The following is a 144,179-nucleotide window of genomic DNA, read 5'->3' on the forward strand; positions in this document are numbered from 1 at the left end:
GTTCTTATGTAACATATGATTAGAAAGGCATATTTGTAAGTTGGCCAACAAAGAGTAGATTTTATTTTTGTTTCTAATGACTTTATATCTAGGTGGAACACCAGCACATAACAAACAAGTTCACATGGGTCAATTGAATGAGACAGTAAGACAATGGTTCAGCAAAGCCATTGAATAATAAGGCTGTCAACTCTCTTCTCCCCGCCCCTCCAACAACATTGACTCATTATCCTCTGCCTAGGTTAGTAAGAGTTTCCTGCTTCAATGGTGCAGACCTATTCCTTGCTGAAGTTCTATGTTTTCTAAGTCAATGGGAATTCCTTTCTGAATGGTAAAGTTTTACAGTTTGTGCAGAAAATGAACTTAATCTTCAAATGCCCATAGTAAATCTCATCTAAAAAGATTTGCTATGCACTCTTTCTTGAAGACCGAGGCCCTGAAATTTCAGTGGCCAGGGAGGGTGGGAATGTGGAACAATCCGGGTAGAGGGCTACAATTTGGGACAGAACATGGATCCACATCCGAAGTGCCACAAATTATGTGGGCAGAGATGCTGCTGAGCAGGCATTGTGAAACATTGTAAAAAAAAATTTCGGCCATTTTATTTGGCCCATGCCAGGTCTTGGGTGCCCTGTCAGAGTGGCAGAGGCCTCTCCGATAATCCACCAACTCATCGGGGCAGGTATGTCGGTTTCAGCTCCACAAATGCGGTGCACCTATCCAAGGCATTTAAATCACCCTGTTTCTGTGATTTGGGAGAGGGTCTGCAGCAGGACAAAGTGGCACCCCACAGCACATCCATCCCCTTAAAGGGTCTGTGAGATTTCAGATCCTGTATCTCTTTAAAATAGAATGCAGTGGCAGAGGATATGGGGATCCCTATAAAGCTTATATTAGTGTCAACTAAACCTGACTAGTAGCGTGCGGTTAAAATGCACATTTGCAACAATTAGACCACTGAACAAAGAAGTGACCTTGTAACATTTAGAAAGAAACAAAAAAGTGTTTCCATTTCTGCAATGTAAATCTGATTTTTGTGATGTTTTAGAAACCCGCAAAGCAGAGCATAACAGAACATATTGTGAAAAGCAATATTTCTGAATTTCCCCACGCAGAGATATGTTCCACTCTATAAAGAGGACCTGAAAACATTTATAAACAAAACATGGTAATGATATAATCCACAACTAAATCTTCTGCAATACCTCACCATGAAGTTTTCTACCTTGCTTAATGCCCATACTGTTGTGTATCTGAAAAGCATGCACTCCCATGTTCGGCCACCAGGGAGTGCATCCCCTGAAGTCCCAAAGTATCCCAGCATCCCTTAGGAGCACTGTTTGTAAGCCAGCCCCTAAGGCCTGTTCCTCACTCTGGAGTGCCTTAATAAAGACTGAGGTCACTGTTACTTTAACTTCCCTGTGTGCAGCCTCATCTGTGTTAGGAACAAAATAACTGGCGACGAGTATACGAATCCAATGCAAAGATGCAGCAAACTGTGGGCATCCTGGAGAAGTTCTCGGAGGGTGAGGACTGGGAAGCCGATGTTGAACGTCTAGACCAGTACTTTGTAACCAATGAGCTGGACGGAGAAGGAAGCGCTGCAAAAAGGAGAGCGGTCCTCCTCACGGTCTGTGGGGCACCGACCTACAGCCTCATGAAGAATCTTCTGGCTCCGGTGAAACCCACAGATAAGTCGTACGAGGAGCTGTGTACACTGGTTCGGGAGCATCTTAACCCGAGGGAGAGCGTGCTGATGGCGAGGTATCGGTTCTGCATGTGCCGGTGATCTGAAGGTCAGGAAGTGGCGAGCTACGTTGCCGAGCTAAGATGACGTGTAGGACAATTTGAGTTTGATGGCTACCTGGAGCAAATGCTCAGAGACTTTTTTGAACTGGGCATTGGCCACGAGACCATCCTATGAAATCTTTTGACTGTAAAGATAGCGACCCTCAGTAAGGCCATTGTGATAGCACAGGCGTTTATGTCCATCAGTGATAATACCAAACAAATCTCTCAGCACACAAGTGCTAGCAATGTTCATAAATTAACTGGAACTTTGTTTGCGAGTAGAAATGTACAGGGCAGAAACCACGAGTCTGCAACTGCCAGCAGGCCTCAGGTGACCCAGGTGATTCAGAGTCCGCAACAAAAGATAAATGCAAGGCAATTCACACCTTGTTGGCGTTGTGGAGGCTTCCATTCAGCTTACTCATGCCGCTTCAAAGGGTATGTTTGCAAGAGCTGTGGAACAATGGGGCACCTCCAACGAGCTTGCAGATGAGTTGCAAGCTCTGCAAAACCTGCTAACCACCACGTGGCAGAGAAAGATTGGTCCATGGTGGATCAAAGCAATTTTTAGCCTCAGAGAGAGGAGGCAGATGCTGAAGTACACGGGGTGCACACATTTTCGACAAAATATCCACCTATAATGCTAAATGTAAAATTGAATGGCTTACCTGTAGCCATGGAACTGGACACTGGCGCTAGCCAATCCATCATGAGTAAAAAGAAGTTTGAGAGACTGTGGTGCAACAAGGCACTCAGACCAGCCTGAGCCCCATCCACACGAAACTGAGAACATACACCAAAGAGCTTATCACTGTCCTGGGCAGCTCCATGGTCAAGGTCACCTACAAGGGCATGGTGCACGTACTGCCACTCTGGATTGTCCCAGGTGATGGCCCCACACTGCTTGGAAGGAGCTGGCTGGGCAAAATCCGCTGGAACTGGGATGACATCCAAGCGCTATCACATGTCGATGAGGCCTCATGTACCCAGGTTCTTAACAAATGTTCTTCCCTTTTTGAGCCAGGCATTGGAAACTTTTCCGGGGCGAAGGTGCGGATCCACTTGGTCCCAGAGCATGACCCATTCACCACAAGGCGCGAACGGTACCTCACATAATGAGGGAGAGAGTGGAAATCGAGCTGGACAGGCTGCAATGCGAGGGCATCATTTTCCCAGTGGAATTCAGCAAATGGGCCAACTCAATTGTTCCAGTACTCAAAAATGATGGCACAGTCAGGATTTGCGGTGATTATAAAGTAACTATTAATCGTTTCTCACTACAGGACCAATACTCGCTACCTAAGGCAGATGACCTATTTGCGACGCTGGCAGGAGGCAAGACATTCACCAAGCTCGACCTGACTTCGGCCTACATGACGCAGGAGCTTGAGGAATCTTCGAAGAGTCTCACCTGCATCAACATGCACAAGGGACTGTTCATCGACAACAGATGCCCGTTTGGAATTCGGTCGGCTACAGTGATCTTCCACAGAAACATGGAGAGCCGATTCAAGTCGGTACCATGCATGGTGGTTTTTCAGGACGACATATTGGTCACGGGTCGGGACACCGTCGAGCACCTACAAAATCTGGAGGAAGTCCTCCAGCGACTGGATCGCATAGGGCTGCGGCTGAAGAGATCGAAATGCGTCTTCATGGCAACAGAAGTGGAGTTTTTGGGGAGAAAGATCACGGCGGATGGCATTCGGCCCAAAAACGACAAGACAGAGGCTATCAGTAATGCTCCCAGGCCACAGAACGTCACGGAGCTGCGGTCATTCCTGGGACTCCTCAACTATTTTGGTAACTTCCTACTGGGGTTAAGCACCCTCTTAGAGCCCCTACATCTGTTTTTGCGTAAAGGTGAGAACTGGGTATGGGGAAAAAAACCAAGTAATTGCTTTTGAGAAAGCCAGAAACATTTCATGCTCCAACAAGCTGCTTGTATTGTATAACCCATGTAAAAGACTTGTGCTAGCATGTGATGCGTCGTTGTACGGAGTCAGGTGTGTATTATAACAAGCTAACATTGCGGGGAAGTTGCAACCTGTCGCCTATGCCTCCAGGAGCTTGTCTAAGGCTGAGAGGGCCTACAGTATGATTGAGAAAGAGGCATTAGCGTGTGTGTTCGGGGTGAAGAAAATGCATCAGTACCTGTTTGGCCTCAAATTTGAGCTGGAAACCGATCACAAGCCCCTCACATCCCTGTTCACTGAAAACAAGAGGATAAATACTAATGCCTTAGCCCGCATACAAAGGTGGGTGTAGTGTCCCTGTACCTTACTACGAACTCACACGAGGCACAGATATATCAGACACGGTCACTCTGTGACCTTCACCTTTATTCCCAGGACCAAGGAGTCTTGACCCTGGGTGGGACCTCCCCTTTTATACCTGGAAACCGAGGTGAGGAATGTCTCCCGCAAGTTCACCCCTTGTGGTCAGGGTGTGCATTTCTAGGGTACAGGTACAGTGTACATGAGTTACAGTTACATGACTATGTCATTGCAAGATGGTGAAATACATGACATCACCTCCCCCCTTGAGTCTTTTAGTTTCAGAGGTTAAGTCTATCGGGTGATTGACGCTCTCTCGTGGAGCGCCGCAGTTGTGGCTCTGGTGGCTGAGCCTCGGCATGCGTCTCTGTCACTTGAGGTGATTCCGGCCTGTCCGAGCTGGCTGTAGGGACTGTGCATGCTGAGGACTGTCTTTGTTGCTCGTCCACTGGCAGTGGTGTGGGTGCCATCTCATGCTCTTCTTCAGGTTCCTCCGTGTCTATGCTGATCCTTTTCTTTACTTGGTCCAAGTGTTTGCAGCAAATCTGCCCATTGTTTAGTCGGACCACTATGACTCTATTTCCTTCTTTGCCAATTACGGTGCCCTCAAGCCACTTGGGTCCCAAAGCATGGTTAAGAACAAATACCGGGTCATCTATTTCTATACACCTCCCCCTTGAGCCTCGATCATGGAGCTCGGTTTGGGACTGGCGCTTGCCCTCAACAATGTCTGCCAGGGCTGGGTGAATGAGGGACAGCCGCGTCTTGAGCGTGCGTTTCATGAGGAGTTCCGCTGGCGGGACTCCCGTGAGCGAGTGCGGGTGGGACCTGTAGGCCAGCAGGAGGTGCGATAGGTGATACTGAAGGGAGGGTTCTTGGATGCGTAGCATACCCTGTTTTACGACTTGGAGCACCCGTTCTGCCTGGCCATTGGAAGCCGGCTTGAACAGCACTGTCCGGACGTGCTTGATACCATTGCCCAACATAAACTCCTGGAATTCATGGCTCGTGAAACACGGGCCATTGTCACTGACCAGGATGTCCGGCAAGCCATGGGTCGCGAAAACCGTACGCAGACTCTCCACTGTGATGGATGTCGTGCATGAGTTCAATATGATGCACTTGATCCACTTCGAGTATGCATCGACAAAGATCAGGAACATTTTCCCCATGAATGGGCCCGCATAGTCTACGTGAATACGTGACCATGGTCTGGTGGGCCAGGCCACGGGCTGAGTGGGGCCTCACTGGGGGCATTGCCGAGCTGGGCACACGTCGTGCACCTGCGAACCCAGTGTTCCAGAGTCTGAGTCAATCCCCGGCCACCATACATGTGACTGGGCAATGGCCTTCATTAACACAGTGCCAGGGTGCTCGCTGTGGAGTTCCCTGATGAACGCTTCCCTTCCTTTCTGGGTCATGACTACCCAGCTGGTGGTGGCCAGTGGGAGCCTGCTGAGCGCGTTAGCGCAATTTTTTGTGCCTGGCCGGTGCCGTATGGTGTAGTCATACGCAGCCAGAGCGAGGGCCCAGCGCTGTATGCGAGCTGACGCATTGTCGTTGACAGCCTTGCTGTCGGACAACAAGGATGTTAACGGCTTGTGGTCCGTCTCTAGCCCGAACTGTCTACCAAAAAGGTACTGCTGCATCTTTTTCACACCGTAAACACACGCGAGTGCTTCCTTCTCGACCAGGCCGTATCCACGCTCTGCCTGGGAGAGCGACCTGGAGGCGTAAGCCATTGGTTGGAGTCGGCCGTCATCGTTACCCTGCTGCAACACACACCCAACCCCGTAGGATGATGCATCGCATGTTAAGACCAGTTTTTTACAGGGATCATACAAAGTCAACAGTTTGTTGGAACACAGCAGGTTCCTCGTCTTATTGAAAGCCCATCCTTGACAGTCCCCCCAAAACCATTCGCAACCTTTACGCAGGAGCATGTGTAACGGCTCCAACAATGTGCTTAAGTTCGGCAGAAAGTTCCCAAAATAGTTCAAAAGTCCCAGGAATGATTGCAACTCCGACGTGTTGCCGGGCCTGGGTGCCCGGCGGATCACCTCAGTTTTTGATTCAGTAGGCCGGATCCCATCTGCGGCAACCCTCCTGCCCCAAAACTCGACCTCTGGGACCAAAAACACACACTTGGCCTTTTTCAGCCGCAAGCCTACTCGATCCAATCGGCATAGCACCTCCTCCAGGTTGTGGAGGTGTTCTTCGGTGTCTCGACCCATTATGGGAATGTCGTCTTGGAATACGATCATTCCAGGAATGGATTTGAGCAAGCTTTCCATGTTTCTCTGAAAGGTGGCTGCTGCCGAACGAATGCCAAACGGACACCTGTTGTAGACAAATAATCCCTTGTGTGTCGTGATAGTGGTCAGAAGCTTGGATTCTTCAGCCAGTTCCTGAATCATGTAGGCCGAAGTGAGGTCCAACTTCATGACCAGCTTGCCACCTGCCAGCATGGCAAAAAGGTCCTCCGCTCTCGGAAGCGGTAATTGGTCCTGCAGTGTCACTCGGTTGATGGTGGCCTTGTAGTCGGCACAAATCCTAACCGAGCCATCTGCTTTGAGGACAGGAACGATGGGACTTGCCCAGTCGCTGAATTCAATGGCGAAATTATGCCCTCTCTGAGCAGCCTGTCCAGTTCACATTCAATTTTTCATGCATCACATACGGCACCGCTCTGGCTTTGTGGTGCACTGGTCTGGCGTCCGGAGTGATGCGTATCACTACTTTGGTGCCCTTGAATGTTCCGACACCAGGTTTAAACAGTGACCCGAATTTTTGCAGGACCTGTGAGCATGAACTTCACTCCACGGATGAACTGGCGTGCACATCCCCCCATTTCCAATTCATCTCAGCTAGCCAACTCCTCCCCAAAAGCGTGGGGCCATTTCCCGGAATGATCCAGAGTGACAGCTGGTTCTGTAATCCATTATGTGTTACCACCAAGTTTGCACTGCCCAGCACTGGGATGATCTCTTTGGTGTGCGTCTGTAGCTGCATCTCAATGCGTTCCAATTTGGGCCTGCTAGCTCTGTGTGGCCATAGTCTCTCAAATTGTTGGGCACTCATGAGGGACTGGCTAGCTCCCGTATCCAGCTCCATGTGCACCGGGATGCCATTCAGTAAGACTTTCATCATCATGGGTGGCGTTTTAGTGTATGAGCTGTGGACGTCAACCACATGAACCCACTGAACTTCAGCATCTATGGCTTTACCCCAGGCCTCATCCTGCATTGCAGACCCTTCGTCTGGTTCCTCTGTCTCACAGATTAGCCTTGCTACTGCCTTTTTGCACATCCTGGCCAAGTGTCCACCGACATTACAAATCCTCCAGGTATATTACTGGAACCTGCAGCTTTTCGCAGTGTGTCTACCCCTGCAGCTCCAGCATGAGCTGAGATTGAGATTGCTGTTAACAAAAGGACTATTACCAGGCATTCCTCTCTGATTGCCCATTTGGCTGTTTCTAAGCACTCTGATGGTGGGTGTTAATGGTCCCATCGCGGGACGCATTGTTCCTCGAGATGACGTGAATTGCCGATCCCCTTTCCATTGTCCTTGTTGTGGGCCCACCCTAGAGCCTGTTGCTGCCTGGGCGGTTTCGAAATGCCCTTGCCTGCCTGCGGGGTCCCGAGCCTTGTTCACCATGTTAACTCCCTGGTCTGTCGCCACGTTTGGATCAGGGCTGCGCGCGTAAATTAGCTTGGTCTCCTTTTCCCCTGCCATCAAGGTCTGAGCTATCAACGCTGCCCCTTCTAAAGTCAAGTCCTTAGTCTTTATGAGCTTCCTGAAAATGTCGGCATGATTAATGCCCTCGATGAAAAAGTCCCTTAACATCTCCCCACTGCAGGCATTGGAGAACTTACAGAGACTGGCCAAGCGCCGCAGTTCCGCCTCGAAGTCTCAGACGTTTTGTCCCTCCCGACACCGGTGAGAGTAGAACTGGTATCGGGCCATATGTACGCTACTCGCCGGCTTGAGATGCTCACTGATCAGCTGGCTGAGCTCTTCAAAGGACTTGTCCACCGGCTTTTGGGGTGCGAGCAGGTCTTTCATCAGCACATCTGTGGTCCTCAGCTGGTCAGTAGATGCGCCCTCTGCTTGTCAGCCGCTGTCTCTTCCAGCCTGTCCTTTGTGACAAAGCTCTGCTGGAGTCTTTCCACAAAGTCGTCGCAGTCCTCAGCCACACAGTAACGTTCCTCTGTGCTACCGGTGGCCATCCTCGTGGTTCGGTGATTCCCGTTTCTCGTCGCCAAATGTAGTGTCCCTGCAACTTACTACAAAATCACATGAGGCATAGATATATCAGACACGGTCACTCTGTGACCTTCACCTTTATTCCCAGGACCAAGGAGTCTTGACCCTGGGTGGGGCCTCCCCTTTTATACCTGGAAACCCAGGTGAGGAATGTCTCCCGCAAGTTCACCCCCTGTGGTCAGGGTGTGCATTTCTAGGGTACAGGTACAGTGTACATGAGTTACAGTTACATGACTATGTCATTGCAAGATGGTTAAATACATGACAGTGGGCACTCGCGCTATCAGCATATAACTACCATCCGCCACAGGCCAGGCACCGAGAACTGTGTGGATGCTCTCAGTCGGCTACCATGGCCCACCACGGGGGCGGAAATGGTGCAGCCTGCAAACTTTTTGATGGTGGCGCAGCCCGCAGACTTGTTGATGGTCATAGAAGCATTTGAAAATGATATATCACCTGTCACGGCCCGCCAGATTAGGACTTGGATCAGCCAAGATCCTCTGCTGTCCCTAGTAAAAAACTGTGTACTTCATGGGAGCTGGGCCAGCATCCCTGTTGAAATGCAAGAGCTAATCAAGCCATTCCAGCGGCGAAAGGTCAAGCTGTCCATTCAGGCAGACTGCCTGTTGTGGGGTAACCACGTAGTGCTACCCAAAAAGGGCAGGGAGACGTTCATTTCGGATCTCCGCAGCACACACCCGGGTATAGTAATGATGAAAGCGATAGCCAGATCCCACGTGTGGTGGCCCGGTATTGACTCTGACTTAGAGTCTTGTGTACGACAATGCAGCATGTGTGCTCAGTTGAGCAATGCGCCCAGAAAGGCACCACTAAGTTTGTGGTCCTGGCCCTCCAGACCATGGTCGAGGATCCATGTCGACTATGCGGGCCCATTTCTCGGTAAAATGTTCCTGGTGGTGGTAGATGCTTTTTCAAAATGGATTGAATGTGAAATAATGTCGGGAAGCACCGCCACCACCACCATCAAAAGCCTGAGAGCCATGTTTGCCACCCACGGCCTGCCTGACATACTGGTCAGTGACAACGGACCATGTTTCACCAGTGCCGAATTTAAAGAATTCATGACCCGCAATGGGATCAAACATGTCACCTCGGCCCCGTTTAAACCAACCTCCGATGGGCAGGCAGAACGGGCAGTACAAACAATCAAACAGAGCCTTAAACGAGTCACAGAAGGGTCACTCCAAACCTGCCTGTCCCGAGTACTGCTCAGCTACCGCACGAGACCCCACTCGCTCACAGGGGTGCCCCCGGCTGAGCTACTCATGAAAAGGACACTAAAAACCAGACTCTCACTGGTTCACCCCAACCTGCATGATCAGGCGGCAGCAACAAAATATAAACGATGGTCGCGCCATTGTCTCACGGCACATTGATCTGAATGACCCTGTGTATGTGCTAAACTATGGACATGGTCCCTCGTGGATCGTGGGCACGGTGATAGCTAAAGAAGGGAGTAGGGTGTTTGCAGTCAAACTAGACAATGGACACATTTGCAGAAAGCACCTGGACCAAATGACGCTGCAGTTCACAGACTGCCCTGAACAACCCACAGCAGACACCACCTTTTTCGAGCCCAAAACACACACCCAAAGCATCAACGACACCATCTCGGAGATCGAACCTATCACGCCCAACAGCCCTGCAAGGCCAGGCTCACCCAACAACCCTGCAGGCCAACAACACGCCAGCCCAGCGAGGGCACAGCCAACACACCAGAACAGACATTTGTTCCGAAGCGGTCCACCAAGGAAAGAAAGGCTCCCGACCGCCTCACCTTGTAAATAGTTTTCACTTTGGCTTTGAGGGGTGCGGAGTGATGTTGTGTATCTGTAAAGCATTCACTCCCATGTTCCGCCATCAGGGAGCGCATCCCCTGAAGTCCCAAGGGATCCCAGCATCCCTTGGGAGCACTGTATATAAGCCAGCCCCTAAGGCCTGTTCTTCACTTTGAAGTGTCTTAATAAAACTGAGGTCACTGTTACTTTAACCTCCCTGTGTGCAGTCTCATCTGTGTTCGGAACACAATACATACATCTAAGGTTAACATAAATGCTACCTGTGCAGAATGCATGTTGTGGCAAATATTGTTTTGTGGTTTTGGCTAACGCATAATTAATAAGAACATAAGAACATAAGAAATAGGAACAGGGGTAACCTCAAGCCTGCTCCGCCATTCAATAAGATCATGGTTGATCTGATCATGGACTCAGCTCCACTTCCCTGCCCACTCCCCATAACACCTTATCCCCTTATCGATAAAGAAACTGTCTTATTTCTGTCTTAAATTTATTCAATGTCCCAGCTTCCACAACTCTCTGAGGCAGCGAATTCCACAGATTTACAACCCTCGGAGAGAAGAAATTTCTCCTCATCTCTGTTTTAAATGGGCGGCCCCTTATTCTAAGATCATGCCCTCTAGTTCTAGTCTCCTCCATCAGTGGAAACATCCTCTCTGCATCCACCTTGTCAAGCTCCCTCATAATCTTACACGTTTCGATAAGATCACCTCTCATTCTTCTGAATTCCAATGAGTAGAGGCCCAACCTACTCAATCTTTCCTCATTAGTCAACCCCCTCATCCCCGGAATCAACCTAATGAACCTTCTCTGAACTGCCTCCAAAGCAAGTATATCCTTTCGTAAATATGGAAACCAAAACTGCACACAGTATTCCAGATGTGGCCTCACCAATACCTTATATAGCTGTAGTAAGACTTCCCTGCTTTTAAACTCCATCCCCTTTGCAATAAAGGCCAAGATTCCATTGGTCTTCCTGATCACTTGCTGTACCTGCATACTATCCTTTTGTTTTTAATGCACAAGTACCACCAGGTCCCGCTGTACTGCTGCACTTTGCAATCTTTCTCCATTTAAATAATAACTTGCTCTTTTATTTTTTCTGCCAAAGTGCATGACCTCACACTTTCCAACATTATACTCCATCTGCCAAATTTTTGCCCACTCACTTAGCCTATCTATGTCCTTTTGCAGATTTTTTGTGTCCTCCTCACACCTTGCTTTTCCTCCCATCTTTGTATCGTCAGCAAACTTGGCTACATTACACTCAGTCCCTTCTTCCAAGTCATTAATATAAATTGTAAATAGTTGGGGTCCCAGCACTGATCCCTGTGGCAGACCACTAGTTACTGGTTGCCAACCAGAGAATGAACCGTTTATCCCAACTCTCTATTCTCTGTTAGTTAGCCAATCCCCTATCCATGCTAATATATTACCCCCAATGCCGTGAACTTTTATCTTGTGCAGTAACCTTTTATGTGGCACCTTGTCAAATGCCTTCTGGAAGTCCAAATACACCTTTATCCACCCTGTTCATTACATCCTCAAGGAAGTCCAACAAATTTGTCAAACATGATTTCCCCTTCATAAATTCATGCTGACTCTGCCTGACCGAATTTTGCTTTTCCAAATGTCCTGCTACTGCTTCTTTAATAATGGACTCCAACATTTTCCCAACCACAGATGTTAGGCTAACTGGTAGGGATAGAATGCATAGCCTCAAAAGGATCATCTTTGAATAAAATCATTTTTATTAGGTGGAACATAAATAAACATTAATATTAGTGCTGTCTTATTTGCCTAATTTGATACAATTAGCCATCAACTAATTTGTTTAAGCATAAAAGGAATTCTGATTTCCAGGGGGCCGAATTTGGTGGATCGCCCAATTCTCGGCGGTCTCGCGGTGGTCGGTCAATCTTCACTGTCTAGTACTGCTGGGGCGGAGTGCTGGCAGCATTGGTCTGGACAACCCTGAGCGGTGCGTCAGCGGAGTGTGACAGACGGTCTGCTCCAGCGGTGCAGGGTAAGTTGTCTGGAACTCGGGACTCCGTGGGTCCTGATTTCTGCGCACACGGGCTCTTCCATCGACCTCCGTCCCCTCCCCTTCCCCCCGAGAAAAGAAGTCTGGAGGCCAGAGACTGCTGACGTTGGGTCGCAGGTAAGTGTAGATTTTTAATTGTTTTGTGCAATGTTTTTGATTTATTTATAATACTTATATTGTTATCTATTTATTTTCACATTTTTCAGGGGGGGGTGGGGAACGTAGAATAGATCTCGGGGGGAATTAGACCTCTGGAGGGGAATTTGATCTCTGGGTGTGAGGACTAGATCTCTGGAGGGATTAGATCTCTGGGGGGATTACATCTCTGGGGGGAGGACTAGATCTTTAGGGGTGGGATTAGATCTCTGGGGGGATTAGATCTCTGGAAGGATTAGATCTCTGGGGGGATTAGATCCCTGGTTGGATTAGATCTCTGGGGGGGATTAGATCTCTGGGGGGATTAGATCTCTGGAGGGATTAGATCTCTGGGGGATTAGATCTCTGGGGGATTAGATCTCTGGGGGGATTAGATCTCTGGAGGGATTAGATCTCTGGGGGATTAGATCTCTGGGGGGATTAGATCTCTGGGGGATTAGATCTCTCTGGGGAGATTAGATCTCTGGGGGGGATTAGATCTCTAGGGGGAGGAGTAGACCTTTAGGGGTTGGATTAGATCTCTGGGGGGATGTAAGGGGCAAAAAAGTACACTTGATTAAGAAAGTTAAAGGGAATTAGGAGGTTCTGAGGAATCGGGAGTTCCTCTGTCTTACGGTATGGATTGTAATATTCATCGGTTACGTATATCCCACTTACGTATGTAAAGCACGCTTATACACTAGGGTGAGGAATAGATCACTGAGGGGGATTAGGTCTCTCTATGGGGATTAGATCTCTGGGGAGAGGAATAGACCTCTGAGGGTGAGATTAGATCCTGGGGGGGGGGGGGGAATTAGATCGCCGGGGGGAATTAGATGTCTCTGTGGAGGATAGATCGCTGGGGGAAAGAATGGATCACTGCGGGGGGGGGGGGGCGGGGGGGGAGGTGCTGCCGGGGGGAGGAACATTGTAGTTTACATACCGCCAACATATCATTGGTATAAAATCACCTTTTTTCAGACGGTGTGCAGCTCCAGTGGTATGTCAGCGGTATGCTACCAATGTCGGACCTTTGAGCGGTCTGTAGGGTGCTCCGTGTGGGTGGACAATATGCATACCGCCTGCCGGTATGTCGCTGATGAATTTCCCGCCAGGCGGTATGTGGACGGTATGTAGGTACTTTCTGATCAATTTCACGATTTTGGGTGGTATGTCGGAGGTCTGCGGGAGGTATGCGGCGGTATGTCCACCAATTTTGGTCCCCAGGTGTCTCAGTTAGTAAATGCACTGTGTGGCCCCCCCACATGTGCCAAGACGTTTTCAGGTTTGATCCACAGATTGTTAATTGATGTTAATTATGGCTCTGCTGGAGGTGTTACAAATGACCTAGAGCTCCAAAACTAGGGAGGGAAAAAGGCTGGGATTGTTCTCTGCAATCCCCTGGACAATCCAAAGCCCTCCTGCCCCCTAGTCTGCCCCACTCACTGCTGATTTCCAGGGCCTGCGAAATAGTGGGCTTTATGGCAAGAGATATAGAATATAAAAGTCAAGATGGTGGAAAGTGCCGCTAGGTCACAGGAAGCAGTACAACAGTCTAAGTTCCAGTAATACTGGGAGAGAGCCTAGTAGTGCCCTCGTCTCCTTCCAACCTTGCGCACAATAACTTACCTGTGTCGGACTACAAGGTTGTAACTCCGTCAATCTCCAGGGTGTTTCTGCCCTTTTACCTCTGTTCCTGCCTCTTTGGTTGCTGCAGCAGTGGTCCTGCCACCATTTCCCTTTTTCATAGAACCGTAGACGCGTAGAAATTTACAACACGGAAGGAGGCCCATCGTGTCCACGCTGGTCAACAAGAGGCTATCCAGCCTAATCCCACTTTCCAGCTCTAGGTCCGTAACCCTGCAAGTTACGGCACTTCAAGTTCACATCCAAGTACTTTTTAAATGTGATGAGGGTTTCTGCTTCTACCACCCTTTCAAGCAGTGAGTTCCAGACCCCCACAACCCTCTGCGTGAAGACATTTCCCCTCAAATCCCCTCTAAACCTTCTACCAATTACTTTAAACCTATGCCCCCTGGTTGTTGACCCCTCTGCTAAGGGAAATAGGCCCTTTCTATCCACTATATCCAGGCCCCCCCCATAATTTTACACACCTCAATGAGGTCTTCCCTCAGCCTCCTCTGTTCCAAGGAAAACAAACCCATCCTATCCAATCTGTCCTCATAGCTAAGATTCTCCACTACCAGCAACATCCTCGTAAATCTCCTCTGTACCCTCTCCGGTGCAGTCACCTTCCTGTAATGCGGTGACCAGAACTGCACGCAGTACTCCAGCTGTGGCCTAACCAGTGTTTTATACAGTTCAAGCATAACCCTTCTGCTCTTATATTCTATGCCTCAGCTAATAAAGGCAAGCATTCCGTATGCCTTCTTAACCACCTTATCCAGCTGGCCTGCTACCTTCAGGGATCTGTGGAGAGGCATTTAAAGAGGAGATCCACAGGGTTCAGGCTAAATATTTACCCTTAAAGAAAAAGGGTGGGACTAACAAATCTAGAGCACCCTGGATGTCTAGGAACATATAGGGTAGGATAAAGAAAAAAAGGGAAGCTTATGACAAATATCGAGGCTAAATACTGCAGAATCTCTCGAACAGTATAGAAAGTCCAGGGGTGAGATTAAAAGGGATATTAGGAAAGCAAAGAGAGAGCATGAAAAATTCTTGGCAATTAAAATCAAGGAAAACCCAAAGATGTTTTATAAATATATTAAGAGCAAGAGGATAGCTAAAGTAAGGATGCGGCCTATTAGAGACCATGAGGGTAATCTGTATGTGGAGGCGGAAGATGTGGGTATGGTCCTTAATGAATACTTTGCGTCTGTTTTCACAAAAGAGAGGGGCGATGAAGACACTGCTATCGAGGAGGAGGAGTGTGAAATATTAGATGAAATAAACATACTGAGAGAGGAGGTATTAAGGGTTTTAGCAGCTTTGAAAGTGGATAAATCCCCAGACCCAGATGAAATGAATCCCAGGCCGATAAGCGAAGCAAAAAAGGAAATAGCAGAGGCTTTGACCATTATTTTCTAATCCTTTCTGGCTTCAGGTGTGGTGCCAGAGGACTGGAGGATTGCTAATGTGGTACCTTGTTTAAGAAGAGAGAAAGGGAAAGACCGAATAATTACAGGCCACTCAGCCCAACCTCAGTTGTGGAAAAATTATTGGAAAAAATCCTGAAGGACAGGATAGATCTACATTTAGAAAGACATGGGTTAATTAGGGATAGTGTAAGTGGTTTCCCTTAGGTGTTTTCGACGCACCCCCACGTTACACTAGTTCCAGATCTGGGAGTGATTACTGTACTGAACAGATGAATGAGTCACAGACAAGTACCTCGGTCTCAACCGTCAATGCTTTATTAAAGCTACCTCAAAACTATAAGTAAATACAGTGAGGATGTAGTACAATCCAATACCCTGGCATGTCTAAACTGCTCCTATCGTGAAGTACCCAACGTCTAAACCCTCTGCTTGGATCCACAATGCACCACCAAATCTGTACCGACCAGCTGGTCCTCACAGCAAAATCTCACCACTAAAACCCTTACAAAGGCTTGGTTGGGAGAACACAAAACACGTCCACACACAGTGGCTGTAATCTTAAAGATGCGTGGGCAGGGATGATGCTCACCGATTCGTTGGCTTACTCGCTGCTTCACCTGGTGAAAACTTGTCTCTTCTGGTTCCATACTGTCTATAGTATCCAAGTCCCAGTCTCGAGATTAGCTTCACAGTTGAATAGCGAGGCTCTGGTTGGTGGTTTCTTCTCTCCGTCCCAGATGGCGTGCTCGCTCCTTGTGGAGGTGAAGCAAGCAAGAGCAAAAGAGAGTGAGAGATGGCCACACGGCCACCTTTTATATCCAAAGTCTGTTTGCTTCTTCTGGCCAAATAAAGCTTTTCCTTGTTTCGAAGCTTCTGTCTGAGTGGCCCATCATCTCAGAACTTTGTATTCCAGAGATGGCCGGTGATGGGTTTTCGCTTACAACCAGTCTGGGACTTAATGGCTGTCTTTTGTTCTGGTTTCCCGCCTCTCGGGGTTATCTCATCCAGGTAATGGCTTGATCACTGACCAGTTTACATCTCTGACGAGTTCACATTGTTTAACAATGGACCCTCCATCTTTGCCCATTACCTGTGATGAGTTGTCTTCTTCTGGCAATTGTAACTTGTCCCAGACCACCCCCGCCCATCAGATGTAGATTTTTCATATACAACATGGAAAAATACCTGGGCCCCTCCCACAACAGGGGCTGTCAGCTCTTTTCTGCAGTGAGAAATATTAAAACGTAATGTCCAGATAATGCCCAACAGTCCTTGGGGAGCCAATGCTTACAACAGTTAGCACAGATCTTTAAAGGGAAGGTCATGTCTGACTAACTTGATTGAATTTTTTGAGGAAGTAACCAGGAGGGTCGATGAGTGTATTTGGATTTTAGAAAAGCTTTTGATAAGGTCCCACATGCAAGACTGGTCATGAAAGTAAAAGCCCATGGGATCCAGGGCAAAGTGGCAAGTTGAATCCAAAATCGGCTCAGAGGCAGGAAACAAAGGGGTTGATGGGTGTTTTTGTGACTGCAAGGATGCTTCCAGTGGGGTTCTGCAGGGCTCAGTGCTGGGTCCCTTGCTTTTTGTGGTATACATCAATAATCTAGACTTGAATATAGGGGGTATGATTAAGAAGTTTGCAGATGATACAAAAATAGACTGTGTGGTAAATAATGAAGAAGAAAGCTGCGGACTGCAGGAAGCTATCAATCAACTGGTCAGATGGGCAGAAAAGTGGCAAATGGAATTTAATCCAGAGAAGTGTGAGGTAATGCATTTGGGGAGGGCTAACAAGGAAAGGGAGTACACAATAAATGGTAGGACACTTAGAAGTGTAGAGGAACACAGGGACCTGGGAGTGCATCCCTGTTGGTGGCAGGAATACTGCCACGATTACACCGTGCATATTCAATGAGCCCCAACCCAGAGAAATGGAGTTGGTACAGAATCACATTTTACACAGAGGGTTGAGAGACTGTATAATACACTATCAGATGGAGTGACCGAGTCAGAGGCCAGGTCAACATTTAAGAACAAGTTAGATAGGTGATTGAAGGAACGGGGGAGAAAAGGATATGGAAACAGGGTGGGTACATGGGATTAGGAGTCAGGACTACTGTTCATGTTGAGGATAAACCTGACTGTTTGGGCCAATTGGCCTCTTTCAGTGTTGTAATTGTGATGTCATTCTATGTATCAGTGGCAAGGAATTGGAGTATTTGATGGGGTTGAAAATAATGACTTTGTTTTTCTCAATGTTTAGTTGGAGGAAATTTTGACTCATCCATGACTAGATGTCAGATAGCGCATGCGGTCAAGGGAAATTGTGGCTAGGGAGAGCTGTTGTCATCAGCATACATATAGACACAGTCCCTGTGCCTGTGGATGATGTCACGAAGAAATAGCATGTTGATGAGAAAATGTGGGGGGTCAGAAAATAGATCCTTTGGGAAATTTGCAAGTGACTGTACAGAGGCAGGAATGGAAGCTATTGCTGAGGATGTCCCGCAGCATTCAGACAGTAGGATGTGAGGGCAGGTTGGAGGAACTTTGTAGAATGGCCCAGAAATCCCGGTTTCTCCTTCCCTCGGGCGTTCGACTAGATTTTAGAAAAAAGATGCCCACCTGAAGCTACTGCGCCCGCACAAGATCCCGGTCCGGAGACCTCTCCTGACTGCGCGTAGCAGTGCGTGCACATTGGGACGTGCGCAGACCTGGAGCTGGAGTCACATAGCTCTGGGCAGCCAATCATGTGCAGTATATTCTCATTCATAGTAATAGGAGTTTCAGACTTACGAAACTCCTATTACTATAAATGAGAAACACCCCCAAAACACTAATAAAAGATAGAAAAAATGCACAACATATTTTTATTAATTTAAATTAAAGTTATTAATGTATTTAAAAAAATATATATTTTCATGATTTTTTAAAAAAAGTTTTAAAAATTATGCTTTAAAATAAACTTACTGTAGTGGGGAGGGTTTTTTAACAATAAAATGTGTTTTTATAACTTTATTTAAAAATGTTTTTGTGTATTTTTATAAACACTTGCGCCTGTAAAAGTAGGCTATGTGCCTGCTTTTATCAGGCGCAAGAATTTTGAGGACATTTGCTGGGCAAGATATGTGTAAATCCTGCAATCTTGCCCAAGCAAATGTCCTCGCTCCCGATCTGTGGATCATCAGATCGGAAAAGCCGGTTTTCAGCGCATGTGCATTGCATGCTGAAAACTGGCTTTTCCGATGCCTTACCAGGTCCGTAGACACTCCGTATGGACCCGGGAGGCAGGAATTTCTGATGAGGAGATTAAATATATTGGGCTGAATCCGTGATAACTGAGGGAACAGGGCTTGATGGCCAGAAGAGCCTTTTCCCATTCCATGTTTTCTCATGTATTTTTGTAAACTACTGAAACTTTGCTCGGGTTTATACGAAATAGTTGAAATCTCTTAATGAAATGATTGCAATGTTACTCACTCCCATCCAGAACTTTATATTTGGGCCAAGTCCCTTTTGAATATTATAAATGATAAAGCATGGCCCCAATCACCTTTATTGTTATGTTACAAACTGCTTCCTGGTTTTAGCTGGTTAAGCTCCAGCAATAGTCTTGGTTCCTGCCAGCCTGTGCCTAATTTCTCTGGACTTAAGTAATTGAAGTGTGTTCCTACAGAGAGCGACTGCGCACTTCCATAACAAGCAAACTGAAACTCTACTTATTGGATTTCTCAGTTACTCCATTACAACAGTAACTACATTTCAAATGTACTTCATTGGCTGTAAAACGCTTTGAGACATCCTGAGGTTGTGAAAAACACTATGGCCCAGAAATTGCAGTCGGAGGCTTCTCACGGGTGAATGCCGCCGACCTGAAAACTTTCTTTGAAAGTCCCTGGTGGTCCCGGAGGTTCGTAGGCTTGTGGTCCTGCCCTCTATGTGAAGGCCTTCGTAGACGCACATGTATCCCAGGAGCGTATGGGTTTCCTACACATCAATGGGATCATATGGGCCAGCCTAACCTATCAGAGTAGGGGGATCCCCATTCATACTAAAGGGGATTCTGTATGTACGGCATAAGTATGAATGGGAATATCTCCAAAAACACAGAAACATTGAAAATAACTTTTTTTTAAAACCATCACATATTTCAAATTAATAAAAATGGAATTTAATTAATTATTTAAAACAAAGATTTAATTTTTTGAAAAATAAATTTACATATTTTAAAGGGTCTAAAAATAAACTTACCTTATTTGCCAGAATTTTAAATGTTTAAATTATTTTTTTTAATGTATTTTTCTGAATTAGGTCTGCTTTTTTCACTCATAAGAATTTGAAGGACATTTTCAGTCTGGAGTTGGGCAAATAGCCCAGAGAGGTCCTTTACCTGCGCATGCGTGCAATCTGACAGATCTCAAGTGCCGGATATGGGTGCATGCGCTTCGCATACCTAAACCCGGAACTTGCGGGGACCCCAAGGGCAGGTGCACACCTCGTACGAGCCCGTGAGGAGTGTGATTTCAGGCCCCAAATAAATGCAAGTTCTTTCTTTTTTCTATATTGCTTTGGAGACTCCTAAGCATGGTGAAATGTCTTTGCATGTGTCGGACACTTGGCTGACCAGAAAGAAAATCTAATTGACAGTGGATAAGATGCTCATTTGTAAAAATGTTTTGTCAGTTTTGATATTTCAGGCTCTTATGGCCATAAACTGAATGTGACAATAACTCAGAACTGAAAGGCACGCTGTTTTTCTCTCACAGATCTGAAATTGGCTGCCCAAGATTTAATTTGTGCATGACAGATTCTGTGAATAATACAACATAGCAAGCATATGGTGTGGGTGGAACATTCCCATTTTAGAACGAAGTATACAGAACGATCTTTCAAATACAGCTCTGACTGAAAGTTACACCATGCAGACTTTATACCTCGGTGATGTGAGTGTACGTATAGAAGGTGTTATTTTCAAAAGAGCAATTGTGTTTTTTTCCAAGTTAATCTACAAAGTCCAGTTTCAATCAGCATTTTGGTCTACATGCTTCCAAGAACTGCAACTGTGTTTCCACAGAAAAGTAATGTCATAGGTTTGTATTTTTCCAGCTACTTAGTGAAGATTATTATTTATTCAAAATAACCTTATTACCTTATGGGTTCTGACGAAGGGTCATAAAACCTGAAACATTAATCTAATCTTTTTCCTTTCTCCACAGATGCTGTTTGATCTGCGAAGAGTTTCCAGTATTTTTTGTTTTTATTTCAGATTTCCTGCATCAGGAGTATTTTGCTTTTTGTTTTCACCTTAAAACATGCTCATAATTTTGGTGTCTTTCTATCCTAATTATGAATTTTAATATATAACTTTACAATTGATTTTAGGCATTTGCATGATATCCCCTGTTTAAGTATAATGGAGTACAAGCATGGTTTATTTGGAATAGTGACACTCTGGGCTACAAATTGCCCCCACCTGAAACGGTTTTTACCACAGCTGCGATTCAGGTCGACTCTTTCGCGAAATTGCGCTCTTTGGTGTTTTTTTTTGTTTTGATCCGGAAGTTGGTCGTAATAGTGGGGGGGTGACAGTAACTGAGGGGCAGAAATTGTGGGGGGTGCCTTATCACGGCGTGGTATCACCTGGCAGTCGGCCAACAAAAAAAACATGGTGGTAGTGGCAGTAGGCCCTCCCCTTTACGGGAAGCCGCACCACTGCGGTAGAAGGTCACAGCATCACAGGGACAACCAGGTGAAAGCTTGTTTGGCACCGCCAGGCGGGCCGAAGATTTTCGGAGGGGAATGTCGTCGTCGGGGGGTGGGGGGTGGGGGGGTTAGATCGGCGGTGTGCATGGTGATGACGCATATACCACGGATCGGCAGCAGCGGAGAGGTAAGGGGGGGATCGGGGCACCGCCGAGAAAACTCGGGAGGGCAATTGGGCTATCAGTGGCCATTCCACCAAAAGTCAGCAGCCATCCCACTCCTCAGCTTGGTCACCGATTTGTGGTGGTGACAGGCCTTAAGGAAAGGGCCAATTTTATATTTACAGCTGCAGGACACTGTAAGACTGATTCAAGAATGTTTAAAATAAAGTCAGTTGTCCACACTATTAGACTCTAAAGGGAACATTTTCTGACTTGGCACCTCTGAAAGGGATTCTTGACCAAGAAATTCAGATGTGGCTCCCCTCTGCGAGTGTAAAGTCAGAAAATTGTTTCTTAAGTGTTTCCCTGGGTTGGGTGGCACTGGATCATAGAAACATAGAAAGATAGAAAATAGGTGCAGGAGTAGGCCATTCGGCCCTTCGAGCCTGCACCGCCATTCAATGAGTCCATGACTGAACATGCAACTTCAGTACTCCATTCCTGCTTTCTCGCCATACCCCTTGATCCCCCTAGTAGTAAGGATTACATCAGTTCTCATGCCAGTCTCAATTTCCAGCCTCATTAAAATGAACAGAGCTACTCCAGGACTTAGACAGCTTGTCCCATTAGTGACATCACTTGAGCACCTCGGAGGGAAGAAAATCTAAAATGATGGCAGAAAATGTGAAGTTCAATTCAAAAAGGTGATTTATTTTGCAGTCATAAATGATGTTCAAAAGGTATAAAGATGAGGGCAACCTTTTCAGTTCATCCATCCAGAGTGACCTATTGCAATTTTCTTTAAAGGAAGGGAGAGTCAGGTTATTAGAATTGATTTGTATGACCTTACTTTCGGAGTCCCCGCTGCTGATGGGGCCTCGCATATCACCATCAGCAATTGGCATATCAAGCACAGAACCTCAACTGCCAGGTGCACTTTGTGTCCAATGTTTCAATAGTTTTTAGGGGAAACAGCCTTCCTCATTTTCAGCCAGGTAAGAGAGGCTGGATGACTGCATTGACTTCAAGCAGCTGGCATCTGTGCTTTCACTACTGGGCGACGCACACAAATAGGACTACCCTCCTTAGATGCACCTTCTGTAGAAGGATCCCCTACTTTTCTACATCACAGGAAGCTGTTTTCCACATGTCTCCACTAGAAATTCCCCTTTGAGAAAGAAGTATATAGAACCACCTTTCATAACCAGCTCTCCATGGGAGTTACACCACGCTGCTTTACACCTCGGTAATCTGAGTACATGTGTAAAAGATGTTATTTTATGGTGAGCTGCAGCCTTGTAAAACCTGCCCCTGTGCCCACTTTCTGATCCCAGCAAAGTGTGCTGTGTTTACCTTTAGTTTAGTCAAAATGCAGGAAGGGTTTATAATAAAATATTGGATGCAGCTCACCATGATATTGGTGCAGGTGTGCCTAAGATTTGGCCCAGCATAAGACTTTGGGATCAAAACATAGAGCCCTTAAAGTGTTAAAACGATGAGATTTCTACATTTGATTTAATAAAGAAGTAGGCTGAATTTTATAAATTAAAGCTCCTTTGTTGCCAAAATAAAGAAAAAAAAAATCTTGTATTTTTCAAAAGTCGAATTTTTGGAAGGGATCAAACTGATTGAGCTTATGTATCTGTCAGTTATAAATGAAGCAGTTTGAACTGCACATTGACATTTTAAAGTATTCTGTCTTTGTTGTTTTTTATCAAGGGACTTTTTACTGTGTCATTTCCCGTCATCTGCACAAGTTTGAAAACACTGAGGATGTTGACAGCTATAGTTATAGTGACACCACAGATACATACACCCAGTTTGGTAGTCTTGCTATTTTTCTCAATTTGAACTGCACATCAGGTGCCTAGTTTCAGTATCTTTCTCCTTCAGTTGCCCTGCCTCTGATACTTTTTCTCGGTAGTACACTTTGCTGGGGATCAGAAAGTGGGCACAAGAGCAGCTTTTAAAGGGAACGGTAGTATATCGGTTAAGTTACAGGACTAGTAATCCAGATATCTGGACTAATCATCCAGAGACATGAGTTTAAATCCTACCATGCCATACTGTGGAATTTAAATTCAGTTAATTAAATAAAAAGCAAGTAGCAGTAATGGTGACCATCATACTACTGGATTGTCATAAAAACCCATCTGGTTCACCAATGTCCTTTTGCGAAGGAAATCTGCCTCCTTACTTGGTTTGGCCTATATGTGACTCCAAACTCACAGCAATGTGGTTGACTCTTAACTGCCCTCTGAAATGGCCTAGCAAACTACTCACTTGTAAAAAACTGCTACATGAAACAATAAGAAGAATAAAACCAGACGGACTACTCTTGGCACTGATTACGGACAAGACAATGGCACACACAGCCCAGTCGACACTGCAAAGTCCTCCTCACCAACACCTGGGAACTTGTGCCAAATTTGGGAGAGCTGTCCCACAGACCAGTCAAGCAACAGCCAGATATAGTCATACTCACAGAATCATACCTTTCAGCCAATGTCCCCAAACTCCTCCATCACCATCCCTGGGTATGTCCTGTCCCACCGGCAGGACATACCCACCAGAGATGGTGGCACAGTGGTATGCAGTCAGGAGGGAGCAGATCTGGGAGTCCTCAATATTGACTCCAGACCCCATGAAGTCTAATGGCTTCAGGTCAAGCATGGGCAAGGAAGACTCCGACTGATTACCACCTACTGCACTCCCTCAGCTGATGAATCAGTACACCTCCATGTTGAATGCTACTTGGAAGAAGCCCTGAGTAGCAAGGGCACAGAATGGGTGGGGGACTTCAATATCCATCACCAAGAGTGGCTTGGTAGCACCACTACTGACTGAGCCCTGAAGGACATAACTGCCAGACTGGGTCTGCGACAGATGATGAGAGAACCAACACGAGGGAATAATCTACTTGATCTCGTCCTCATCAATCTACGTGTTACAGATGAATCTGTCCATTGGTAGCAGTGACCACTGCACAGACATTTTGGAGATGAAGTCCCGTCGTCACACTGAGGACACCCCCCATCGTGTTGTGTGGCACTACCATTGTGCTAAATGGGATAGATTCAGAACAGATCGAGCAGCTCAAAACTGGGCATCCATGAGGCACTGTGGGCCATCAGCAGCAGCAGAATTGTGTTCCCCCATAATATGTAATGTCATGGCCTGGCATATCCCTCAATCTATCATTACCATCAAGTCAGGGGACCAACCTTGGTTCAATGAGGAGTATAGAAGAGCTTGCCAGGAGCAGCACAAGGTGTACCGAAAAATGAGGTGCCAACCTGGGAAGCTGTATCACAGGACTACATGCATGCTAAGCAGCGGAAGCAGCATGCTATAGAGAGTGCAAAGCGATCCCACAATCAACAGATCAGATCAAAGCTCTACAGTCCTGCCACATCCATTAAACAATTAACAGGAGGAGGAGACTTCTTCAATATCCCCATCCTCAATGATGGTGGAGCCCAGCCCCTGAGAGCAACAGACAAGGCTGAAGCATTTGTAAGCAATTTCAGCCAGAAGTGTCAAGTGGATGATCCATATCTTCTCCTGATGTCCCCATCATCACAGAAGCCAGTCTTCAGCCAATTCAATTCATTCCCTGTGATGTCAAGAAACAGCTGAATGCACTGGATGTAACAAAGGCTATGAGCCCCGACAACATCCCGGCTGTCGTGCTGAAGGCTTGTACTCCAGAATTAGCCGCGCCTCTAGCCAAACTTTTCTAGCATAGCTACAACACTGACATCTATCCGACAATGTAGAAAACTGCCCAGGTATGTCATGTCCACAAAAATCAGGACAATTCCAATCGGCCAATTACCGCCCCATCAGTCTACCTTCAATCATCAGCAAAGTGTTGGAAGGTACCGTCGATAGTGCTGTTCATCAATGCCTAGTTTGGGTTCCACCAGGATCTCAATGAGATCTCATTACAGCCTTGGTCCAAACATGGACAAAAGAGCTGAATTCCATCGGTGAAGTAAAAGTGACTGCCCTTGACATCAATGCAGCTTTTGAGCAAGTGTGGCATCAAGGAGCTCTAGTAAAACTGAAGTCAATGGGAATCAGGGGGAAAACTCTCTCCTGGCTGGAGTCATACCTAGCACAAAGGAAGTTGGTTGTGGTTGTTGGAGCCCAATCATCTTAGCCCCAGGACATCGCTGCAGGAGTTCCTCAAGGCAGTGACCTAGGCCCAATCATCTTCACCTGCTTCATCAATGACTTTCTCTCCATCCTAAGGTCAGAAGTGAGGATGTTCGGTTCCATTTGCAATTCCTCAGATAATGAAGCAGTCCATGCCCGCATGCAGTAAGACCTGGAGGACATTCTGGCTTGGGCTCATAAGTGGCAAGTACCATTCTAGCCACACAAGTGCCAGGCAATGGCTATCTCCAACAAGTGAGAGTCTACCCACCGCCCCTTGACTTTCAATAGCATTACCATCGCCGAATCCCCCACCATCCATATCCTGTGGGTCACCATTGCCCAGAAACTTAACTGGACCAGCCACATAAATATTGTGGCAACAAGAGCAGGCCAGAGGCTAGGTATTCTACGGTGAATGTCTCACCTCCTGATTCCCCAAAGCTTTTCCACCATCTACAAGGCACAAGTCAGGAGTGTGATGGAATATTCTTCACTTGCCTGGATGAGTGCAGTTCCAACACCACTCAAGAAGCTCAACACCATCCAGGACAAAGCAGCCCACTTGATTGCCACCCCATCCACCAAGTTAAACATTCACTCCCTCCACCACCAGCATACCATGGCTGCAGTGTGTACCATCTACAAGATGCATGGCAGCAATTAACCAAGGATTCTTCAGCAGCACCTCCCAAACCTGTGACCTCGACCACTGTAATGTATGTAGGCCTGCCAGGGTTTACCTGCCACTAGGGGGAGCGACCATCAGAGGTTATTGGGCCACAGACACACGCGTGTAGCCCTTGTATATAAAAAAGCCTCCATGTTTAATCCTCACATGGACAGCTAATAAACTAGAGTCAGGTCGCATCTGATTGAGTTCATGGTACTAAGCCGATTGAGTTATTGCATACGCAACAACCACCTCGAGGGACAAGGGCAGCAGGCGCATAGGAACACCGCCACCTCCAAGTTCCCTTTCAAGTCACACATCATCCTGACTTGGAAATATGTCGCTGTTCCTTCATCGTCGCTGGGTCAAAATCCTGGAACTCCTTCCCTAACAGCGCTGTAGGAATACCTTCACCACACGACTGCGGCGGTTCAAGGAGGAGGCTCACCACCATCTTATCAAAGGCGATTAGGGATGGGCAATAAATGCTGGCCTTGCCAATGACGCCCACATCCCATGAACAACAAAAAAAAACCAAAGGTTGCCATGGTTCTGATCCTTTCTCCCTCAGTTTCCCAGTTTTCTCTCTCTGCTCAACACCGAACTTCCTTTTCCGGCTCCCCATTGCTAGGTACTGTCTCCCACGCCAACAAATCTGCCTTCATCATTCCTCGCCCCAAAAAAACACCCTTTGACCCCTCCGTCCTTGCAAACTACCACCCCATTTCCAATCTCCCTTTCCTCTCCGTCCTTGAATGTGTTGTCACCTCCCAAATCCGTGCCCATCTTTCACGCAACTCGATATTCCAATCCTTCCAATTAGGTTTGCACCCTGCCACAGTACCAAAACGGCTCTCATCAAAGTCACAAAAGACATCCTTTGTGGCTGCGACAAAGGTAAATTATCCCTCCTCATCCTTCTCAACTTGTCTGCAGCCTTTGCCATGGTTGACCACTCCACCCTCCTCCAATGACTCTCCACTGTCATCCAGTTGGGTGTGACAGCACATGCCTGGTTGCATTCTTATTTATCTAATCGTAGTCAGAGAATCACCTGCAATGGCTTCTTTACCCGTTCCTTCACCATTAGCTCTGGTGTCCCCCAAGAATCTATCCCTGGCTCCCTCCTTTCTCTCATCTATATGCTGCCCCTTGGCGACATCATCCGAAAACACAGCATCAATTTCCACATGTACGCTGATGACATCCAGCTCGACTTCACCACCACTTCTCTCTACACTGTCTCTAAATTGTCAGACTGCTTGTCCGGCATCCAGTACTGAATGAACAGGAATTTTCTCCAATTAAATATTGGGAAGACCGAAGCAACTGTCGTTGGTCCCCCCACAAACTCTGTTCCCTAGCCATCCCTCTCACAAACTTCTGTATGAGGCTGAACCACTCTGTTCACAACCTTGGTTTCCTAATGACCATACATCCACAGCATAACCAAAACCGTCGACTTCCACCTCTGTAGCATCGCCCATCTCCTCAGTTGCCTCAGCTCATCTGCTGCTGAAACCCTCATTCATGCCTTTGTCACCGCTAGACTTGACTATTCCAACACACTCCTGGCTGATCTCCCATATTCTACCCTACATAAACTTGAGGTTATTCAAAACTCGGCTGCCCGTGTCCTAACTCGCATCCATCACCCTTGTGCTCGCTGACCTACATGGGCTCCCGGTTAAGCAACGCCTCAATTTCAAAATTCTCATCCTTGTTTTCAAATCCCTCCATGGCCTCGCCCCTCCCTATCTCTGTAATCTCTTCCAGCCCCACAACCCCCCAAGATATCTACGTTCCTCTAATTCAGCCCTCTTGAGCATCCCTGATTATAATCGCTCAACCATTGGTAGCCGTGTCTTCAGCGGTCTAGGCCCTAAGCTCTGGAATTCCCTCCCTAAACCTCGCCACCTCTCTCCCTCTCTTTCCTCTTTTAAGATACTCCTTAAAACCTACCTCTTTGACCAAGCTTTTGCTCATCTGCCCTAAAAGGATATAGAGGCACTGAAGAGGGTGCAGAGAACATTTACAAGGATAATACCAGAAACGCGAGGGTACACGTATCAGAAAAAGATGAACAGGCTGGGTCTCTTTTCTCTTGAAAAGAGAAGGATGAGGGGTGACCAAATGGAGGTTTTAATAGAGTAGCTACAGAGAGAGTGTTTGCACTTGTGGGGAAGAGCAAAACTAGAGGCCACCAATAGGGAATTCAAAAGAAACTTCTTTACCCAGAGAGTGGTGAGAATGTGGAACTCGCTACCACAGGGAGTGGTTAAAGCGAATAGTATAGATGCATTTAAGGGGCAGTTAGATAAGCATATGAGGGAGAAGAGAATAGAGTGTTATGTTGATAGGGTTAGATGAGGAAAGATGAGAGGAAGCTCGAGTGGAGCATAAACACCGGCAAAAACTGAGGCTGAGCTGAATGGCCTGTTTCTGTGCTGTATATCCTATGTAATCCTATGTAACTTCTCCTTATATGGCTCAGTGTCAAACTTTTGTCTTACAATACTCTTATGAAGCGCTTTGGGATGTTTTACTACATTAAAGGCACTGCAACATCAACCCATTCATGCTTGAGGTACCATCCTCCATTCTCTCTGCAATCATGAACAGTGCTGGAAGGGCTGTCAGTATGACACAGATTTTCTACTGCCTCTCAATGATTATCCTTTTCATTAATTGTCCCCAGGTTATAGCACCTGCGTCCATCTGAGCAGAACTTGGAGAGGGCTGTGCCCTCCAAAGCTGACTCTCCACAGCTGTCCCTGTCACTATGATCTGCTCTTGCTGACTTGTGAACCATGTGTCACCAGGTGTAAACCCAACTATCTGCCTAACTGGACCCACCGAAGTGTGAGTATCTGCACTATCTGATTAGCTGACTTGACTGAACTGCTTACATCTTATCACTTCTTGTTCTCGTGTCCTCCTCCATCACAGTCCTTCATTTTGAATTCATGCAGTCATGAAACTCACAGCAGGATGGTTCTTCTCCTTCCTGATAAGATGTGCTAACCTTTGAGAGCTTGCCATACCTTTAGGAGAGTGCCTTTTTAATCTCTTAATCCTTTAGATTCCTTTAAATGGAAGTTATTTTTTTCGGAATAAGAGACTGAAAAGAGACTTAGACTGGGATTCAAGATGACTTCTGTGAAGGTCTTGTGTTCTTCTTGTATATCTTTCTCCTACTTGTATTCTTTCTTTCATATTACACCGTAGTAACAAAGAGCACTGTCAGAGAACTGATTATTCTTTTTCCACAGGTTTCCCCCTCATCTAGGCAGTGATTTGTGCTGAGGTTGGGTTCCATGGGCCCGAATTTGATCAAAGACAAGTTCCGCCCATTTACCATTGAGAAGACCGCTAAGATTCTGACAGTACTTTGGGTAGTAGTTTGGCAAAAAAATAGAAAAAAAAATGCCCGGCAGGAAAAATGTGCATTGCACGTGGATTCTTGGTGGTCCTGGTCAAATTAAGTCTGAGACTAGAGTCGGCCTAGGGAGGGGGGGAAAACACGCAAAATATTTTTTCAAAAAATAAAAATAAAACATTAGGAGGACTCTTTTCCACTGAATCGCCGCAAAAGAATTAGGAAAAAAATGTATACTTACCTTTTTTTTTGCAGGGTTTCATACCTACAGTCCATCGAAAGGCTGGTCCGACTGGACGTTTTTTTTCCCACGAAGTACGGAGCACCGCTCCCACCAAACTCAGGCGGGAGCGGTTTTTCCAGCATTGTACTCCGGTGGTTCACTCTCCAGCGGTATTTGAAAACTGCCAGTGTAAGGATCCGATGAAACTCCCAACGAATAGAAGACCGCCAAAAACAAGGAAATACCGCCAACAAACCCGGCGGCAGGATCATCAATTTCGGGCCCCAAGTGTGTTTTCTAGTACCTCACCCAAGTGATTATTCTCCGCATGTGAGTTCAGTCAGTTGACTGCTATTTTCAGCATGGGGCTAACGCAGCTGAGTCTGATACTGTCCTTCCCACATGTGTACTTTTGAAAGAAAGACTTGCTTCATAGCCAATGAAATACTTTTGAAGTGTAGTCACTGTTGTAATGTAGGCAATGCAGCAGCCAATTTGCACACAACAAGCTTCCTCAAACAGCAATTTGATAATGGCCAAAAAATCTGTTTTAATGATGTTGATTAAGGGATAAATATTGGTTAGGACACTGGGGATAACTCCCCTGCTCTTCTTCAAGATAATACCATAGGATTGTTTGCATCCACCTGAGAGACTAGACAGGGCCTTGGTTAACATCATATTTGAAAGACAGCACCTCCAACAGTGCAGCATTCCTTCAGTACTGCACAGAGTATTTTTGTGCTCAAATCTCTGGAGTGGGACTTGAACCCACAATCTTCCAACTCAGAGGCAAGTGTGCTATCCATTGAGCCACAACTGACACTAACCCACTGAGCCACAACTGACACTAAGCTTTTGAACAAAGATTATTTAATTTTTCCTTTTATCAATCCATTCCAGAGCTGACATTTCTGCTGAATTTCTGACATGATGTGTGACTTCCTTTGCTGCCCTTTGTTCCTGTGAAATGCTGACATGAAAGTATGCCTGGAAACCTGTGGAAATAGGCTTGTTAATATTTAATGTTTTACATTACTGAATAAAATAGGCAAAATAGTGCATGGGGCCGTATAATAAGGCATAATACATCCCCGATGAGCTGGCACATTGCTGAAGGCAAAATTAATTTAGATTTTTTTTTCATACAGACATTTAATGATAATCTCCTTCCCTCCAATTTCTTCCCTTCTCTCCTGAAGGAGTGTTCCGTGGTGTGTTTGATCATCTCTGCCTATAATGAGAACCAGATCTTCAAAAAGGAATTTTCCAAAAGAGCGTTAATTGACAGAATTAATTATTGTTAATGGTCCACATATTTACTGCTCTGTGGGAGACAGTCTTTCTAATCTTTAGTCTTGCCTGCAGCTTGCTGATTTTTGTATTCTTATCCTGCACTCCTACAATCATAGCTTAAGTTAAATGACCTCCTTGTACCTACATGCCTGTCAGTAACTTAAAGACCCTGAAAATCTTACTTCTCACCCTTCAATAAGAATGCATACAAACAGTTACATCTCTCCATCATAGAGATAACGTGGAATGTTATGAGCTGGATTTCAACTTGTGATTCTGTTTCTGAATAAACTATTTTAGGTAATTAAGAGTCTGAGATGTGATCGAGGGTCTATGCAGATATACAGCATTTACTCACTATAAAATAATTAGAACAAGCACCGGCTGACTATTTGTCGCTATAAACATAAGAACATAGAATTAGGAGCAGGTGTAGGCCACTCGGCCCCTCGAGCCTGCTCCGCCATTCAATAAGATCCTGGCTGATCTTCTACCTCAACTCCATGCCTGCACTATCCCCATATCCCTTGGTTCCCTTAGAGTCCAATAATGTATCAATCTCAGCCTTGAATATATGCAATGACTGAGCATCCACCACCCTCTGGAGTAGAGAATTCCAAAGATTCACAACCGTTTGTGTGAAGAAATTTCTCCTCATCTCAGTCCTAAATGGCCAACCCCTCATCCTGAGTCTATGCTCCCTAGTTCTAGTACAAAAGAAAAATACGGTGGATGCTGGAAATCTGAAATAAAATCAGAAAATGCTAGAATTATGTCATGTATGTATGCTTGGGGTTACTTGCCAACAGGGGGCGCCCTTGTCGGAGGTCATTGGGCTGTACGCACGTGTGTGCGGACCAGGTATATAAAGCAAGCCACCATGTAATGTGGGCACTTTGGGCCCGAATAAAGTTGAGCCAGGTTTGCACCTGAGTGAGTTTACAGTATTCAGTCTATCGAGTTATTATATACATAACATTTGGCAACGAGGTAACTCAAGAACCTTCGCATGCAAAATGAGTACCATTGGAATTCTGGAGAGATTCGTAGAGGGAGATGTCTGGCCGGATTTTATCGATCGCCTGGACCAGTACATCACGGCCAAAAAATGGAGGAAGCTACTGACGCAGTTAGGCGCAGGGCGGTTTTCCTCACTGTTTGCGATCCGAAAATCTATGGCCTTATAAAAAATGTCCTCTCGCCTGCACGTCCAATGGACAAGGACTATGAGGAATTGTGTGTCCTGGTACATGACCATCTCAAACCAAAAGAAGGCATCATCATCTCACGCTTCTACACGCATGTTCATTCTAAGGGCCTGGATGTGTCAGAATTCGTCACCGACCTAAGACGTCTTGCTGGGCCAAGTAAGACACGTTGGGAGACATGCTGCGAGATTTCTTCGTAATAGGAATCAACCACGAGGTGATCCTCCGGAAGTTATTGGCTGCGGAGACGCTGGATTTGAGCAAGGCCATCGCGATTGCCCAGGCATGCATGATGACGGATGATAATTTAAGGCAGATATCATCGAAGCATCGGTGCTTCATGGCAAATACTGGAAACAAGATTGTATCGTCGTATGGCAGAGCTGCTTATGGCAGCGCCTACTCGACTGCATATGCGAAACCTGTAGCTGCTCAAAGTCCGCCAACGGATATGAATCCAATTTCACCCTGTTGGCATTGTGGGGGCAATCATTGGCATCATCAGTGTTGTTTTAAACAGTACATCTGTAAAGGCTGTTCTAATGTGGGGCATCTTCAACAAATGTGTCCACAACTGAGCAAGCGTGCTGTGACTCACCACATGGATGATGACGACCAGTCCAGCGCGGACCTGGATATGCAACCCGAGATACCCGAGGAGGAAGTGTATGGATTGTTTTCATTCCTGACAAAGAGTCAACCGATAATGGTGAATGTGAAACTAAATGGCGTGCCGGTATCAATGGAATTGGATACGGGTGCGAGCCAGTCGATAATGAGCCAAAGGACATTCGACAAGCTATGGGACACTAAGGCTGTGAAGCCTAAGCTGAGTCCAGTCAATGCCAAGTTGCATACTTACACCAAAGAACTCATACCGGTGATTGGCAGTGCAGTAGTCAAGGTGTCGTATGGTGGTGTGGTTCATGATCTACCATTATGGATCGTTACAGGAAATGGTCCAACGTTGTTTGGCAGGAACATGAAGAGTCTATTGAAGTCCATCCCTAGAACCGCCGTGTTTCAAGGTGACATTCTGGTCACAGGTCGTGACACTGCCTGGACCAAGTGGGACTCAGGCTGAAACGTTCGAAGTGCATCATCATCGCACCGGAAGTCGAATTTCTGGGTAGGAAGATTGCTGCTGATGGCATCAGGCCTACAGACTCAAAAACCAAGGCCATCAAAAATGCACCCAGACCTCAGAATGTGACAGTGCTGCGTTCGTTCCTTGGTCTAATCAACTACTTTGGTAATTTCTTACCTAGATTGATCACTTTATTAGAGCCACTGCACATGCTGCTCAGAAAAGGTGACAACTGGGTTTGGGGTGCATCTCAAGATAGAGCTTTTGAGAAAGCTACAAATTTGCTTTGCTCTAACAAGTTGCTGGTACGTTATGATCCATCTAAGCATCGAGTATTGGCCTGTGATGCTTCATCATATGGGGTTGGCTGCGTGCTCCAGCAAGCTAATGTCGCGTAAACTACAACCTGTTGCATATGCTTCGAAAAATTTGTCAAAGGCGGAAAGAACCTACAGCATGGTAGAAAAAGAAGCTTTGGCCTGCGTGTATGGGGTTAAAAAGATGCATTAGTATCTGTTTGGTCTTCGTTTTGAACTTTAAACGGATCACAAGCCACTCATTTCATTGTTGTCGGAAAACATAGGTATCAATACCAATGCATCGTCCCACATCCAGAGGTGGGCGCTGACATTATCTACCTATGATTCTGTCATTCGCCATAGACCTGGCACCGAGAATTGTGCCGATGCATTGAGCCATCTGCCTTTGCCCACACCGGAGGTGGCGATGCCACAACATGCAGATCTACTGTTAGTTATGGATGCTTTTGAGAGTGAAGGAACCCCTGTCACTGCTCAACTAGTTAGGACCTGGATCAGACAGGACCCGATTTTATTGGTTGTAAAACATTGTGTCCTTAGTGGTGATTGGTCTGCTATACCTATGGAAATGTGTGATGAGACCAAACCTTACAACTATCCATTCAGTCAGATTGTTTACTGCGGGGTAATCGTGTTGTTATGCCTAAGAAAGGCAGAGAGAAATTTGTACATGATCGACACAGCACTCATCCCGGTATCGTCATGATGAAAGCCATCGCCAGGTCCCACGTATGGTGGCCTGGAATTGACTCTGATCTGAAATCATGTGTGCATCAGTGCAACACTTGCATGCAGCTAAGCAAAGTACCAGTGGAATCTCCGCTGAGTCTGTGGTCATGGCCATTCAAACCATGGCCGAGGATCCACATCGACTTTGCGGGTCCTTTCCTGGGTAAGATGTTTTTTGTTGTGGTGGATGCATATTCCAAGTGGATAGAGTGTATAATCATGTCATCCAGTACATCCACAGCTACCATTGAGAACCTTCGTGTCATGTTTGCTTCTCATGGTCTGCCTGACATCGTTGTGAGCGACAACGGATCTTGCTTCACAAGTCTGGAGTTTCAAGAGTTCATGAAACTCAATGGTATTAAACATGTGAGGTCAGCACCATTCAAACCTGCTTCTAACGGTCAAGCAGAGTGCGCTGTCCAAACAATCAAGCAGAATATGAAACATGTAACTCAGGGTTCACTGTAGACTCGCTTGTCATGCATATTGCTTAGTTACAGGACAAGACCCCACACGCTTACCAGGGTCTCCCCTGCTGATCTATTGATGAAGAGAGGTCTCAAGACCAAGTCTCTCTCGTCCAAACTAACTTGAACGATTGTGTTGAAAACAGACGTCAAAATCAGCAGTGGTATCATGATCGTGCTGCTATGTCACGTGACATCTCTATTAATGATCCTGTGCATGTGCTAAATTATGGTCAAGGTCCCAAGTGGGTCGTTGGTACTATTACGGCTAAGGAGGGTAACAGAGTGTTCATTGTCATGCTCAGAAATGGGCAAACATGCAGGAAACATGTTGATCAGATAAAGCTGCGGCACACGGATGAACTGGAACAAGTTGAGGAAGATACGCTCAGTGACCAACCAACCTATATTCATTCATCAGAGGACTCGGCGAGAGGCGGGAGCAGCATGAGTGAGGCCTATAAAGGCCCAGCGGGTGTTCCAGAGGCAGCGGCAGTCGGCGAGAGGTGGGAGCAGCGTGGGTGAGGCCTATAAAGGCCCAGCGGGTGTTCCAGAGGCAGCGGCAGTCAGCGAGAGGCAGGAGCAGTGTGAGTGAGGCCTATAAAGGCCCAGCGGGTGTTCCAGAGGCAGCGGCAGTCAAGAGGTGGGAGCAGTGTTGGTGAGGCCGATAAAGGCCCAGCGGGTGTTCCTGAGGCGGTGGCAGTCGGCAAGAGGCGGGAGCAGCGTGAGTTGGAGAGGCGTGGCTTGTGCAGCTCAAGCCGGGAGAAAATGCAAAAAAGAAGTAGAAAGAAATCAAAAGGTGACGTCACAGCCAAAGGGGTAAGTGATTGGCTGGTGATTGGTGAGTAGCTTTTCTTTTTTTTTATATCAGTAAGTAACCTGTTAACATTGTTGTCGCCAAATTAAGTGTATCTAAAGGTTAAGTCATGGCAGGAGAGCTCGGACATGTGATATGCTCTTCCTGTACCATGTGGGAACTGAAAGACACTTCCGGTGTCCCTGACGACTACGTGTGTGGGAAGTGTATCCACCTCCAGCTCCTGACGGACTGCATTGCGGAATTGGAGCTGAGGGTGGATTCACTCTGGAGCATCCACGTTGCTGAGAATGACGTGATTAGCACGTGTAGCGAGTTGGTCTTACCGCAGGTGAAGGGTCCACAGCCAGATAGGGAATGGAAGACCAATAGGAAGAGCAGTGCAAAGAAGGTAGTGCAGGGGTCCCCTGCGGTCATCCCCCTGCAAAACAGATACACCGCTTTGAGTACTGTTGGGGGGGGTGACTCACCAGGGGAGGGCAGCAGCAGCCAAGTTCAAGGCACCGTGGCTGGCTCTGCTGCACAGGAGGGCAGGAAAAAGAGTGGAAGAGCGATAGTGATAGGGGATTCAATTGTAAGGGGAATAGATAGGCGTTTCTGCGGCCGCAACCGAAACTCCAGGATGGTATGTTGCCTCCCTGGTGCACGGGTCAAGGGTGTCTCTGAGTGGGTGCAGGACATTCTGAAAAGGGAGGGTGAACAGCCAGTTGTCGTGGTGTACATTGGTACCAATGATATAGGTAAAAAACGGGATGAGGTCCTACGAGACGAATTTAAGGAGCTAGGAGCTAAATTAAAAAGTAGGACCTCAAAAGTAGTAATCTCGGGATTGCTACCAGTGCCACGTGCTAGTCAGAGTAGGAAACGCAGGATAGCTCAGATGAATACGTGGCTTGAGCAGTGGTGCAGCAGGGAGGGATTCAAATTCTTGGGGCATTGGAACCGATTCTGGGGGAGGTGGGACCAGTACAAACCGAACGGTCTGCACCTGGGCAGGACCGGAACCAATGTCCTGGGGGAGTGTTTGCTAGTGCTGTTGGGAAGGAGTTAAACTAATATGGCAGGAGGATGGGAACCAATGCAGGGAGACAAAGGGAAACAAAATGGAGACAGAAACAAAAGACAGAAAGGAGATGAGTAAAAGTGGAGGGCAGAGAAACCCAAGTCAAAAAGCAAAAAGAGCCATGTTACAGCAAAATTCTAAAGGGTCAAAGTGTGTTAAAAAGGCAAGCCTGAAGGCTCTGTGCCTCAATGCGAGGAGTATTCGGAATAAGGTGGACGAATTAACTGTGCAGTTAACGGATACGATGTGGTTGACATCACGGAGACATGGCTCCAGGGTGACCAAGGCTGGGAACTCAACATCCAAGTGTATTCAACATTTAGGAAAGATAGACAGAAAGGAAAAGGAGGCGGGGTGGCGTAGCTGGTTAAAGAGGAAATTAATGCAATTGTAAGGAAGGACATTAGCTTGGATGATGTGGAATCGGTATGGTTGGAGCTACGGAATACCAAAGGGCAGAAAACGCTAGTGGGAGTTGTGTACAGACCTCCAAACAGTAGTAGTGATGTTGGGGAGGGCATCAAACAGGAAATTAGGGGTGCATGCAATAAAGGTGCAGCAGTTATCATGGGTGACTTTAATATGCACATAGATTGGGCTAACCAAACTGGAAACAATACGGTGGAGGAGGATTTCCTGGAGTGCATAAGGGATGGTTTTCTAGACCAATATGTCGAGGAACCAACTAGGTGGGAGGCCATCTTAGACTGGGTGTTGTGTAATGAGAGAGGATTAATAAGCAATCTTGTTGTGCGAGGTCCCTTGGGGAAGAGTGACCATAATATGGTGGACTTCTACATTAGGATGGAGAAGGAAACAGTTAATACAGAGACCATGGTCCAGAACTTAAAGAAGGGTAACTTTGAAGGTATGAAGCGTGAATTGGCTAGGATAGATTGGCGAATGATACTTAAGGGGTTGACAGTGGATGGGCAATGGCAGACATTTAGAGACCGCATGGATGAACTACAACAATTGTACATCCCTGTCTGGCGTAAAAATAAAAAAGGGAAGGTGGCTCAACCGTGGCTATCAAGGGAAATCAGGGATAATATTAAAGCCAAGCAAGTGGCATACAAATTGGCCAGAAATAGCAGCGAACCAGGGGACTGGGAGAAATTTAGAACTCAGCAGAGGAGGACAAAGTGTTTGATTAGGGCAGGGAAAATAGAGTACGAGAGGAAGCTTGCAGGGAACATTAAAATGGAATGCAACAGCTTCTATAGATATGTAAAGAGAAAAAGGTTAGTAAAGACAAAGATAGGTCCTCTGCAATCAGAATCAGGGGAAGTCATAACTGGAAACAAAGAAATGGCAAACCAATTGAACAAGTACTTTAGTTCAGTATTCACTAAGGAGGACACAAACAACCTTCCGGATATAAAAGGGGTCAGAGGGTCGAGTAAGAAGGAGGAACTGAGGAAAATCCTTATTAGTCAGGAAATTGTATTGGTGAAATTAATGGGATTGAAGGCCGATAAATCCCCAGGGCCTGATGGTCTGCATCCCAGAGTACTTAAGGAGGTGGCCTTGGAAATAGCAGATGCATTGACTGTCATTTTCCAACATTCCATTGACTCTGGATCAGTTCCTATGGAGTGGAGGGTAGCCAATGTAACCCCACTTTTTAAAAAAAGAGGGAGAGAGAAAACAGGGAATTATAGACCGGTCAGCCTGACATCGGTAGTGGGTAAAATGATGGAATCAATTATTAAGGATGTCATAGCAGCACATTTGGAAAGAGGTGACATGATAGGTCCAAGTCAGCATGGATTTGTGAAAGGGAAATCATGCTTGACAAATCTTCTGGAATTTTTTGAGGATGTTTCCAGTAGAGTGGACAAGGGAGAACCAGTTGATGTGGTGTATTTGGACTTTCAGAAGGCTTTCGACAAGGTCCCACACAAGAGATTAATGTGCAAAATTAAAGTGGGATTGGGGGTAGTGTGCTGACATGGATTGAAAACTGGTTGGCAGACAGGAAGCAAAATGTAGGAGTAAATGAGTACTTTTCAGAATGGCAGGCAGTGATTAGTGGGGTACCGCAAGGTTCTGTGCTGGGGCCCCAGCTGTTTACACTGTACATTAATGATTTAGACAAGGGGATTAAATGTAGAATCTCCAAATTTGCGGATGACACTCAGTTGAGTGGCAGTGTGAGCTGCGAGGAGGATGCTATGAGGCTGCAGAGTGACTTGGATAGGTTAGGTGAGTGGGCAAATGCATGGCAGATGAAGTATAATGTGAATAAATGTGAGGTTATCCACTTTAGTTGTACAAACAGAGAGACAGACTATTATCTGAATGGTGACAGATTAGGAAAAGGGGAGGTGCAACGAGACCTGGGTGTCATGGTATATCAGTCATTGAAGGTTGGCATGCAGGTACAGCAGGTGGTTAAGAAAGCAAATGGCATGTTGGCCTTCAGAGCGAGGGGATTTGAGTACAGGGGCAGGGAGGTGTTGCTACAGTTGTACAGGGCCTTGGTGAAGCCACACCTGGAGTATTCTGTACAGTTTTGGTCTCCTAACTTGAGGAAGGACATTCTTGCTATTGAGGGAGTGCAGCGAAGGTTCACCAGACTGATTCCCAGGATGGCGGGACTGACATATCAAGAAAGACTGGATTAGCTGCGCTTGTATTCACTGGAGTTCAGAAGAATGAGAGGGGATCTCATAGAAACGTTTAAAATTCTGACGGGTTTAGACAGGTTAGATGCAGGAAGAATGTTCCCAATGTTGGGGAAGTCCAGAACCAGGGGTCACAGTCTAAGGATAAGGGGTAAGCCATTTAGGACCGAGATGAGGAGAAACTTCTTCACCCAGAGAGTGGTGAACCTGTGGAATTCTCTACCACAGAAAGTTGTTGAGGCCAATTCACTAAATATATTCAAAAAGGAGTTAGATGTAGTCCTTACTACTAGGGGGATCAAGGGGTATGGCGAGAAAGCAGGAATTGGGTACTGAAGTTGCATGTTCAGCCATGAACTCATTGAATGGCGGTGCAGGCTCGAAGGGCCAAATGGCCTACTCCTGCACCTATTTTCTATGTTTCTATGTTTCTATGACTTCACCATCAACAATGAATCTGGACTTTCAATCTCTGACATGGTCATTGCCACTCCCATCAGATCGGCTACCCAGCCTCCAGTCATAACTGACTCAGAACGCTTGCCCAGAACTGGAGTTGAACTGAAATGATCAATTCGTGAGCGGAAAGCCCCGGACCGTCTTGACTTGTAAAAAGACTGATACTAAGATCTTGAAGTGGGATGTTGTCATGTATGTATGCTTGGGGTTACTAGCCACAGGGGCGCCCCTGTCGAAGGTCATTGGGCTGTACGCACGTGTGTGTGGACCAGATATATAAAGCAAACCACCATGTAATGTGGGCACCTTGGGCCCGAATAAAGTTGAGCCAGGTTTGCAACTGAGTGAGTTTGCAGTATTCAGTCTATCGAGTTATTACATACACAACAAATTATTCACCAGGTCAGGCATCATCTGTGGAGAGGGAAACAGAGTAAACATTTCAGGGTGATGACCTTTCGTCAGAACTCGTTCTAGACTCTACAGCCAGGGGAAACAGTCTCAGCATCTATCCTGTCAAGCCTACTAAGAATCTTATATGTTTTAATGAAATCACCTCTCATTCTTCGAAACTCTAGGTATGTTTTGGGCCATTCTACTCAATTTTTCCTCATCTCTCACCCCAGGAATCAATCTAGTGAACTTGCGTTGCACTCCCTCTAAGGAAAGTATATCCTTCCTTATGTACGGAGACCAAAACTGTGCACAGTACACCAGGTGTGGTCTCACCAGAGCCCTGTACAAGTGCAGCAAGAATTCTTTACTCTTGTTCTCCAACCCCCTTGCAATAAAGGCTAACATACCATTTTGCTTTCCTAAATGCTGCTGTACACTTGCCTCAGCCATCTGCTGCAGTAGAGAGATAGTGGCAGGATGATCTTGCAAGATTTGGATATGAATGATGAACTTTGCAGTAAAAGCTGACTACCTCAGTACCTTCACTGTCTCACTCAGACCTGGTCTGCTGACTTTTCCTCATCTGCTGATTGGCTCCTAGCTGAAAATTCTGTCACTGCCTCTCCAGCTCCTCCCAACTCTCCCACTATTAATTCAACTCCTGCTGCTGCCTTTCCTATCTCTGATGGTTCTCCTGCTACCAATGCCTTTCTTCATTCTGCAACTGCTCCTCCCATCCCTGCCAATGCTCCTCCATGATTCTGGCGGGCAGTTACTGCTGGCTACACCTTGCTGGCCTTCCTGACTTAGTGATTCACTGGAGTCATCATGGGGGGAATGTTTTATGTGTTTTAACAGTGTACTGTGTTTTTGCACATCATTTTGTTTTATTCGTTCATGGGATGAGGGCATCGCTGGCAAGGCCAGCCTTTATTGCCCATCCCTAATTGCCCTGGAGAAGATGGGGGTCAGCCACCTTCTTGAAATGCTGCAGTCCATGTGGCGAAGGTTCCCACAGTGCTGCTATGGACACGTTCCAGGATTTTGACCCAGCGACGATGAAGGAACTGCAATATATTTCCAAGCCAGGATGATGTGAGACTTGGAGGGGAACATGGAAGTGGTGGTGTTCCCATGCACCTGCTGCCCTTGTCTTTCTAGGTGGTAAAGGTCGCAGGGTTGGAAGGTGCTGCCAAAGAAGCCTTGGCAAGTTGCTGCAGTGCATCTTGTAGATGGTACACACTGCATCTACGGTACACCGGTGATGGAGGGAGTGAATGTTTAAGTTGGTGGAAGGGGTGCCAACCACATTTTTTCCTGGATGGAGTTGAGCTTCTTGATTGTTGTTCGAGCTGCACTCATCCAGAAAGTGGAAAGTATTCCATCACACTCCGGACCTGTACTTTGTAGATAGTGGAAAGGCTTTGGGGAGTGAGGTGAGACACTTGCTGCACAATACCCAGCCTCTGACACACTCTTGTTGCCACAGTACTTATGTGGCTGGTCCAGTTAAGTTCCTGATCAATGGTGACCCCCAGGATGTTGATGATGGGGTTCGGCGATGGTAATGTAGTTGAATGTCAAGGGACGGTGATTAGACTCTCAAATGTTGGAGATAGTCATTGTGTGGCGTGAATATTACTTGCCACTTATCAGCCCAAGCCTGAATGTTAACCAGGGGATAGATTTTACACTTTTGCATTTATCACCCAAAAATGGGCATTATTTCCGGCGTGGGCGGTAAAAATGGGTTTTTAGATCGCTGGCTTCTCGCCCATTCTCAAAGCATCTAGTCTTCATTTTTGAAATTGGGCGTTACCGTGAGCGATATGAAATGGGCAGTAGCGTTAAATCTCGCTGACCTTCTGCCGTAAACTGTTGCTGTCCTTAGCAACAGCATGGCAATGTTCGATTCCCGCGATTCAGGAGGTCAAGGGTCACCATGACATGTGCAGAAGAGGGGACAGAGAGAGAGGGAGCTGAGAGGGACTGAAAGCTTGTGTGGCTGTGATGTGTGCTTGTTTGGCTGTTGTGGGAGGCACGAGGGAGATTCACCAGCAGCAAAAAGCCTACTGAGCACCAAGAATGTAGTTGGTACCGAGTTTTTGTCCAACAAATTATACATAACATGGAAGGGATGGTGAAGGTCCTGGAGCTGGTAGCCAGGAACACTGGTGGCAGAGAGCTCCCAGTGGTCCCGGAGCGCGGCACTGCACCCCAAGGTGCCGCACCCCCATGGCCAACCACACATGAGAGCCAGGAGCAACATCTTGCTTCTGGCTCGGAGTATGTTCCCACCTCAAGACCATCCTCTCCCGTATCCGTCCAAGCAGCGGTTCAGCCATCATCCCCCGCCCCGCCAATGAAGTATCACCTAAGGAGCTCCTCGGCCAGGTGGCTTGGAGTCAGGAGGGGAAAGGGTAGAGGTGGGGATGAGAAGCGGGGGGCAGGGGGAAGGTTTATTTTTTACAGAAATATTGATGATTTCAGACATCTGTTCGGTTTAAATGTTTTTGATTTCACAAAACCTTGTTGCACATTGGCTCAGATAGCTGCACCGTTACACGCTGGTGATTCCTTAACATCAAAGGGTATAATTACACTTAACTTCAATCAACTTAAACTTCAACTGTCACCAAGGTGATGCCCACAATTGATGTATGTCCTGCACACCCAGCAGTGTGTCAGGCTTGTAAATATCACCAACGTTCTTTCAGGCAAAGTGCTCATTGATGAGCTCCTGACATAAGGCTCTTGCAGCTATCATGCCACCACGAATCCTTTCATGCGGTCTACAGGGGAGTGGGGGCATGGCTTCAGCATCAGCCTGATTGTCTGAGCCGATATCAGTGTCCGCCTCCTCATCCTCCTCTTCCTCTCTCTGGTGAGGTGGACTGCCAGACTCATCAGGCAATTCTTGTCCCCTCCTGATAGCCAAGTTGTGCAGCATGGTGCACACCACCACGAATTGAGCTACCTGCTCAGGGTGGTATTGGAGCTCGCCTCCTGAGTGGTCCAGGCATCTAAAGCACTGCTTAAGCATTCCAATAATATTCTCCACGATATTGCGAGTGGCTCTGTGGCTCTCATTGTATCGCCTCTCGGCTTCTGTGTGGGTGTCATGCAGGTGGGTCATCAGCTAGGTGGCGAGGCCATATCCTTTGTCACCAAGCATCCAGCATTGACCTTGTGGCTGATTGTTAAACAAGTCAGATACAGTGCTCTCACGCAGGATGTGGAAATTTAGCATTCACTGCCATTATAATTTGCTGGTGGTCGACAACGAGTTGGCCATTCAGGGAGGGAATCCCTTGCAGTTCCTGAAAACCTCAGCATCCTGAAAATGTGCTCGCATCGCGATGTGTGTACAGTCTATTGCTCCCTGCACCTTGGGGAAGTTTGCAATTCTGGAGAATCCTAGAGCCCTCTCACTCTATGCCTCCCTGGTCATCGGGAAGCCGATCAAGTCCCTCCTGCATGCATACAGGGCTTCAGTGACCTGTCTAATGCAGCAATATGTGGCATGCTGAGGCAGACCGCAAATGTCGCCAGCTCAGGCCTGAAAAGAACCCGACGCATAGAATGATAGTGCCGTGGTGACTTTGACCTCGACCGACAGTGCAGTACTGATGGTGCTGGCAGGCTGCAGATCTCCCTTTATGAGCTGGCATACCTCAGTGATAACCTCTTTGTGGAAACACAGTCTCCGAAGGCAGGTGGTGTCGGGCAAGTTGAGGTAAGAATGCTTCTCCCTGTACTTACGGGGGGTGTAACGTCTGGTCCTCCTCATCTGTCTTTCACATCTTACATTGGGCACATAATGCTGTGGAGTGTACCTTCGGCCATCTTGAGTCTGCAGCATGTAATTGGTCATCAAGAACGGGTGAGAAAGGACAGGCCCCACTGCAATAGCTCTCTGTTTTCCACCGATTGGTGACAAAGAATGAATGTCCCGATGAAGACACCTATTAAATTCCAATTGGTCACAGTATGGTCAAGATGTTTGTACAGATGCTCACATCAACTCCAACGACCTCCAGAGTACATCCAAACTCCCCCGAGGTTGAAGTAGAGCAGCCTTTTAAATGATGCGACATGTGATGTAGAACATGGCGTCCATAACGCTGTGATTAGTTCCGGTTAGTTCCACTTTTTCCAGGCGGTTTTTTGGGCGAACGATATTGTGGGCGATATGTGTGCGAGGGGGCGAAAGTGATGCTGGGCGATCTCATGGCCGCTAGTTTCGGCAAATATGATCTTTACGACAAAAAAAAGTGGACGGGCAGGAGTATTAAAACTCGGCGTTAATTCCATATGGAAAGTAATGCAAGGCGATATTATGGGCGTTGATTTCACCCATTCTGATGATTTCGCCCCAAAAAAGTGGGCGGGCAATATTATTTTTTCCCGGCGTTACGCACATGGGGAAAGTAACACTCGGAGATAAGTTTCTGAAAAATGCCCGCCAGTTTCCATTTTGTGGCTAAATGGGCGATATATGTGCAACATACGTGGGCATTAAGCATACAAAAAAAGTGGAAAATCTAGCCCCAGGTCTTGCTGTATGCGGGCATGGACTGCACCATTACCAATTGCGAATGGAACTGAACACTGTGCAGTCATCAGTGAACATCCCTACTTCTGACCTTATACTGGAGGGAAGCTCATTGATGAAGCGGCTGAAGATGGTTGGGCCTCGGACACTGCCCCGAGGAACTCTTGCAGCGATGTCCTGGGGCTGTGATGATTGACCTCCAACAATCACAACAATCTTCCTTTGTGCTAGGTATGACAACAGCCAGTGGAGAGTTTTCCCCCTGATTCCCATTGACTTCAGTTTTACTAGGGCTCCTTGATGCCATACTTGGTCAAATGCTGCCTTGATGTCAATTTCACTCTCATTTCACCTCTGGAATTCAGCTCTTTAGTCCATGATTGAATCAAGGCTGTAATGAGGTCTGGAGCTGAGTGGTCCTGGCGGAACCCAAACTGGGCAATAGTGAGCAGGTTATTGGTGAGTAAGTGCCACTTGATAGCACTGTCGACGACAGCTTCTATCACTTTGCTGATGATTGAAAGTAGGCTGATGGGGTTGGTAATTGGCCGGATTGGATTTGTCCTACTTTTTGTGGACAGGACATACCTGGACAGTTTTCTACATTGTCGGATAGATGCCAGTGTTGTAGCTGTACTGGAACAGCTTGGCTAGAGGCTAGTTGTGGAGCACAAGTCTTCAGCACAACAGCCAGGATGATATCGGGGCCCATAGCCTTTGCTGTATCCAGTGCACTCAGCCATTTCTTGATTTCACGTGGAGTGAGTCGAATTGGCTGAAGACTGGCTTTTGTGATGGTGGGGAGCTCAGGATGAGGCCCATACGGATCATCTGTTTGGCACTTGTAGCTGAAGATGGTTGTAAATACGTCAGCCTTTTCTTTTGCACTCACGTGCTGGGCTCTACCATCATTGCGGATGGGGATATTCCCGGAGCCTCCTCCTCCCATTAGTTGTTTAATGGTCCACCACCATTCACGACTGGATGTGGCAGGACTGCAGAGCTCTGATCTGATCCGTTGATTGTAGGATTGCTTAGCCCTGTCTATGGCATGCTGCTTCTGCTTTTTAGCATGCATGTCGTCCTGTGTTGTAAATTCCCCAGGTTGGCACCTCATTTTTAGGTACACCTGGTGCTGCTCCTGGTATGCTCTTCTGCAATCTTCATTGAACCAGGGTTGGTCCCCAGGCTTGATGGTAATGGTCGAGTGAGAGATATGCCAGGCCATGTGGTTACAGATTGTGGTGCAATACAATTCTGCTACTGCTGATGGCCCACAGCGCCTCATGGATGCCCAGTTTTGAGCTGCTAGATCTGCTCTGAAGCTATCCCATTTAACATGATGGTAGTGTCACACAACACGATGGAGGCTGTCCTCAGTGTGAAGATTGGACTTTATCTCCACAATGACTGTGTGGTGGTCAATGCTACCAATGCTGTCATGAACAAATGCATCTGCGACAGGTAGACTGGTGAGGATGAGTTCAAGTAGGTTATTCACTCGTGTTGGTTTTCACACCACCTGCCACAGGCCCAGTCTGGTAGCCATGTCCTTCAGGACTCGGCCAGCTCGGTCAGCAGTGGTGCTACTGAGCCACTCATGGTGATGGACATTGAAGTCCCCCACCCAGAGTATGTTCTGTGCGCTTGCTACTCTCAGAGCTTCTTCCAAGTGGTATTCAACATGGAGGAGTACTGATTTATCAGCTGAGGGAGGGTGGTAGGTGGTAATCAGCAGGAGGCACACATCATAACATATATATGTATAAATAAAAGAAAGAAAGACTTGCATTTATATAGCACCTTCCTTGACTACCGGATGTCCCAAAGCGCTTTACAGCCAATTAAGTACTTTTTGAAGGGTAGCCATTGTTATAATGTAGGAAACGCGGCAGCCAATTTGCGCACAGCAAGCTTCAACAAACAGCAATTTGTTAATGACCAGATTATTTGTTTTAGTGATGTTGATTTAGGGTTAAATATTGGCTACAACACTGGGGTGGCTTCCCTCCTCTTCTTCAAAATAGTGCCATAAGATCTTTTACGCCTACCCGTGAGAGCAGACGGGGCCTCAGTTTAACGTCTCATCTGAAAGATCGCACCTCCAACTGTGCAGCACTTCCTCAGTACTGCACTGGAGTGTCACCCTAGATTTATAAGAACATAAGAAATAGGAGCAGGAGTAGGCCATATGGCCCCTCAAGCCTGCTCCAGCATTGAATACGATCATGGCTGATCCGATCATGGACTCAGGTCCACTTCCCTGTCTGCTCTCCATAACCCCTTATTTCCTTATTGTTTAAGAAAATGTCTATTTCTGTCTTAAATTTATTCAATGTCCCAGCTTCCACAGCTCTCTGAGTCTGCAAATTCCACAGATTTACAATCCTCTAAGAGAAGAAATTTCTCCTCATCTCAGTTTTAAATGGGCGGCCCCTTATTCTAAGATTATGCCCTCTAGTTCTAGTCTCCCCTATCAGTGGAAACATCTTCTCTGCATCCACCTTGTCAAGCCCCCTCATAATCTTATACGTTTCGATAAGATCACCTCTCATTCTTCTGAATTCCGATGAGTAGAGGCCCAACCTACTCAACCTTTCATCATAAGTCAGCCCCCTCATCTCCGGAATCAACCTTGTGAACCTTCTCTGAACTGCCTCCAAAGCAAGAATATACTTTCATAAATATGGAAACCAAAACTGCACGCAGTATTCCAGGTGTGGCCTCACCAATACTCTGTACAACTGTGGCAAGATTTCCCTGCTTTTATACTCCATCCCCTTTGCAATAAAGGCCAAGATTCCATTGGCCTTCCTGATCACTTGCCGTACCTGCATACTAACCTTTTGAGTTTCATGCACAAGTACCCCCAGGTCCCGCTGTACTGCAGCACTTTGCAATCTTTCTCCATTTAAATATTAACTTGCTCTTTGATTTTTTTCTGCCAAAGTGCATGACCTCACACCTTCCAACATTATACTCCATCTGCCAAATTGTTGCCCACTCACTTAGCCTGTCGATGTTCTTTTGCAGATTTTTTGTGTCCTCCTCACACATTGCTTTTCCTCCCATTTTTGTATCGTCAGCAAACTTGGCTACGTTACACTCAGTCCCTTCTTCCAAGTCATTAATATAGATTGTAAATAGTTGGGGTCCCAGCACTGATCCCTGCGGCACCCCAGTAGTTACTGCTTGCCAACCCGAGAATTAACTATTTATCCCTTCTCTCTGTTTTCTGTTCGTTAGCCAATCCTCTATCCATGCTAGTATATTACCCCCAACCCCGTGAACTTTTATCTTGTGCAGTAACCTTTTATGTGGCACCTTGTCAAATGCCTTCTGGAAGTCCAAAAATACCATATCCACTGGTTCCCCTTTATCCACCCTGTCATTATATCCTCAAAGAATTCTAGCAAAGTTGTCAAACATGACTTGCCCTTCATAAATCCATGCTACCTCTGCCTGACCGAATTTTGCTCAATCTCTGGAGTGGGACTTGAACCTACAACCTGCTGACTCAGAAGCTTGTGTGTTACCCACTGAGCCACAGCTGTCACACAAAAATGCTACAAAATTCACCAAAATAAAGTGTAAAAATTAAAATTTGTTGGTGATGATATCTCTCGCTCTCATCGAGAAAATAAATCCTTTGCATGGGGTATAATATACCCACTTCTAAAATTGCCACTACACTACTGGAAAGAGGATAAAGGAATGTTGTAATTAAAGAAAGAAATATAGATCTTGCATTCATATCGCACCAGTCATTACTGCAGGATGTCCTAAAGCACTTTACTGACAATTAAATACTTTTGAAGTGTAATCACTGTTTTAATATAGGAAACATGGCAGCCAATTTATGCACAGGAGGTCCCACAAACAACAATGAGGTAATGAGCAGATAATCTGTTTTAGTGATGTTGACTGATGGATAAATATTGGGCGGGACAGTGTGGAAGAACTCCCTGGCTCTTCTTCTAATATTGGCATGGGATCTTTCACATCCACCCAAGAGGGCAGACAACACCTCTGTTTAATGTCTTTGTGGGAACATGGAGGAGAGGTTGAAGGTAAGGTTAATATAAGATGAAGTAACTGACTTAGCAGCTAAAACATGCACTAGTTAAAGTGACATTGCTACGTGTTAGCTTCAGTACCTCCACTGTTTTTCACCGTCGCTGGGTCAAAATCCTGGAATTCTCTCCCTAACAGAACTGTGGGAGTACCTTCAACACACGGACCGCCATCTTCTCAAGGGCAATTAGGGATGGGCAATAAATGTCAGCGATGTCCTTATCCCATGAAAGAATATAATTTTTAAAATCTGATAGTAGCACCTCTCCTACTCCCCTATTGTCCTGACTAATCTCCAAAATTAGCATATTCTAATGGGACAATGATCCTGAGCTGCTCGCATTTAAATTTGATGGGACACCTGACACAAAGCAAATCCTAACATTGTGTCATATTAGATCAGGTGACAGAAGGCATTCTGTTATATATGCAAGCACTCTAGTAATGACTCCACGAGGTAAGGTATTGTACTTGAACTATTGTGACCTTAGTCCATTTATTGTAGCTCCCGGAGTGAGGATACAGTAAGGTGAGCTCCCTTTAATACTTGGTTACCTGTAGTGTGCAGGTGACCCTTAGGTCTCCACGAGTAACACCCTCTGGTGGTACAGGTATAGTGTATATAGTGTGAGGATACATTCAGTGGTCTAATGTTACAGTACATACATTATACATACACAACAACACTCCCCCCTAAATCTTGTGCCACTGGCCTTTGCACTGTGTGCTCTGGCCCTCGACTTGAGTGCCCAAAGCCCTTGCACTTTGTCTGTGCTTGGGAATGGCTCTCTCCCTGTAGCCACCCAAGTCCTTATTGCCACGACATTGGGAAATGGTCAACAATGGACGGTAGAAGGTTGTAGTGGGGGTTGAGTGGGTTCTGGGTGTGATCCATATGTGTCCATGGCTATATACATCCATTTCCCCCCATTCCCCCCCTCCCCCCATGCATAGACCATGTGTGTGGCTCGACATCTGCATTGGCGTACATGTACAGAGAATAAAGAATAGGATTGGTTATATCACTGTTTTTGGGTTCAGCAATAGTGGAACAAGTACATATTACAGGTAAGGTACATATGTGGTATTACAGTCTTGCTCCTGGGGTGTGGGTGCAGGTGGGTGAGGACGCTTGTTCCGGAGCAACCCCCTGCCAGCTGGGTGGGCTCGGATTGTTCACCTGGCTGTGTCTCAGGGCCTTTGCCGTTGCTTAATGGTGGGCAGAGCCACAGGAATGTGTGGCCTCCCTGTCCTCCTTTGAGGGCTGTAGTGACTCCTTGCTGCCCTTCAGCCGTGGTGGGAATCTAGTCATCCCAGGTCTTGTCGGGAGGGCTGGAGGGTGCTGACCTCTTGCTCCCGGTGCTGGCCCTGGTGGCCAGGGGGTGTAGGGACGATCTGGGGCAGGGTGCCAGTGGTGGTGCCTGTGCCGTCCATTGATCGCTGGCCCTACAGTGGGTATGCTCCCACTGTGTGTGTGGCCACCCTCCCTGGGGCATCACATTGGTCCCGGAGGCACAGGCTACATGATCGGGTAGCCCGCTGGACCTGGATGCTTCCCACGGGAGGTTGCGCTTGGCTTTGTCGGCATGCATGTAGAACCCGGCATCACATCTCATTTCATCATTACCATTCATGATACATTGACTCCGACCGCAATCAGCCGACTCGACATTATTATTTGTCTTTACACTTTCGCATTTGTCAATTACATCACTTTCCTGTGTACTATCAGCATCTCTGTACAAGGTTACATTTAGATACCTGCATTTTTTAATTACATCTTTTTCATTAGTATCACCAGCATCGCTGTTCAACAGTACATTTACATACTTGCATTTGTTAATTACATCTTTTTCATTTGTGTCACCGGCATCGCTGTACAAAGAGTGGAACTGTCCCTTTAATTGTGCTGGGTTGCCGGTCTCCTTTAAAAGGGCCTTGCAATCTTTACCCCAATCCGATTCGCTGCTTGGCATCACGTGTTGCTTCTTCAATGCTGCCCCTCGTGGTCTGGTTGCGATCATCTTGATTTCAGGTGCTTCACCTCGTGGTGCGAGCGCCATCTTCTTTCTCTCCACAAGGTAGGCTGCGGTGATCCTTTTCTTCCCAGGTTCTGCCACGGAAGCCGGGAAGCTACCTTTTGTGCCGATCTCCTTCCCTCGGAGTGCTGCCACTGGAGCCCGGAAGGTGAGGTCTGGTTGTTTGGTTTGGATCATCTCGCCATTGAGTTGTGCGGTCTGTGTCGTCGCCGCACAGTCGAGTTGGACGGTAGGATTTTCAGGTGCTGTGATGGATCCCAATTTGGGGCCATGTAGGGCGTCGATCGCCGGGGCCTGGAGGCTTTCCCAGCTCCAACAGATTTGGATTTGTTTCATCCATCTTCTTCCCAGCAGCGTTGGACCATCACCAGCAACAATCCATAAAGGTAGCTTGTGCATCGCGCCGTCATGGGACACCTGGACATCCACGCTGCCAACAACTGGGATGGTGTAATTTGTGTAAGTGAGCAGCTTCACCTGGATCGGGAGCATTTTAGGTCATTCGGTGGGATTGTCCCAGAGTTTCTTGAAGGCTGTCTAATTCATCAGCAATTGGCTCGCCTCGTGTCGACCTCCATCGAGACTGGAACACCGTTGATTTCTACTTCCGTTTCCACGGGGATCTCTCGGTGGAGCAGGTATACACTCCGTACACCTCTTCCAGGGGCTGAGCCACTTCATAAACTCTCTCTTCATCTTCATCAGTGCTGGTTCCCGGGTGATCGGCCAACTCTTCAGCGATCGGTGAGTAAAATTTCTTCTACAGATTCGCTGGAGATGACATTTAGTTTTACAGCCTTTGTAAGTATAGTCTCTGTATTGGCACTGGTGGGCCCTGTGATTTCCTCCACAGCGCCAGCTGGTTGGCCCCATGTGGCGGACTCAGGGTTGCAGGACCCGGGGTAACAGTCTTGCCTCTGAAAGGTGCCAGTCAGTTCACGGTGCTTGCCGGGTTAGAGTCCTGGGGGTGAGTCATCATCCTCTTGGAATCGCAGGCCGAGGCCATGAATGCCTGGTTCACTTTAATTACCTTCTGCAGGGTGACCGTGGTGTCTGCAGAGAGCAACTTGTGGAGGAGGCCCCCGTGGCTGATTCCAATAACAAAGATGTCCCTCAGTGCTTCGGTGAAGTGGTCGCCAAAATCACACAGTGAAGCCAATCGTCTCAGGTCTGCAGCATATTTTGCGATTACTTGGCTTCGGTCCACCGATGGGTGTAGAACCGGTGAGGATGCTCTCTTTAGGTTTGAGCTGTTCCTGTATTATTGTTTTGAGCTCCGCGTATGTTTTGACTGTCATCTTTGCTAGAGCTAGCAGGTCCCTGACGAGGCCGTGGACAGTGGGCCCACAACTGCTGAGCGGGATGGCTCTGCGCTTGTCAGCCAGTGAGGTCGGTGTGTCTCCCGCCAGGTCGTTTGCGATGAAAAAGTGTTCGAACCTTTCCACAAAGGCATACAATCTTCTCCATCAGCGAGTTGTTGAAAGTTGCTCAGGTTAGCCATGTTGCGCATGGAAATTCGTAATCTTGTCGCCAGTTGTTATATATGCAAGCACTCTAGTAATGACTCCACGAGGTAAGGTATTGTACTTGAACTGTTGTGACCTTAGTCTATTTATTGTAGTTCCCTGAGTGAGGATACAGTGAGTTGAGCTCCCTTTTATACTTGGTTACCTGCAGTGTGCAGATAACCCTTAGGTCTCCACCAGTAGCACCCTCTGGTGGTACCGGTATAGTGTATATAGTGTGAAGATACATTCAGAAGATACAGCACATACATTATACATACACAACACATCCAATCAAAGAAAGAGGCAAATTTGAGTTTAGTACATTACAGGAACTATATAAAATCAGACATTCTGTATTTTAAAGTTTAGTACAATGTTAGAATGCATGCCTACACTCATTGTACTCTGTATCTGATCGACCTCGCTTATAAAATTGTTTTGCCCACTGAATGAAGAAATAAAGTTATTGAACCTTAAGCAACAACTACTATTGTTACTTCTCAAGTAAAGAGAAACAATCCGTCTGTTTTCAACATTGGTCAGCTCAGGCAGACTTGGACTTGCAGTTTTTTTCTGAAAACCAGGGAATTCTTGTCAATATTGGACTAAAGTGATACCTGGACCATCAAGGACTCAATCAGGACAACTCTGTAATAGGATGTAGACTACTTCCACCATGGGCAACCCACGACGACAGAGACGCTGCAAGGCCCACGATAAATAACCTATACGCGTGAGTAGCATACATTTTTTGGGGGAGTGGAACAGACTCTTTGACAAAACAGTGGAGGAGCCACTGCACTAGCTACACTGATCTCAGTCTCTTACAGGTATCACGGAAGGGGGAGGTTGTTGAAGGGAAGAATAGGGGAGATTGATCACCTCCACTTAGGGACCAAATCCAGAAGGGAAAGCAGTCAGACAAAGAGGGGCTAAAGCCAGATGGGAAAGAGCCCAGATAAATAGGGGCAAAATCCAAAGGAAAAAAGGCCAGATGTGGTACCCATAATAAAATGTGATACATCTATAATAAAATGAAAATGAATGATAAGGGAACACCTGCCTGGGGAGCGTTTGTAGAAGACTATGTAAAAAAACATTGTAAGGATGGACCTTTTGAGGATGAAAAAACTAATGACCCATATGGAGAATTCCCCATGAAGTGTGATAACAGTAATGAAACCAGAAAAGATAAAACAGAGTAACTGTGTGCTGGTGATGATGCAATTAACAATTAATTCCAATGGAAGATACATTAGCTGCAAAAAGCAGAACTCTGAACTGTCTAGTCAGAACCAGACCCTTCAGACAGAAATAGAAAGTTTGAAAAATTAGCTGGCAGCTCTGCAAGCAGAGAGAAGATTAGCCGCTACTCAATAGTTGGAAATGCGGAAAGAAATAATGCAGCTGTGAGCCCAAGTGCAGGGCTCTGTAGAAGTAATAGTTAAGACACAGGGCAGATTGGATGATACAAAAACAGCGTATTGGGAACTATGGGACTTGTCACGGGTGAATAAGGACAGAGAGATGGTGAGAAAATGGAGAAAGGAACAACAAGGAAGGAATCCGGACAAGAGACAAATTAAAAGTGAGGGTCGCAGCCCTTTCCGGGGCAGTTATGGGGAAGCAGAGGAGTCTAGTAGTAGTGAGGATGATGATGAAGTCCGTCACGTAATCCCATCAGCTTCTCTATAAGACAGTGCGAAGACTGACAGCGGAGGACCACCCAGTAGTGCCTTAAGCCCTTCGGCACTCTCCAGTGGCAGGAGCCAGGTCTTCGATAACACGAGGTCTAAAGTGCCAAGAGCACACATGTGACCTGTAGTAACTAAGGGCCCAAGTTTCCACAGGATTTGCTCCTATTTATTGGAGCAACTAGTTTTTTTTTGGATTATCTTAGAAATTATAATACTCCACATTTAGTTTGCTCCAGTTTCAGTGAGTTAGTTGTTTCTTTTTAGTTCCGTTTTTTTTTCAACAGGGGGTGTTACCAGCCACTTACGCCTGTTTTGGCCATTTAAGTAAGTTTAGACAGCGAAAAGTTACTCCAAACTAACTTAGGCCAGCGTATGTGTCCGCTCTGAAAAACCTTGCGGACACAGGCGCAGGTAGCCAGAGATATGGGGGATAAGGGAAGTTAGAGGATTTTCCAAAGCACTAAACACCTTCACAACAACATTAAAGAAGCATAAGTACATTTAAAGCGCTAAGCACTAAACAAAACAGTACATTTAAAGCACCAAGACTTACAATGCACGAAACAAAGCACAAAAAGTAATAAGCAATTAATTAACAAATAAAAAATAGAAGGAACCCTGCACCTAAAGCACCAAGATCAAAGTAATAAGCAATCAATCGATCACTAGCAAATAAAAAATAGAAGTCCTACCTTTATGTGAAGGGAAGGCAGTAGGCCGCCGCTGAGGGAGAGGGGAGGAGGGGAGAGGGGGGGGGGAGAGGAGTGGGAGGAGAGGGGGAGGAGAGGAGGGGGAGGAGAGGAGAGGGGGAGAGGATGGGGGAGAGGATGGGGGAGGAGGAGGGAGGGAGAGTTGGGAGGGAGAGTTGGGGGGGAGAGGAGGGGGGAAGAGGAGGGGGTGGGGGGGGCAACGTTAAACAGACGAGCCTGCCCTGTGAGCCTGAACTTCCATTAGTACAAAACTCTTGCAAGAATCCAACTCCACTTACTCACTTCACACAAGTATTAATTATCAAAAAAAAAGTCCTGCCCAACTATACCTAGGTGCTGAACTCATTATCAGGCTGAACTCCCAATGAGGCTAAATTCCATAGTGTCTGTGCTTTCACAGTCCACTGTTCCTTTGCAGGTCGCGGCAGGGAGCCCATTCGGCCAGGGCTAGGGGCGGCATGCTTCGGGCCCCTCCCACACAGCCTGCATCACACGCACACAGAATCTGGGGGCGAGGAACTACTGCACATGCGCGCACACTCTAGCGCACATGTGCAGAGGTCCCGGCACTGTTTTCAGCGCTGGGACCAGGCTCCGCCCCCCACGTGTTCTGCTACGCTGCACCAAGGGCCTGGATCGATCGGACTGCGTGGAGAATATGAAGGTAAATAATAGGCGCCGATTCTGTTCTAAAATGTTGGCGGACCTCATGGAGGTGCGCCGTTCTAAGAGTCGGTGGAAACTTGGCCCCTATGAGGGTGAAAACAAAAGGCCTCACTGACTCAAATGCAAGAACAATAACTTACAAGTATGAGAAACAGCAGGTAGAGATGGATTTAACTCTTGCCAAGTTGTATCAGATAGGTGCACAACTATCCAAGTATGAGGGTGTAGCAGATCCCATTCCATTGTTAAACAGAGTACAGGCATTGCAGTTGACGTATAGTCTGATAGGTAAAGACGCTTGATGGTTAATACAGGGGGCACGGCCACATCAGATAGTCCTACCCCAGGAGTTCCTTTGCAGTAGTATGCGGGAGTGGGAACGGATCGATATGGTACCTGTAGGGTATAGAGTGGTGGCAGACATGGGCAAGATAGTGGATTATAAGCCTGGGAGCTAGTACCACAGTCACTTCTTAAAGACCTTTCTGGAGATATTATAATGCTCATAGAGGGACTGCTGACAGAGTGGAACTGATAGAGAATGATGCCACATATAAGATCCTCGTAAGTCCTGCTTGTGAGCATACACTTCGTCGGTGTGCTATGGAATTGATGGGGACTAAACCAAGTGAAACAATAGGGAGAGAAATCCAGCAGCTCTCCAAGTCTGGTATGAATCCTAGTTCGACCAGAAAACCCCATAAATCCCAACAATAAAGCGAACAGCACCACTCGTGGCCAATAAGAGAGTAAAAGGGGGAGACCTTGCTGCAACTGTGGGAGAAGGGGACATGTTGGTAAACACTGGGTTGCACAGAGGAACTGTAATAATTGCGGCAAGCATGGACATGTCAAAGAGCAGTGCTGCTCACCAGGAGGTGGTGCTTGTGGACAGGGGCTCAAACAGAAACAATAGGGGGGTTCGTTGAAGCTAAACGTACTCTACAGAAAATGGGTGAGAATATGCACGGCAGGAGCGCAGACCTTATCAATCCATTTAAGAAGGATTGACGGGGACAGGCCTCAATGGCTGTGGCGACTCGGCTTAAATATGATGGGGAGGGCAGACCATATGTTCCAGTTTTGATAAGAGGCCGCCGAGACAACTTTTTAGTGGACACAGGGGTCTCCTGTTTCATCATTCACCATGAAGATTTCCCCTTTAGCGGGCAATTATGTGGGGTAGGGAGAGGAGGCATCTCGGTGGAGGTGTCCATTCCTCTTCAATTGGAAATTGGCAACATTAAGTTTGACTTACCATTATGTATGGGCACCACACATGGGGGGTCAATCTTAGGATCAGACAGGATCAGGAAGGGGAGATTGATTATTGATGTCGCAAAACATCTGATTTGGTGGGGACCTGATCCACTCTATGACACACATGTATCAACCATTGTACAGGATGTGCACTCAGTTTATACTGTAAAGGGGGTGGGGGTTTATGATGTCCCTCAATTATTACAGACATCCGATCAGTGTCTGGCAGACATAATTTGGATACATCAGAAATTATAAGCACAACATAAACATGATCATGGGAGGGTGATGATAATGGTGGTAGCAGTAGATGGTGAGGATTCCCCCGCCCCAGAAGCAGTACACGTATCCAAAAGGTGCAGAACAGGCAACTGGGGACGTCACCAAGTCCTTATTAGATCCGGGGATAATACGGGAATGTGTCTCCCGGAATAATGCACCTGTATGGCCTGTAACAAAACCCGATGGCTCTTGGAGAATGACTCAATTACTGACAGTTAAATAAGCATACCTCTCTTGTCCCCCTGAAAGTGGCCAGTCACCCAGATATAATGTCTAAGTTACAGGCCACTGCCACCATCTATTCAACCTTGGTTATCTCAAATGGATTCTGGTACATTTACTTTCAGGGGCCAACAGTACACTTGGGTAGGACTACCCCATGGATTTCACAACTCGCCTACTTTGTTTCACCAGTGTGTGCCAGATGTATTACGGTCATGTTCATGACTTGATGATGTGATTTATTATGTTGATGACATATTGCGACATTCAGAATCAAGAGAGGAACATTACTCTCTCTTGGAGGAAGTTTTGATCCTCTTAGAGGAGGTGGGGTTTAAGATCAATCCGAAAAAAGCTGTATTTGCACAGGAAACTGTAAGGTTTATGGGCGTGAAAGTTGAAAAGGGAGGAAATGGCCCCGATCCCGTTAAGGTAGAATTAGTGACAGAGCTGCCACGGCCACATACTGTTATGGCTCTGCGGTCGTTCCTCAGTAATTCTGCAGGGAGTTTATTGATGGATTCAATGAAATAGCAGCTCCTCTGTATCACCATCTGAAGAGTGATGCTGGTAAAGAGGATGTCCTTGAGAGCTGGGACTCAGAATCCCATCGAGCGTTTGAAAGTCTTAAAAAGGCAATCACACAGGCTCCAACCTTGAGAAGCCCTGATCCCTCGAAGCCTTTCAATATAACAGTGGCAGTGTCAGGGCAATGTATATCTGCTGTAGTAATGCAAGAGGTGCATGGGAAAGGTATTCCAGTAGGATACTTCTCACGTACACTCACCCCTGTGCAAAGATCGTACGACCATTGTACGAAGCAGATATTAGGGGTCCACTGGTTAGTTAAGCACACAGAGTACCTAATAGGGTTTAATCGAATCATTCTGCACAGCCCACATACACCAGTGATATTATTAATAAAGGGCCAAGTTAAGGTAGTATCCCCAGTATGTTGGAGTCGATGCATTATGGAGTTACAGAATAAATACATTACTATTGAGCAATCTCAGGCTAGTATGCTGCAGTATGAAGGAGCCCCACATACCCGCAAGGTAGAAGAGGCTATATCCAGCGGACCTTTTAAAGCCATACCACTGTTAGACCCATCGTGTCTGTGCCGATCGAAAAAGAGCTATCCAGCCTAATCCCACATTCCAACACTAAGTCCGTAGCCCTGTAGATTGCAGCTCTTTAAGTGTACATCCAAGTACTTTTTAAATGTGATGAGAGTTTCTGCCTCTACCACCCTTTCCAGACTGTGTCTTTCTAAATGAAAGTTTATACTGTCCCTCAGAATTGATTTGTTATTTTCCCACCAGCGAGGTTAAACTAACTGGCCTGTAATTGCTCGGTTTATCCCTTCCTCCTTTTTGAATAATGGTACAACGTTAGCAGTTATCCAATCCTCTGGCACAACTCCTGTTGCTAGGGAGGATTGAAAAATAATAATAATGGTCAGAGCCTCTGCAATTTCCTCCCTTGCTTCTTTTAATAGCCACGGATATATTTCATCCAGTTCTGGAGATTACTACCTTTTGGGCCTTGCTTTTTAATCTCTCTCCTAGCTCCCTAAAATGTGCCTTCAGGACCTCATCCCTCTTTCTTCCTATGTCATTGGTACTGATATGGACCACAAGCTCGTGCTGTTCACCCTCCCCCCTCAGAATATACTGCAGCCATTCAGTGGCATCCTTGACCCTAGCACCAGGGAGGCAACATACCATCCTGGAGTCACATCTGGGGCCACAGAAACATCTGTCCGTTCCCCTAACTATCGAATCTCCTACCACTTTTGCTCTTCCACTCTTCTTCCTCCCCGCTGTGCAGCTAAGCCACCCATGGTGCTTGGCTCTGGCTCGACTCTGGCTGCACTCCCCAGAGGAACCATTGCTCCCACTAATACTCAGAACAAAATATTGGTTGGAGACCGAGATGCACTCAAGGAATTCCTGCACTACCTGCCTAGTCCGCCTCTTCTGTCTGGCAGTCACGCAATCCCTCATTGTCTGCACACTCTTAAGCAGCGGGGTGACCACCTCCTGAAACGTGCTATCCATGAATTTCTCAGCCTCGCGAATGTACCGCAGTGACTCCAGCTTCCGCTCAAGCTCCGAAACACAGATCTCGAGCATCCATAGCTGGCGACTCTTCCTGCACACATGGTCGTCTGGGGCATGAGAAGCGTCCAGGACTTCCCACATGGCACAGGATATACATTCCAGGGGATTGGGCTGCTCTGCCAGGCTTCTATTTATTAGATTAACTAACTGAAGTTTTTTAATATACCCCTCTGCCCTTAGTGAAAGACTAAAAGACAAACAGACAAAAAAAAGATTGATACTCACTTGCCTTCAACAGCAAAGAAAAACAATGTGATTTTTACCAACCAATCAGCTACCAGCTATCCTGTGACGTCATTCCTTGTGTTTTTTTCCCCTCGCTGCTGCCGGTGAGTCTGGGCCTCGCTCGCTCTCCTGATCCTTATACTTCCTGCTGTCCTCTCTTGCTGCTGGTGATGTATCAAATGTATCAAATTGGGGGGCATGCTCCAGTTCTCGGGTAACTGTTATGCTACGTAATTGTTATTGGTGGCCAATGATGCAACAGGATGTCCAGCACCAACTGGAGCTGTTTCTCATCTGTGCCCAAAATGAATCCAGCCCCTGCCAAACAAAAGGTCCAAATGGGCATGTGCCAAGTGAATGATGGTCCATGGAAAACATTGCAGATAGATTATACAGACCCCCTACCCACAGCAAAAGGAGGGTATCGATGTATCCTGGTAGTCACAGATATGTTTAGCCGGTGGATTGAAGCTTTCCCAACCCGCAAGAATGATGCACTGACCACGGCTAAAATTCTGCAGGAACAGATCTTTAGTAGATGGGTAGAGTGATAACGGCTCACATTTTGCAGCAGATGTAATACAACAGCTCTGCCATCTTGTCGGGGTGAAACAGCACTTCCATACCCCTACCATCTGAGTCTAATGGGATGGTGCAGCGTTTTAATCGCTCTATTAAAACAGCCCTGAAAAAAGCCGTCATGAAGGAAGCTAATGAGCTGGTCAAAACTAATGACTAGGTCACTGCTTTGTTCTGTTCTGTTAGGCAGTCCCTCGTATCGAGGATGACTTGCTTCCACATCAAAAAGGGATGAGTTCACAGGTGTATCAGTGAAGGACCTGATATTCCAGGTCACAAACTACATACTGAAGGATGGAAGATACCTGTGCATGGATTTTTTTAACGTGTGGTGGCCGTTGCACACCAGCCACCACATGGGCTTGACAGAGCTAGGTCTTGGTCCAGTAGCAAGGATTAACTAAGACGACTGGAGACAAGGAGGGCGATGGCTTCGAGGAGGGCGACTGGGTGATGTCACCAAAACCCAACTCGCTGATTGGAGCATGGGCAGGAACTTTGGCAGGGCCCAGGTACAGCAGAGGTGCGGCGAATGATCGGGGCGGAGGTGCGGCGAATGGCAGGGGCAGAGGAACGGAGAGAGATCGGTGTACACGAGCGACATGATCGGAGCCCAGGAGAGGCATGAGTTATGGGGCCCAGAAGAGGCGAGGGCCCAGGGGCAGCACGGGCAGCCCACACTGCGATATGTGTGCGCACTAGGTCCGTGCAGCAGAACTGGTCTCCAGCTGTCTTGGTTAATCCTTGTCACTGCTTTACCCAGTGTCTTAATGACCATTCGCGCCACGCCTGTTCGCTCCACCGGTCACTGGCCATTTGAACTCATGACAGGTCGACAAATGCAGATTGCCCACCCCACTGGGGTCCCAATCCCCAATGCCCCCTGTCAGACTTGCGACCAGTTCCTCTAGAATCTCCAACAAACCTGGGAATCTTCCCCGCTATATGCAGAGAAGATGGGTGCTGACCATCTTAACACCACCAGGGACAACCACCCCACCCATTGCATCAATTATGTAATTGCCGATAGGGTGATGCTTAAACAAAAATTCAAAGGGGGGCCCTGGGAGGCTAATTGAGAAGGTCCGTATGATGTCATGGACAAATTGGGAGAAACAAACCTTAAATTGGCCATTCGGAAACATGGAAAGAAACTGCAATATGTTTGGTATCATGCCGATTGTTGTAAACTGTACAGGAATAAAAGGTCAGATAACCAGATGGTGAATAAATGCTGCATTTGATCTTATTTCCACAGGATGGGGATAGTCATTGTACTATTGCTGATCTCTACTAGCACAAAACAACAACCGGGAGATGAAACTGTGTAACATACCCAGTTGTTCCAGATGGAACTAGTAGTGAAAGTATCTGAAGGGTGCAAGTATCAGAAGGAGATGGATTATAAATACAATGTCGTTGTATGGGAAATAATACTCTTTGTGTAACTAAGATCACTTTTAAATGGAAACTCAAGGACCTATCAGCAACAAAATAGGGGACTTGGGGATTCCATATAAGGGAGTTTTAATAATTAATGATAATTACAGTGAGTTGAAGCAAACACTGAACTGGCTGAGAATCTGGAAACATAGCCTTCCTAAAGACCATGGTAGGAGTGGCATGCTTCGTGATAGACAGTACTAACCATTTAACTGCAGTAACTGGAAACTTTGTCGATATTAATGTAACTGATGTTGAGAAAAGGCCTGGGCACTGGTCCAGCTCATACCTGCCCACCTCAACAACCAAACCTAAATAAAAACGGACTCGGAGTAATTGAATCTGTGACTGCACTATATAATGATGCCCGTTTTGAGATTGTACCAGTGTTATTGAATATGAAATTGGACATAACCAAAAAGCTCTGTCATTTTAATTATTCACATATATGGCATAGAATGTTGCAAGCATAGAATGTTGGCATAGAATGAAAAGGAGGGAGAGAAGTGTAAGGGATTAGAAGAAGAGTCAGATTTGTGGGAAGGTAGACACAAGGAGGATAAGAAATGAAGGAAGAGAGGGTTGATGGAATGGATGGGTATAGGAGGAACAGTAAGTTTGTCTGGGGTGAACTGAGCCAATTTAGAGGGAATGTGGGAACATGATGAGGTGATGAGAAAGCAATTGAAAGACATTTTATCCAAAATGAACCAAGAGTGATTTGATTTAGTTGAACACCAAGGCACCTTATTATCTACTGAGGAATTAGTGAGAGAATTGGGCAAAGTATAAAATAAAATAAGTGAATTAATAGATAATAATAATGAGGCCAATGAAAAGCAGGAGACGCCGAGATGTATTATGTGTAGCGTGTATGCGGCTTTTGTGGTGAGCATAAACCAAAAAGGAATGGACCAAATAAGGAGACGTGAGGTGCCCCTGTTTATTCATGAGAAACAAATGAAAAGGTGGTTTAACAACTCGAAGAATTTAGAGAATGAATGTGACTATGATGTGATGCAACAAATGGGAATGGAGCTTTTGGCCCCTAGGGAAGGGGAAAGAAATGAAAATATTATAGCAGTGGTATTGGTCTTGCCTTTGTTAAGGAAAAATGGAAATGAAACAAAACCTTGGAAGGTGTATAGGATCAAATCGATGGGAATGTTGGAAGACTCTGAGTTGGGTCCAATCCATAAACAGTATGAGGAATATCTGAGATTTCTGATTAAGAAGGGAGGAACTTGGATAACACCAGATATGGAGTGTTGTACTCTGAAAGGGACAATGCAGGTTTGTAGATGCGAAGTAGTGCTTCAACATACTGCTCCAGCTTGTGGGTTCACCTCGACAAGGAATCACCAAAATGTCAGATTGGAAGAAATAAATGGGGCGAGGACCAAAATAATACCGTATGCAAAGGAAAAGGATAGTATTGTGTGACTACTGTGGCAATTTATATGACCATGGGTTCAACCTGATGCTCCATACTAGAACACCAGTTTTGTTTGACTTCAACGCAAAACACTCGTATCGGTACCAAAACATTGATACCAGTGCATCATCATAACGCCACTTATCTGCAAATGAAACTGTCTCTAGAAGATGAAGTCATTCGAGCCATTCCACATATGGAACACTATATACCTCCTGTGTCTCTGGCTTTAAAGACTACAATTTAGAGAACTAGGACATCTCAGAAACATATAGTGCAAATGATGCAGACAAATACAGAGATAGAAAAGGCAATCACGTCTCTTGGGAATCATGACTGTTGGGAAGTGGCCATTAGTGTGGAAGGACACCCTTAGGGTAGATTGTTCCAGATGGGATTGGTGATAGCCGAGATAATAGTGATAGCGATCCCGACCATTGCCTTATGTGGTATAAGGAAATCGACGACGGACATAGAAAATATAAGAAAAGGTAGAGAGATAGCGAGGGCACTGAGAGCGAATCATAGTCCCTGGTAGATAAAAAAAGTGCAGATTACAAAAAGAGAAAAAAGTGAGATATGTTGGAACATGGAGGAGGAAGAGACAGGGAGGCTGATGGAAAGGTAAGGCTAATATAAGACAAAGTAACTGGTTTAGCAGGAAAACAGGTGGAAGATTGAATAGAGGCTATTGCAGCTAAATCATGCAATAGTTAAAGTGACATTATAAATATACAAACAATGACGAACAGGTAAAGGCCATCTGGTCTATCGAGTCTGTCCCACTCCAATCCGCCTGAAACCATCTGATCTCATGAGAGAGGCAAAAAAACAAATTAAAAAACCCAGGCCAATTTGGGAACCAAAATCTGGGGAATTCCTCTTCAACCCATCTAGGCAATCGAAACTAGTCCAGGAGATCACTCTAGCCTTGAATTCCCTGCTGTACCTACCTTTTGTAAGAGGTGGTCTCCGCTGCAGCCAGAAACAAATCCAGCTTTCGCTTGAAGGAATTCAGTGAATCTGCATCCATCACATGAAAGGGCAGCTTGTTCCATAGGTCTACTATTCTCTGGGAAAAGAACCACCTGCTGACCTAAATCTAGTCCTATACAACTTAAATTTGTGACTCCTGGTCCAGCCTAACCTATTTAATTGAAATAAACTCAGCTGAAATACCGTCTATTCCCTTCATTATCTTATAAACCTCAATCAGATCCCATCCCCCGCTGCCCCCACCCCCAAGTCTACACTGCTCTAAGATAGACTTTCCATTTTTTTTGCATCAATAACACCCACTTTACGTCCATTTTAATGCTGAGATGTGGTATAACGCCCAGATATCGCCCATTTAGCAACAAAATGGAAACTAACGTCCATGTATTGCTCACTTATCGGCCAGTGTTACTTTCGGCATTTAGTTAACACCGAGAATTAATAATACCGCCTGGCCACTTTTTTTTGCCGTAAAGATTAGAATGGGCGAAACTAATGCCCATAATATCGCCGAACTTTACTTTCGGCACCTCGGCCACATATCGGCGAAAATATCGCTCGCCGAAAAACCCGCTGAGAAAAATTTGCACAAACCTGAACTAAAGCCAGTGATATGGACGCCATGTTGTAAATCAGAAGTCGGTTCATGTAAAAGGCTGCTTCAAGTTCTGGGGAGTTTTGATGTACTGTGCAGTTCTTTGATTTGAATTTATTTTAGGTGTTTTAGTTGGTAAATTTATTGTTTGTGAACAATAGATATAATACTGATTGTTATTGTAGTGCGGCCTGTAATTTCTCAGCCTGTTTTGATGACTACACACATGCTGCAGACTAGAGATGGCAGAAGATATATTCAAGAGCATTATGTGCCCAATCAAAGAGGTGGCAGACTGAGGAGGAGGACGAGAACTTACACCCCACGCACTTACAGGGAGAAGTGGTCTTAACTGAGACAATGCACAACAAGGTTATGTGAAATAAAAAACATTCAATGAGAACATTTGTGTAAAATCATAATCATAACTGTAAAAAACACTGCCGCCTATCCCTACCCCACCCCACAACAAATTTATAACATTTATATCATTCATTAAATTTTTCACATTTCAAACAAAACTTCATAATCATATAACACAAATGCTAAAAAACAAGGTGCCCTCCTCCCCCTAGCCTCCCAACAAAATAGCAACCACAACTTAAAAATACTGTGACCAATACAACTCCTTGCACCTCACTTTCCTTTCCACCCTCGTTTCCTCTCCCCACCTCTACCCCTTCCCCTTCCCCTCCTGATTCCAAGCCGCCTTGCCGAGGAGCTCCTCAGAAGCTGCTTCATTGGGGAGGATGATGGCAGATCCGCTGGTTGGCCAGATACTGGAGAGGACGGTCCCGAGGAGGGCACGTGCTCCGAGCCAGAAACAAGACCTTCCTCCTGGCTCGCATGTGTCATTGACAATAGGGGTGCGGCACCTTGGGGTACAGTGTCGTGCTCCGGGACCACTGGGAGCCCTCTGCCAGTAGTGTTCCTGGTTATCACCTTCATGGTCTCCACCATCCATGGCATGTACTCGGTCATGGTGGCGGATATGCTGGCCAACTGTTGGGATATGCCCCCCATTGTCTGTAGGATCTATTGACCTATGTCAACACGCCTCCTGGACAAGTGTACCATGTCCCCACTCAGATCTAGCGCTGGTGGAGCAGCCCTGCTGCGTCGAACCAACCTCCACATGGTCGGCGTCATCATGGAGACACTTGGGGTGCCCTGCAGCAAGGTGCTTGGGCCCGCTACCTCCACGGTGGAGGAGGGCATGGCCGCAGGAGCACTAGATGTCATCGGTGTTGAATAGATTATGGAGCTTGTCAATGCAGGCTCCTCGAAGTCGGCACTGTCATCAGTGAAGAAGGCACCCTGCAGCTCCACAAGCAAGATTCGGAGCTCCTCAGCACCAGAAAGATGATCCTCCGGCGACTCCGGCCCCGGACCCCCAGCTCCTGGGCTCAGTGGTCTTGCCTGGGGCCGAGCTGCTGGCTGAGCTACAAAACATAAATGAGATTATTAGAGAAGAAGGGGGTGCTAAGATGACAAGGTGAGTCCGGCACTACACACAGCATATGCATGATAAAAGCACTACCGCTATCAAAATCATCACAGACATCACATTTCACGACCATGACCAAATTCTGCATTACAATGATTTTCATGAGGCCATCATTATTTAGATAACATTTTTATCATTCATCTATCATATATTATTGTTCGGATATGAGTGGGTATGGCATTTATTGACTTAACATCACGCGATGGTGTATACTTTACTCACGTGGCATCACATCAGGTTCTGCTGCTGCTTGCGTGGCCGACCGGGGTGGCTCCCCACTCGTGCTAGCACCCGCTCCTCGATGTCGGTGAGCTCGCTGATGACTGGTGGCCCACCACCCGTTCGTCTCTGCTCGGCCCTATTCTTCAAATGCTTCTTCTGCGAAAGGTAACACCAGCACAACATGCCATGAGATCGTTGCGTGAGGTCATTGCTAGGTACTGTCACAGAGGCGGATACAACACATAACCAAAAGATGTAATCATGATTATTATGAAAATTATTATTTACCTAAAGCCGTACACTGTCAACGCAGGCTTTGAGTAAAACATTCCCGGTATAAGTGCAAGACATCACATCTGATTTTAATCACTCATTACACTTACAATTCAAATTATATAAATATATAAGTAAATAAATGTAATACTTACTCTGGCAGATCCAACAAGGTCGTTCCAGTGCTTGCGGCATTGGTTGCCCTCATGCACCTCGTTCGTCGCCAACGAGACCACCTCGGCTTTGTTGGCCCAAATCTTCTAGTAAACCTTCGGGGTGGGCTTCCCACGCCCACCCCAGGTTAATTGACCTCAGCGTGACAACACCTCCTGCAGGAGGGAGGCATTTGCCTCATTAGAGAATCTCCAAGCTCGTTTTCGTCCTCCCACGAGTTCCTCTCCCACCTCACTGCTTTCGCCAGCATCCTCAGCCTCCACAGTGTGCTGTGTTGCCTCCTCCATGCCTTCCATTTTAATTAGATTTTTTTCCACAAATCTCAGTGCAAACAACGTTATTTGTGCACTCAACTCTTTTTGCTGCTGGTAAATCTCTTTCCTGCCTCCCACAACAGCCAAACAACCACACAACACACTCACACATGCTTTCAGTTCCTCTCTGCTCCCTCTCTCTCTCTTTCCTCTTCTGCGCATTGATGATCCCTGACCTCCTGAAATGTGGAAAACGACTGTTGCCATGGCATTGCTATGGACGCTGACATTTTATGGCAGAAGAGCAAAAATGTTACTGCTAATGCCCATTTCACATCGCTCACAGTAACGGCCCATTTTATAAAGTGGAAAGTTGGGGCTTTGAAAATGGGTGATAATCCGGCGATCTCAAAACCCATAATAAATGCCAACACTGGAAATAACGCCCATTTTTGGGCGATCTGCACAATAATGGAAAGTCTAGCCCATAGAGTCCCAACTCTTTTAACCTATCTTGATAACTAAGATGCTTTAGCCTTGGAATTAGTCTAGTGGCCCTGTTCTGCATCCTTTCCAGAGCCTCAATATCATCCACCACGTGAAGAGACCAAAACTATACACAGTATTCCAAGTGCGGCCTGACTACAAGGATAAAACAGTATGCCTCGTCTTGTACTCAATTGTCCTATGGATACACCCCAAACACCCTATTTGCTCTTGCTATCGCTGCATGGCATTGCTCATGTACCTTTAAGGATGTATGCATTAGAATGCCCAAATCTCTTTCTCTCTCCACCATCTTTAATGCCTTTCCCTGGAAGGTATATGAATGTTGAGCATTTGCCCTGCCCACATGGAGAACACTGCACTTATCTAAGTTATACATCACTTTCCAGTCTTGAGCTTGTCTCCCAACACATTAAGATCTGCCTGAAGCAGACAAGCATTTTCGACAGTTCGAATACTTGCACATATCTTGGTATCATTTGCAAATTGTGCCCCAACCCCAAAATCCAGATCATTAACAAAAATAGTAAAAAGCAACGGTCTCAACACTGATCCCTGTGGGACACCACTGGTGACCAGTCTCCAAACAGATCCAAATCCATCTATAACTACTCTTTGCCTGCGTCCTGCCAGTGGGTTCTGAATCCAACTCAATGGGGGAGAAATTCGGTCGCGCCTCTTCTGCAGCGTTAATCCAGGTGGAGCGGTATTTTAGCGCCTTGAAAAAGTTTGCACCTCTCGCCCAGAAATTTGTCAGAATCAGTCAAAGAGCTGACAGGGGCGATAAATCAGCCGTTGCACACCAGAGCTGGGGGGGCGATAACGAAAGTTTGGTCAGTACATTTTGCGGATACACAGAACTCCAAATGAGATCCCGGGAAAAGCCTAATCGTAAAGGCACGGCATGGTAATGCACCCATTAAAGTTTTCAACATCACTTGTTTTCAAGTTGTACTGTTATGTCTGTACAAACTCGGAGGCTCACGGACTGTGCTCTGTGTAAACGTTGCACTGACTGTGGCCTCCGAGGGAAGCGCTTCCTCGTCCCTTTAATTAGCCACCAGTTAATGATTCTGCAAGCCGATACTGATTGTTTTTCCTGACGTGTTATTGGCGGGCGTTCAATGAGGCGCACGCACCGAATTTAGCGACTGGGGCACAAGTGTATGCGTTGCACTAGGAACACATCATGATTGGAGTGATCATCCGCAGCCAGGTGCTAATGGTTCGCGCCCCTGGTGAGCCTCTAATTAATTTTCCGTCGGGGCGCTAATATCTGTGCACCCAGTCACTAAGCTCTAACAGTCGCATTAATGCTCCCTCTGGCTGCTAACTGAAGCTATAGACAACCAAAAATCCAGTCCAATATATTTCCACTAATACCAGAGGCTCTGATCTCATAGAGAAGCCTCTTGTGGTGATACCTTGTCAAAAGCTTTTTGGAAATCTAAGCAGACAATGTCTACTGGGCTTCCCTCATCCACCAACTTTGTAACTTTATTGAGACATGACCTCTTTTTTATGAAGCCATGTTGGGTGTCCCTAATATGTCCCTCCCTATCCACGTATTCTTATATTGCATCCCTTATGATTCCTTCAAGCATCTTACCTATTACTGATGTTAAACTGATGGGCCTATAGTTACCTGGGTCTGCTTTGTCATCTTTTTTTAAAAATGGGAACTACATTAGCCTCCTTCCAATCTGTAGGAACCATTCCAGAGTGCAGTGAGCTATTAAAAATACAGGCCAGGGGCTCGCACAGCACATGTCCCATCTCCCAGAGGACCCTCGGGTGGATATCATTCGGCCCTGCTGCTCTATCTATTTTTAAGTTCTCAATTTTTTCTAAAATAATATGTTTATCTATGTTAATGTTACTAACAAAACTAGTATTATTAAATTCTAATATTCAAGCATCATCTTCAAGGGTGAAGACTGATGCAAAGTACTCATTTAATATTTCTACCTTACTTAGTGAGGGTTCGAAATTCAATATCGCCGATTTTGAGGCGGTGTCACTGGCTGAGAGGATTTTTTACCGACAGGCGATAGGCGCGGCCCCAAAATGCGAAATTCAGTTTTGGCACCTGAAAAGTGGATTGCAGCGTAAAATCATGGTGCTGCACACTTACCTGGAGGCGGTAGGTGGCGTTGAGTAGGCCATTAAGTAGGGCCTCAACATCCAGACGTTAGGCAGTATTAGGAGCTACGCCACAGACATAGTGGCATCACATGGATTCCATTGAGGCATTGATTGGGGCCTCAATGCCTCGTGGGTATATTTGCTTCCTGTGCACTCACTCAGATGCTGAACATGGCAGACTTTACAGCAGCAGCTCATCAGCGTGCCCATCGGTTCACAGATGCCGCAGTGGATGCACTCCTTGATGCCCTGAAAAGGCGACGGGAGTTGCTCATGGCAGAGGCTAGGAGGAGAGCACAGCCACCAACTCACAGCGGGCTATGGAGGGAAATCGCAGAACAAGTTTCTGTGCGTGACACAAGGATAGCCACTCAATGCCGAAAAAAATGGAACGAGATGACGTGCCTGGTGAGGGTGAGTATCTTAAATGTGAAACGTCAACATGCTATGCTCTGAGCTCAATGTGCCCTCTCTGTTCAATGTAGTGTTTGGGAATCCATCCTTTGCGTGGGTGAGGCTAGATGCAAGCTCCCCATTTGAAGCCTCACCCACTGCATGGGCCTGCATGCACTGTTAACCTTGCTACTCGATTCTACAGACCCACCCCTCATCTTGTTAACTCCTCAGTCTTCATATGCATTTCAAAGACGGTAGCCTCCCCGTTACTGTTTGGCTCACTACTAAACACCAGATCCAATTATCCCTAGTTACTGCATTAACATGTTGAGTCAGGAAGTCAGGAAATATATGTTCAATATATTTTTCAGCTGCACTTTCCACCACAACAGCAAGTAAACCATTGTGCCAGTGAATGCCGGGAAAATTAAAATCACTCATCAGACAAAGGTGGCATTTTATATTAAAAGCATCAGTGATCTGTTTCTGTAATAACTTATCACGTTCTCGTGTCTAACCCGGGGGCCTACAACAATTACCGATAATTAATCCCTGCCCGTGAGCTTGGTCCACTTGAAGCCAGATAGCTTCAGCTGTGCCTGATGAGGCAATGTTTGGTCTCTCTCTAGTTGTTAGATTCACACTGATAAAAATAGCAACCACACTTCCCCTTTCACTAACCCTATCTTTTCTGAAACCCTTGTAGCCCTTTAGGTGAACTTTTGTGCCATTGTTTTCATCTAGCCCTGGCTCAGAAATACACAATATGTCTAAATTCTCCAACACAGCATAGGATTGCAATTCTAACAATTTGATCCCAACACTTCTTGTATTTACATAAAAGCAATTTAAAGGTCTCCCATCTAATTTCTTAAAGTTATTCATTCTTGTTTGCTTCTTATCTAGTTCATCTTCATGCTTAGCATCTATTTAGTTAACATGTGCAGTAAGGCTAACTTTGAACTTGTCTACACTAGCCCCTTGCTGAATTTGTTTAAATGCTTTCTAAAAACATGCTCAACACCCTCTGCCAGCCTTTCAGCTCCCAAGAAGTTAAGATGGAGGTCGTCCCTCCTAAACACTTCCCAATTATCAATGAAGTGAAGCTTTTTCTTTTTACAGAGATCCTGAAGCCAGATGTTGAACCCTACAATTGGGCTATTCCTCTCCATCGATCTGGACCTGACCGGTAATAGCCCAGAGACGACTATCCTTGCAACCCTTTGCTGATGGACACCTATGAGGCATTTGTAGCAATCCTGCAAAACAAATGGACTTCTGTTAGCTTCAGTGTCTCCATTGTTCTGGCCAATATGGTAGTAGCACCTCCTCTACTCCCTCGTTGTCATGACTTTCATCGCCGAGAGCATGCAGAAATCAAGCACAGGCAGTGGAAAGAGCGTGCAGCAAATCTGGTCCACCCACCCTTTCCCTCAATGACTATCTGTCCCACCTGTGACAGGGACTGTGGTTCTCGTATTGGACCATTCAGCCACCTAAGGACTCGTTTTTAGAGTGGAAGCAAGTCTTCCTCGATTCCGAGGGACTGCCTATGATGATGATGATTATCATGACTACTCTCCAATATTAGCATATTCTAATGGGTCAATGATCCTGAGCTGCTCGCATTTAACTTTGATGGGACACCTGACACAAAGCAAATCCTTACATTGTGTCACTTTAGATCAGGTGATAGAAGGCATCCAATTGAAGAAAGAGGTAAATTTGAGTTTCGTACGGCACAGAAACCATATAAAAATAGACATTATGGGGCCAAAATTATACTCCGCCCTATTTGGGGTGGATAATTCGACTTAAGTGGCGAATTACCGCCAGTACAGATGGGACGGGGACTAGAGGGAAATTGGGCATTTTGTTTTACCAAAATGAATGGGTTGGTGTTGATGGCGGCAGAGGGGCGGAAGAGAGTTGCGAGCGGGGCAGAAGGCAGGCGGTGTCATCAGTGCCGCTTCACAAAGGGGAGGGACGCTGTGAGGCCTACGTCACGCCCACTGGGCCACCACGGAGGGTTTCGGTCGGAGGGGGTGCTGGGCTGCCTGTTGGCAGTCCGCCTGAACCAGCAGCCACCATTATCGGGCCGACTCAGGAGTCGGCCGACAAGTAGAACAAAATGACGGCGGCGGCAGTGCACCCTCCCTCTTAGAAACATAGAAACATAGAAAATAGGTGCAGGAGTAGGCCATTCGGCCCTTCTAGCCTGCACCGCCATTCAATGAGTTCATGGCTGAACATTCAACTTCAGTACCCCATTCCTGCTTTCTCGCCATACCCCTTGATCCCCCTAGCAGTAAGGACCTCATCTAACTCCTTTTTGAATATATTTAGTGAATTGGCCTCAACAACTTTCTGTGGTAGAGAATTCCACAGGTTCACCACTCTCTGGGTGAAGAAGTTCCTCCGCATCTCGGTCCTAAATGGCTTACCCCTTATCCTTAGACTGTGACCCCTGGTTCTGGACTTCCCCAACATTGGGAACATTCTTCCTGCATCTAACCTGTCTAACCCCGTCAGAATTTTATATGTTTCTATGAGGTCCCCTCTCATTCTTCTGAACTCCAGTGAATACAAGCCCAGTTGATCCAGTCTTTCTTGATAGGTCAGTCCCGCCATCCCGGGAATCAGTCTGGTGAACCTTCGCTGCACTCCCTCAATAGCAAGAATGTCCTTCCTCAGGTTAGGAGACCAAAACTGTACATAATACTCCAGGTGTGGCCTCACCAATGCCCTGTACAACTGTAGCAACACCTCCCTGCCCCTGTACTCAAATCCCCTTGCTATGAAGGCCAACATGCCATTTGCTTTCTTAACCGCCTGCTGCACCTGCATGCCAACCTTCAATGACTGATGTACCATGACACCCAGGTCTCTTTGCACCTCCCCTTTTCCTAATCTGTCACCATTCAGATAATAGTCTGTCTCTCTGTTTTTACCACCAAAGTGGATAACCTCACATTTATCCACATTATACTTCATCTGCCATGCATTTGCCCACTCACCTAACCTATCCAAGTCGCTCTGCAGCCTCACAGCATCCTCCTCGCAGCTCACACTGCCACCCAACTTAGTGTCATCCGCAAATTTGGAGATACTACATTTAATCCCCTCATCTAAATCATTAATGTACAGTGTAAACAGCTGGGGCCCCAGCACAGAACCTTGCGGTACCCCACTAGTCACTGCCTGCCATTCTGAAAAGTACCCATTTACTCCTACTCTTTGCTTCCTGTCTGACAACCAGTTCTCAATCCATGTCAGTACACTACCCCCAATCCCATGTGCTCTAACTTTGCACATCAATCTCTTGTGTGGGACCTTGTCGAACGCCTTCTGAAAGTACAAATATACCACATCAACTGGTTCTCCCTTATCCACTCTACTGGAAACATCCTCAAAAAATTCCAGAAGATTTGTCAAGCATGATTTCCCTTTCACAAATCCATGCTGACTTGGACCTATCATGTCACCTCTTTCCAAATGCACTGCTATGACATCCTTAATAATTGATTCCATCATTTTACCCACTACCGATGTCAGGCTGACCGGTCTATAATTCCCTGTTTTCTCTCTCCCTCCTTTTTTAAAAAGTGGGGTTACATTGGCTACCCTCCACTCCATAGGAACTGATCCAGAGTCAATGGAATGTTGGAAAATGACTGTCAACGCATCCACTATTTCCAAGGCCACCTCCTTAAGTACTCTGGGATGCAGTCCATCAGGCCCTGGGGATTTATCGGCCTTCAATCCCATCAATTTCCCCAACACAATTTCCCGGCTAATAAGGATTTCCCTCAGTTCCTCCTCCTTACTAGACCCCCCGACCCCTTTTATAACCGGAAGGTTGTTCGTGTCCTCCTTCGTGAATACCGAACCAAAGTACTTGTTCAATTGGTCCGCCATTTCTTTGTTCCCCGTTATGACTTCCCCTGATTCTGACTGCAGGGGACCTACGTTTGTCTTTACTAACCTTTTTCTCTTTATATATCTATAGAAACTTTTGCAATCCGTCTTAATGTTCCCTGCAAGCTTCTTCTCATACTCCATTTTCCCTGCCCTAATCAAACCCTTTGTCCTCCTCTGCTGAGTTCTAAATTTCTCCCAGTCCCCAGGTTCGCTGCTATTTCTGGCCAATTTGTATGCCACTTCCTTGGCTTTAATACTATCCCTGATTTCCCTTGATAGCCACGGTTGAGCCACCTTCCCTTTTTTATTTCTATGCCAGACAGGAATGTACAATTGTTGTAGTTCATCCATGCGGTCTCTAAATGTCTGCCATTGCCCATCCACAGTCAACCCCTTAAGTATCATTCGCCAATCCATCTCAGCCAATTCACGCCTCATACCTTCAAAGTTAGCCTTCTTTAAGTTCTGGACCATGGTCTCTGAATTAACTGTTTCATTCTCCATCCTAATGCAGAATTCCACCATATTATGGTTACTCTTCCCCAAGGGGCCTCGCACAACGAGATTGCTAATTAATCCTTTCTCATTACATAACACCCAGTCTAAGATGGCCTCCCCCCTAGTTGGTTCCTCAACATATTGGTCTAAAAAACCATCCCTTATGCACTCCAGAAAATCCTCCTCCACCGTATTGCTTCCAGTTTGGTTAGCCCAATCTATGTGCATATTAAAGTCACCCATTATAACTGCTGCACCTTTATTGCACGCACCCCTAATTTCCTGTTTGATGCCCTCCCCAACATCACTACTACTGTTTGGAGGTCTGTACACAACTCCCACTAACGTTTTTTGCCCTTTGGTGTTCTGCAGCTCTACCCATATAGATTCCACATCATCCAAGCTAATGTCCTTCCTAACTATTGCCTTAATCTCCTCCTTAACCAGCAATGCTACCCCACCTCCTTTTCCTTTTATTCTATCCTTCCTGAATGTTGAATACCCCTGGATGTTGAGTTCCCAGCCCTGCTCATCCTGGAGCCACGTCTCCGTAATCCCAATCACATCATATTTGTTAACATCTATTTGCACAGTTAATTCATCCACCTTATTGCGGATACTCCTTGCATTAAGACACAAAGCCTTTAGGCTTGTTTTTTTAACACCCTCTGTCTTTTTAAAGGCCGCACCGCTCAGCCACCGGCAGCTTCCCACCATGCGAGGCTGTCAGGGGCACCGGCCGGCAGTGGCCACGCTCTCATGGGGCAATTTCTCTTTCAGGGTGGAAAGGGGTCGCCGCTGAGCAGTAAGGGGTTGTCACATGGATGATAAGAGGTCAGAGCGCCAGGCAGGGCGGAAAGATGGGGCGCGGTCGAAACCTGCTCCCGCCGCAGGCCCGGCGCAATTCCGCATGGGTCGCACCATCCGCCTGCCCCCGGTCGGAAAGGCCTTCCCGTCCCATTACCAATGGGCCTTAAAAAAGGAGCAATTTCGGCTCCTCTGTGTTTTAAAGTTTGGTACAATGTTAGAATGCATGCCTGTACTTACTGCACTCTGCATCAGTTCTACCTCACTTATAAAATTGCTTTGTGTTATATATGTGGACATGTATGTACAGCCACCAGAGGGCTCATCCCCTGGAGTCCCAAGGGATCCCATAATCCCTTGGGAGCACAGGTATTTAAGGAGGCTTCACAGGTTGGAGAGGCACTCTGGAGACCTGCAATAAAAGACTAAGATCACACTTTACTTTGAGTCACAGTGTTCCGTCTGACTCTTTCTCCATACACAACAACTGGCGATGAGATACAGATAGCGAACACAAAGACGCAGAGAACAGTGGACATCCTGGAGAAATTCTCGGAGGGAGATGATTGGGAAACTTTTGTGGAGCGACTCGACCAATACTTCGTGGCCAACGAGCTAGATGGGGAAGAGAGCGCTGCCAAACGAAGGGCGATCCTCCTCACCGTCTGTGGGGCACCAACATATGGCCTCATGAAGAATCTGCTCACTCCAGCGAAACCCACGGAGAAATCATACGACGATTTGTGCACACTGGCAGTGCTACCGTAAAGGTCTCCTACGATGGAGCGGTGCTCAAGCTACCACTCTGGGTAGTACTTTGCGATGGTCCCACGCTGCTCGGCAGGAGTAGGCTGGGAAAGATACGCTGGAACTGGGACGACGTCCGAGCGCTATCACCTGCTGACGACACTTCGTGTGCCCAGGTCTTAAACAAATTTCCTTCACTGTTCGAACCAGACATCGGGAAATTCCAAGGAGCAAAAGTGCATATCCACCTAATTCCGGTACTGCTCTCGCCATCCATCATAAGGCAAGTACCGTACATGATGAGAGAAAGGGTAGAGATCGAGCTATGCTGGCTGCAATGAGAGGGCATCATTTCACCGATCGAGTTCAGCGAGTGGGCCAGTCCTATTGTCCCAGTCCTCAAGGGAGACGGCACCATCAGAATCTGTGGCGATTACAAAGTAACTATCAATTGTTTCTCCCTGCAGGACCAATACCCACTACCAAAGGCCAACGACCTCTTTGCAACGCTGGTGGGAGGAAAGACGTTCACGAAGTTGGATCTGATTTCAGCCTACATGACGCAGGGACTGGAGGAATCATCGAAGGGCCTCACCTGCATCAACATGCACAAAGGTTTTTTTGTTTATAACAGATGCCCGTTTGGAATCCGGTCAGCGGCAGCGATATTCCAGAGAAACATGGGAAGTTTACTGAAGTCGGTCCCGCACATGGCGGTCTTCCAGGACGACATCTTGGTCACAGGTCGGAACACAGTCGAGCACCTGCAGAACCTGGAGGAGGTTCTTAGTCGACTCAACCGCGTGGGGCTCAGGTTAAAATGCTCAGTGCGTTTTCCTGGCGCCTGAAGTGGAGTTCTTTGGAAGGAGGATTGCGGTGGATGGCATCAGGCCCACCAACACGAAGACAGAGGCAATCGAGAATGCACCGAGGCCACAGAACGTGATGGAACTGCGGTAGTTTCTGGGACTCTTGAACTACTTTAGTAACTTCTTACTGGGTCTTAGCACTCTGCTAGAACCACTACATGTCTTACTATGAAAAGGGGGCGAATGGGTTTGGGGCAAAAGCCAAGAAAATGCCTTTGTAAAAGCGAGAAAACTGTTATGCTCAAACAAATTGCTTGTGTTGTATGATCCATGTAAGCGTTTGGTACTAGCAGGTGATGCATTGTCATATGGCGTCGGGTATATATTGCAACAAGCTAATGATTTCAGGAAACTGCAACTGATTGCTTATGCATCCAGGAGTATGTCTAAGGCTGAGAGAGCCTACAGCATGATTGAAAAAGAAGCGTTAGCGTGTGTCTATGGGATAAAGAAAATGCATCAATACCTGTTTGGGCTAAAATTCGAATTGGAAACTGACCAGAAGCCACTTATATCCCTGTTTTCCGAGAGTACAGAGATAAATACCAACGCATCAGCCCGCATCCAGAGATGGGCGCTCACGTTGTCCGCATACAACTACGCCATCCGCCACGGGCCAAGCACAGAAAACTTCGCCGATGCTCTCAGTAGGCTGCCATTGCCCACCATGGGGGTGGAAATGGTGCAGCCCGCAGATCTAGCCATGGCTATGGAAGCATTTGAGAGTGAGCAATCACCCGTCACTGCCCGGCAGATCAAAACCTGGACAAGCAAGGACCCTTTATTATCTCTAGTCAAAAGCTGTGTGCTTCATGGGAGCTGGTCCAGTGTCCCAGTGGAAATGCAGGAAGAGATTAAGCAGTTCCAGCGGCGCAAAGATGAAATGTCTGTACAGGCAGACTGCCTTCTGTGGGGCAATCGAGTAGTAGTCCCGAAGAAGGGTAGAGAGACCTTCATCAATGACCTCCACAGTACCCATCCAGGCATCATAATGATGAAAGCGATAGCTAGATCCCATGTGTGGTGGCCCGGTATCGATGCGGACTGAGAGTCCTGCGTTCACAGATGTAATACATGCTCGCAGTTAAGCAATGCACCCAGGGAGGCACCGCTAAGTTTATGGTCTTGGCCCTCTAAACCGTGGCCTAGGGTACATGTCGACTATGCAGGCCTGTTATTGAGTAGAATGTTCCTTGTGGTTGTAGACGAGTGGATTGAATGTGAGATAATGTCGGCTAGCACGTCCACTGCCACTACTGAAAGCCTGCGGGCCATGTTTGCCACTCACGGCTTACCCGATGTCCTGGTGAGCGACAACAACCATGTTTTACCAGTGCTGAGTTCAAAGAATTCATGACCCGTAACGGGATCAAACATGTCACAGCTGCCCGTTTAAACCAGCGTCCAATGGTCAGGCAGAGAGAGCAGTGCAAACCATCAAGCAGGGCTTGAAGAGGGTGACTGAAGGCTCACTGCAGAGTCGCCTATCCCAAGTCCTGCTGAGCTACCGCACGAGACCCCACTCACTCACTGGGATCCCACCTGCTGAACTGCTCATGAAAAGAGCACTTAAGACAAGACTCTCGTTAGTTCACCCTGATCTACATGAATAGGTAGAGAGCCGGCGGCTTCAACAAAGTGCATACCATGATAGCGCAAATGTGTCACGCGAGATTGAAATCTATGATCCTGTATTTGTATTAAATTATGGACAAGGTCCCAAGTGGCTTCCCAGCACTGCCGTGTCCAGAGGGGAGCAGGGTGCTTCGGGTCAAACTTTCAAATGGACTCATTCACCGGAAACACTTGGACCAAATCAAACTCAGATTCACGGACTATCCTGAGCAACCAGCCTAGGACCCTAACTTTTTTGATCCCCCAACATACACACCAGTGGCAACCGACACCACAGTTGACCACGAAGCAGAACCCATCATCCACAGCAGCCCTGCAGGGCCCAACATGCCAGGCAGCCCAGCAAGGCCAGCTGCACAGCAGCCCAGTGAGGGCCCAATAAATGATTCAACAATACCAGCTTTCACACCGAGACACCAGGGCAAGAAGGGTCCCAGATCGACTCACATTGTAAATAGTTACACTATTAACTTTGCAGGCGGGGTGTTGTTATATATGTGGACTTGTATTTACTCTGTGCAGCCACCAGAGGGCTCATCCCCTGGAGTCCCAAGGATCCCATAATCCCTTGGGAGCACAGGTATTTAAGGAGGCTTCACAGGTTGAAGAGGCACTCTGGAGACCTGCAATAAAAGACTAAGGTCACACTTTACTTTGAGTTCACAGTGTTCAGTCTGACTCTTTCTCTACACACAATACTTTGCATACCGAATGAAGGCACAAAAGTATTGAACCTGAAGCAACAACTACTTTTGTTACAACTCAAGTAATGAGAAATAACCTATCTAACTTCAACAATCTCACCTGAAAGAAGGCACCTTCGACAGTACAGAGTTTCCTCAATACTACACTGATTATGTGCTCAAGTCTCTGGAGTGGGATGTGAATCCACAACGTTCTGACTCGGAAGAGAAAGTGCTACCAGTTAGAGTTGTTTATCTCCCGGTTATCTCTTTAAAGTTTAAATGTTACTTCAGTCTTTATTTCACTGCTCCTGGTAAGAACTTGTAAAATCGGTTTAGAAAACAGGACTGGAGTTCACCTGACACTCCAGTAGTTTAAATAAACTGCCTGGTGCAATCCTGAGCTTTGTCATCATAGGCAGTCCCTCGGAATTGAGGAAGACTTGCTTCCTGAGCTCTATAGGCCAAGAAGGTCTCAGGTTCCAGTCTTCAATCGCTGGTCGGTGCTAAATCAACTATTCTCAGCTGTAGTGTCAGTCAGACCGCTTGGATCTGCTTGGGCTAGGGCTCCCATTCAGTGTGGGTTCCTGCCGCTGATCAAGTGAGTACTAAAGGACAAACTGACTGTGGATGCAGAATGAGGACAAGATCAGGTTTTGATGGGTTAATAGCTTGTACCTCAGCGTGAATCACTCTTTTCAGGAGAGGAGGCAAAAAATCAAAAGAAAAATAGAAATGAGTACGTCGGCCGTTGTTCCATGATAAGATTGTCACCACCTATGGTTACAATGGACCGGAACTTCCCTCATTTTGAATGTTGCAACCAACATTCATTAATGTTTTTTCTTCCTTTCTAAAAAGATTTAAGTTTAACAAAACCATTTTTAAAAGTGTATTTGTTTCCAGAAAAATACACATGTTTCACTGAAAAATATTAATTATTAGTAATTATTACAGTGATTTTATGAATTCATTCTCAACAAACCTGAGCAAAAAAGTTCTGATTCGAATTGTCCCTCAGTTAAACAGACATGCAGCTCTCCTCCGCAACTATGAAGACTGCCATGTAGAATATACTTGTAAATATTGGGGGGACTTTCAACAGCAAAGAGTGAGTGGGTTTGGGAGGGGGCGGGTCGTTAAATGCATTGAAATTGACAGCGCATCCAGAAGCCGGCTCCAACCCGTCGACCTCCGCATTTAACTGGAGCATGTTCGGCTACCTTTCAACTCTTTTTAAAGGAGACAAAATAAACAGTAAATCAAGTGCCCCCCGATCTGGGGGACACTCCAAACATTTTTCTAGGCCCTTTTTTTTGATTTTTTGGGGGGTTTTTTGTATTTTTTGTAGTTTTTGTTTTGGGCATTAAACTCATAATTTTTACAAGTGCCCCCTATAAAAGGGGAGGGGGACACTAAAACCCGGCAATTAAAACAAATTATACTTTAAAACATATAAATTAAAATTAAAATTTGGTTGCCGGGGGTAACGATACACTCCAGTCCCTCCGGCGCCCACCTCTCGCGGAAGGCCACGAGCGTACCGGTGGACACCGCGTGCTCCAGCTCTAAGGACACCCTGGCTCGGATGTACGCATGGAAGAGAGGCAGGCAGTCAGGCTGAACGACCCCCTAGACCGCCCGCTGCCTGGACCGGCTGATGGCACCCTTGGCCGTGCCCAGGAGCAGTCCTACGAGGAGGCCCTCGGACCTATCCGCCTCCCTCCGCACTTGGTGCCCAAAGATCAGGAGTGTGGGACCGAAGTGCAACCAGAATTTCAGGAGCAGCCCCTTTAAATAGTTGAACAGGGGCTGCAACCTCGTGCATTCAATAAAACATGGAACACGGACTCCTACAGACTGCAGAAATTGCAGGCGGCCTGGGAGCCCGTGAAACGGCTTAAAAATTTGTTGCACGGGACTGCCCCATGCACCACCCTCCAGGCCAAGTCCCCGATAAATAGTGGGAGGACTCTCGCGTAGAGTGCACTCCATCGGGGACCCCCGCTTCCTCCAGACGGCAGGTGATACGCCATGGCGTGTCCGGACGGCAGACGAGGATGGCAAGGTTGAGAGTGTGCAGGAGCAGCCCGTACAGGAAACCCCTCCGTGCAGAACTGAAAGGCACGGAGGGGATTTCCCCGAGGTGGTTCAAGTTGTGAGGCGCCGACTCCCGAGGGAGGTTCCGGGGTTTGGTGCCGATGAGGAATTCCGTCCGGAAGGGGATCAGTTCGGACGGGATCTCCCCACGTGCTTGAGCCTCCTCGACACACCTAACGGAGTCAGGGGCCAGAGCTGTTTTTAGCTACCTTTCAAAAAACCCTCATGGGAGAGGCAGGTTGGTAATTAAAAGATGCTAAGAGGCAATTAGGAGCTTTTTAATTGCCGATTTGAGCTTTAACTCTGAGTGTACAGGTTTTCCGGGCTTCCTGGAACTCACCAGTGAAAGCAAGGCGAGAGGACAGCATGAATTGAGGGGTCTGACCAAATGGCAGGCAAATAATCCCATAAGTACTCGGACTTCACACCTGCTTCCTTGTCGAAGTGAAAGACTTTTGCTGACGGGACTTGTTCCGAGAGTGTGCTTTCATTACTTTGCAAGTCATTTCTGCTACCTTGGATTTTTGTGAGTCTGATCTACACTTTCCATCTGTCAAGCATCAGTTCAGCATGGGTGCCGCTTATGCAGCTTTACCTTGGACCTCAGATGAAGACCAAGATGAGCAGCAGCAGGAACAGCATCGGCAGCAGGAGAAGCACCAGCAGGAACAGCAGCAGCCTTCTGAGTGTAAAGTTGTGATTGACACAACAGTAGTCATCTAATGCCCCCTACTGTGGATGTCTTCTATTACAACCGACAAAGTTTTAGCATTATCAGCATCCTCATTCAGGCTAACATCCCCAGCACTGAAGCACTGACCACACTCGATCAGCTCCTCTGGGCAGGCCACATAGTCCGTATGCCAGACACAAGACTCCCAAAGCAAGTGCTCTATTTGGAGCTCCCTTATGGCAAATGAGCCAAAGGTGGACAGTGGAAATGCTGCAAGGACACCCTCAAAGACTCCCTGATAAAGTGCAACATCCCCACTGACACCTGGGAGTCCTTGGCCCAAGACCACCCTAAGTGGAGGAAGTGCATCCAAGAGAGTGCTGAGCACCTCGAGTCTCAACCATGAGAGCATGCAGAAATCAAGCGCAGGCAGCAGAAAGAGCGTGCAGCAAACCAGTCCCACCCACCCCTTCCCTCAACGACTATCTGTCCCACCTGTGACAGAGCCTGTGGCTCTCGAATTGGACCGTTCAGCCACCAAAGAACTCAGGAGTAGAAGCAAGTCTTCCTCGATTCCGAGGGACTGCCTATGATGATGATGATGATGAGCATTATTAACATAGCAAAAGGTTGCAAAGTTTCTCACCATGGGTGGAGAATTGGGAGAAAAATTTGGAAGGTGACCAAAGGCATGGTCAGAGGAAGATTTTGCAGAGGTGGGAAGAAAGATAGCAAAGGTTTAGGAAGAGAATTCCAGATTACAGGCACATAGGTAGAAGACTTTATGTGATGAAGCAGGAGCAGGGGCAACATTAGATAACGTAGCAAAGGAAAACAAGGGTATAAGCTGAAACACAGAGCCGAGGAGGTTGCAGAGGTAGTAAGGCCATGGAGGAATTTATAAATGAGAATAAGAATTTTTAATTCCCTGCAGTATGGAAAAAGGGTGATTGGTAAAGATAGCGATGAGAGGTGAGGGAGATTTAGAGATATGATCCAGACAGTAGAGTTTTGTGTAGGGTGGAGTGTGGAAGACTCTTGAGAAGAGCTTTTGGAGAAATTGAACCTGAAGGTGAAAAAGGCAGAATTGGAGGTGGAATTTTTCCGGGAGGTCAGCGGGCGGTGGTGGGTCGGGTGACAAAATGTTTTCTTTTGACAGCAGGTCGGGACCCCATTGTCAACCCGCTGTCACATGCCTTTCCCAAATGTCGGGTCTGTACGCGCTGAACAGACTCGACACGCAGCGGCGGGGGAGGCAACTGAGCCAATTATTGGCTTGTTTAGAAGCACTTAACAGTGATATTTTACTCACCTTTTAGTTTTACCAAGTCGCACACGGATTTCACGCTGCTCCTGGAGCCTGTCTGTTCATCTGAGGCAGAGATAGAGTGGCCCATTGAAGCAGATGATTGGTGACAGATTAGAAGACAGATTGTTCTTTATGTAGGCTGCAAGTCTTTGTAGCCAGGCTCACCTATTGCAGCAACCTCTCTCAACTTTGACAGAATGCATCTGTCATTTCATCTTCAACTGGTATCTACTCCATCAGAATGGGAACCATTTACAGCATTTTCTCCAATTAAATATTGGGAAGACCAAAGTGTTCCCCGCCACAAACTCCGTTCTCTAGCCACTGACTCCATCCCTCTCCCCAACTTCTGTCTGAGGCTGAACCACACTGTTCACAACCTTGGTCTCATATTTGACCCTGAAATGAGCTATCGACCACATATCCACAGCATAACTAAGACTGCCTATTCCCACCTCTGTAACATCGCCCATCTCCGTCTTGCCTCAGCTCATCCACTGCTGAAGCCCACATCCATGCCTCTAGATGTAATGATTCCAACACACTCCTGGCTGGCCTCCCACATTCTACCCTTCGTAAACTTGAGCTGATCCAAAACTCGGCTGCCCGTGTCCTAACTCGCACCAAGTCCCATTCACCCATCACCCCTGTGCTCGCTGATCTACATTGGCTCCTGGTTAAACAAAACCTCAATTTTAAAATTCTTATCCTTGTTTTCAAATCCCTCCATGGCCTCGCCCCTCCCTATCTCTGTAATCTCCTCCAAAAGCAGTGTTCGTCTTCAGTGTGCCAGTGCAGCATTCGGTCGCCTGAGGAAGAGAATGTTTGAAGACCAGGACCTCAACCTAGCACCAAACTCATGGTCTACAGAGCAGTATTGATACCCGCCCTCCTATATGGCTCAGAGACATGGACTATGTACAGCAGGTACTTTAAAGCACTGGAGAAGTACCACCAATGCTGCCTTCGCAAGATCCTGCAAATCCATTGGCAGGATAGGCGCACCAACATCAGTGTTCTCGCTCAGACCAACATCCCCAGCATCAAAGCACTGACCACACTCGATCAGCTCCAATGGACAGGTCACATCCTCCGCATGCCCGATACTAAACTCTCAAAACAAGCGCTCTACTCGGAGCTCTGACACGGCAAGCGAGCCCCAGGTGGGCATTGGAATTGCTTCAAGGACACCCTCAAAGCCTCCTTGAAAAAGTGCAACATCCCCACCGACACCTGGGAATCCCTGGCCCAAGACCGCTCAAACTGAGGAGAAGCATCCTGGAAGGTGCCGAACACCTCAAGTGTCTTCGCCGGGAGCAAATGGAGGCCAAGTGAGAAGGAGCACGTGGCAACCCAGGCACCCCACCCACCCGTCCCTTCAACCACCATCTGCCCCACCTGTGACAGAGACTGTAGGTCCCGCATCGGACTCATCAGTCACCTGAGAACTCATTTTTAGTGTGGAAGTAAGTCATCCTCGACTCTGAGGGACTGCCTAAGAAGGAAGGAAAAGAATCTCCTCCAGCCCCACAACCTCCCGACTTGTCTGCGCTCTTCTAACTCTGCTCTCTTGAGCATCCCTGATTATAATTGCTCAACCATTGGTGGCCATGCCTTCTGCTGCCTAGGCCCTAAGCTCTGGAATTCCCTGCCTAAACCTCTCTGCCTCTCTACCTCTCTTTCCTCCTTCAAGACACTCCTTAAAACTTACCTCTTTGAACTTTTGTTCACCTGCGCTAATTTCTCCTTATGCGGCTCGATGTCAAATTTCTTATCTCATAATACTACTGTGAAGCAGCTTGGTACATTTCACTATGTTAAAGGCGCTATATAAATACAAGTTGTTATTGTTGTCACCTTGGCCCTCAGAATTCCACCACGATCAGCCCCAACACCAGCAGCACAAGGCATACGAGCAACACCAATAACAACACAGACTTTCTCTGCAATCACCTGAAGCTGCACAGGGCATCAGCACCCGATCACACTGCTGCACAGGACATCAGGGATGGCCTCACCATGGCCAGATTTACATTACTACACACTGTACACCCTGGCTGCCACATGATGTGCCAGGTTGGCACTGTAAAGTCCTGACCCTGCAGTACAGACTTACACAAGGCACATGCTGAAGTCAAGGTCACTCTGGACCTGCACCTTTATTTCACAGCTCTCGAGTGCCGCACTTGCCTGAGACCTGCCTTTATATACCTGTGTGGAACAGGTATGCAGTGTCTCCTGCAAGTGCAACCCTGGTGGTAAAGTATGCTTGTGGTTACAGGTCATATCTAGTTACAGTCATGTATAGCATGGTAAGATACAGTTATATACAGTAGTGTGAGATACATGACATCGCCCTCCCCCAAGGTCTTATTGTCTTTATAGATTCAGTCTCTCAGGTGGTCTACGCTCTCGCGTGGAGCGTCTTAGTTGTGGTTCAGTTGTTTGCCTTGGTGCCTGTTTTTCTTTCGGTGTGATTGCTGGTATCTCGCCTGGTCTGTCTGTTGAGACTGCCCTTTCCTCAGGTTGTTCCCTCTGTCTGTCCACCAGGTGTGGTGTGAGTTCCACATTGTAGTCTGCCTCTGATTCTGCAGTGTCATTGGTGAATCTACTTTTTACTTGGTCTACATGCCTCCGGCAGGTTTGACCATTGTCCATTTGTACAACCAGTAGCCTGTTTCCTTCCTTGCCTGTTACTGTCCCTGCAAGCCATTTAGGACCCCTGCCATAGTTTAGCACAAACACTTTGTCCGCTATCTCATTCCACCTCCCCCTCGAATTTCGGTCATGGTACTCAGTTAGCTTCCGACGCTTTGCCTCAAAAATTTAATGTCTGGGAGGATTAACGAGAGCCTAGTCTTTAAGTTGCGTTTCATCAATAGTTGCGCGGGGGGAACCCCAATCACCGAATGTGGATGAGATCTGTATGCCAGCAGCAGTCAGGACAGGCGGCTCTACAGCGTGGGACCTTAGATTTTTAGCATGCCTTGTTTAACGACTTGCACCGCTCTCTCCGCCTGGCCATTGGAGGCCGGCTTGAATGGTGCCGTTTTAACGTGATTTATGCTGTGGTCAATTATAAAATCTTGAAATTCTGCGCTGGTGAAGCACGGACCATTATCACTGACCAATATGTTAGGAATTCCGTGCGTTGCAAACATGGTTCTAAAGCTCTCCACAGTGGTGGAGATGGTGCTCGAGTTTAAAATGGTGCACTCGATCCACTTTGAAAATGCATCGACGACTACGAGGAACATTTTGCCCATGAATGGGCCCGCATAGTCTACATGCACCCGCGACCACGGTTTGGTGGGCCAGGGCCAGGGGCTTAGGGGGGCCTCCCTGGGGGCATTACTGAGTTGGGCACAAATGGTGCACCGACGGACGCAGAGCTCCAAGTCCGCGTCAATGCCAGGTCACCAGACGTGGGATCTGACTATGGCCTTCATAAGAACGATCCCCGGGTGCTCCCGGACAAATGCCTCTCTGCCTCGCAAGGGCATAACTACTCGGCTGCACCACATCAGGCAGTCTGCCTGTAGTGATGGTTCATGCATGCGCCTATGGAAAGGTTTGATCTCCTCGGGGCAGGCATCGCAAACCTCTGCCCAGTCACCAGTTAAAACACATCTTTTGACTAAGGATAACGTGGGGTCACTGGCCGTCCAAGCTCTGATTTGGCGAGCCGTCATGAACGAACCTGTGGATACAAAGGCATTGATTGCCATGACCATCTCACAGTCCTGTTCGTCGGACCCTTCCATGGTCGCCAGGGGTAGCCTGCTAAGCGCCTCGGCACAGTTGTCTGTGCCTGGTCTGTGCCTTATTGTGTAGTTGTAAGATGCCAGCATGAGTGCCCAACGCTGAATGCGCGCCGAGGCATTAGCGTTTATTGCCTTGCACTCGGATAACAGGGACGTGAGGGGTTTGTGGTCGGTTTCTAATGCAAACTTGGCCCCGAAAAGGTATTGGTGCATCTTTTTGACACCGTACACACACGCGAGCGCCTCCTTCTCAACCATACCGTACCCGCGCTCCGCCCGCGAAAGTGACCTAGAGGCATAAGCTATGGTTGTAATTTACCCGCATCATTGACATGCTGTAAAACGCACCCGACCCCGTACGCTGACGCATCACATGTAAGAACTAGCTTTTTACCTGGGTCAAAAAAGACTAAAACACTGTAGGAACATAGAAGGTTGCGTGCCTTATTGAAGGCGCGTTCTTGGGCGTCCCCCCAAAACCAATCACACCCCTTTCTGAGTAGCACGTGGAGAGGCTCCAGCAGCGTGCTCAAGTTCTGCATAAAGTTCCCAAAGTAATTGAGTAGCCCAAGAAAGGCATGCAGTTCCGAGGCATTCCGGGGCCTGGGTGCCAGACGAATTGCTTCGGTTTTGGATGGGCGGATTCCATCAGCGGCAATCCTTCTGCCCAAAAATTCAACCTCGGGCGCAAGAAACAGACACTTAGATTTCTTAACTCTTAGGCCTACCCGATCCAATCGACTTAGTACTTCCTCCAAATTGCGGAGATGGGAGTCGGTGTCCCTGCCCGTGATGAGTATGTCATCTTGAAACACAACCGTCCCTGGGATGGACTTGAGCAGACTCTCCATGTTGCGCTGGAATATAGCAGCTGCCGACCTGATGCCGAATGGGCATTGATTGTACATAAAAAGGCCTCGATGTATGTTGATGGTGGTGAGTAGCTTAGACTCTTCAGTCAGTTCTTGCGTCATATACGCAGATGTGAGATCTAGTTTCGCGAAAAGTTTTCCTCCAGCCAATGTGGCAAATAGGTCCTCCGCTCTGGGCAGCGGGTATTGGTCCTGTAGGGAGACTCTGTTTATGGTAGACTTGCAATCCCCACAGATGCGTACGGATCTATCAGGCTTCATGACGGGGACGATGGGACTTGCCCAGTTGCTAAATTCCATGGGTGAGATAATGCCTTCCCGCAGAAACCGGTCCAGTTCGTGTTCAATCTTTTCCCTCATCATATAAGGCACAGCTCTAGCCTTGTGATGGACTGGTGTGGCATCCTGTGTGATGTAGATTTTAACTTTGGCCCCTTTGAAGGTGCCCACACCTGGCTGAAAGAGATGTTCAAAACCACTTGGAACTGTTGAGCAGGAGGTCCGTTCCTCTGACGACATGGCGTGAACATCATCCCATTTCTAATTTAGTTTTGCCAGCCAGCTTCTCCCCAACAGTGCTGGGAGATCTCCGGGGACAATCCACAGGGGAAGTCGGTTCACTGTCCCTTTGTGTGTGACTGAGAGCATGGCGCTGCCAAGGACTGGGATGATTTATTTGGTATAGGCCCTTAGTTTGGTGTCGACCTTTGTGAGTTTTGGTATGTTGCTTTTGTGCGGCCACAGCTGTTCAAATTGTTGGACGCTCATGAGAGATTGACTAGCTCCCGTGTCCAGTTCCATGTTGACGGGTATCCCGTTGAGTAGGACCCTCATCATTATTGGAGGCATCTTGTTGTAAGAACAGTGGACATTGATCGTGTTGACCCGCTGTACCCTGGCGTCCCGGGCACTGTCCCCACCGTTTTCTGGTCCGCTTTCCGACCCTTCTGATTCGTATACCAGTCGAGCTGCTGTTTTTCTGCACATGCGAGCCAGATGCCCTGTATAATTGCAGTTTCTGCAAACAGCATGCTGAAATCGACACCCCCATGTTGAGTGCCTTCCCCCACATCTCCAGCACAGATTGCTTCCATTGTTTCCAAAGGATGAGCTGCGTCTGGCTGATCTCTCTTGAGCTTCTCTCAGTCTGTAGTTGATTGCTCGCATTGTGGGTTGATGAGGTGTGAACGTACGTTCATGTGGCCCTTGATGGCTTCTGGCGCCATTGCCTGCTGTTGAAGGCCTGCTCTCCTGCCTTTGTCTGTGTGTGGGGGTAGCAGCTCGTTTCACACTGTGAACCCCTTGTTCCGATGTTTTGTTAGTTGTCGTACCCGCAGTATAGATCAGCCTCGTTTCTTCTTCGCCTGCCAAGAATATCTGTGCGACCAGTTCTGATGCCTCTAGGGTCAAGTTCTTGGTCTCTATAAGCTTTCGGAATATGCCTGCGTGGCCTATTCCTTCAATAAAAAAGTCTCTCAGTACTTCTCTCCTTAGTTCATCGGAGAACTCACATAAACTAGTCAGCCTCTGAGGTTCCGCCACAAAGTCGGGTATGCTCTGGCCCACACAGTGTCTGTAGTTGTAGAACCTGTGTCTGGCCATGTGTAGGCTGCTCGCTGACTTCAGGTGGTCTCTCACCAGTGTGCTCAATTCCTCAAACGACTTGCTTGCTGGTTTCTCGGGTGCCAGCAGGTCCTTCATTAAGCCGTATGTTTTCGAGCCACAGCTGGTCAAGAGATGGGCTCTTCTCTTGTTTGCCTTATCATCTCCCAACCAGTCTTTGGTTACAAAGCTTTGCTGGAGCCTTTCTATAAAGTCCTCCCAATTGTCTCCAGCATTGTATTTCTCATCTAAGCCGTTGGTAGCCATTCTGTGGATTCTGTGATCCCGTAACTCGTCGCCACTGTAAAGTCCTGACCCTGCAGTACAGACTTACACAAGGCACATGCTGAAGTCAAGGTCACTCTGGACCTGCACCTTTATTTCACAGCTCTCGAGTGCCGCACTTCCCTGAGACCTGCCTTTATATACCTGTGTGGAACAGGTATGCAGTGTCTCCTGCAAGTGCACCTCTGGTGGTAAAGTATGCTTGTGGTTACAGGTCATATCTAGTTACAGTCATGAATAGCATGGTAAGATACAGTTTTATACAGTAGTGTGAGATACATGACAGGCACCACCCCACACCAACACCATAAAGCATCCCTACAATGTCCAAGCCATTCCTTTCATATTCATGATCGGGGGGTACTGTTACATCTCACAATTCACTGCAACCCTCTAACTCACTAAGCCACTTCCGAAAGGTGTACACAGATCTGTCCAAGAACGCAACATTTTGAAAATAAAGGTTTCAATGTTTGACACCACATTAACAGAAACTTTACATGAACATTGCATAAAACACCCTTGTTTGTTGTTAGTTGGTATGATTGGACTAGGATGAGGGTGAGTGTGAGGGGTGGCTGGTGAGATGGGGAAGCGATAATGTAGATAGAGAGGGTTGGGTGGAGATGCAAGGTAAGTTGGTGTGAGTAAGGATATACAGGAGTCGAGTAGGGGCAGGGAAGGCAGAGTGATGGGGATGTGATGAGTGGCACAGCGGAATGAGGTTGAGTGTGACTTTGCAGTAATGTTTTGTGATCTACTGAGATCATCGAAAGGTTTGTGCAACTGCAGCCTGGTCCTCCTGATGACATCCCTGCTTGTGCCCTCCTGTACAATGTGCAACCAGGCTGCGCTGGTCTCCTGGGAAGGTCTGTTCCGCCCATGGGAAGGGAAGAAAACCTCCCTGCATGCTATGATTCCGTCCATAAGCATATGGAGGGAGTCATGGGAGAGCCTGGGTGCAGCCATGCACCTGTTTGCAGCACCTCAGTGCTGTAGAACACTGACAGCACAACTGTCAAATTAAATTTGCGCATGGTCCCCTTAAGGAAACTGGCTGATGACATGTTATCAAATTACATCATCAAACCCACTTCCTTCAATTGCCTGACAAATGTGCTGGGTGGGCTTAACAAGCCCAATCCCAGAAAAATCATTTTGGACAGCGGACCAGAGCCAGCAGCAAGGCCGGGACCCGCCACCAATGTCACCCACCACGGAACTGCTGAGGTAGACAAAATCGTGGCCAGGGTTTCCGCGGAGGATGGGATGAGGTAGGAATGAATACAAGTGATATTTTGGAGATGTGAATAAATCACCTTGGTGTACATTACATGTGTTTCAAGCTGAGCTCAGTCCAAGATTGAGAAGACCACCTGTCTAATTCACCAGAAAGCTGACTATAACTGAAGCAGTTACATGATTCATCAGAACAGGAAGAGCTGAAGAAAAGAGGCAACATGAAAAAGGAACTCTTACAACAACAAATTTGAAAGAGGCTGAGGAAGCGATGAAGCATATAAATGAAAAGTCCTTAACGGTTATCAAGATCAGTTCAATTAATGATTGATTGTTGGTTTTGAAGTGTCCCGATTGCAATATTTCATGGTTGAAATCATACAAGATAAGGTATGACCTGGAAAATTAACATGCACCAGGGCCTGACTGGCCACAATACCCATTATACCACTAACCATATTTGCAAGTCTTGGCACACCTATCTGACAAAGACTGAGAACAACTGCCTCAACAGGCTCTGAGTCAGTCCTGAGTCAGTTGCAGATCTATGCCATCTACTGGAAGGAAGCTGCAGCCAAATTGCACCACAGGCATGGCACTGTCAGTGACAGTCAAGGTTACTTCCTCCCATCATTTTCAGCTGCCATCTTTTTCCAGGCATGACGTACTGCTGTCCTGTAGGGAGGGCACCATGGATTATTTTTCAAGTTCATTCTCGGGTGTGGGTGCACTGGCAAGACCTGCATTTAGTGTCCATCCCTAGGTGCCCTGAGAATATAGTGGGTGGCCTTCTTGAACACTGAAATCTTTGCAGTTTGACACAACCAAGTCGGTAACTCAGCAGTTAAAAGCCAACCACGTTGGTGTGGGATTGGTGTCACATATAGGCAGACCAGGTAAGGAAGACAGGTTTCCTTCCCCAAAGCACATTAAAGAATGAGTTGGGGTTTTGTATTTTATATTTGTTTTATATTTTCCTTTCATCAGAACTCCGCGCTGACAAACTATTGACCCACGAGCATTCAATGTTTTACAATAACTAAGTATGTCAAAATCCATTTTTATTACATGGGATTCTTGGATTTTACCAGTATTTTAGGGATTCCACAATTCTGTCCATTATTCTGTGAAAATTGCAAACCAGTGGCCTCTTCCAGGACTTGAACAATTTACAACTGGAGCTGGACAATATAGCAAGCTTGAGTTTGCTGCTTTGCACAAAATATACCTTTCTTCTTGGCTGTCAATCGGCAGGCAATAAACTCTTCCATTGCTTGCTGATGTCGATCAATAGGCATTGGTGACATTTGCTTTGCAGACAGGATTCATGGTGGAGAATCATATGTCTCAATATATGTATCCTCCCTTTAAATTATTATCTACTGTTAAACAGGATGAAGAAACACCGACATTACCTCAACAAGATGAGAAATAGTTAACAGTTAACACTCAAAATGAAAAAACCTTGCTAAACATCTCTATAGCACTTGAACAGGTGTGAGCTTTTGAAGCACTACGCTTGTTGTGTGTCTCACAATTCCTGTTTTCACTCGCTGAAGGTGCTGAATTTTTATTTGACAGAAACAACCCACGGCTACAAAAATAGCTGAATGATTGGAAAAATAAAGTTCTAGAAACAACAAGTTCATATCTCAATTCTGATACTACGTAGCGCAGTTACCAAAAGTATGAAAGTTTCATCAAACAACCTGCTTAATATTTGTAAAAGTACGACAGAGAAGTGAAAAGAGATTGACGTTTTCTTCCACCATCATATTATGGTACTGCTGCCTTTGCAAGGCTGCTTTCCTCAGCTTCACGATATCAGAGCAGTGTTGCACCAGTTCTCCAGCACAGAGCCTCGAGGGGGGTGCGTCTCAATCCAGCACGGCCAGAAACCACTGGGTTACAGAGTCAGTGCTGTGCACACAGCTGCTGAGTTCAGTCATCCTGCTGCTCTCATGGCCACATACACGAGTGCTGCTCTCAGGCCTACAGCGCAGGGAGGGGATGTGAGATCACCCTTTGCTTTCACACATGTGAGCTGAGGTGGATGGCAGCTTGGTTAGAAGGAAAAAACAAACCAGCAACAATGTGGGAGTAAGTGAGCCACTGAGCGTTTAAACAGTCCCTGAATCAGCTGCTTTCCAGGCCTCTATATGAACAGAGTTGGAAGTGCAGATCCCGCTACTATACTTGCCTCTAAAGAATGCGTAGTGTCAGTATCTGAGCTGGTGTCTGCGGGTGAGACATGCAGTGATGTGCTGCGTTCTTCCTCCTCCTCTTCACCCGTCTCCCTCTCTACAGTGCCCTCACGGACAGGCTGCTCATGTGCTTGCTCATTATCTGAAAGCATAAAAGCACAAGAGTCGAGTTAAGGTGAGGGGCAGGAAGGGAGAAATGCATGTATACAGCATAACTAACTGGAAAGTGCGAAACGCTTGTGGGGTGAGGGGGAAGTGGGATGAGAGAAGGAGTAGGGATGAACATACCGCTGTTGTCCCCAAGGGGGTCAACATCGCTGGTGGCCATGGTGCCCACCACCTGGCACCCAATAATCTGCAGCACTCGATTGTCCAGCGCAGATAGTGGTTGGGTGTCGGCTTGTCCCTCGCCTGTGCGCTCCTGCTCCCTCCTGTTGCGAGCCATCATAGCCTACAAGAGAAAGGAAAGTGTGTGAGTGAGTGTGGAGCAATGTGCCTGCCATAGTTGAATAGTTTTCATGGTGTGCAAGATTTGAGATGTGGGTGTGAGTGTTAGTAGGTAGTGATTGTTGGTAGGTGAATGCAGGGGGTGTGGTGCTTTGGGCAGTGTGTGAAGAATGTGGTTCAGATGGTGGTATGTGGCATTTGTTGAAGCATTCACTCACCCTGACGACCCGAGTGAGGTTGTTAAATTTCTTCCTGCACTGTGTGGGTCCTGAGGATCACAGTGCTGCCCGAGACATGCTGCTTGAGACATTGCTGCCCGAGACGTGCTGCTCGAGACGTGTTGCCCGAGACGTGTTGCCCGAGACGTGCTGCCCGAGACGTGCTGCTTGAGACATTGCTGCCCGAGACGTGCTGCTCGAGACGTGTTGCCCGAGACATGCTGCCCGAGACGTGCTGCCCGAGACGCGTTGCCGGAGACGTGTTGCCCGAGACATGCTGCCCGAGACGTGTTGCTCGAGACATGCTGCTCGAGACGTGTTGCCCGAGACGTGTTGCTCGAGACATGCTGCTCGAGACGTGTTGCCCGAGACGTGTTGCCCGAGACATGCTGCCCGAGACGTGTTGCCCGAGACATGCTGCCCGAGACGAGTTGCTCGAGACGTGCTGCCCGAGACGAGTTGCTCGAGACATGCTGCCCGAGACGTGCTGCCCGAGACGTGTTGCCCGAGACGTGTTGCCCGAGACATGTTGCCCGAGACGTGCTGCTCGAGACTTGCTCCCCGAGACGTGTTGCCCGAGACGTGTTGCCCGAGACGTGCTGCTCGAGACTTGCTCCCCGAGACGTGTTGCCCGAGACGTGTTGCCCGAGACATGCTGCCCGAGACGTGTTGCCCGAGACGTGTTGCCCGAGACGTGCTGCCCGAGACGTGCTGCCCGAGACGTGCTGCTCGAGACGTGTTGCCCGAGACGTGTTGCCCGAGGTTGCCCGAGACGTGCTGCCTGAGACGTGCTGCCCGAGACGTGCTGCCCGAGACGTGCTGCTCGAGACGTGTTGCCCGAGACGTGTTGCCCGAGGTTGCCCGAGACGTGTTGCCCGAGACGTGCTGCCCGAGACGTGCTGCCCGAGACGTGCTGCCCGAGACGTGTTGCCCGAGACGTGTTGCCCGAGACGTGCTGCCCGAGACGTGCTGCCCGAGACGTGTTGCCCGAGACGTGCTGCCCGAGACATGTTGCCCGAGACGTGCTGCCCGAGACATGCTGCTCGAGACGTGCTGCTCGAGACGTGTTGCCTGAGACGTGTTGCCCGAGACGTGCTGCCTGAGACGTGTTGCCCGAGACATGCTGCCCGAGACGTGTTGCCCGAGACGTGCTGCTCGAGACGTGCTGCTCGACACGTGCTGCCCGAGACGTGTTGCCCGAGACATGCTGCTCGAGACGTGCTGCTCGAGACGTGCTGCTCGAGACGTGTTGCCCGAGACGTGCTGCTCGAGACGTGTTGCCCGAGACGTGCTGCCCGAGACATGCTGCTCGAGACGTGTTGCCCGAGACATGCTGCCCGAGACATGCTGCTCGAGACATGCTGCTCGAGACGTGTTGCCCGAGACGTATTGCCCGAGACGTGTTGCCCGAGACGTGCTACCCGAGACGTGTTGCCCGAGACATTTTGCCCGAGACGTGTTGCCCGAGACATGCTGCCCGAGACATGCTGCCCGAGACGTGCTGCCCGAGACGTGTTGCCCGAGACATGCTGCTCGAGACGTGCTGCGCGAGACGTGTTGCCCGAGACGTGTTGCCCGGGACGTGCTGCCCGAAACGTGCTGCCCGAGACGTGTTGCCTGAGACGTGTTGCCCGAGACATGCTGCTCGAGACGTGCTGCCTGAGACGTGCTGCCCGAGACGTGTTGCCCGGGACGTGCTGCCCGAAACGTGCTGCCCGAGACGTGTTGCCTGAGACGTGTTGCCCGAGACATGCTGCTCGAGACGTGTTGCCTGAGACGTGTTGCCCGAGACATGCTGCTCGAGACGTGCTGCTCGAGACATGCTGCTCGAGTCGTGTTGCCCGAGACGTGTTGCCCGAGACGTGTTGCCCGAGACATGCTGCTCGAGACGTGCTGCCTGAGACGTGTTGCCCGAGACGTGTTGCCCGAGACATGCTGCTCGAGACGTGTTGCCCGAGACGTGTTGCCCGAGACATGCTGCTTGAGACGTGCTGCTCGAGACGTGTTGCCCGAGACGTGTTGCCCGAGACATGCTGCTCGAGACGTGCTGCCTGAGACGTGTTGCCCGAGACGTGTTGCCCGAGACGTGTTACCCGAGACATGCTGCCCGAGACGTGCTGCTCGACACGTGTTGCCCAAGACGTGTTGCTCGAGACATGCTGCCCGAGACGTGCTGCCCGAGACGTGTTGCCCGAGACATGCTGCCCGAGACGTGCTGCTCGAGACGTGTTGCCCGAGACGTGTTGCCCGAGACGTGTTGCCCGAGACGTGTTGCCCGAGACATGCTGCTCGAGACATGATGCCCGAGACGTGTTGTCCGAGACGTGTTGCCCGAGACGTGCTGCCCGAGACGTGTTGTCCGAGACGTGCTGCCCGAGACGTGCTACCCGAGACGTGTTGCCCGAGATGTGTTACCCGAGACGTGTTGCCCGAGATGTGTTACCCGAGACATGCTGCCCGAGACGTGTTGCCCGAGACGTGCTGCTCGAGACGTGTTGCCCGAGACGTGTTGCCCGAGGTTGCCCGAGATGTGTTACCCGAGACATGCTGCCCGAGACGTGTTGCCCGAGACGTGCTGCTCGAGACGTGTTGCCCGAGACGTGTTGCCCGAGATGTGTTACCCGAGACGTGCTGCTCGAGACGTGTTGCCCGAGACGTGCTGCTCGAGACGTGTTGCCCGAGATGTGTTGCCCGAGATGTGCTGCTCGAGACGTGTTGCCCGAGACGTGCTGCTCGAGACGTGTTGCCCGAGACGTGTTGCCCGAGATGTGTTGCCCGAGACATGCTGCCCGAGACGTGCTGCTCGAGACGTGCTGCTCGAGACGTGCTGCTCGAGACGTGCTGCTCGAGACGTGTTGACCGAGACGTGCTGCCCGAGACGTGCTACTCGAGACGTGTTGCCCGAGACGTGTTGCCCGGGACATGCTGCCCGAGACGTGCTGCTCGAGACGTGTTGCCCGAGACGTGCTGCCCGAGACATGCTGCTCGAGAAGTGTTGCCCGAGATGTGTTGCCCGAGATGTGCTGCTCGAGACGTGTTGCCCGAGACGTGCTGCCCGAGACATGCTGCTCGAGACGTGTTGCCCGAGATGTGTTGCCCGAGATGTGCTGCTCGAGACGTGTTGCCCGAGACATGCTGCTCGAGACGTGTTGCCCGAGACGTGCTGCCCGAGACGTGCTGCTCGAGACGTGTTGCCCGAGACGTGTTGCCCGAGATGTGTTGCCCGAGATGTGCTGCTCGAGACGTGTTGCCCGAGACGTGCTGCTCGAGACGTGTTGCCCGAGACGTGCTGCTCGAGACGTGCTGCTCGAGACGTGTTGACCGAGACGTGTTGCCCGAGGCGTGTTGCCCGAGACGTGCTGCCCGAGACGTGCTGCCCGTGACATGCTGCCCGAGACGTGTTGCCCGAGACGTGTTGCCCGGGACGTGCTGCCCGAGACGTGCTGCTCGAGACGTGTTGCTCGAGACGTGTTGCCCCAGACGTGTTGCCCGAGACATGCTGCCCGAGACGTGCTGCCCGAGACGTGTTGCCCGAGACGTGCTGCTTGAGACGTGTTGTCCGAGACGTGCTGCTCGAGACGTGTTGCCCGAGATGTGTTGCCCGAGACATGCTGCTCGAGACGTGTTGCCCGAGACATGCTGCTCGAGACGTGTTGCCCGAGACGTGCTGCCCGAGATGTGTTGCCCGACACGTGTCCCGAGACATGCTGCTCGAGACGTGCTGCCCGAGACGTGTTGTCCGAGACGTGCTGCCCGAGACGTGTTGTCCGAGACGTGCTGCTCGAGACGTGTTGCTCGAGACGTGTTGCCCGAGATGTGTTGCCCGAGACATGCTGCTCGAGACGTGTTGCCCGAGACATGCTGCTCGAGACGTGCTGCTCGAGACGTGTTGCCCGAGACATGCTGCTCGAGACATGCTGCCCGAGACGTGCTGCCCGAGACGTGTTGCCCGAGACGTGTTGCCCGGGACGTGCTGCCCGAGACGTGCTGCCCGAGACGTGTTGCCCGAGACGTGTTGCCCGAGACATGCTGCTCGAGACGTGTTGCTCGAGACGTGTTGCCCCAGACGTGTTGCCCGAGACATGCTGCCCGAGACGTGCTGCCCGAGACGTGTTGCCCGAGACGTGCTGCTCGAGACGTGTTGTCCGAGACGTGCTGCTCGAGACGTGTTGCCCGAGATGTGTTGCCCGAGACATGCTGCTCGAGACGTGTTGCCCGAGACATGCTGCTCGAGACGTGTTGCCCGAGACGTGCTGCCCGAGACGTGCTGCCCGAGATGTGTTGCCCGACACGTGTCCCGAGACATGCTGCTCGAGACGTGTTGCCCGAGACATGCTGCTCGCGACATGCTGCTCGAGACGTGTTGCCTGAGACGTGTTGCCCGAGACGTGCTGCCCGAGACGTGTTGCCCGAGACGTGCTGCCCGAGACATGCTGCTCGAGACATGCTGCCCGAGACGTGCTGCCTGAGACGTGTTGCCCGAGACGTGTTGCCCGAGACGTGCTGCTCGAGATGTGCTGCCCGAGACGTGCTGCTCTAGATGTGCTGCTCGAGACGTGTTGCCCGAGACATGCTGCTCGACACGTGCTGCTCGAGACGTGTTGCCCGAGACGTGCTGCCCGAGACGTGCTGCCCGAGATGTGCTGCCCGAGACGTGCTGCTCTAGATGTGCTGCTCGAGACGTGTTGCCCGAGACATGCTGCTCGACACGTGCTGCCCGAGACGTGTTGCCCGAGATGTGCTGCTCGAGATGTGTTGCCCGAGACATGCTGCTCGAGATGTGTTGCCCAAGACGTGTTGCCCGAGACGTGCTGCTTGAGACGTGCTGCTCGAGACGTGCTGCTCGAGATGTGTTGCCCGAGACATGCTGCTCGAGACGTGTTGCCCGAGACGTGCTGCCCGAGACATGCTGCTCGAGACGTGCTGCTCGAGACATGCTGCTCGAGACGTGTTGCCCGAGACGTGTTGCCCGAGACGTGTTACCCGAGACGTGCTACCCGAGACGTGTTGCCCGAGACGTGTTGCCCGAGACATGCTGCCCGAGACGTGCTGCCCGAGACGTGTTGCCCGAGACGTGTTGCCCGAGACATGCTGCTCGAGACATGTTACCCGAGACGTGTTACCCGAGACGTGCTACCCGAGACGTGTTGCCCGAGACGTGTTGCCCGAGACATGTTGCCCGAGACGTGCTGCCCGAGACGTGTTACCCGAGACGTGTTACCCGAGACGTGCTACCCGAGACGTGCTGCCCGAGACGTGTTGCCCGAGACATGCTGCCCGAGACGTGCTGCCCGAGACGTGTTGCCCGAGACGTGTTGCCCGAGACATGCTGCTCGAGACATGTTGCCCGAGACGTGCTGCCCGAGATGTGCTGCCCGAGACGTGCTGCCCGAGACGTGTTGCCCGGGACGTGCTGCCCGAGACGTGTTGCCCGAGACATGCTGCTCGAGACATGTTGCCCGAGACGTGCTGCCCGAGATGTGCTGCCCGAGACGTGCTGCTCGAGACGTGTTGCCCGAGACGTGTTGCCCGAGACATGCTGCTAGAAACGTGTTGCCCGAGACGTGCTGCCCGAGACATGCTGCCCGAGACGTGCTGCCTGAGACGTGTTGCCCGAGACGTGCTGCTCGAGACGTGCTGCTCGAGACGTGTTGCCCGAGACGTGTTGCCCGAGACGTGCTGCCCGAGATGTGCTGCCCGAGATGTGCTGCCCGAGACATGCTGCTCGAGACGTGCTGCTCGAGACGTGTTGCCCGAGACGTGTTGCCCGAGACGTGTTGCCCGAGATGTGCTGCCCGAGACATGCTGCTCGAGACGTGCTGCTCGAGACGTGTTGCCCGAGACGTGTTGCCCGAGACGTGCTGCTCGAGACGTGCTGCTCGAGACGTGTTGCCCGAGACGTGTTGCCCGAGACGTGCTGCCCGAGATGTGCTGCCCGAGACGTGTTGCCCGAGACATGCTGCCCGAGACATGCTGCCCGAGACGTGCTGCCCGAGACGTGTTGCCCGAGACGTGTTGCCCGAGACATGCTGCTCGAGACGTGCTGCTCGAGACGTGTTGCCCGAGACGTGCTGCTCTAGATGTGCTGCTCGAGACGTGCTGCCCGAGATATGCTGCTCGAGACGTGCTGCCCGAGACATGCTGCTCTAGATGTGCTGCTCGAGACGTGTTGCCCGAGACGTGCTGCCCGAGACGTGTTGCCCGAGACGTGTTGCCCGAGACGTGCTGCTCTAGATGTGCTGCTCGAGACGTGTTGCCCGAGACATGCTGCTCGACACGTGCTGCCCGAGACGTGTTGCCCGAGACATGCTGCTCGAGACATGTTGCCCGAGACGTGCTGCCCGAGACGTGCTGCCCGAGACGTGCTGCTCGAGACGTGTTGCCCGAGACGTGTTACCCGAGACGTGCTACCCGAGACGTGTTGCCCGAGACGTGTTGCCCGAGACATGCTGCCCGAGACGTGCTGCCCGAGACGTGTTGCCCGAGACGTGTTGCCCGAGACATGCTGCTCGAGACATGTTGCCCAAGACGTGCTGCCCGAGACGTGTTGCCCGAGACGTGTTGCCCGAGATGTGTTGCCCGGGACGTGCTGCCCGAGACGTGCTGCCCGAGACGTGTTGCCCGAGACATGCTGCTAGAAACGTGTTGCCCGACACGTGTTGCCCGAGACATGCTGCTCGAGACGCGCTGCTCGAGACGTGTTGCCCCAGACGTGTTGCCCGAGACGTGCTGCCCGAGACGTGTTGCCCGAGACATGCTGCTCGAGACATGCTGCCCGAGACGTGTTGCCCGAGACGTGTTACCCGAGACATGCTGCCCGAGACATGCTGCTCGAGACGTGTTGCCCGAGACGTGCTGCTCGAGACGTGTTGCCCGAGACGTGCTGCTCGAGACGTGTTGCCCGAGACGTGTTGCCCGAGACATGCTGCTCGAGACGTGCTGCTCGAGACGTGTTGCCCGAGACATGCTGCCCGAGACGTGCTGCCCCAGACGTGTTGCCCGAGACATGCTGCCCGAGACGTGCTGCTCGCGACGTGCTGCTCGAGATGTGTTGCCCCAGACGTGTTGCCCGAGACATGCTGCTCGAGACGTGTTGCCCGAGGCGTGTTGCCCGAGACATGCTGCTTGAGACGTGCTGCTCGAGACGTGTTGCCCGAGACGTGTTGCCCGAGACATGCTGCTCGAGACGTGCTGCCTGAGACGTGTTGCCCGAGACGTGTTGCCCGAGACGTGTTGCCCGAGACGTGTTACCCGAGACATGCTGCACGAGACGTGCTGCCCGAGACGTGTTGCCCGAGACGTGTTACCCGAGACATGCTGCCCGAGACATGCTGCCCGAGACGTGTTGCCCGAGACATGCTGCCCGAGACGTGCTGCCCGAGACGTGTTGCCCGAGACGTGTTGCCCGAGACATGCTGCTCGAGACGTGTTGCCCGAGACGTGCTGCTCGAGACGTGTTGCCCGAGACGTGCTGCTCGAGACGTGCTGCTTGAGACATGTTGCCCGAGACGTGCTGCTCGAGACGTGCTGCTCGAGACGTGCTGCTTGAGACGTGTTGACCGAGACGTGTTGCCCGAGACGTGTTGCCCGAGACGTGCTGCCCGAGACGTGCTGCCCGTGACATGCTGCCCGAGACGTGTTGCCCGAGACGTGTTGCCCGGGACGTGCTGCCCGAGACGTGCTGCCCGAGACGTGTTGCCCGAGACGTGTTGCCCGAGACATGCTGCTCGAGACGTGTTGCCCGAGACGTGTTGCCCGAGACATGCTGCTCGAGACGTGCTGCTCGAGATGTGTTGCCCCAGACGTGTGGCCCGAGACATGCTGCCCGAGACGTGCTGCTCGAGACGTGCTGCTCGAGACATGCTGCACGAGACGTGTTGCCCGAGACGTGTTGCCCGAGACGTGTTGCCCGAGACGTGTTGCCCGAGACATGCTGCTCGAGACGTGCTGCCTGAGACGTGTTGCCCGAGACGTGTTGCCCGAGACGTGTTGCCCGAGACGTGTTACCCGAGACATGCTGCCCGAGACGTGCTGCTCGACACGTGTTGCCCAAGACGTGTTGCCCGAGACATGCTGCCCGAGACGTGCTGCCCGAGACATGCTGCCCGAGACGTGCTGCCCGAGACGTGTTGCCCGAGACATGCTGCCCGAGACGTGCTGCCCGAGACGTGTTGCCCGAGACATGCTGCCCGAGACGTGCTGCTCGAGACATGTTGCCCGAGACGTGTTGCCCGAGACGTGCTGCCCGAGACGTGCTACCCGAGACGTGCTGCTTGAGACGTGATGCCCGAGACGTGTTGCCCGAGATGTGTTACCCGAGACATGCTGCTCGAGACGTGTTGCCCGAGACGTGCTGCCTGAGACGTGTTGCCCGAGACGTGTTGCCCGAGACATGCTGCCCGAGACGTGCTGCTCGAGACGTGTTGCCTGAGACGTGCTGCCCGAGATGTGCTGTTCGAAAAGGGTTGCCCGAGATGTGTTTCCCGGGACGTGCTGCCCGAGACGTGTTGCCCGAGACGTGCTGCCCGAGACGTGCTGCCCGAGACGTGTTGACCGAGACGTGTTGCCCGAGACGTGCTGCCCGAGACGTGTTGCCCGAGACGTGCTGCTCGAGACATGTTGCCCGAGACATGCTGCCCGAGACGTGCTGCCCGAGACATGCTGCCCGAGACGTGCTGCCCGAGACGTGTTGTCCGAGACGTGCTGCCCGAGACGTGTTGTCCGAGACGTGCTGCTCGAGACGTGTTGCTCGAGACGTGTTGCCCGAGATGTGTTGCCCGAGACATGCTGCTCGAGACGTGTTGCCCGAGACGTGTTGCCCGAGACATGCTGCTCGAGACGTGCTGCTCGAGACGTGTTGCCCGAGACATGCTGCTCGAGACGTGCTGCTCGAGACGTGTTGCCCGAGACGTGCTGCTCGAGACGTGTTGCCCGAGACGTGCTGCTCGAGACGTGTTGCCCGAGACGTGTTGCCCGAGACATGCTGCTTGAGACGTGCTGCTCGAGACGTGTTGCCCGAGACGTGTTGCCCGAGACATGCTGCTCGAGACGTGCTGCCTGAGACGTGTTGCCCGAGACGTGTTGCCCGAGACGTGTTGCCCGAGACGTGTTACCCGAGACATGCTGCCCGAGACGTGCTGCCCGAGACGTGTTGCCCGAGACGTGTTACCCGAGACATGCTGCCCGAGACATGCTGCCCGAGACGTGTTGCCCGAGACATGCTGCCCGAGACGTGCTGCCCGAGACGTGTTGCCCGAGACGTGTTGCCCGAGACATGCTGCTCGAGACATGTTGCCCGAGACGTGTTGCCCGAGACGTGCTGCCCGAGACGTGCTACCCGAGACGTGTTGCCCGAGACGTGTTGCCCGAGATGTGTTACCCGAGACATGCTGCTCGAGACGTGCTGCCCGAGACGTGCTGCTCGAGACGTGCTGCTTGAGACGTGTTGCCCGAGACGTGCTGCCCGAGACGTGTTGCCCGAGACGTGCTGCTCGAGACGTGCTGCTCGAGACGTGCTGCTTGAGACGTGTTGACCGAGACGTGTTGCCCGAGACGTGTTGCCCGAGACGTGCTGCCCGAGACGTGCTGCCCGTGACATGCTGCCCGAGACGTGTTGCCCGAGACGTGTTGCCCGAGACGTGTTGCCCGGGACGTGCTGCCCGAGACGTGCTGCCCGAGACGTGTTGCCCGAGACGTGTTGCCCGAGACATGCTGCTCGAGACGTGTTGCCCGAGACGTGTTGCCCGAGACATGCTCCTCGAGACGTGCTGCTCGAGATGTGTTGCCCCAGACGTGTGGCCCGAGACATGCTGCCCGAGACGTGCTGCTCGAGACGTGCTGCTCGAGACGTGTTGCCCGAGACGTGTTGCTCGAGACGTGTTGCCCGAGACGTGTTGCCCGAGACATGCTGCTCGAGATGTGTTGCCCGAGACGTGTTGCCCGAGATATGCTGCTTGAGACGTGCTGCTCGAGACGTGTTGCCCGAGACGTGTTGCCCGAGACGTGTTGCCCGAGACATGCTGCTCGAGACGTGCTGCTCGAGATGTGTTGCCCCAGACGTGTGGCCCGAGACATGCTGCCCGAGACGTGCTGCCCGAGACGTGCTGCTCGAGACGTGTTGCCCGAGACGTGTTGCTCGAGACGTGTTGCCCGAGACGTGTTGCCCGAGACATGCTGCTCGAGATGTGTTGCCCGAGACGTGTTGCCCGAGACGTGTTGCCCGAGACATGCTGCACGAGACGTGTTGCCCGAGACGTGTTGCCCGAGACGTGTTGCCCGAGACATGCTGCTCGAGATGTGTTGCCCGAGACGTGTTGCCCGAGATATGCTGCTTGAGACGTGCTGCTCGAGACGTGTTGCCCGAGACGTGTTGCCCGAGACATGCTGCTCGAGACGTGCTGCCTGAGACGTGTTGCCCGAGACGTGTTGCCCGAGACGTGTTGCCCGAGACGTGTTACCCGAGACATGCTGCTCGAGACGTGCTGCTCGAGACGTGTTGCCCGAGACGTGCTGCTCGAGACGTGTTGCCCGAGACGTGCTGCTCGAGACGTGTTGCCCGAGACGTGTTGCCCGAGACATGCTGCTCGAGACGTGCTGCCCCAGACGTGTTGCCCGAGACATGCTGCCCGAGACGTGCTGCTCGAGACATGCTGCCCGAGACGTGTTGCCCGAGACATGCTGCTCGCGACGTGCTGCTCGTGATGTGTTGCCCCAGACGTGTTGCCCGAGACATGCTGCTCGAGACGTGTTGCCCGAGACGTGTTGCCCGAGACATGCTGCTTGAGACGTGCTGCTCGAGACGTGTTGCCCGAGACGTGTTGCCCGAGACATGCTGCTCGAGACGTGCTGCCTGAGACGTGTTGCCCGAGACGTGTTGCCCGAGACGTGTTGCCCGAGACGTGTTACCCGAGACATGCTGCCCGAGACGTGCTGCCCGAGACGTGTTGCCCGAGACGTGTTACCCGAGACATGCTGCCCGAGACATGCTGCCCGAGACGTGTTGCCCGAGACATGCTGCCCGAGACGTGCTGCCCGAGACGTGTTGCCCGAGACGTGTTGCCCGAGACATGCTGCTCGAGACATGTTGCCCGAGACGTGTTGCCCGAGACGTGCTGCCCGAGACGTGCTACCCGAGACGTGTTGCCCGAGACGTGCTGCCCGAGACGTGCTACCCGAGACGTGTTGCCCGAGACGTGTTGCCCGAGATGTGTTACCCGAGACATGCTGCTCGAGACGTGCTGCCCGAGACGTGCTGCTCGAGACGTGCTGCTTGAGACGTGTTGCCCGAGACGTGCTGCCCGAGACGTGTTGCCCGAGACGTGCTGCTCGAGACGTGCTGCTCGAGACGTGCTGCTTGAGACGTGTTGACCGAGACGTGTTGCCCGAGACGTGTTGCCCGAGACGTGCTGCCCGAGACGTGCTGCCCGTGACATGCTGCCCGAGACGTGTTGCCCGAGACGTGTTGCCCGAGACGTGTTGCCCGGGACGTGCTGCCCGAGACGTGCTGCCCGAGACGTGTTGCCCGAGACGTGTTGCCCGAGACATGCTGCTCGAGACGTGTTGCCCGAGACGTGTTGCCCGAGACATGCTCCTCGAGACGTGCTGCTCGAGATGTGTTGCCCCAGACGTGTGGCCCGAGACATGCTGCCCGAGACGTGCTGCTCGAGACGTGCTGCTCGAGACGTGTTGCCCGAGACGTGTTGCTCGAGACGTGTTGCCCGAGACGTGTTGCCCGAGACATGCTGCTCGAGATGTGTTGCCCGAGACGTGTTGCCCGAGATATGCTGCTTGAGACGTGCTGCTCGAGACGTGTTGCCCGAGACGTGTTGCCCGAGACGTGTTGCCCGAGACATGCTGCTCGAGACGTGCTGCTCGAGATGTGTTGCCCCAGACGTGTGGCCCGAGACATGCTGCCCGAGACGTGCTGCTCGAGACGTGCTGCTCGAGACGTGTTGCCCGAGACGTGTTGCTCGAGACGTGTTGCCCGAGACGTGTTGCCCGAGACATGCTGCTCGAGATGTGTTGCCCGAGACGTGTTGCCCGAGACGTGTTGCCCGAGACATGCTGCACGAGACGTGTTGCCCGAGACGTGTTGCCCGAGACGTGTTGCCCGAGACATGCTGCTCGAGATGTGTTGCCCGAGACGTGTTGCCCGAGATATGCTGCTTGAGACGTGCTGCTCGAGACGTGTTGCCCGAGACGTGTTGCCCGAGACATGCTGCTCGAGACGTGCTGCCTGAGACGTGTTGCCCGAGACGTGTTGCCCGAGACGTGTTGCCCGAGACGTGTTACCCGAGACATGCTGCCCGAGACGTGCTGCTCGACACGTGTTGCCCAAGACGTGTTGCCCGAGACATGCTGCCCGAGACGTGCTGCCCGAGACGTGTTGCCCGAGACATGCTGCCCGAGACGTGCTGCCCGAGACGTGTTGCCCGAGACATGCTGCTCAAGACATGTTGCCCGAGACGTGTTGCCCAAGACGTGCTGCCCGAGACGTGCTACCCGAGACGTGCTGCTTGAGACGTGTTGCCCGAGACGTGTTGCCCGAGATGTGTTACCCGAGACATGCTGCTCGAGACGTGTTGCCCGAGACGTGCTGCCTGAGACGTGTTGCCCGAGACGTGTTGCCTGAGACATGCTGCCCGAGACGTGCTGCTCGAGACGTGTTGCCTGAGACGTGCTGCCCGAGATGTGCTGTTCGAAAAGGGTTGCCCGAGATGTGTTTCCCGGGACGTGCTGCCCGAGACGTGCTGCCCGAGACGTGTTGACCGAGACGTGTTGCCCGAGACGTGCTGCCCGAGACGTGTTGCCCGAGACGTGTTGCCCGAGACGTGCTGCTCGAGACATGTTGCCCGAGACATGCTGCCCGAGACGTGCTGCCCGAGACGTGTTGCCCGAGACGTGCTGCTCGAGAAGTGTTGTCCGAGACGTGCTGCTCGAGACGTGTTGCCCGAGACATGTTGCTCGAGACGTGTTGCCCGAGATGTGTTGCCCGAGACATGCTGCTCGAGACGTGTTGCCCGAGACGTGCTGCCCGAGACGTGCTGCCCGAGATGTGTTGCCCGAGACGTGTCCCGAGACATGCTGCTCGAGACGTGTTGCCCGAGATGTGTTGCCCGAGACATGCTGCTCGCGACATGCTGCTCGAGACGTGTTGCCTGAGACGTGTTGCCCGAGACGTGCTGCCTGAGACGTGTTGCCCGAGACGTGTTACCCGAGACATGCTGCTCGAGACATGCTGCCCGAGACGTGCTGCCTGAGACGTGTTGCCCGAGACGTGTTACCCGAGACATGCTGCTCGATACGTGCTGCTCGAGACGTGTTGCCCGAGACGTGTTGCCCGAGACGTGCTGCTCGAGACGTGCTGCCCGAGACGTGCTGCTCGAGACGTGCTGCTCGAGATGTGCTGCCCGAGACGTGCTGCCCGAGATGTGCTGCTCGAGATGTGTTGCCCGAGACATGCTGCTCGAGACGTGCTGCCCGAGACGTGCTGCCCGAGACGTGTTGCCCGAGACGTGTTGCCCGAGACGTGCTGCTCGAGACGTGCTGCCCGAGACGTGGTGCTCGAGACGTGCTGCCCGAGACGTGCTGCCCGAGATGTGCTGCTCGAGACGTGTTGCCCGAGACGTGTTGCCCGAGACGTGCTGCTCGAGATGTGCTGCCCGAGACGTGTTGCCCGAGATGTGCTGCTCGAGATGTGTTGCCCAAGACGTGTTGCCCGAGACGTGCTGCTCGAGACATGCTGCTCGAGACGTGCTGCTCGAGACGTGTTGCCCGAGACATGCTGCTCGAGACGTGTTGCCCGAGACGTGCTGCCCGAGACATGCTGCTCGAGACGTGCTGCTCGAGACATGCTGCTCGAGACGTGTTGCCCGAGACGTGTTGCCCGAGACGTGTTACCCGAGACATGCTGCCCGAGACGTGCTGCCCGAGACGTGTTGCCCGAGACATGCTGCCCGAGACGTGCTGCCCGAGACGTGTTGCCCGAGACATGCTACCCGAGACGTGTTGCCCGAGACGTGTTGCCCGAGACGTGTTACCCGAGACATGCTACCCGAGACGTGTTGCCCGAGACGTGCTGCTCGAGACGTGCTGCCCGAGACGTGCTGCTCGAGACGTGTTGCCCGAGACGTGTTGCCCGAGACGTGTTGCCCGGGACGTGCTGCCCGAGACGTGCTGCCCGAGACGTGTTGCCCGAGACATGCTGCTAGAAACGTGTTGCCCGACACGTGTTGCCCGAGACATGCTGCTCGAGACGCGCTGCTCGAGACGTGTTGCCCCAGACGTGTTGCCCGAGACGTGCTGCCCGAGACGTGTTGCCCGAGACATGCTGCCCGAGACGTGCTGCCCGAGACGTGTTGCCCGAGACGTGTTACCCGAGACATGCTGCCCGAGACATGCTGCTCGAGACCTGTTGCCCGAGACGTGCTGCTCGAGACGTGTTGCCCGAGACGTGCTGCTCGAGACATGCTGCTCGAGACGTGTTGCCCGAGATGTGTTGCCCGAGACATGCTGCTCGAGACGTGCTGCTCGAGACGTGCTGCCTGAGACGTGTTACCCGAGACATGCTGCCCGAGACATGCTGCTCGAGACGTGTTGCCCGAGACGTGTTGCCCGAGACGTGCTGCCCGAGACGTGTTGCCCGAGACATGCTGCTCGAGACATGCTGCTCGAGACGTGTTGCCCCAGACGTGTTGCCCGAGACGTGCTGCCCGAGACGTGTTACCCGAGACATGCTGCCCGAGACATGCTGCTCGAGACGTGTTGCCCGAGACGTGCTGCTCGAGACGTGTTGCCCGAGACGTGCTGCCCGAGACGTGTTGCCCGAGACATGCTGCTCGCGACGTGCTGCTCGAGATGTGTTGCCCCAGACGTGTTGCCCGAGACATGCTGCTCGAGACGTGTTGCCCGAGACGTGTTGCCCGAGACATGCTGCTTGAGACGTGCTGCTCGAGACGTGTTGCCCGAGACGTGTTGCCCGAGACATGCTGCTCGAGACGTGCTGCCTGAGACGTGTTGCCCGAGACGTGTTGCCCGAGACGTGTTGCCCGAGACGTGTTACCCGAGACATGCTGCCCGAGACGTGCTGCCCGAGACGTGTTGCCCGAGACATGCTGCCCGAGACGTGTTGCCCGAGACGTGTTGCCCGAGACATGCTGCTCGAGACATGTTGCCCGAGACGTGTTGCCCGAGACGTGCTGCCCGAGACGTGCTACCCGAGACGTGCTGCTCGAGACGTGTTGCCCGAGACGTGTTGCCCGAGATGTGTTGCCCGAGATGTGTTACCCGAGACGTGTTGCCCGAGATGTGTTACCCGAGACATGCTGCTCGAGACGTGCTGCCCGAGACGTGTTGCCCGAGATGTGTTACCCGAGACATGCTGCTCGAGACGTGCTGCCCGAGACGTGCTGCCTGAGACGTGTTGCCCGAGACGTGCTGCTCGAGACGTGCAGCTCGAGACGTGCTGCTTGAGATGTGTTGACCGAGACGTGTTGCCCGAGACGTGTTGCCCGAGACGTGCTGCCCGAGACGTGCTGCCCGTGACATGCTGCCCGAGACGTGTTGCCCGAGACGTGTTGCCCGGGACGTGCTGCCCGAGACGTGCTGCCCGAGACGTGTTGCCCGAGACGTGTTGCCCGAGATATGCTGCTTGAGACGTGCTGCTCGAGACGTGTTGCCCGAGACGTGCTGCCCGAGACGTGCTGCCTGAGACGTGTTGCCCGAGACGTGCTGCTCGAGACGTACTGCTCGAGACGTGCTGCTTGAGACGTGTTGACCGAGACGTGTTGCCCGAGACGTGTTGCCCGAGACGTGCTGCCCGAGACGTGCTGCCCGTGACATGCTGCCCGAGACGTGTTGCCCGAGACGTGTTGCCCGGGACGTGCTGCCCGAGACGTGTTGCCCGAGACGTGTTGCCCGGGACGTGCTGCTCGAGATGTGTTGCCCCAGACATGCTGCCCGAGACGTGCTGCCCGAGACGTGTTGCCCGAGACATGCTGCCCGAGACGTGTTGCCCGAGACGTGTTGCCCGAGACATGCTGCTCGAGACATGTTGCCCGAGACGTGTTGCCCGAGACGTGCTGCCCGAGACGTGCTACCCGAGACGTGCTGCTCGAGACGTGTTGCCCGAGACGTGTTGCCCGAGATGTGTTACCCGAGACATGCTGCTCGAGACGTGCTGCCCGAGACGTGCTGCCTGAGACGTGTTGCCCGAGACGTGCTGCTCGAGACGTGCTGCTCGAGACGTGCTGCTTGAGACGTGTTGACCGAGACGTGTTGCCCGAGACGTGTTGCCCGAGACGTGCTGCCCGAGACGTGCTGCCCGTGACATGCTGCCCGAGACGTGTTGCCCGAGACGTGTTGCCCGGGACGTGCTGCCCGAGACGTGCTGCTCGAGACGTGCTGCTCGAGACATGCTGCCCGAGACGTGTTGCTCGAGACATGCTGCACGAGACGTGTTGCCCGAGACGTGTTGCCCGAGACGTGTTGCCCGAGACATGCTGCTCGAGATGTGTTGCCCGAGACGTGTTGCCCGAGACATGCTGCCCGAGACGTGCTGCTCGAGACGTGCTGCTCGAGACATGCTGCCCGAGACGTGTTGCTCGAGACATGCTGCACGAGACGTGTTGCCCGAGACGTGTTGCCCGAGACGTGTTGCCCGAGACATGCTGCTCGAGATGTGTTGCCCGAGACGTGTTGCCCGAGATATGCTGCTTGAGACGTGCTGCTCGAGACGTGTTGCCCGAGACGTGTTGCCCGAGACATGCTGCTCGAGACGTGCTGCCTGAGACGTGTTGCCCGAGACGTGTTGCCCGAGACGTGTTGCCCGAGACGTGTTACCCGAGACATGCTGCCCGAGACGTGCTGCTCGACACGTGTTGCCCAAGACGTGTTGCCCGAGACATGCTGCCCGAGACGTGCTGCCCGAGACGTGTTGCCCGAGACATGCTGCCCGAGACGTGCTGCCCGAGACGTGTTGCCCGAGACATGCTGCTCGAGACATGTTGCCCGAGACGTGTTGCCCGAGACGTGCTGCCCGAGACGTGCTGCTTGAGACGTGTTGCCCGAGACGTGTTGCCCGAGATGTGTTACCCGAGACATGCTGCTCGAGACGTGTTGCCCGAGACGTGCTGCCTGAGACGTGTTGCCCGAGACGTGTTGCCCGAGACATGCTGCCCGAGACGTGCTGCTCGAGACGTGTTGCCTGAGACGTGCTGCCCGAGATGTGCTGTTCGAAAAGGGTTGCCCGAGATGTGTTTCCCGGGACGTGCTGCCCGAGACGTGCTGCCCGAGACGTGTTGACCGAGACGTGTTGCCCGAGACGTGTTGCCCGAGACGTGCTACCCGAGACGTGCTGCTCGAGACATGTTGCCCGAGACGTGCTGCCCGAGACGTGCTGCCCGAGACGTGTTGCCCGAGACGTGCTGCTCGAGAAGTGTTGTCCGAGACGTGCTGCTCGAGACGTGTTGCCCGAGACATGTTGCTCGAGACGTGTTGCCCGAGATGTGTTGCTCGAGACATGCTGCTCGAGATGTGTTGCCCGAGACATGCTGCTCGAGACGTGTTGCCCGAGACGTGCTGCCCGAGACGTGCTGCCCGAGATGTGTTGCCCGAGACGTGTCCCGAGACATGCTGCTCGAGACGTGTTGCCCGAGATGTGTTGCCCGAGACATGCTGCTCGCGACATGCTGCTCGAGACGTGTTGCCTGAGACGTGTTGCCCGAGACGTGCTGCCTGAGACGTGTTGCCCGAGACGTGCTGCCCGAGACATGCTGCTCGAGACATGCTGCCCGAGACGTGCTGCCTGAGACGTGTTGCCCGAGACGTGTTGCCCGAGACGTGTTACCCGAGACATGCTGCTCGATACGTGCTGCTCGAGACGTGTTGCCCGAGACGTGCTGCCCGAGACGTGCTGCCCGAGACGTGCTGCCCGAGACGTGCTGCCCGAGACGTGCTGCTCTAGATGTGCTGCTCGAGACGTGTTGCCCGAGACATGCTGCTCAACACGTGCTGCCCGAGACGTGTTGCCCGAGATGTGCTGCTCGTGATGTGTTGCCCAAGACGTGTTGCCCGAGACGTGCTGCTCGAGACATGCTGCTCGAGACGTGCTGCTCGAGACGTGTTGCCCGAGACATGCTGCCCGAGACGTGTTGCCCGAGACGTGCTGCCCGAGACGTGCTGCCCGAGACGTGCTGCTCGAGACGTGCTGCCCGTGACATGCTGCCCGAGACGTGTTGCCCGAGACGTGTTGCCCGGGACGTGCTGCCCGAGACGTGCTGCCCGAGACGTGTTGCCCGAGACGTGTTGCCCGAGACATGCTGCTCGAGACGTGTTGCCCGAGACGTGTTGCCCGAGACGTGCTGCTCGAGATGTGTTGCCCCAGACGTGTGGCCCGAGACATGCTGCCCGAGACGTGCTGCTCGAGACGTGCTGCTCGAGACATGCTGCACGAGACGTGTTGCCCGAGACGTGTTGCCCGAGACGTGTTGCCCGAGACATGCTGCTCGAGATGTGTTGCCCGAGACGTGTTGCCCGAGATATGCTGCTTGAGACGTGCTGCTCGAGACGTGTTGCCCGAGACGTGTTGCCCGAGACATGCTGCTCGAGACGTGCTGCCTGAGACGTGTTGCCCGAGACGTGTTGCCCGAGACGTGTTGCCCGAGACGTGTTACCCGAGACATGCTGCCCGAGACGTGCTGCCCGAGACGTGTTGCCCGAGACATGCTGCCCGAGACGTGCTGCCCGAGACGTGCTGCCCGAGACATGCTGCCCGAGACGTGCTGCCCGAGACGTGTTGCCCGAGACGTGCTGCCCGAGACGTGCTGCCCGAGACGTGTTGCCCGAGACATGCTGCCCGAGACGTGCTGCCCGAGACGTGTTGCCCGAGACATGCTGCTCGAGACATGTTGCCCGAGACGTGTTGCCCGAGACGTGTTGCCCGAGACGTGCTGCCCGAGACGTGCTGCTTGAGACGTGTTGCCCGAGACGTGTTGCCCGAGATGTGTTACCCGAGACATGCTGCTCGACACGTGTTGCCCAAGACGTGTTGCCCGAGACATGCTGCCCGAGACGTGCTGCCCGAGACGTGTTGCCCGAGACATGCTGCCCGAGACGTGCTGCCCGAGACGTGTTGCCAGAGACATGCTGCTCGAGACATGTTGCCCGAGACGTGTTGCCCGAGATGTGCTGCCCGAGACGTGCTGCTCGAGACATGTTGCCCGAGACGTGTTGCCCGAGACGTGCTGCCCGAGACGTGCTGCTTGAGACGTGTTGCCCGAGACGTGTTGCCCGAGATGTGTTACCCGAGACATGCTGCTCGAGACGTGTTGCCCGAGACGTGTTGCCCGAGACGTGTTGCCCGAGATGTGTTACCCGAGACATGCTGCTCGAGACGTGTTGCCCGAGACGTGCTGCCTGAGACGTGTTGCCCGAGACGTGTTGCCCGAGACATGCTGCCCGAGACGTGCTGCTCGAGACGTGTTGCCTGAGACGTGCTGCCCGAGATGTGCTGTTCGAAAAGGGTTGCCCGAGATGTGTTTCCCGGGACGTGCTGCCCGAGACGTGCTGCCCGAGACGTGTTGACCGAGACGTGTTGCCCGAGACGTGTTGCCCGAGACGTGCTACCCGAGACGTGCTGCTCGAGACATGTTGCCCGAGACGTGCTGCCCGAGACGTGCTGCCCGAGATGTGTTGCCCGAGACGTGTCCCGAGACATGCTGCTCGAGACGTGTTGCCCGAGATGTGTTGCCCGAGACATGCTGCTCGCGACATGCTGCTCGAGACGTGTTGCCTGAGACGTGTTGCCCGAGACGTGCTGCCTGAGACGTGTTGCCCGAGACGTGCTGCCCGAGACATGCTGCTCGAGACATGCTGCCCGAGACGTGCTGCCCGAGACGTGTTGCCCGAGACGTGTTACCCGAGACATGCTGCTCGATACGTGCTGCTCGAGACGTGTTGCCCGAGACGTGCTGCCCGAGACGTGCTGCCCGAGACGTGCTGCCCGAGACGTGCTGCCCGAGACGTGCTGCCCGAGACGTGCTGCTCTAGATGTGTTGCCCGAGACATGCTGCTCAACACGTGCTGCCCGAGACGTGTTGCCCGAGATGTGCTGCTCGAGATGTGTTGCCCGAGACGTGTTGCCTGAGACATGCTGCCCGAGACGTGCTGCCCGAGACGTGCTGCCCGAGACGTGCTGCTCGAGACGTGTTGCCCGAGACGTGTTGCCCGAGACGTGTTGCCCGAGATATGCTGCTTGAGACGTGCTGCTCGAGACGTGTTGCCCGAGACGTGTTGCCCGAGACATGCTGCTCGAGATGTGTTGCCCGAGACGTGTTGCCCGAGACGTGTTGCCCGAGATATGCTGCTTGAGACGTGCTGCTCGAGACGTGTTGCCCGAGACATGCTGCTCGAGATGTGTTGCCCGAGACGTGTTGCCCGAGATATGCTGCTTAAGACGTGCTGCTCGAGACGTGTTGCCCGAGACGTGTTGCCCGAGACATGCTGCTCGAGACGTGCTGCCTGAGACGTGTTGCCCGAGACGTGTTGCCCGAGACGTGTTGCCCGAGACGTGTTACCCGAGACATGCTGCCCGAGACGTGCTGCTCGACACGTGTTGCCCAAGACGTGTTGCCCGAGACATGCTGCCCGAGACGTGCTGCCCGAGACGTGTTGCCCGAGACATGCTGCCCGAGACGTGCTGCTCGAGACGTGTTGCCCGAGACATGCTGCTCGAGACATGTTGCCCGAGACGTGTTGCCCGAGACGTGCTGCCCGAGACGTGCTGCCCGAGACGTGCTGCTCGAGACGTGTTGCCCGAGACGTGTTGCCCGAGACGTGTTGCCCGGGACGTGCTGCCCGAGACGTGTTGCCCGAGACATGCTGCTAGAAACGTGTTGCCCGACACGTGTTGCTCGAGACATGCTGCTCGAGACGCGCTGCTCGAGACGTGTTGCCCCAGACGTGTTGCCCGAGACGTGCTGCCCGAGACGTGTTGCCCGAGACATGCTGCCCGAGACGTGCTGCCCGAGACGTGTTGCCCGAGACGTGTTGCCCGAGACATGCTGCTCGAGACATGTTGCCCGAGACGTGTTCCCCGAGACGTGCTGCCCGAGACGTGCTACCCGAGACGTGCTGCTCGAGACGTGTTGCCCGAGACGTGCTGCCTGAGACGTGTTGCCCGAGACGTGTTGCCCGAGACATGCTGCTCGAGACGTGTTGCCCGAGACGTGCTGCCTGAGACGTGTTGCCCGAGACGTGTTGCCCGAGACATGCTGCCCGAGACGTGCTGCTCGAGACGTGTTGCCTGAGACGTGCTGCCCGAGATGTGCTGTTTGAAAAGGGTTGCCCCAGATGTGTTGCCCGGGACGTGCTGCCCGAGACGTGCTGCCCGAGACGTGCTGCTCGAGACGTGTTGCCTGAGACGTGTCCCGAGACGTGCTGCCCGAGACGTGTTGCCCGAGACGTGTTGCCTGAGACGTGCTGCCCGAGATGTGCTGTTTGAGAAGGGTTGCCCGAGACGTGTTGACCGAGACGTGTTGCCCGAGACGTGCTGCCCGAGACGTGCTACCCGAGACATGCTGCCCGAGACATGCTGCTCGAGACGTGCTGCTCGAGACGTGCTGCCCGAGATGTGTTGCCCGAGACGTGTCCCGAGACATGCTGCTCGAGACGTGTTGCCCGAGATGTGTTGCCCGAGACATGCTGCTCGCGACATGCTGCTCGAGACGTGTTGCCTGAGACGTGTTGCCCGAGACGTGCTGCCTGAGACGTGTTGCCTGAGACGTGCTGCCCGAGACGTGCTGCCTGAGACGTGTTGCCCGAGACGTGCTGCCCGAGACGTGTTGCCCGAGACATGCTGCTCGAGACATGCTGCCCGAGACGTGTTGCCCGAGACGTGTTACCCGAGACATGCTGCCCGAGACATGCTGCTCGAGACGTGTTGCCCGAGACGTGCTGCTCGAGACGTGTTGCCCGAGACGTGCTGCCCGAGACGTGTTGCCCGAGACATGCTGCTCGCGACGTGCTGCTCGAGATGTGTTGCCCCAGACGTGTTGCCCGAGACATGCTGCTCGAGACGTGTTGCCCGAGACGTGTTGCCCGAGACATGCTGCTTGAGACGTGCTGCTCGAGACGTGTTGCCCGAGACGTGTTGCCCGAGACATGCTGCTCGAGACGTGCTGCCTGAGACGTGTTGCCCGAGACGTGTTGCCCGAGACGTGTTGCCCGAGACGTGTTACCCGAGACATGCTGCCCGAGACGTGCTGCCCGAGACGTGTTGCCCGAGACATGCTGCCCGAGACGTGCTGCCCGAGACGTGTTGCCCGAGACGTGTTGCCCGAGACATGCTGCTCGAGACATGTTGCCCGAGACGTGTTGCCCGAGACGTGCTGCCCGAGACGTGCTACCCGAGACGTGCTGCTCGAGACGTGTTGCCCGAGACGTGTTGCCCGAGATGTGTTACCCGAGACATGCTGCTCGAGACGTGCTGCCCGAGACGTGCTGCCTGAGACGTGTTGCCCGAGACGTGCTGCTCGAGACGTGCTGCTCGAGACGTGCTGCTTGAGACGTGTTGACCGAGACGTGTTGCCCGAGACGTGTTGCCCGAGACGTGCTGCCCGAGACGTGCTGCCCGTGACATGCTGCCCGAGACGTGTTGCCCGAGACGTGTTGCCCGGGACGTGCTGCCCGAGACGTGCTGCCCGAGACGTGTTGCCCGAGACGTGTTGCCCGAGACATGCTGCTCGAGACGTGTTGCCCGAGACGTGTTGCCCGAGACATGCTGCTCGAGACGTGCTGCTCGAGATGTGTTGCCCCAGACGTGTGGCCCGAGACATGCTGCCCGAGACGTGCTGCTCGAGACGTGCTGCTCGAGACATGCTGCACGAGACGTGTTGCCCGAGACGTGTTGCCCGAGACGTGTTGCCCGAGACATGCTGCTCGAGATGTGTTGCCCGAGACGTGTTGCCCGAGATATGCTGCTTGAGACGTGCTGCTCGAGACGTGTTGCCCGAGACGTGTTGCCCGAGACATGCTGCTCGAGACGTGCTGCCTGAGACGTGTTGCCCGAGACGTGTTGCCCGAGACGTGTTGCCCGAGACGTGTTACCCGAGACATGCTGCCCGAGACGTGCTGCCCGAGACGTGTTGCCCGAGACATGCTGCCCGAGACGTGCTGCCCGAGACGTGCTGCCCGAGACATGCTGCCCGAGACGTGCTGCCCGAGACGTGTTGCCCGAGACGTGCTGCCCGAGACGTGCTGCCCGAGACGTGTTGCCCGAGACATGCTGCTCGAGACATGTTGCCCGAGACGTGTTGCCCGAGACGTGCTGCCCGAGACGTGCTGCTCGAGACATGTTGCCCGAGACGTGTTGCCCGAGACGTGCTGCCCGAGACGTGCTGCTTGAGACGTGTTGCCCGAGACGTGTTGCCCGAGATGTGTTACCCGAGACATGCTGCTCGACACGTGTTGCCCAAGACGTGTTGCCCGAGACATGCTGCCCGAGACGTGCTGCCCGAGACGCGTTGCCCGAGACGTGCTGCCCGAGACGTGCTGCCCGAGACGTGTTGCCCGAGACATGCTGCTCGAGACATGTTGCCCGAGACGTGTTGCCCGAGACGTGCTGCCCGAGACGTGCTGCTCGAGACATGTTGCCCGAGACGTGTTGCCCGAGACGTGCTGCCCGAGACGTGCTGCTTGAGACGTGTTGCCCGAGACGTGTTGCCCGAGATGTGTTACCCGAGACATGCTGCTCGAGACGTGTTGCCCGAGACGTGCTGCCTGAGACGTGTTGCCCGAGACGTGTTGCCCGAGACATGCTGCCCGAGACGTGCTGCTCGAGACGTGTTGCCTGAGACGTGCTGCCCGAGATGTGCTGTTCGAAAAGGGTTGCCCGAGATGTGTTTCCCGGGACGTGCTGCCCGAGACGTGCTGCCCGAGACGTGTTGACCGAGACGTGTTGTCCGAGACGTGTTGCCCGAGACGTGCTACCCGAGACGTGCTGCTCGAGACATGTTGCCCGAGACGTGCTGCCCGAGACGTGTTGCCCGAGACGTGCTGCTCGAGAAGTGTTGTCCGAGACGTGCTGCTCGAGACGTGTTGCCCGAGACGTGCTGCTCGAGACGTGTTGCCCGAGACATGTTGCTCGAGACGTGTTGCCCGAGATGTGTTGCTCGAGACATGCTGCTCGAGATGTGTTGCCCGAGACATGCTGCTCGAGATGTGTTGCCCGAGACGTGCTGCCCGAGACGTGCTGCTCGAGACGTGCTGCCCGAGACGTGCTGCCCGAGATGTGTTGCCCGAGACGTGCTGCCCGAGACGTGTTGCCCGAGACGTGTTGCCCGAGACGTGCTGCCCGAGACGTGCTGCTCGAGACGTGTTGCCCGAGACATGCTGCCCGAGACGTGCTGCCCGAGATGTGTTGCCCGAGACGTGCTGCTCGAGACGTGTTGCCCGAGACGTGCTGCCCGAGACGTGCTGCTCGAGACGTGCTGCCCGAGACGTGCTGCCCGAGATGTGTTGCCCGAGACGTGTCCCGAGACATGCTGCTCGAGACGTGTTGCCCGAGATGTGTTGCCCGAGACATGCTGCTCGCGACATGCTGCTCGAGACGTGTTGCCTGAGACGTGTTGCCCGAGACGTGCTGCCTGAGACGTGTTGCCCGAGACGTGCTGCCCGAGACATGCTGCTCGAGACATGCTGCCCGAGACGTGCTGCCTGAGACGTGTTGCCCGAGACGTGTTGCCCGAGACGTGTTACCCGAGACATGCTGCTCGATACGTGCTGCTCGAGACGTGTTGCCCGAGACGTGCTGCCCGAGACGTGCTGCCCGAGACGTGCTGCTCTAGATGTGCTGCTCGAGACGTGTTGCCCGAGACATGCTGCTCAACACGTGCTGCCCGAGACGTGTTGCCCGAGATGTGCTGCTCGAGATGTGTTGTCCGAGACATGCTGCTCGAGATGTGTTGCCCAAGACGTGTTGCCCGAGACGTGCTGCTCGAGACATGCTGCTCGAGACGTGCTGCTCGAGACGTGTTGCCCGAGACATGCTGCCCGAGACGTGTTGCCCGAGACGTGCTGCCCGAGACGTGCTGCTCGAGACATGCTGCTCGAGACGTGCTGCTCGAGACGTGTTGCCCGAGACATGCTGCCCGAGACGTGTTGCCCGAGACGTGCTGCCCGAGACATGCTGCTCGAGACGTGCTGCTCGAGACGTGTTGCCCGAGACATGCTGCTCGAGACGTGCTGCTCGAGACGTGCTGCCCGAGACATGCTGCTCGAGACGTGCTGCTCGAGACATGCTGCCCGAGACGTGCTGCTCGAGACATGCTGCTCGAGACGTGCTGCTCGAGACGTGTTGCCCAAGACGTGTTGCCCGAGACGTGCTGCTCGAGACGTGCTGCTCGAGACGTGCTGCTCGAGACGTGTTACCCGAGACATGCTGCCCGAGACGTGTTGCCCGAGACGTGCTGCCCGAGACGTGCTGCCCGAGACATGCTGCTCGAGACGTGTTGCCCGAGACGTGCTGCCCGAGACGTGCTGCTCGAGACGTGTTGCCCGAGACATGCTGCTCGAGATGTGTTGCCCGAGACGTGTTGCCCGAGATATGCTGCTTGAGACGTGCTGCTCGAGACGTGCTGCTCGAGACGTGTTGCCCGAGACGTGCTGCTCGAGACGTGTTGCCCGAGACGTGTTGCCTGAGACATGCTGCCCGAGACGTGCTGCCCGAGACGTGCTGCTCGAGACGTGTTGCCCGAGACGTGTTGCCTGAGACATGCTGCTCGAGACGTGTTGCCCGAGACGTGTTGCCCGGGACGTGCTGCCCGAGACGTGCTGCCCGAGACGTGCTGCCCGAGACGTGCTGCTCGAGACGTGTTGCCCGAGACATGCTGCTCGAGATGTGTTGCCCGAGACGTGTTGCCCGAGATATGCTGCTTGAGACGTGCTGCTCGAGACGTGTTGCCCGAGACGTGTTGCCCGAGACATGCTGCTCGAGACGTGCTGCCTGAGACGTGTTGCCCGAGACGTGTTGCCCGAGACGTGTTGCCCGAGACGTGTTACCCGAGACATGCTGCCCGAGACGTGCTGCTCGACACGTGTTGCCCAAGACGTGTTGCCCGAGACGTGTTGCCCGAGACATGCTGCTCGAGACGTGTTGCCCGAGACGTGCTGCCTGAGACGTGTTGCCCGAGACGTGTTGCCCGAGACATGCTGCCCGAGACGTGCTGCTCGAGACGTGTTGCCTGAGACGTGCTGCCCGAGATGTGCTGTTTGAAAAGGGTTGCCCCAGATGTGTTGCCCGGGACGTGCTGCCCGAGACGTGCTGCTCGAGACGTGTTGCCTGAGACGTGTCCCGAGACGTGCTGCCCGAGACGTGTTGCCCGAGACGTGTTGCCTGAGACGTGCTGCCCGAGATGTGCTGTTTGAGAAGGGTTGCCCGAGACGTGTTGACCGAGACGTGTTGCCCGAGACGTGCTGCCCGAGACGTGCTACCCGAGACATGCTGCCCGAGACATGCTGCTCGAGACGTGCTGCTCGAGACGTGCTGCCCGAGATGTGTTGCCCGAGACGTGTCCCGAGACATGCTGCTCGAGACGTGTTGCCCGAGATGTGTTGCCCGAGACATGCTGCTCGCGACATGCTGCTCGAGACGTGTTGCCTGAGACGTGCTGCCCGAGACGTGCTGCCTGAGACGTGTTGCCCGAGACGTGCTGCCCGAGACGTGTTGCCCGAGACATGCTGCTCGAGACATGCTGCCCGAGACGTGTTGCCCGAGACGTGTTACCCGAGACATGCTGCCCGAGACATGCTGCTCGAGACGTGTTGCCCGAGACGTGCTGCTCGAGACGTGTTGCCCGAGACGTGCTGCCCGAGACGTGTTGCCCGAGACATGCTGCTCGCGACGTGCTGCTCGAGATGTGTTGCCCCAGACGTGTTGCCCGAGACATGCTGCTCGAGACGTGTTGCCCGAGACGTGTTGCCCGAGACATGCTGCTCGAGACGTGCTGCCTGAGACGTGTTGCCCGAGACGTGTTGCCCGAGACGTGTTGCCCGAGACGTGTTACCCGAGACATGCTGCCCGAGACGTGCTGCCCGAGACGTGTTGCCCGAGACATGCTGCCCGAGACGTGCTGCCCGAGACGTGTTGCCCGAGACGTGTTGCCCGAGACATGCTGCTCGAGACATGTTGCCCGAGACGTGTTGCCCGAGACGTGCTGCCCGAGACGTGCTACCCGAGACGTGCTGCTCGAGACGTGTTGCCCGAGACGTGTTGCCCGAGATGTGTTACCCGAGACATGCTGCTCGAGACGTGCTGCCCGAGACGTGCTGCCTGAGACGTGTTGCCCGAGACGTGCTGCTCGAGACGTGCTGCTCGAGACGTGCTGCTTGAGACGTGTTGACCGAGACGTGTTGCCCGAGACGTGTTGCCCGAGACGTGCTGCCCGAGACGTGCTGCCCGTGACATGCTGCCCGAGACGTGTTGCCCGAGACGTGTTGCCCGGGACGTGCTGCCCGAGACGTGTTGCCCGAGACATGCTGCTCGAGACGTGCTGCTCGAGATGTGTTGCCCCAGACGTGTAGCCCGAGACATGCTGCCCGAGACGTGCTGCTCGAGACGTGCTGCTCGAGACATGCTGCACGAGACGTGTTGCCCGAGACGTGTTGCCCGAGACGTGTTGCCCGAGACATGCTGCTCGAGATGTGTTGCCCGAGACGTGTTGCCCGAGATATGCTGCTTGAGACGTGCTGCTCGAGACGTGTTGCCCGAGACGTGTTGCCCGAGACATGCTGCTCGAGACGTGCTGCCTGAGACGTGTTGCCCGAGACGTGTTGCCCGAGACGTGTTGCCCGAGACGTGTTACCCGAGACATGCTGCCCGAGACGTGCTGCCCGAGACGTGTTGCCCGAGACATGCTGCCCGAGACGTGCTGCCCGAGACGTGCTGCCCGAGACGTGTTGCCCGAGACATGCTGCCCGAGACGTGCTGCCCGAGACGTGTTGCCCGAGACATGCTGCTCGAGACATGTTGCCCGAGACGTGTTGCCCGAGACGTGCTGCCCGAGACGTGTTGCCCGAGACATGCTGCTCGAGACATGTTGCCCGAGACGTGTTGCCCGAGACGTGCTGCCCGAGACGTGCTGCTCGAGACGTGTTGCCCGAGACGTGTTGCCCGAGACGTGCTGCCCGAGACGTGCTGCTTGAGACGTGTTGCCCGAGACGTGTTGCCCGAGATGTGTTACCCGAGACATGCTGCTCGACACGTGTTGCCCAAGACGTGTTGCCCGAGACATGCTGCCCGAGACGTGCTGCCCGAGACGCGTTGCCCGAGACATGCTGCCCGAGACGTGCTGCCCGAGACGTGTTGCCCGAGACATGCTGCTCGAGACATGTTGCCCGAGACGTGTTGCCCGAGACGTGCTGCCCGAGACGTGCTGCTCGAGACATGTTGCCCGAGACGTGTTGCCCGAGACGTGCTGCTTGAGACGTGTTGCCCGAGACGTGTTGCCCGAGATGTGTTACCCGAGACATGTTGCCCGAGACGTGTTGCCCGAGACGTGCTGCCCGAGACGTGCTGCTCGAGACATGTTGCCCGAGACGTGTTGCCCGAGACGTGCTGCTTGAGACGTGTTACCCGAGACGTGCTGCCCGAGACGTGCTGCTTGAGACGTGTTGCCCGAGACGTGTTGCCCGAGATGTGTTACCCGAGACATGCTGCTCGAGACGTGTTGCCCGAGACGTGCTGCCTGAGACGTGTTGCCCGAGACGTGTTGCCCGAGACATGCTGCCCGAGACGTGCTGCTCGAGACGTGTTGCCTGAGACGTGCTGCCCGAGATGTGCTGTTCGAAAAGGGTTGCCCGAGATGTGTTTCCCGGGACGTGCTGCCCGAGACGTGCTGCCCGAGACGTGTTGACCGAGACGTGTTGTCCGAGACGTGTTGCCCGAGACGTGCTACCCGAGACGTGCTGCTCGAGACATGTTGCCCGAGACGTGCTGCCCGAGACGTGTTGCCCGAGACGTGCTGCTCGAGAAGTGTTGTCCGAGACGTGCTGCTCGAGACGTGTTGCCCGAGACATGTTGCTCGAGACGTGTTGCCCGAGATGTGTTGCTCGAGACATGCTGCTCGAGATGTGTTGCCCGAGACATGCTGCTCGAGACGTGCTGCTCGAGACGTGCTGCCCGAGATGTGTTGCCCGAGACGTGCTGCCCGAGACGTGCTGCTCGAGACGTGCTGCCCGAGACGTGCTGCCCGAGATGTGTTGCCCGAGACGTGCTGCCCGAGACGTGTTGCCCGAGACGTGTTGCCCGAGACGTGCTGCCCGAGACGTGCTGCTCGAGACGTGTTGCCCGAGACGTGTTGCCCGAGACGTGCTGCCCGAGACGTGCTGCCCGAGACGTGCTGCTCGAGACGTGCTGCTCGAGACGTGCTGCTCGAGACGTGCTGCCCGAGACGTGCTGCTCGAGACGTGCTGCCCGAGACGTGTTGCCCGAGACGTGTTGCCCGAGACGTGCTGCCCGAGACGTGCTGCTCGAGACGTGCTGCCCGAGACGTGCTGCTCGAGACGTGCTGCCCGAGACGTGTTGCCCGAGATGTGTTGCCCGAGACGTGCTGCCCGAGACGTGCTGCTCGAGACGTGCTGCCCGAGACGTGCTGCTCGAGACGTGCTGCCCGAGACGTGTTGCCCGAGACGTGTTGCCCGAGACGTGCTGCCCGAGACGTGTTGCCCGAGACGTGTTGCCCGAGACGTGCTGCCCGAGACGTGCTGCTCGAGACGTGCTGCCCGAGATGTGTTGCCCGAGATGTGTTGCCCGAGACGTGCTGCCCGAGACGTGTTGCCCGAGACGTGTTGCCCGAGACGTGCTGCCCGAGACGTGCTGCTCGAGACGTGCTGCCCGAGACGTGCTGCTCGAGACGTGCTGCCCGAGACGTGCTGCCCGAGATGTGTTGCCCGAGACGTGCTGCCCGAGACGTGTTGCCCGAGACGTGTTGCCCGAGACGTGCTGCCCGAGACGTGCTGCTCGAGACGTGCTGCCCGAGACGTGCTGCCCGAGATGTGTTGCCCGAGACGTGTCCCGAGACATGCTGCTCGAGACGTGTTGCCCGAGATGTGTTGCCCGAGACATGCTGCTCGCGACATGCTGCTCGAGACGTGTTGCCTGAGACGTGTTGCCCGAGACGTGCTGCCTGAGACGTGTTGCCCGAGACGTGCTGCCCGAGACATGCTGCTCGAGACATGCTGCCCGAGACGTGCTGCCTGAGACGTGTTGCCCGAGACGTGTTGCCCGAGACGTGTTACCCGAGACATGCTGCTCGATACGTGCTGCTCGAGACGTGTTGCCCGAGACGTGCTGCCCGAGACGTGCTGCCCGAGACGTGCTGCTCTAGATGTGCTGCTCGAGACGTGTTGCCCGAGACATGCTGCTCAACACGTGCTGCCCGAGACGTGTTGCCCGAGATGTGCTGCTCGAGATGTGTTGTCCGAGACATGCTGCTCGAGATGTGTTGCCCAAGACGTGTTGCCCGAGACGTGCTGCTCGAGACATGCTGCTCGAGACGTGCTGCTCGAGACGTGTTGCCCGAGACATGCTGCCCGAGACGTGTTGCCCGAGACGTGCTGCCCGAGACGTGCTGCTCGAGACATGCTGCTCGAGACGTGCTGCTCGAGACGTGTTGCCCGAGACATGCTGCCCGAGACGTGTTGCCCGAGACGTGCTGCCCGAGACATGCTGCTCGAGACGTGCTGCTCGAGACGTGTTGCCCGAGACATGCTGCCCGAGACGTGCTGCTCGAGACATGCTGCTCGAGACGTGCTGCTCGAGACGTGTTGCCCAAGACGTGTTGCCCGAGACGTGCTGCTCGAGACATGCTGCTCGAGACGTGCTGCTCGAGACGTGTTACCCGAGACATGCTGCCCGAGACGTGTTGCCCGAGACGTGCTGCCCGAGACGTGCTGCCCGAGACGTGCTGCTCGAGACGTGTTGCCCGAGACGTGTTGCCTGAGACATGCTGCTCGAGACGTGTTGCCCGAGACGTGTTGCCCGGGACGTGCTGCCCGAGACGTGCTGCCCGAGACGTGCTGCCCGAGACGTGCTGCCCGAGACGTGCTGCTCGAGACGTGTTGCCCGAGACATGCTGCTCGAGATGTGTTGCCCGAGACGTGTTGCCCGAGATATGCTGCTTGAGACGTGCTGCTCGAGACGTGTTGCCCGAGACGTGTTGCCCGAGACATGCTGCTCGAGACGTGCTGCCTGAGACGTGTTGCCCGAGACGTGTTGCCCGAGACGTGTTGCCCGAGACGTGTTACCCGAGACATGCTGCCCGAGACGTGCTGCTCGACACGTGTTGCCCAAGACGTGTTGCCCGAGACATGCTGCCCGAGACGTGCTGCCCGAGACGTGTTGCCCGAGACATGCTGCCCGAGACGTGCTGCTCGAGACGTGTTGCCCGAGACATGCTGCTCGAGACATGTTGCCCGAGACGTGTTGCCCGAGACGTGCTGCCCGAGACGTGCTGCCCGAGACGTGCTGCTCGAGACGTGTTGCCCGAGACGTGTTGCCCGAGACGTGTTGCCCGGGACGTGCTGCCCGAGACGTGTTGCCCGAGACATGCTGCTAGAAACGTGTTGCCCGACACGTGTTGCTCGAGACATGCTGCTCGAGACGCGCTGCTCGAGACGTGTTGCCCCAGACGTGTTGCCCGAGACGTGCTGCCCGAGACGTGTTGCCCGAGACATGCTGCCCGAGACGTGCTGCCCGAGACGTGTTGCCCGAGACGTGTTGCCCGAGACATGCTGCTCGAGACATGTTGCCCGAGACGTGTTCCCCGAGACGTGCTGCCCGAGACGTGCTACCCGAGACGTGCTGCTCGGGACGTGTTGCCCGAGACGTGCTGCCTGAGACGTGTTGCCCGAGACGTGTTGCCCGAGACATGCTGCTCGAGACGTGTTGCCCGAGACGTGCTGCCTGAGACGTGTTGCCCGAGACGTGTTGCCCGAGACATGCTGCCCGAGACGTGCTGCTCGAGACGTGTTGCCTGAGACGTGCTGCCCGAGATGTGCTGTTTGAAAAGGGTTGCCCCAGATGTGTTGCCCGGGACGTGCTGCCCGAGACGTGTTGCCCGAGACATGCTGCCCGAGACGTGCTGCTCGAGACGTGTTGCCTGAGACGTGCTGCCCGAGATGTGCTGTTTGAAAAGGGTTGCCCCAGATGTGTTGCCCGGGACGTGCTGCCCGAGACGTGCTACCCGAGACGTGTTGCCCGAGATGTGCTGCTCGAGTCGTGTTGCCCGAGACGTGTTGCCCGCGACGTGTTGCCCGAGACGTGTTACCCGAGACGTGCTACCCGAGACGTGTTGCCCGAGACATGCTGCTCGAGATGTGTTGCCCAAGACGTGCTGCTCGAGACGTGTTGCCCGAGACATGCTGCTCGAGATGTGTTGCCCAAGACGTGCTGCTCGAGACATGCTGCTCGAGATGTGTTGCCCGAGACATGCTGCTCGAGACGTGTTGCCCGAGACGTGCTGCCCGAGACGTGCTGCCCGAGACGTGCTGCTCGAGACGTGCTGCCCGAGATGTGTTGCCCGAGACGTGCTGCCCGAGACGTGCTGCCCGAGATGTGTTGCCCGAGACGTGCTGCCCGAGACGTGCTGCCCGAGACGTGCTGCCCGAGATGTGTTGCCCGAGACGTGCTGCCCGAGACGTGTTGCCCGAGACGTGTTGCCCGAGACGTGCTGCCCGAGACGTGCTGCTCGAGACGTGCTGCCCGAGACGTGCTGCCCGAGACGTGTTACCCGAGATGTGTTACCCGAGACGTGCTGCTCGAGACGTGTTGCCCGAGACGTGCTGCCCGAGACGTGCTGCTCGAGACGTGCTGCCCGAGACGTGCTGCCCGAGATGTGTTGCCCGAGACGTGTCCCGAGACATGCTGCTCGAGACGTGTTGCCCGAGATGTGTTGCCCGAGACATGCTGCTCGCGACATGCTGCTCGAGACGTGTTGCCTGAGACGTGTTGCCCGAGACGTGCTGCCTGAGACGTGTTGCCCGAGACGTGCTGCCCGAGACATGCTGCTCGAGACATGCTGCCCGAGACGTGCTGCCTGAGACGTGTTGCCCGAGACGTGTTGCCCGAGACGTGTTACCCGAGACATGCTGCCCGAGACGTGCTGCTCGAGACGTGTTGCCCGAGACGTGCTGCCCGAGACGTGCTGCCCGAGACGTGCTGCTCTAGATGTGCTGCTCGAGACGTGTTGCCCGAGACATGCTGCTCAACACGTGCTGCCCGAGACGTGTTGCCCGAGATGTGCTGCTCGAGATGTGTTGTCCGAGACATGCTGCTCGAGATGTGTTGCCCAAGACGTGTTGCCCGAGACGTGCTGCTCGAGACATGCTGCTCGAGACGTGCTGCTCGAGACGTGTTGCCCGAGACATGCTGCCCGAGACGTGTTGCCCGAGACGTGCTGCCCGAGACGTGCTGCTCGAGACATGCTGCTCGAGACGTGCTGCTCGAGACGTGTTGCCCGAGACATGCTGCCCGAGACGTGTTGCCCGAGACGTGCTGCCCGAGACATGCTGCTCGAGACGTGCTGCTCGAGACGTGTTGCCCGAGACATGCTGCCCGAGACGTGCTGCTCGAGACATGCTGCTCGAGACGTGCTGCTCGAGACGTGTTGCCCAAGACGTGTTGCCCGAGACGTGCTGCTCGAGACATGCTGCTCGAGACGTGCTGCTCGAGACGTGTTGCCCGAGACATGCTGCCCGAGACGTGTTGCCCGAGACGTGCTGCCCGAGACGTGCTGCCCGAGACGTGCTGCTCGAGACGTGTTGCCCGAGACGTGTTGCCTGAGACATGCTGCCCGAGACGTGCTGCCCGAGACGTGCTGCTCGAGACGTGTTGCCCGAGACGTGTTGCCTGAGACATGCTGCTCGAGACGTGTTGCCCGAGACGTGTTGCCCGGGACGTGCTGCCCGAGACGTGCTGCCCGAGACGTGCTGCCCGAGACGTGCTGCCCGAGACGTGCTGCTCGAGACGTGTTGCCCGAGACATGCTGCTCGAGATGTGTTGCCCGAGACGTGTTGCCCGAGATATGCTGCTTGAGACGTGCTGCTCGAGACGTGTTGCCCGAGACGTGTTGCCCGAGACATGCTGCTCGAGACGTGCTGCCTGAGACGTGTTGCCCGAGACGTGTTGCCCGAGACGTGTTGCCCGAGACGTGTTACCCGAGACATGCTGCCCGAGACGTGCTGCTCGACACGTGTTGCCCAAGACGTGTTGCCCGAGACATGCTGCCCGAGACGTGCTGCCCGAGACGTGTTGCCCGAGACATGCTGCCCGAGACGTGCTGCTCGAGACGTGTTGCCCGAGACATGCTGCTCGAGACATGTTGCCCGAGACGTGTTGCCCGAGACGTGCTGCCCGAGACGTGCTGCCCGAGACGTGCTGCTCGAGACGTGTTGCCCGAGACGTGTTGCCCGAGACGTGTTGCCCGGGACGTGCTGCCCGAGACGTGTTGCCCGAGACATGCTGCTAGAAACGTGTTGCCCGACACGTGTTGCTCGAGACATGCTGCTCGAGACGCGCTGCTCGAGACGTGTTGCCCCAGACGTGTTGCCCGAGACGTGCTGCCCGAGACGTGTTGCCCGAGACATGCTGCCCGAGACGTGCTGCCCGAGACGTGTTGCCCGAGACGTGTTGCCCGAGACATGCTGCTCGAGACATGTTGCCCGAGACGTGTTCCCCGAGACGTGCTGCCCGAGACGTGCTACCCGAGACGTGCTGCTCGGGACGTGTTGCCCGAGACGTGCTGCCTGAGACGTGTTGCCCGAGACGTGTTGCCCGAGACATGCTGCTCGAGACGTGTTGCCCGAGACGTGCTGCCTGAGACGTGTTGCCCGAGACGTGTTGCCCGAGACATGCTGCCCGAGACGTGCTGCTCGAGACGTGTTGCCTGAGACGTGCTGCCCGAGATGTGCTGTTTGAAAAGGGTTGCCCCAGATGTGTTGCCCGGGACGTGCTGCCCGAGACGTGTTGCCCGAGACATGCTGCCCGAGACGTGCTGCTCGAGACGTGTTGCCTGAGACGTGCTGCCCGAGATGTGCTGTTTGAAAAGGGTTGCCCCAGATGTGTTGCCCGGGACGTGCTGCCCGAGACGTGCTACCCGAGACGTGTTGCCCGAGATGTGCTGCTCGAGTCGTGTTGCCCGAGACGTGTTGCCCGCGACGTGTTGCCCGAGACGTGTTACCCGAGACGTGCTACCCGAGACGTGTTGCCCGAGACATGCTGCTCGAGATGTGTTGCCCAAGACGTGCTGCTCGAGACGTGTTGCCCGAGACATGCTGCTCGAGATGTGTTGCCCAAGACGTGCTGCTCGAGACATGCTGCTCGAGATGTGTTGCCCGAGACATGCTGCTCGAGACGTGTTGCCCGAGACGTGCTGCCCGAGACGTGCTGCCCGAGACGTGCTGCTCGAGACGTGCTGCCCGAGATGTGTTGCCCGAGACGTGCTGCCCGAGACGTGCTGCCCGAGATGTGTTGCCCGAGACGTGCTGCCCGAGACGTGCTGCCCGAGACGTGCTGCCCGAGATGTGTTGCCCGAGACGTGCTGCCCGAGACGTGTTGCCCGAGACGTGTTGCCCGAGACGTGCTGCCCGAGACGTGCTGCTCGAGACGTGCTGCCCGAGACGTGCTGCCCGAGACGTGTTACCCGAGATGTGTTACCCGAGACGTGCTGCTCGAGACGTGTTGCCCGAGACGTGCTGCCCGAGACGTGCTGCTCGAGACGTGCTGCCCGAGACGTGCTGCCCGAGATGTGTTGCCCGAGACGTGTCCCGAGACATGCTGCTCGAGACGTGTTGCCCGAGATGTGTTGCCCGAGACATGCTGCTCGCGACATGCTGCTCGAGACGTGTTGCCTGAGACGTGTTGCCCGAGACGTGCTGCCTGAGACGTGTTGCCCGAGACGTGCTGCCCGAGACATGCTGCTCGAGACATGCTGCCCGAGACGTGCTGCCTGAGACGTGTTGCCCGAGACGTGTTGCCCGAGACGTGTTACCCGAGACATGCTGCCCGAGACGTGCTGCTCGAGACGTGTTGCCCGAGACGTGCTGCCCGAGACGTGCTGCCCGAGACGTGCTGCTCTAGATGTGCTGCTCGAGACGTGTTGCCCGAGACATGCTGCTCAACACGTGCTGCCCGAGACGTGTTGCCCGAGATGTGCTGCTCGAGATGTGTTGTCCGAGACATGCTGCTCGAGATGTGTTGCCCAAGACGTGTTGCCCGAGACGTGCTGCTCGAGACATGCTGCTCGAGACGTGCTGCTCGAGACGTGTTGCCCGAGACATGCTGCCCGAGACGTGTTGCCCGAGACGTGCTGCCCGAGACGTGCTGCTCGAGACATGCTGCTCGAGACGTGCTGCTCGAGACGTGTTGCCCGAGACATGCTGCCCGAGACGTGTTGCCCGAGACGTGCTGCCCGAGACATGCTGCTCGAGACGTGCTGCTCGAGACGTGTTGCCCGAGACATGCTGCCCGAGACGTGCTGCTCGAGACATGCTGCTCGAGACGTGCTGCTCGAGACGTGTTGCCCAAGACGTGTTGCCCGAGACGTGCTGCTCGAGACATGCTGCTCGAGACGTGCTGCTCGAGACGTGTTGCCCGAGACATGCTGCCCGAGACGTGTTGCCCGAGACGTGCTGCCCGAGACGTGCTGCCCGAGACGTGCTGCTCGAGACGTGTTGCCCGAGACGTGTTGCCTGAGACATGCTGCCCGAGACGTGCTGCCCGAGACGTGCTGCTCGAGACGTGTTGCCCGAGACGTGTTGCCTGAGACATGCTGCTCGAGACGTGTTGCCCGAGACGTGTTGCCCGGGACGTGCTGCCCGAGACGTGCTGCCCGAGACGTGCTGCCCGAGACGTGCTGCTCGAGACGTGTTGCCCGAGACATGCTGCTCGAGATGTGTTGCCCGAGACGTGTTGCCCGAGATATGCTGCTTGAGACGTGCTGCTCGAGACGTGTTGCCCGAGACGTGTTGCCCGAGACATGCTGCTCGAGACGTGCTGCCTGAGACGTGTTGCCCGAGACGTGTTGCCCGAGACGTGTTGCCCGAGACGTGTTACCCGAGACATGCTGCCCGAGACGTGCTGCTCGACACGTGTTGCCCAAGACGTGTTGCCCGAGACATGCTGCCCGAGACGTGCTGCCCGAGACGTGTTGCCCGAGACATGCTGCCCGAGACGTGCTGCTCGAGACGTGTTGCCCGAGACATGCTGCTCGAGACATGTTGCCCGAGACGTGTTGCCCGAGACGTGCTGCCCGAGACGTGCTGCCCGAGACGTGCTGCTCGAGACGTGTTGCCCGAGACGTGTTGCCCGAGACGTGTTGCCCGGGACGTGCTGCCCGAGACGTGTTGCCCGAGACATGCTGCTAGAAACGTGTTGCCCGACACGTGTTGCTCGAGACATGCTGCTCGAGACGCGCTGCTCGAGACGTGTTGCCCCAGACGTGTTGCCCGAGACGTGCTGCCCGAGACGTGTTGCCCGAGACATGCTGCCCGAGACGTGCTGCCCGAGACGTGTTGCCCGAGACGTGTTGCCCGAGACATGCTGCTCGAGACATGTTGCCCGAGACGTGTTCCCCGAGACGTGCTGCCCGAGACGTGCTACCCGAGACGTGCTGCTCGAGACGTGTTGCCCGAGACGTGCTGCCTGAGACGTGTTGCCCGAGACGTGTTGCCCGAGACATGCTGCTCGAGACGTGTTGCCCGAGACGTGCTGCCTGAGACGTGTTGCCCGAGACGTGTTACCCGAGACGTGCTACCCGAGACGTGTTGCCCGAGACATGCTGCTCGAGATGTGTTGCCCAAGACGTGCTGCTCGAGACGTGTTGCCCGAGACATGCTGCTCGAGATGTGTTGCCCAAGACGTGCTGCTCGAGACATGCTGCTCGAGATGTGTTGCCCGAGACATGCTGCTCGAGACGTGTTGCCCGAGACGTGCTGCCCGAGACGTGCTGCCCGAGACGTGCTGCTCGAGACGTGCTGCCCGAGATGTGTTGCCCGAGACGTGCTGCCCGAGACGTGCTGCCCGAGACGTGCTGCCCGAGATGTGTTGCCCGAGACGTGCTGCCCGAGACGTGCTGCCCGAGACGTGCTGCCCGAGATGTGTTGCCCGAGACGTGCTGCCCGAGACGTGTTGCCCGAGACGTGTTGCCCGAGACGTGCTGCCCGAGACGTGCTGCTCGAGACGTGCTGCCCGAGACGTGCTGCCCGAGACGTGTTACCCGAGATGTGTTACCCGAGACGTGCTGCTCGAGACGTGTTGCCCGAGACGTGCTGCCCGAGACGTGCTGCTCGAGACGTGCTGCCCGAGACGTGCTGCCCGAGATGTGTTGCCCGAGACGTGTCCCGAGACATGCTGCTCGAGACGTGTTGCCCGAGATGTGTTGCCCGAGACATGCTGCTCGCGACATGCTGCTCGAGACGTGTTGCCTGAGACGTGTTGCCCGAGACGTGCTGCCTGAGACGTGTTGCCCGAGACGTGCTGCCCGAGACATGCTGCTCGAGACATGCTGCCCGAGACGTGCTGCCTGAGACGTGTTGCCCGAGACGTGTTGCCCGAGACGTGTTACCCGAGACATGCTGCCCGAGACGTGCTGCTCGAGACGTGTTGCCCGAGACGTGCTGCCCGAGACGTGCTGCCCGAGACGTGCTGCTCTAGATGTGCTGCTCGAGACGTGTTGCCCGAGACATGCTGCTCAACACGTGCTGCCCGAGACGTGTTGCCCGAGATGTGCTGCTCGAGATGTGTTGTCCGAGACATGCTGCTCGAGATGTGTTGCCCAAGACGTGTTGCCCGAGACGTGCTGCTCGAGACATGCTGCTCGAGACGTGCTGCTCGAGACGTGTTGCCCGAGACATGCTGCCCGAGACGTGTTGCCCGAGACGTGCTGCCCGAGACGTGCTGCTCGAGACATGCTGCTCGAGACGTGCTGCTCGAGACGTGTTGCCCGAGACATGCTGCCCGAGACGTGTTGCCCGAGACGTGCTGCCCGAGACATGCTGCTCGAGACGTGCTGCTCGAGACGTGTTGCCCGAGACATGCTGCCCGAGACGTGCTGCTCGAGACATGCTGCTCGAGACGTGCTGCTCGAGACGTGTTGCCCAAGACGTGTTGCCCGAGACGTGCTGCTCGAGACATGCTGCTCGAGACGTGCTGCTCGAGACATGTTGCCCGAGACATGCTGCCCGAGACGTGTTGCCCGAGACGTGCTGCCCGAGACGTGCTGCCCGAGACGTGCTGCTCGAGACGTGTTGCCCGAGACGTGTTGCCTGAGACATGCTGCCCGAGACGTGCTGCCCGAGACGTGCTGCTCGAGACGTGTTGCCCGAGACGTGTTGCCTGAGACATGCTGCTCGAGACGTGTTGCCCGAGACGTGTTGCCCGGGACGTGCTGCCCGAGACGTGCTGCCCGAGACGTGCTGCCCGAGACGTGCTGCTCGAGACGTGTTGCCCGAGACATGCTGCTCGAGATGTGTTGCCCGAGACGTGTTGCCCGAGATATGCTGCTTGAGACGTGCTGCTCGAGACGTGTTGCCCGAGACGTGTTGCCCGAGACATGCTGCTCGAGACGTGCTGCCTGAGACGTGTTGCCCGAGACGTGTTGCCCGAGACGTGTTGCCCGAGACGTGTTACCCGAGACATGCTGCCCGAGACGTGCTGCTCGACACGTGTTGCCCAAGACGTGTTGCCCGAGACATGCTGCCCGAGACGTGCTGCCCGAGACGTGTTGCCCGAGACATGCTGCCCGAGACGTGCTGCTCGAGACGTGTTGCCCGAGACATGCTGCTCGAGACATGTTGCCCGAGACGTGTTGCCCGAGACGTGCTGCCCGAGACGTGCTGCCCGAGACGTGCTGCTCGAGACGTGTTGCCCGAGACGTGTTGCCCGAGACGTGTTGCCCGGGACGTGCTGCCCGAGACGTGTTGCCCGAGACATGCTGCTAGAAACGTGTTGCCCGACACGTGTTGCTCGAGACATGCTGCTCGAGACGCGCTGCTCGAGACGTGTTGCCCCAGACGTGTTGCCCGAGACGTGCTGCCCGAGACGTGTTGCCCGAGACATGCTGCCCGAGACGTGCTGCCCGAGACGTGTTGCCCGAGACGTGTTGCCCGAGACATGCTGCTCGAGACATGTTGCCCGAGACGTGTTCCCCGAGACGTGCTGCCCGAGACGTGCTACCCGAGACGTGCTGCTCGAGACGTGTTGCCCGAGACGTGCTGCCTGAGACGTGTTGCCCGAGACGTGTTGCCCGAGACATGCTGCTCGAGACGTGTTGCCCGAGACGTGCTGCCTGAGACGTGTTGCCCGAGACGTGTTGCCCGAGACATGCTGCCCGAGACGTGCTGCTCGAGACGTGTTGCCTGAGACGTGCTGCCCGAGATGTGCTGTTTGAAAAGGGTTGCCCCAGATGTGTTGCCCGGGACGTGCTGCCCGAGACGTGCTGCCCAAGACGTGCTGCTCGAGACATGCTGCCCGAGACGTGTTGCCCGAGACGTGTTGCCTGAGACGTGCTGCCCGAGATGTGCTGTTTGAAAAGGGTTGCCCGAGACGTGTTGACCGAGACGTGTTGCCCGAGACGTGCTGCCCGAGACGTGCTACCCGAGACATGCTGCCCGAGACATGCTGCTCGAGACGTGCTGCTCGAGACGTGCTGCCCGAGACGTGCTGCCCGAGATGTGTTGCCCGAGACGTGTCCCGAGACATGCTGCTCGAGACGTGTTGCCCGAGATGTGTTGCCCGAGACATGCTGCTCGCGACGTGTTGCTCGAGACGTGTTGCCTGAGACGTGTTGCCCGAGACGTGCTGCCTGAGACGTGTTGCCCGAGACGTGCTGCCTGAGACGTGTTACCCGAGACATGCTGCTCGAGACGTGCTGCTCGAGACGTGTTGCCCGAGATGTGTTACCCGAGACATGCTGCTCGAGACGTGCTGCTCGAGACGTGCTGCTCGAGACGTGCTGCCCGAGACGTGCTGCCCGAGACGTGTTGCCCGAAACGTGTTGCCCGAGACGTGCTGCTCGAGACGTGTTGCCTGAGACGTGTTACCCGAGACATGCTGCTCGAGACGTGCTGCTCGAGACGTGTTGCCCGAGATGTGTTACCCGAGACATGCTGCTCGAGACGTGCTGCTCGAGACGTGCTGCTCGAGACGTGCTGCCCGAGACGTGCTGCTCGAGACATGCTGCCCGAGACGTGCTGCCCGATTCGTGCTGCTCGAGACGTGCTGCCCGAGACGTGCTGCCCGAGACGTGCTGCCCGATTCGTGCTGCCCGAGACGTGCTGCCCGAGACGTGCTGCCCGAGACGTGCTGCCCGATTCGTGCTGCCCGAGACGTGTTGCCCGAGACGTGTTACCCGAGACGTGCTACCCGAGACGTGTTGCCCGAGATGTGCTGCTCGAGTCGTGTTGCCCGAGACGTGTTGCCCGCGACGTGTTGCCCGAGACGTGTTACCCGAGACGTGCTACCCGAGACGTGTTGCCCGAGACGTGTTGCCCGAGATGTGCTGCTCGAGATGTGTTGTCCGAGACATGCTGCTCGAGATGTGTTGCCCAAGACGTGCTGCTCGAGACGTGCTGCTCGAGACATGCTGCTCGAGACGTGTTGCCCGAGACGTGCTGCTCGAGACGTGTTGCCCGAGACGTGCTGCTCGAGACGTGCTGCTCGAGACGTGCTGCTCGAGACGTGCTGCTCGAGACGTGCTGCTCGAGACGTGCTGCTCGAGACATGCTGCTCGAGACGTGTTGCCCGAGACGTGTTGCCCGAGACGTGTTACCCGAGACGTGCTACCCGAGACGTGTTGCCCGAGACGTGTTGCCCGAGACATGCTGCCCGAGACGTGTTGCCCGAGACGTGTTGCCCGAGACATGCTGCTCGAGACATGTTGCCCGAGACGTGCTGCCCGAGAGGTGCTGCTCGAGACGTGTTGCCCGAGACGTGTTGCCCGAGACGTGTTGCCCGGGACGTTCTGCCCGAGACGTGCTGCCCGAGACGTGTTGCCCGAGACATGCTGCTAGAAACGTGTTGCCCGACACGTGTTGCCCGAGACATGCTGCTCGAGACGCGCTGCTCGAGACGTGTTGCCCGAGACGTGTTGCCCGAGACATGCTGCTCGAGACATGCTGCCCGAGACATGTTGCCCGAGACGTGTTACCCGAGACATGCTGCCCGAGACATGCTGCTCGAGACGTGTTGCCCGAGACGTGTTGCCCGAGACGTGCTGCTCGAGACATGTTGCCCGAGACATGCTGCCCGAGACGTGCTGCCCGAGACGTGTTGCCCGAGACGTGCTGCCCGAGACGTGTTGCCCGAGACATGCTGCGCGAGACGTGTTGCCCGAGACGTGCTGCCCGAGACGTGCTGCTCGAGACGTGCTGCTTGAGACGTGCTGCTCGAGACGTGTTGCCCGAGACATGCTGCTCGAGACGTGTTGCCCGAGACGTGCTGCTCGAGACGTGCTGCCCGAGACGTGTTGCCCGAGACGTGCTGCTCGAGACGTGCTGCTTGAGACGTGCTGCTCGAGACGTGTTGCCCAAGACATGCTGCTCGAGACGTGTTGCCCGAGACGTGCTGCCCGAGACATGCTGCTCGAGACGTGCTGCTCGAGACGTGCTGCTCGAGACGTGTTGCCCGAGACGTGTTGCCCGAGACGTGTTACCCGAGACGTGCTACCCGAGACGTGTTGCCCGAGACGTGTTGCCCGAGACATGCTGCCCGAGACGTGTTGCCCGAGACGTGTTGCCCGAGACATGCTGCTCGAGACATGTTGCCCGAGACGTGCTGCCCGAGACGTGCTGCCCGAGACGTGCTGCTCGAGACGTGTTGCCCGAGACGTGTTGCCCGGGACATGCTGCCCGAGACGTGCTGCCCGAGACGTGCTGCCCGAGACGTGTTGCCCAAGACGTGTTGCCCGGGACGTGCTGCCCGAGACGTGCTGCCCGAGACGTGTTGCCCGAGACATGCTGCCCGAGACGTGCTGACCAAGACGTGTTGCCCGAGACGTGTTGCCCGAGACGTGCTGCCCGAGACGTGTTGCCCGAGACGTGCTGACCAAGACGTGTTGCCCGAGACATGCTGCCCGAGACGTGTTGCCCGAGACGTGCTGACCAAGACGTGTTGCCCGAGACATGCTGCCCGAGACGTGTTGCCCGAGACGTGCTGACCAAGACGTGTTGCCCGAGACGTGTTGCCCGAGACGTGTTGCCCGAGACGTGCTGACCAAGACGTGTTGCCCGAGACATGCTGCCCGAGACGTGTTGGCCGAGACATGCTGCTCGGGACATGTTGCCCGAGACGTGCTGCCCGAGACGTGCTACCCGAGACGTGCTGCTCGAGACGTGCTTCCCGAGACGTGCTGCTCGAGATGTGTTGCCCGAGACGTGCTGCTCGAGACGTGTTGCCTGAGACGTGTTGCCCGAGACATGTTGCCCGAGACATGTTGCCCGAGACATGCTGCTCGAGACGTGTTGCCCGAGACGTGCTGCCTGAGACGTGTTGCCCGAGACATGTTGCCCGAGACATGCTGCTCGAGACGTGTTGCCCGAGACATGTTGCCCGAGACATGCTGCTCGAGACGTGTTGCCCGAGACGTGCTGCCTGAGACGTGTTGCCCGAGACATGTTGCCCGAGACATGCTGCTCGAGACGTGTTGCCCGAGACATGCTGCTCGAGACGTGTTGCCCGAGACATGTTGCCCGAGACATGCTGCTCGAGACGTGTTGCCCGAGACGTGTTGCCCGAGACGTGCTGCCCGAGACGTGCTGCCCGAGACGTGCTGCCCGAGACGTGCTGCCTGAGATGTGCTGCTCGAGACGTGTTGCCTGAGACGTGTTGCTCGAGACGTGCTTCCTGAGAAGTGTTGCCCGAGACATGCTGCTCGAGACGTGTTGCCCGAGACATGCTGCTCGAGACATGCTGCCCAAGACGTGTTGCCCGAGACGTGTTACCCGAGACATGCTGCTCGAGACATGTTGCCCGAGACGTGCTGCCTGAGATGTGCTGCTCGAGACGTGTTGCCCGAGACATGCTCCCCGAGACGTGCTGCTCGAGACGTGTTGCCTGAGACGTGTTGCCCGAGACGTGTTACCCGAGACATGCTGCTCGAGACGTGTTGCCCGAGACATGCTGCCCGAGACGTGCTGTTCGGGACGTGTTGCCTGAGACGTGCTGCCCGAGACGTGCTGCCTGAGACGTGTTGCCCGAGACATGCTGCTCGAGACATGCTGCCCGAGACGTGTTGCCCGAGACGTGTTACCCGAGACATGCTGCTCGAGACGTGTTGCCCGAGACGTGCTGCCTGAGACGTGCTGCTCGAGACGTGCTGCCCGAGACATGCTGCCCGAGACGTGCTGCTCGGGACGTGTTGCCTGAGACGTGCTGCCCGAGACGTGCTGCTCGAGACGTGTTGCCCGAGAAGTGTTGCCCGAGACGTGTTGCCCGAGACGTGCTGCTCGAGACGTGTTGCCCGAGACGTGTTGCCCGAGACGTGTTGCCCGAGACGTGCTGCTCGAGACGTGTTGCCCGAGACGTGTTGCCCGAGACATGCTGCTTGAGACGTGCTGCTCGAGACGTGTTGCCCGAGACGTGTTGCCCGAGACATGCTGCTCGAGACGTGCTGCCTGAGATGTGTTGCCCGAGACGTGTTGCCCGAGACGTATTACCCGAGACATGCTGCCCGAGACGTGTTGCCCGAGACGTGTTGCCCGAGATGTGTTACCCGAGACGTGCTACCCGAGACATGCTGCCCGAGACGTGTTGCCCGAGACGTGTTGCCCGAGACGTGTTGCCCGAGACGTGTTGCCTGAGACGTGTTGCCCGAGATGTATTACCCGAGACATGCTGCTCGAGACGTGTTGCCCGAGACGTGTTGCCCGAGACATGCTGCCCGAGACGTGCTGCCCGAGACATGCTCCCCGAGACATGCTGCTCGAGACGTGTTGCTCGAGACATGCTGCCCGAGACGTGCTGCCCGAGACGTGTTGCCCGAGACGTGCTGCTCGAGACGTGTTGCCCGAAACGTGTTGCCCGAGACGTGCTGCCCGAGACGTGCTGCCCGAGACGTGTTGCTCGAGACGTGTTGCCCGAGACATGCTGCTCGAGACGTGCTGCCCGAGACGTGTTGCTCGAGACGTGCTGCCCGAGACGTGCTGCTCGAGACATGCTGCTCGAGACGTGCTGCCCGAGACGTGCTGCTCGAGACATGCTGCCCGAGACGTGCTGCCCGATTCGTGCTGCCCGAGACGTGCTGCCCGAGACGTGCTGCCCGAGACGTGCTGCCCGATTCGTGCTGCCCGAGACGTGTTGCCCGAGACGTGTTACCCGAGACGTGCTACCCGAGACGTGTTGCCCGAGATGTGCTGCTCGAGTCGTGTTGCCCGAGACGTGTTGCCCGCGACGTGTTGCCCGAGACGTGTTACCCGAGACGTGCTACCCGAGACGTGTTGCCCGAGACGTGTTGCCCGAGATGTGCTGCTCGAGATGTGTTGTCCGAGACATGCTGCTCGAGATGTGTTGCCCAAGACGTGCTGCTCGAGACGTGCTGCTCGAGACATGCTGCTCGAGACGTGTTGCCCGAGACGTGCTGCTCGAGACGTGTTGCCCGAGACGTGCTGCTCGAGACGTGCTGCTCGAGACGTGCTGCTCGAGACGTGCTGCTCGAGACGTGCTGCTCGAGACGTGCTGCTCGAGACGTGCTGCTCGAGACATGCTGCTCGAGACGTGTTGCCCGAGACGTGTTGCCCGAGACGTGTTACCCGAGACGTGCTACCCGAGACGTGTTGCCCGAGACGTGTTGCCCGAGACATGCTGCCCGAGACGTGTTGCCCGAGACGTGTTGCCCGAGACATGCTGCTCGAGACATGTTGCCCGAGACGTGCTGCCCGAGAGGTGCTGCTCGAGACGTGTTGCCCGAGACGTGTTGCCCGAGACGTGTTGCCCGGGACGTTCTGCCCGAGACGTGCTGCCCGAGACGTGTTGCCCGAGACATGCTGCTAGAAACGTGTTGCCCGACACGTGTTGCCCGAGACATGCTGCTCGAGACGCGCTGCTCGAGACGTGTTGCCCGAGACGTGTTGCCCGAGACATGCTGCTCGAGACATGCTGCCCGAGACATGTTGCCCGAGACGTGTTACCCGAGACATGCTGCCCGAGACATGCTGCTCGAGACGTGTTGCCCGAGACGTGTTGCCCGAGACGTGCTGCTCGAGACATGTTGCCCGAGACATGCTGCCCGAGACGTGCTGCCCGAGACGTGTTGCCCGAGACGTGCTGCCCGAGACGTGTTGCCCGAGACATGCTGCGCGAGACGTGTTGCCCGAGACGTGCTGCCCGAGACGTGCTGCTCGAGACGTGCTGCTTGAGACGTGCTGCTCGAGACGTGTTGCCCGAGACATGCTGCTCGAGACGTGTTGCCCGAGACGTGCTGCTCGAGACGTGCTGCCCGAGACGTGTTGCCCGAGACGTGCTGCTCGAGACGTGCTGCTTGAGACGTGCTGCTCGAGACGTGTTGCCCAAGACATGCTGCTCGAGACGTGTTGCCCGAGACGTGTTGCCCGAGACGTGTTGCCCGAGACGTGTTACCCGAGACATGCTGCTCGAGACGTGCTGCTCGAGACGTGCTGCTCGAGACGTGTTGCCCGAGACGTGTTGCCCGAGACGTGCTGCCCGAGACGTGTTGCCCGAGACATGCTGCTCGAGACATGTTGCCCGAGACGTGCTGCCCGAGACGTGCTGCCCGAGACGTGCTGCTCGAGACGTGTTGCCCGAGACGTGTTGCCCGGGACATGCTGCCCGAGACGTGTTGCCCGAGACGTGTTGCCCGAGACATGCTGCTCGAGACATGTTGCCCGAGACGTGCTGCCCGAGACGTGCTGCCCGAGACGTGCTGCTCGAGACGTGTTGCCCGAGACGTGTTGCCCGGGACATGCTGCCCGAGACGTGCTGCCCGAGACGTGCTGCCCGAGACGTGTTGCCCAAGACGTGTTGCCCGGGACGTGCTGCCCGAGACATGCTGCCCGAGACGTGTTGCCCGAGACGTGCTGCCCGAGACGTGCTGACCGAGACGTGTTGCCCGAGACGTGTTGCCCGAGACGTGCTGCCCGAGACGTGTTGCCCGAGACGTGCTGACCAAGACGTGTTGCCCGAGACATGCTGCCCGAGACGTGTTGCCCGAGACGTGCTGACCAAGACGTGTTGCCCGAGACATGCTGCCCGAGACGTGTTGCCCGAGACGTGCTGACCAAGACGTGTTGCCCGAGACGTGTTGCCCGAGACGTGTTGCCCGAGACGTGCTGACCAAGACGTGTTGCCCGAGACATGCTGCCCGAGACGTGTTGGCCGAGACATGCTGCTCGGGACATGTTGCCCGAGACGTGCTGCCCGAGACGTGCTACCCGAGACGTGCTGCTCGAGACGTGCTTCCCGAGACGTGCTGCTCGAGATGTGTTGCCCGAGACGTGCTGCTCGAGACGTGTTGCCTGAGACGTGTTGCCCGAGACATGTTGCCCGAGACATGTTGCCCGAGACATGCTGCTCGAGACGTGTTGCCCGAGACGTGCTGCCTGAGACGTGTTGCCCGAGACATGTTGCCCGAGACATGCTGCTCGAGACGTGTTGCCCGAGACATGTTGCCCGAGACATGCTGCTCGAGACGTGTTGCCCGAGACGTGCTGCCTGAGACGTGTTGCCCGAGACATGTTGCCCGAGACATGCTGCTCGAGACGTGTTGCCCGAGACATGCTGCTCGAGACGTGTTGCCCGAGACATGTTGCCCGAGACATGCTGCTCAAGACGTGTTGCCCGAGACGTGTTGCCCGAGACGTGCTGCCCGAGACGTGCTGCCCGAGACGTGCTGCCCGAGACGTGCTGCCTGAGATGTGCTGCTCGAGACGTGTTGCCTGAGACGTGTTGCTCGAGACGTGCTTCCTGAGAAGTGTTGCCCGAGACATGCTGCTCGAGACGTGTTGCCCGAGACATGCTGCTCGAGACATGCTGCCCAAGACGTGTTGCCCGAGACGTGTTACCCGAGACATGCTGCTCGAGACATGTTGCCCGAGACGTGCTGCCTGAGATGTGCTGCTCGAGACGTGTTGCCCGAGACATGCTCCCCGAGACGTGCTGCTCGAGACGTGTTGCCTGAGACGTGTTGCCCGAGACGTGTTACCCGAGACATGCTGCTCGAGACGTGTTGCCCGAGACATGCTGCCCGAGACGTGCTGTTCGGGACGTGTTGCCTGAGACGTGCTGCCCGAGACGTGCTGCCTGAGACGTGTTGCCCGAGACATGCTGCTCGAGACATGCTGCCCGAGACGTGTTGCCCGAGACGTGTTACCCGAGACATGCTGCTCGAGACGTGTTGCCCGAGACGTGCTGCCTGAGACGTGCTGCTCGAGACGTGCTGCCCGAGACATGCTGCCCGAGACGTGCTGCTCGGGACGTGTTGCCTGAGACGTGCTGCCCGAGACGTGCTGCTCGAGACGTGTTGCCCGAGAAGTGTTGCCCGAGACGTGTTGCCCGAGACGTGCTGCTCGAGACGTGTTGCCCGAGACGTGTTGCCCGAGACGTGTTGCCCGAGACGTGCTGCTCGAGACGTGTTGCCCGAGACGTGTTGCCCGAGACATGCTGCTTGAGACGTGCTGCTCGAGACGTGTTGCCCGAGACGTGTTGCCCGAGACATGCTGCTCGAGACGTGCTGCCTGAGATGTGTTGCCCGAGACGTGTTGCCCGAGACGTATTACCCGAGACATGCTGCCCGAGACGTGTTGCCCGAGACGTGTTGCCCGAGATGTGTTACCCGAGACGTGTTGCCTGAGACGTGTTGCCCGAGATGTATTACCCGAGACATGCTGCTCGAGACGTGTTGCCCGAGACGTGTTGCCCGAGACATGCTGCCCGAGACGTGCTGCCCGAGACATGCTCCCCGAGACATGCTGCTCGAGACGTGTTGCTCGAGACATGCTGCCCGAGACGTGCTGCCCGAGACGTGTTGCCCGAGACGTGTTGCCCGAGACGTGTTGCCTGAGACGTGTTGCCCGAGATGTATTACCCGAGACATGCTGCTCGAGACGTGTTGCCCGAGACGTGTTGCCCGAGACATGCTGCCCGAGACGTGCTGCCCGAGACATGCTCCCCGAGACATGCTGCTCGAGACGTGTTGCTCGAGACATGCTGCCCGAGACGTGCTGCCCGAGACGTGTTGCCCGAGACGTGCTGCTCGAGACGTGTTGCCCGAAACGTGTTGCCCGAGACGTGCTGCCCGAGACGTGCTGCCCGAGACGTGCTGCCCGAGACGTGTTGCTCGAGACGTGTTGCCCGAGACATGCTGCTCGAGACGTGCTGCCCGAGACGTGTTGCTCGAGACGTGCTGCCCGAGACGTGCTGCTCGAGACATGCTGCTCGAGACGTGTTGCCCGAGACATGCTGCTCGAGACGTGCTGCCCGAGACGTGTTGCCCGAGACGTGCTGCCCGAGACGTGTTGCCCGAGACATGCTGCTCGAGACGTGTTGCCCGAGACATGCTGCTCGAGACGTGTTGCTCGAGACGTGCTGCCCGAGACGTGCTGCTGGAGACATGCTGCTCGAGACGTGTTGCCCGAGACGTGTTGCCCGAGACGTGTTGCCCGAGACGTGCTGCTCGAGACGTGCTGCCCGAGACGTGCTGCTCGAGACATGCTGCTCGAGACGTGTTGCCCGAGACGTGTTGCCCGAAACGTGCTGCCCGAGACGTGCTGCTCGAGACGTACTGCCTGAGACGTGCTGTCCGAGACATGCTGCCAAAGACATGCTGCTCGAGACATGCTGCTCGAGACGTGTTGCCCGAGACATGCTGCTCGAGACGTGTTGCCCGAGACGTGTTGCCCGAGACGTGTTGCCCGAGACATGCTGCCCGAGACATGCTGCTCGAGACGTGCTGCTCGAGACATGCTGTTCGAGACGTGTTGCCCGAGATGTGCTGCTCGAGATGTGTTGCCCAAGACGTGTTGCCCGAGACGTGTTGCCCGAGACGTGTTGCCCGAGACATGCTGCCCGAGACATGCTGCTCGAGACGTGCTGCTCGAGATGTGCTGCCCGAGACGTGTTGCCCGAGATGTGCTGCTCGAGATGTGTTGCCCAAGACGTGTTGCCCGAGACGTGCTGCTCGAGACATGCTGCTCGAGACGTGCTGCTCGAGACGTGTTGCCCGAGACATGCTGCTCGAGACG

The sequence above is a fragment of the Pristiophorus japonicus genome, chromosome 11 (assembly GCF_044704955.1).
Source record: "Pristiophorus japonicus isolate sPriJap1 chromosome 11, sPriJap1.hap1, whole genome shotgun sequence".
Lineage (NCBI taxonomy): Eukaryota > Metazoa > Chordata > Chondrichthyes > Pristiophoridae > Pristiophorus > Pristiophorus japonicus.